At 36.1% G+C, this 144,179-nt stretch overlaps 3 protein-coding genes across 3 annotated transcripts; 1 reads left to right on the top strand and 2 right to left on the bottom strand.

The window, feature by feature from the left end:
- Positions 1 to 14,151: 14,151 nt before the first annotated feature.
- On the top strand, positions 14,152 to 24,467 carry LOC134798785 (alpha-glucosidase 2-like). The gene is made up of 7 exons (XM_063771159.1): positions 14,152 to 14,299; positions 17,939 to 18,054; positions 18,151 to 19,096; positions 20,026 to 20,233; positions 20,879 to 21,220; positions 22,706 to 23,479; positions 24,041 to 24,467. Exons 2-7 carry the CDS (start codon positions 17,958 to 17,960, stop codon positions 24,428 to 24,430), a joined length of 2,757 nt encoding a protein of 918 aa, XP_063627229.1. The 5' UTR covers positions 14,152 to 14,299; positions 17,939 to 17,957; the 3' UTR covers positions 24,431 to 24,467.
- Positions 24,468 to 36,761: 12,294 nt separating this feature from the next.
- Positions 36,762 to 77,554, bottom strand: LOC134798803 (actin-binding Rho-activating protein-like). Its single transcript, XM_063771191.1, has 5 exons — positions 77,357 to 77,554; positions 54,777 to 54,913; positions 49,342 to 49,519; positions 46,951 to 47,043; positions 36,762 to 36,953 (listed from the first exon to the last, which is right to left on the bottom strand). Exons 1-5 carry the CDS (start codon positions 77,411 to 77,413, stop codon positions 36,840 to 36,842), a joined length of 579 nt encoding a protein of 192 aa, XP_063627261.1. The 5' UTR covers positions 77,414 to 77,554; the 3' UTR covers positions 36,762 to 36,839.
- A 4,981-nt stretch (positions 77,555 to 82,535) lies between these two features.
- Positions 82,536 to 132,163, bottom strand: LOC134798808 (protein unc-13 homolog A). The gene is made up of 27 exons (XM_063771196.1): positions 127,348 to 132,163; positions 125,256 to 125,293; positions 124,964 to 125,054; positions 122,924 to 122,998; positions 122,347 to 122,566; positions 118,279 to 118,399; positions 117,640 to 117,746; positions 115,720 to 115,861; positions 115,364 to 115,490; positions 114,451 to 114,591; positions 95,704 to 95,879; positions 93,957 to 94,107; positions 93,569 to 93,727; positions 92,424 to 92,549; positions 91,914 to 92,078; positions 91,306 to 91,419; positions 90,689 to 90,856; positions 89,737 to 89,958; positions 89,192 to 89,358; positions 88,206 to 88,347; positions 87,727 to 87,858; positions 87,340 to 87,483; positions 86,409 to 86,628; positions 85,855 to 85,953; positions 85,327 to 85,489; positions 83,969 to 84,095; positions 82,536 to 83,546 (listed from the first exon to the last, which is right to left on the bottom strand). The coding sequence occupies exons 1-27, from the start codon at positions 131,893 to 131,895 to the stop codon at positions 83,361 to 83,363; spliced, it is 8,271 nt and encodes a 2,756-aa protein (XP_063627266.1). The 5' UTR covers positions 131,896 to 132,163; the 3' UTR covers positions 82,536 to 83,360.
- Between the last annotated feature and the right edge of the window lie 12,016 nt (positions 132,164 to 144,179).

The raw sequence follows: 144,179 nt of genomic DNA, 5'->3' as shown, positions 1-144,179 counted from the left end.
GCGGTTAGGATTAGGTAAAACCTCGCTTATTAATGAATATTGGACTCAAAAACAAGAGAAAGCATTTTGTAAGTTAAAAGAGTCTTTGTCCAATATCCAAACTTTAGGGTATTATAATCCGGCAGATAAAACACAGGTCATCGCCGATGCTTCCCCTGTAGCCTTGGGTGCTGTTCTTATACAGATTGACCACAATGGTCCTAGGGTGATAGCTTATGGTAACAAAAGCCTCACAGACTGCGAAAAACGGTATTGTCAGACAGAAAAAGAAGCCTTGGCGTTGGTATGGGCCGTTGAGCATTTTCGGGTGTATTTGTTTGGAAAAGAATTCGAACTTATTAGTGATCATAAACCCTTAGAGATTATTTTTGGGCCAAAATCTAGACCCTGTGCGAGGATAGAAAGGTGGGTCCTTAGACTGCAGGCGTATAAGTATAAAATTATTTATCGTCCGGGTAAATCCAATATAGCAGATCCTTTATCAAGGTTATGTTACTCTGAGGCCCCAGAACCATTTGATAATGAAAATTACATAAACCAAATTATCGAACATAGCAGACCAGTTGCAGTTTCCATGAAGGAGATTGAATCTGCATCTGCTACTGATGATGAACTAGCCAAGGTTGAGCGTGGGGTTCGCAGAAACGACTGGGATGAGTCAGTTCATAACTATAAAATTTTTCAACAGGAGATTTGTTTTAATGAACATATTGCCTTACGTGGAAACAAATTGATCATTCCAAAAGCGTTACGTCAAAGAGTTCTTGAAGCAGCCCACGAGAGACACCCTGGTATAGCGGCGATGAAAGCCCGCCTAAGAACAAAAGTGTGGTGGCCGCAAATAGACAAAGACGCTGAAAAAATAGTAAAATCTTGCCGCGGCTGCACCCTCGTATCTGCTCCAAATCCCCCTCAGCCCATGAAACGACGTGAACTCCCTGCTGAACCTTGGGTGGATGTAGCAATAGATTTTCTGGGACCTCTGCCAAGCAATGACTATATATTTATTATAGTTGATTATTATAGTAGGTACAAGGAAGTAAAAATAATGCGTCATATTACATCTACTGAGACTATTAAAGTTCTGAACGAGATATTCTCCAGGTTAGGGTACCCCTCATCATTGTAGTAGTAGTAGTAGTAGTAAACTCTTTATTGTACAAAAAGACATATTAAAAATAACATACAATTAGTAAGAAGTACAAAGGCGAACTTATCCATTGACTTGTGACAATGGGAATCAATTTACCAGTGATGTATTTAAAAGTTATTGCAAGGAATGCGGAATTACTATTTTGAATACAATTCCCTATTGGCCACAAATGAATGGTGAGGTAGAACGCCAAAATAGGGACGTATTAAAAAGGCTCAAAATTAGTCAGTTGGAGAGGAAGGATTGGAAAGAAGACTTATTACAGTATCTTATTATGTATAATAGTACTCCTCACTCTGTCACTGGCAGATCACCCTCGGAGCTGTTCTACAGAAGACAATTCAGAGACAAGATTCCTAATTTTGTAGATTTGACAAATAATGTATTCGACGAAGAAGTCAGAGAGAGGGATCAAGAAAAAAAGGAACAAGGCAAGAATTATAGCGATAGAAAAAGGAAAGCGGTAGAAAGTAATATATCGGTTGGTGAAAAGGTATTCGTAAAAAATTTAATTAAAGACAATAAATTGACCCCTAATTTTAATCCAGCTGAACACACTGTCACTAGTGTTAATGGGGGAGACGTGCAAGTGAAGAATGATGAAACTGGAAAAGAATACAGACGGAATGTGGTACACTTGAAAAAGATTAATGGTTCTTGGAAGATTTTGGATACGAATACTAATAATTAAACTTTTGATAATCTGATTTAGTTTAAGAATATTCTTGTTAATTGTACTTATAATACCTGGTTAGTTATGTAATCATCAATTAAGAAAACATTAAATAAAATAGGGATGTAGTATGCTGGCGTGACGTCTCTCTGCTACGCACCGCAGGTGAGCGCAGACGTGCTGTCCGTTGCATACTATATCGCGAGTGCAAATATATATTTGTATTATTTACCTACCCCTCGAGCCTTCTACAGTTACAAAGCGTGAATTCAGAGTGGCAGTGTTTAAGGGAATTTCATGATTTTGTTTTATTTTGCGTGGGGTTCTTTTTGTAAAAGTAAACTTAGATATTCTCATACCTTTCTAAAGTACCTTTTTGCTAATTTTAAAGCCAGATCATTGCTTGGACTGACAGTTTGTCCGACTAAGCGCTTCCCACCTTGCGGTGTTAAAGGGGAACGGTTAGGAGTCGTTTTGTTACCAAGATAAGGGTTGACTTGGCACTATCTTTATACCAACACAGATAGTGAAATATCTCTCCCTTCCTGGCCTCCAATGCCCAACTGCTAGACTAGAATGAGGGCGTCACGTGCGCGCCATTGGGAGTAATCTCTGCTCATTTGAAACCTACAGTATTTGGAGACCTTGTATATTAAATATATTTATTTATACCATTCATAGACACAATAGGGACCTGTGTTACCCATGTTGCCACCCTGCCTTTGTGCAAATCGCCATGGGGGGACACAATCACACCGGCCTGTAGGTTGCTTTATCGGTTTCGCCTGCCGAACTATTACAGCTTCTCGTAGGGACAACACTTGTGTATATTACAAAGCATTAGGTCGATGGTAAGAACGAACTATGCTTTGAATATACTAGATTAGGGCCTACGTTTAGGTATAGGGTAGAATCACACACTATAAATATGGGGTTTCTGTTAGGTTGGTATATATTTCTCCTTTTAAGGACTTCAAATATGGTATCATTATTTTAAGTCATGCGGTAAGGTGGTTAATCGTCTAAATCTCCTAATATTTTAATTTATCTGGGTAAAAAGGTAATATTTCAATTTTATCTATCACAATTCTGGTCTTCTGGAGTAGAAATGAAGTACTGGGTATTGTAATCAGGTTTCTAAGGTATTTACAAAACAAATTATTTAATATCAAGCTGGGTTTAGGAACACAGACTTTTCTGAGATAGAAAATCGAAGAAAGGATTGTTTTAGGGACCCTTTGGCAGGCAGAAGTAATCCATAGGATGTTTCGAGCTAAATATATCTACTCGTCTTGATATTCTAGTCTTATAAGCTTAATTTTTAACAAATAAACTTAGTACTTCGTTTATACCTCTAAAAATCTGATTTACTGTTTATACTCTTAGTTCTGGGAAATGGGATTAAAGGATTCGTATCCTTAGCTTGAATGTAAAAAAGATTAGTAATTTTGATGACTGGTGGATACTTTGACACTTCTTTTCATCATCATCTAGGTGCGCTTATCTTACGAAGTGTTGGTCATAGCCCTTCCGGCTAAAATGGTAGGCTAGGTGTTTCGATTGATTTTGTAATCGGACTAAGAGTTCCCAGACTTGCATCGGGCATACGGAGTAGCACGTGTGAATAAGTCACACATCGCTTAGAAGTTGATAGTTAACTGTAATTATCCTTAAAATCCTAGGGAGTAAATGAGCTTACCTCAGGAGTGCTACTTCTATGTTATCCCGGGGACTTAATAGGCGTAGCAGGATTTTATCAACAAATATTTTTTATATTTATATTATTTATCATATATACGCTGCATATCTTCAATATCATTCTAGTTTTGGTTCTCGTAACATCACTTACATTACGCCATAAAACTCGTAGTATTTCCTATTCTTATAATTAAATAAAAAGGTTTCATTCTATTTCTTAGCTACGTCATAAATTATTTTAGTATATTAAATATTCTTTAATTAAAATCTAGGTAGGTAATAATATCTAAAAACAGAGTCCAAAATTTAGCTTTACTCATTAAAGAATCTAGGTTTCCGCGGTTCACTTCGAGGGGGTCCTAACTGCTAGCTAGACGATCACGACAAGGCCAAATTATAGGGGTAATTAAGGGGGGGGTTATTATATGTATTTATAAGGGGGTATTTATATATATATTTGGGGAGGGTACAGTATGATTATAGTGACGCTAATTGTTTTTTTTATTTCTTTGTTGACTTTTATCTTTATTTATCAAATGACATTTATATTAGAACAAGCTTGATGTGATGACATTTTGTTTCTTTATGTATAATTTTTATTGAATGTATTGAATTTTTAAATGTTTTAATGTTAAAAATGTAATTAATGTGTAAGTGTTTTGGTCCAGCACTGTAAACTTGCATGTGGTTTAAATAAATGACATGAAATATAAGTGCCTAGCGACTGCTGCGTATTTACTCAGCCGGCGAACTTTTCTAAGGGGACCGCTCGAACGTAAAAAGAAAATAGAAACATTATTGCCATTTGTACCTATAATAAAACACAGATTTTAAAGAGTGCGAAACTTATATAAGCTTCAAGTAAAAATTACATGGTGGTCAGTTCATCATTGTTATTAAAAGCTTAGAGAATATAACCAACGGAGTGGTCATTAACAGGCGGTCCCCTCTGTCGAAAATAGGCGGCCAATGGTCAACGACATGTCAACCACATGTATGGACTGACGTTTATCTGACATGGCTATGTTTACGTTACGTATACATTTGATGTGCCCCTCCCCCGCAAAAAACGGCAGACTATTTTGTACCGAAAATTATAGACATGGCGTCTCCGTTGGTTATATCCTCTAAGATTAAAAGAGTTTTTTTGGGTTGTCACATTAAAACTAAATAAAAAATGTGGCCAGTTAGACACATCCTTTTTCCCTATACAAACTATGTATTAAAAAAATATCTTATGTTAAATATATTATTTAACACCATTCGCTTTTGCAAATTTATTACCTACTTATTGTCAGTGCGACCGCTATTATACTGAAATGTTCAGCTTCTGTCTGTCGTATAGTAATTGTAATTAAGCAACACATAATTATAAACTATAGCCGTTAAATGACTTGATATTTTTTAACCACACGCAGACCACGGGTCTGTTTAAAAATCAGAAGCTATACATACCTACATCTTTAGGGTATAAGATTGATATTCGCCGCCTTACGTAAGTATTCAAAGTTTTGTTTTACTAAAATATGGCTTTTAATCAAGATTATTTGATTCCAAGGCAAAATACCTTTTTAGAAAGGTATTTCTCTCATTAGATGAATTTTTCTTTTTATATTATTATCTTATTTAATGTATTAACAAAGTCTTCTTTTGATATCACGTATTCGATCATAAGCTGCTTATATGACAGACTCACTGTTCCACCAGTTAATTAAAATATTTTGGAACAATTTAAATCAATCAATGGGCCAACATAAATCTGTTGTTATTTGACTAATTTGATTAGACTAGTCTAGAAGTTCACGGTCGATCTACCTTAATTCTGTTTTAACACATGAATAATCATACCTGTATTTTCTATTATAGTGAGAATTTCCCAGCACCTAATATTTGAACTGCTCTTTTACCGAGGTGTGCCAATAAAGAGTATTCTATCTATCTAATTTGAATAAATAGGTGCGAGTATTCCCGGGAGTGACACGTGGTGGTGATTCTATTTTGAGTTGAACATTTACAAAATACCCGTCTTTCAATCATAATACTATTATGTCTAAAGCAATATTTGATGTCTATTTTTGAGTACGTTATTTTGCCTTCCTCGAGTTAACCTAAAAATAAAATTGATTTGACGTAAAATTAGAGGTATGTTTGGAATATTAGGCTACCAGGCGAAGCTTATCAAAAATTTAACATATTGATTTCCGATGACGGTCTCATAATTCCAATTAAAACCATCTAAAAATTGCGATTCTGAGGAGTTCTCACCAGAAAATTTAATCATAAATTAGCTTCTCAAGGTAGGTATTGAACCTTTTTATAGATAATCTGAAGCGATTAGGCAGCCAAGTGGTACCAAGGACGCCAAATTGAATGTTGGAAACTCGTCAAAGTCAAACAAATCTTACACCGGTTCCCAACTCGATCCAGCGAATCACTCGCGTCATCTATTCAAAGTTACTTATATGTGCGTTCTCAATTCATATTAGGCTAAATATCTGAGCTATTAGAGTTTGTGCGGAAAGAGAAGAGTCGTGAAATGTATGGGATCCAATACAATCTACGACCCATCTCTTTCCGAACAGCCTATACTAACTGTTTTAATTTGTCAAGCACTATTCAAAACTCATTTTGTAGGGAAGAGTACAAAAACTTGATAAATAAAAAAAATGTTCGTGCTGAATTGTGAAGTCCGGAGCCAAAAAATCGATGGCTAGCGTCCCTCACGGTTGGTTTCCGCTGCACAACATTAAGAAAGTCATTTCGTAGCTAAAGTGGCCCCATTTTATATGGTGCGTGCCATTATCCTGTCTTACTTACCGCGTTTCACTACGGTAAGTATTTGAAAGCTCTGCCTATTTTCTCTTTTGACAACAGCTTTATCCGAAGTTACTCTAAAACAAATTAAAATACTTTCTTAGGAAAATATTTTAATTTGTGTTTTTACAAGTAGTCAGACTACTATTTAAACTTTAAACGAAATAAATGTCATATACAAAGGAAAAAATGCCTAAGGCCTCCAGTGCTGAACCAGCGTCCTACATTTACTCGACAGATGCCTCAACCGCTCGGCCGGGCACTGGAGGACTTGGTCATTTTTTCCTTTATCTGAAGTTGTTAGGAAAATATATTTTTTTTAATTACGTTAAATTATGGTGGAGAAATAGATTTTTAATCGACTTGCTGTCTGAGTATTTGACTTAAAAAGGTTGATCCAGACAATCCAAGTCAGCGGTATTAATCACCCACGTTAGACCGGGCCGTGACCGGACCGGAGCTTCCGGAGCTTCGTTTTCTATGGAAAGCACCACGTGATCACCGATCAGCCGTCATAGAAAATGACATGTCGAACGCCTCGGATCGGGCACGGCCCGGTCTAGCGTGAGTCATCTTTTAATGATGCAGATGACACTAAGGTACGTAACAGCAAGGTGCGATATAAGGAGGTAGCAGCGAAGCGAATACGACCTCATTGCCAACAGCACCCGTGCCAAGCAGCACGCTGTAACTATCATAATATTATATTCCAAACTATTATGAACGATGAGCATTTGTACCTACCTCAAGCGATATAATAAGGTCAGCAACAGCCAGGACTGGTGTGCGTTATGAGGAGGTGTCGCGTGACTCCCTTTTCCGTGCGCCCAGCAACGCAACAACACAACAAACATGGCCACGTTTCCACCCGCATGCCTAACATGTTGTAACTATCATATAATCCAATCTAAAAGAAAATAACATACCTCAAGCGGTATAATAACGCAGATAACGATAAGGTCAGCAACAGCCAGGTGCGTCATGAGGAGGTTGACACGCGACTTGCGGCGCCGAGAGCGCAGCAACGAAGCGAACACGGCCACGTTGCCAACGGCCCCCGTGCCAAGCAGCACGCTGTACAGCACCAGCACGAAGCCCTGGTCCGGCGCCGGGACGGACGCCGCCGACGCCTCACTCGGCTCCGTCGCGTCGAAATAGTCCCAAAAGTCTATTTCATACGTATCGTTCCACATACTGCACTAAAGCGATTTTGCATTCAATGTTACGTGCGATTTATCGCTTATTTACACTTTTCACGAACTTATTTGCTAACACTTATTTTATTTACATTTTCTGCAAAGAAGATTAGATTTTAAAATGAAACACATCTTTACACGTTTTGTTTTTAAAATTATTTATGAATGAGCAACCAATTTATGCGCATCACATATCACAGCACTTTTATTTTTTAGTTTTGCAGAATGACCATTCGAGCAAATAGGCACAGCGCAAGTTGAAAAAATAGTTAAATGTCGAAATGTGTGTGTGTGTGTGTGAGGTTTAAATGTTATGTGTAAGTTGGTGTTTTTTGGTTCCTCTTTTTTATCGGTAAAATTTTGCCACGAATAAACTATTTCTATTTCTATTATAAATTGTCTTCAAAGTTCTTGCATTCGTAGTTTAAATGTACCTAAACTTCGAAAGAAGATAAGTAGGTAATTAAAAAAAAACTAAAATAAAAATCTATAATAATTTTGATGAGCGCTACTTTTTAGACGACAAATGTCTTTTAGAGCCCGTAAAGTTTTAATCGGTGAAGCATACCTAAATATCGCCGACAAGCACTTTGCTCTTACTTTTGAGAAGTAATAGAAATCTGTAAAAATCAGACCCTTTAATATTTCTATACCTATTTACTGTGTAGGCATTATTTTACTTTGTCTTAATAACAAAGTGTATTTATAAATTATCATAATTAAGGAAAAAAAATGAAATGGAATAGCCATATGCACAAGTCATAAATATTTAAAAGATTTGAAGTAAACCATTTAAATAGGCGTTGATTTTTTTATTACACAACATTAATATTTTTTTATATTTAAAACGTTATAAAATCCATATGCCTTTCCATCTTAACAATTTACATGTTTAGCAGTATTTTTTCACGTACACTCACTTAACACTTATTTCACTTTAAAAACTTAATATTGTAACTTTTTTGTTTGAGGACTTTTTTTCGTAACTTTTTTTTATTAACTTAATCGTCTCAAAACAACTTGTTGCGAGTTGTTGACGAGTTCGTAACGCGTCTACGAGATCGTAGCGTACGTCCGGCGCCCGTAGCGGCGTAGCGATCTCTGGTGGACCTTGCATACTCGTAGCTCGTAGACAGACGGTGCCGTCCATGGAACAAAAAAAACAATTATTATCGGCCCAATTCAAACAAGGTTTATAAGATTTATTCAACCAAAACGTCACTGACAGATCGGTATGGTATCGGTGTGACATCTTATAAGCATTGTTAGAATTGGGCTGTAAGGTAAATAGCACGTTATTACCGAGGACCGGAAAAGAAGTGCCTGTGTCCGCTGACGTCAGTGGAAGTAGTCTGTTTGTACCTACATACAGGCAGATCTTCCTCAAACGTTATGAGAAAATATATACTCGTAATAAACGCAAATTTCAAGCATTTGGTTTAGTTAGTATTTTATTTTTTTACCTTCTGGGTAATTTTACAGAGATAATGGGTCCCATACAGACATTTGATCCTCAAAACAAACCTGATCGATTGATACCATTCATAAAAAAATCCCAAATACCCTTTTAACATAATTGCGTGGACAATCATGTGAATTTGAAACCATTTAATATTTTTTTATTTTGCTATTCTTAGGAGTGAAACAATAGGGATGTTGACATGAATCGCGAATATATAACATGGTATGTTTTTACCATAGCAGGGAATATTAGAATGCTGAAAATCATATTTTGCAAGTGTAAATATGCGTAATAAATTAATTAAAAATAATCAAAAGTATTTAAAATAATGCCCAGTATCACGTGACTGCAAACGCCAAACGAAGCGCGTGACGTCATGAGCTGAGAAACGCCACAGACAAGTCGTCAAACCTGACCGTAATCCATACGACACCACCAAAGAGTTTGGATGTTCAAAAACTGTATGTATTTTTTATTTCGACATTAGACATTTATTACGTACAAAAAATATTATTGCATTATATAAAGTATATATTTATTTGTTATTAAATAAATAAAATGTTATAAGTATACTACGATATTTCACTAAAATATTTTTAATAATTTGGCTGAATGGAACTATCATTGCCACGTTAGCTGTCGGAAACAAAAAAACAACAATTAAAAAGTTATATCTGCGCCCGCTATTTGCACTCAAAATTTTAGTTGTATCAAAACTATCAAAATAATTCATCTTAAATTGTAACTTTAAGTAAGTGTTATTGTGATTCATTTTCGAAATGTATTTATCATCGCTAAACGTAATATGTATACATAAAGTGCGCAATTAACAATATCATTCAAAGTCAAAATTCGTAACTGCAACGTAAGTATCATGTAACAAATATTTGTTTTATACTCTAGGGTCTTTATTGTTGTTCTTTTACACATAGGCACTGCATAAGACATGTAAAACTTGTTATTCATTATTTTAGCTTATATAAGTTAGGTATATATTTACGTAATACTTATCTTTTAGGAAGAGATAAATTAAATACAACAGCTTTTGATCTACGCTAGGACTGACATTTTGGCAGCAGTTTGTTTATTTATGTGTACGTGACGTCACGTGACAGCTTGGAGCGTTTAGGCTCGAACTTTAAACACTAAACTAATTAAGCTCTATTTTGTATTTAAAATAAATAAATAAAAATTTTAAATATATTTTTTTGTAATAATTACGTGTCTATCTATAAACTGAATACATTTCTATAAAATTGTCCACATCCCTATTGGGTACTTTCCTACTAGTCAAATCAGCTTCTTTTTTAGAACTGTCAAAACGATTTGCTAATATCAAATTTATATGAAAACGAGTATAGTGACGTCACGGTCAACTCACCTACTTTTTATATTTCTATCCAATTTTAGAGGAAACTTCCTTATTGTGTCAAATCCCATTAATATTCCCTGATTATTAAAATAGAAAAATGTAGCACTTCCCTCAGATAATTGGACAAGGTTCTTGATAAATATAACGAAATATATAATTTTACCAAACGATAAATAATAACTTCAAAAGGGGAACACTGGGAACATGTTTATTTACTCGTACCTGCCTCGTAGGTTTATATTTCATTTGTGATTCATATCAGCAATATACTGTTTCAATAATAAACTGGCTGTTCACCGCTTGTATTTTTTATCCTGCTTGGAAAGCAATTAACTTTTTTCTGCTTGAATTGATTGAGGTTTGTTGTTCTGCGAATATGTGTTTTTTTAGGGTTCCGTACCCAAAGGGTAAAAAACGGGACCCTATTACTAAGACTCCGCTGTCCGTTTGTCCGTCTGTCCGTCTGTCCGGCCGTCCGTCCGTCTGTCTGTCACCAGGCTGTCGGCGCGATTCGGGAAATGAATTAGAGATTAAATAGATACGATATAGTAAAGATATGTGACGTCCCACGGGTAAAGGTACCTTATGGCGGTTGGCGCTTACGCTATTATTAACGCCGCTCCAATATTATTGCGGCGCTATGCGACGTAAGCGCCAGCCGCCATAAGGTACCTTTTGCCGTGGAACGTCACATATCTTTACTATTCTACGGCTCGATTCGGAAAATGAATTAGATTTCTACTAGACTTCAACAAGTTACGATACGGATAATTTAAAGATATTTGTAAGATAGATATGTCAAATTTGACGTTTCCGCGATTCTGGAGGTCCTCTTGAACGATTTCGACAAGTTATGACTTAGATATCCAAGTCACATCTAGTCGATATCTAATGTAGATCTAGTTGATCTCTAAATCGTCTCAAGATCTTGTGATTATCTCGAAATCCGAATAGGCCTGCTAGTGAATCTCTAATTCATTTCCCGAATCGCGACGCCAGCCGCCATAAGGTGCCTTTTGCAGTGGAACGTCACATATCTTTACTATATCGTATCTAGTTAAACTCTAATTCATTTCCCGAATCGAGCCGTGTATCTCATGAACCGTGATAGCTAGACAGTTGAAATTTTCACATATATATAACACCAAATACTAAAAACAGACTATAACAAATATGAATTGGGGCTCCATACAACAAACGTGATTTTTTTTGCCGTTTTTTGCGTAATGGTACGGAACCCTTCGTACGCGAGTCCCACTCGCACTTGGCCGGCTTTTTTTAAATATAGAACGTAGTATTAATGTATAAAAGAATTTCTGGAGTGATTAAATACGCATGAACTGTAATAATAATGTATATGATGCATAAGACGCGAGTTGGCACAGTGGCTGTTAACAGCCACTGGGTAGAAAGCGGCGCACACCTCTCGACACCCCTGAGCCGCTCACACCGGTGTTGCCCTTGAGCCATCCTAGATGTCGCTTTTTGTGGGGGCCCATCTTGTGAGGGCGAGTCACCGTCTGCCGGAAATAAAATTGCATACCGTTTTATTAGGCAGGCGTCCGGTTTTTTACCCCATAGCTCAGTTCTTAGTCCATCGCTTTCACCCAATAACCTAGTTCATTTTAGATTCCATCAACTCTCAATAGTCCTTACACCCTGGCGGGTGCTGCCTCTGCGTGCGTCCCATGACACGGGCAAGGGCAGCCTCCGCTCGGTGTACCCCTTACATTTCATTAAAGTGTCAAAAGGGCCTCTACGTGTTGGCTTCGGCTCCGCGCACGCCTCCCAAAGGTCCGGAACACCATTGTTCCGTGATGGGAAAGATGTATATGATACCGTAAAAACTCGTTTTTAGTGAAAACACGTTTTCTCTAGTTGAAACTAGTTTTCGCAGGGTGTGAAAACTAGTTTAAATGTTTTTCTAATGGTTCAAGAATTTATTACAGTGAAAACTAGTTATGACTAATTATTCAAAAAAGTATTTCACATTTTTATCTCTAACTCGGTATTGCCTGTCTTTTGAATATATTGCCGCAGTTTTCTTGATCCGTCGGGCTGAAAATGGCCTGTATGCCCTCGATGAACTTCCCAGTTTGGTAAGTAGGTATCAGCGCAGTGCTTTCATCAGCTTTCTGTTTCCACCATTTGTCCTAGAGTTAGCGAATTTTGGTATGGAGATAGTTTGAGACTTGGGAAAGGACATATGATAGATTTTATCAACCATCATCCATCATTCCACACAGACGAAGTCGCGCGCAGTACCTGGTATGGTTATACCTGCAAAAAACCCTCATAAACGAAAAAATAAAATAAAAAAAAGAAATGCTCAGAATAAGCTGTATCTACTTACATTAAGGTCCACTTATTCCATCATAATCTGCAGTACGTAAGTAAATATATGCGTATGGCAGGTCGACAAACGCAAAAGTGGACCCCAGAAAGCTTTTATCCTTTCCATTTGTGGTTTCCTATTACAAATCTGTAGCTGTTTTGTAAATAAAAACTGTAGGTAACAATAAATGTAACGTTTTAATACTTAAGTGTTGTGAGTTTTCATGTATGACGCGGATACTACTAATTAAAAATATAATTGTTGATATATTTTGTGGGGGTAGGGGGTAGGTAAACCAATCCCTGTACCTGGTGTGGCCTGTAACACGGGCAAAAAATTAAACTGTAGGCTGTAGGTACTCCCCAAATTCACCAACATTTCTTCTGTGACTTTTAAAAATAACTTCTGTTTTACTTTTTTTTTTTTTTCGATTTTTAAATCATTTATTTACATACAATATATATACAGTGGTAATTTGTTTTACTTTTTAGTTTATTTTAAGACGCAATGAATTGCGAATTTTATTATGTTTAAGGCGTGACAAGCAACGTCAATTACAATGATAATGGCGTACGATGTTGTAATTGGCGTGGCGTATTTAAATTTGGACATTGTTACGATATTTTTACACCGAAAAACAAGCTCTTTCGATCCTAATAGGAGACAAAAGGTGGCCAAATATTTTTTGAATATTTCCATTCCGTTACCATTTTTTTATAGGAACGGAAGGAATGAAAAACTTATGGAAAAATTGGGACGATTTTTTCTTCTATTAGGACCGAAAAAAGAATTAACATAAAAGTACCAAAATCTAAAAAAGTGCAGTGTAGGTACAACTTTCAGAACAGTAGACATAACAGACATTTAGTATTTATAATATTATAGGGATTGTTTTGTGTATTAGCGCATTCAATAAGTGACCTAATGCATACAGTTAAAACTAATTTCATTTAAAATTAAATCAAATTGAATCTAGATACAAACGAAATATGTAAAAATAACTACCTACTAAAATCCGTCCCGGGCTGCCCCCGACGCAAAGGTGCCCATCACACTCGATGCGTTGCCGTATTGAATCTAAAGTGCGCTGCGTTTTAGATTAGCATTAGTACAAGCGAGTGTTTGGGTACGTATCTAAAATAAATTATCTGTACTTTATTGTTCCATGATATAAGTACTCGTAATCGTCGTTTATTCATCAACTTCCTTTTCTACAGGATTCCCACAAACACATCGGATTGATAAGATAGGTATCAATCCAAGCAATTAATCAGTGACATATATTATCTTCATCAGATATCTGTGGTTACTTCAGTAATGTATTATCTGTGTGGTATCCATTTCCATAAAAACTACTTTGTTGTGTTTGAATAAAGTATAATATTAGAAAAAACACGAAAAACTCATTAGTGGCATAGGAGAAATAATCAGTCGTTTTGTAATTCCTCGTCATAATAGCTGTCGAATAGCAGTTGAAATTGATTTTAATAGTGGTATTTGTGTTTATTAATATGATGTGAAACGGTTTCAGAATTTGTGCTAATTGTAAATGTAATGATTAGTTTGTTCAGTGACCAAAATCACATATTGCATTTCGTAAGTACAATTGTGTTGTTACATACTTTCATTGGTATTTAATTAGGTAGGTATTTGTGTTGTGATATATTTGTTTTCAAAAATGAGATGCGTTTTGCAGAACGTTATATTGATATTTCCACTAGGTACATCATATTAATAGGAAGTGATTTTAATCATAATATCCGTATTCATTATTCTGTTATTATTACAATGAAGCTGCGTTCGAAGTCTCTCAACTTGAAGGCATAAAATTATGATATTGTAATGAGGTGTCTGTTAAAGAGAAACAAGCACTGTTTGTTGTTTAACATTTTACTTAATATAGGTAGAAATTCTAACAGATTATAAAAATAATATTATTATAATGAAATAGATAGTGCATATAATTTATTAAAGAAAACAGTAGTAACAAAATAAATAAACTAAGCATTAAAATTAAAACTAAAACTAAACTATCCATATTTTCAAATAAAAAATGGGAGCTAGCTCGGCGCCGGATGGTAGGGTGCCCAGAAGGCTGGTGGCATTGCCGCGCTGAATGGCAATGCCAATTCGCTGGGCAAGGAAGTAACCAGCCCTCTGGTTACCCATTGCATCATTGAGACGCTTCGCTAGCTCCCTAAATATGGAATGTGCTCCGGGTCTCCAAGGCCCGAAGGTCTCCACCCCAAAAGATAGTTATAAAGGAAACCTTAGATAGCTACATTCAATTTGAATGTTGACGATAGTGGTTGTACGTGAATACCACTGGTAATATGAAATATCATGTAAAACAAAGGCGAAGAAAGACATTGCGCATTGTGGTAGCAAAGGGATTGTAGTCCAACAAGTCTGCTTTTAAAGTACCTACCTATAAATAAATATTGTTTCGTGAGTAAGCATGCATGCAGGTTGAATATGCTTGGACAACTTAACCATAAGATCTTACCTGTTACCATATTGTAGCAAATAAAGATATTTAGATTAAGATTTAGATTTAGATTTAAGTACTTATTTATATTTTTGAGTAGAAGTAAAGTACAATTTGCACATTCAAATATAACATTTAATGGTACTACTAAACTAAATTAATAACTAGCTTAAATCTAAAATAGGCCCTTGAGGCATTGTACCAAGGATGCTGGCGGCATTTCCTCGCTGTATCGCAATGCTGATACGTTGTGCGAGGTAGCCGCCAGCTCTTAGGTCACCAGTTACGTCAACCAGACGCTTCGCGATTTCTGCGAACAAGTACCACTGTATATATATTGTATGTAAGTAAATGATTATGCATCAAAAAAAAAAAAACATTTAATTCCAATCGAAGCTAGTATCCGCACCAACCTACCATAAAAATATCATACAATGGACCTTTTATCTCTGAAAATTATGTATTATGCGATTGTGAGACGTTGTCTGTTCATTTGTCGTCTGGGTATGTACGCGTTGGCACCAAACATTCTCTGTAAACACATTTGAAACTGTATTGTTTGCTTTATCTTTAGAACGTGGTTTAGCTATAATCGTTTGTATCAACTAGTTTGTGTTAATGAGTATTCGTATTATGGAACAATTTATTGGAGAGTCAAACTTACCTATACCGAAATGTATGAAAGACAAATTACGTAAGAAAGTGGTGTATGAAAGAGTCAGTTTGTAATATAAAAGCCACATGCAGTTATTCGACTATTTATATTAGGTTTTTGGCAAAAAATTAATTTTTAATACAAGCTTTTATCGCTGATGTAATACATTCTGATTCTGATTCTAGTTCATAAGAACAACCAAGAACCACTGAAATTATTATTTCATTAATTTCAATCCTTACAGCATTTTATAGTTAAACTTTACTAAACGCAAATTATTTAAGAATAAATTAAGTTGGTGCCAACGGAACCAAGAAATTATTAAAATGGACATTATAGCATCCCATAGGTCGGCAGGAAATTTCGCTCAGTTCTGGAAGGATACTAATAAACTAAGCTATAAACAAAGCAGACCATTATCAGTAAATGGAATTCAAAATGAAAAAGATATAGCAAATTTGTTTATTAAGCAATTTAAAGTCGATAACTCACTTCAAAACTCGCCGAGATCTCACTTGTTCGACAAAACACGGGACCGTGGTGACCCGTCGACTGGTTCCGAGTTATTTATTACGCAAGATATGATATGGCATTGTGTTAGAAAAATGAAACGCGGAAAGTCGCCGGGCCACGACGGTCTAAGCATTGAGCACATTTTGTATGGGGGCCCATTATTGCATGTTAAGATGGCGCAATTATTTAATTTGTGTTTAACGCATGGCTACCTACCTGATGAATTTATGACTACGAGTGTGGTTCCCATTGTTAAAAATAGGACTGGCGATCTTAGTGACCCGTCCAACTACAGACCTATCTCGTTAGCTACCGTGTTCTCAAAAGTTCTTGAAAGATTAATTAACCCGATACTGACCAAACACATACGTTTACACGATGCACAGTTTGGGTTCCGTCCGGGTCTCTCAACAGATATGGCTATATTCTGTCTTAAAAACGTCGTAAACCGATATCTTAAGAAAAGGACGTCGGTTTACGGCTGTTTTCTGGATCTAAGCCGTGCTTTTGATACTATTGACTATAATTTATTATGGGACAAAGTATCAAAAGCAGGTGTACCGAGTAAAATAACCAGTCTGTTGAGATACTGGTACGGGAACCAGATGAATAGCGTCAGATGGGGAAATGCCAATTCGGACCCGTATAAGTTGCAATGCGGAGTTAGACAGGGTGGACTGACATCGCCATTGCTGTTTAACCTTTACATGAATGACCTGATAGAGGAGCTCAGCAGCGCCACCGTCGGGTGTCATGTCGCGGGCGTATGCGCCAACAACTTTAGCTACGCGGACGATATGGTGCTGTTGAGCCCCTCTATCACGGGTCTTAGATTACTAGTATCGATATGTGAGCGTTATGCTGCAACTCATGGACTAAAATATAATGTAAAAAAATCAGAATTAATTGTTTTTAAATATGATAAGGGCCCAGATAACGTTCCACCCGTTAGGCTAAACGGGACAGAATTAAAAATTGTTAATAGTTTTAAGTATCTGGGACACGTTTTGACAGACAGACTAAAAGACGATGACGATCTCGAAAGACAGCGGCGGGCCATAGCGATGAGAAGCAACATGTTGGCGCGTCGGTTTGCTCACTGTTCTGACCAAGCCAAAATTACTCTGTTCAAGGCATACTGTCAGGCGTTCTACACTAGTCAGCTGTGGTACCATTTCACGAAACGATCGTTCAACAGACTCCGAGTACAGTACAACAACGCGTTTCGTGCAATGTTACGGCTACCGTGGCGGTGTAGTGCGTCTGGTATGTTCGCCGAGAACAGAGTAGATGACTTTTACGCTATAATGCGTAAAAGGCACTGGTCGTTTGTCGGGAGAGTGAGTGAATCGACGAACAGCATTGTTAATGTAGTGTACATAACCTGCTACTGTATGAGCAAGATTTCCGCTGCACCTCTATAATTAGTACCTACTTTTTTAGTTGTAGTATATAGCTTTAATTTTAATTTAATATTGTAATATAATAGTACTTAATGAAATGTAATGGGTTTATACCTTAATAAATAACATTTTTATTTATTATTATTATTATTTTATTAAAACAAATTTTATTTAAGGTCCGGTTAAACATGAACAATGATTCCTTACGTCAAAGAAGCCGATGAAGCCAACGATGAGAAGGATATAGAAGAAGTTGACATTAATAATCTTTATAAAGATGAGAAGGAAACACGTATGTATTCAATTGGTTACATTACTTTTTAATTTTATAGGTAGTTACTTACATATATGTACTTAGAGTGGTTGCTTAACATATTTATAATTTCAGACTATGACTGGTATGATCAAATTCTTCTTAACAGACCGCTAAAAGTGATAATTGTGACCTTGCTACTGGCAATTGTAGCACCAGTACTGATCTATCACTTGCTGTTTTTCTCGAGTATAGAGCACGCTCCAAACGACGGATTCTCAACGGGGTCTTGCGTTGTGCCAAGAGCTTCTCGACTACCATGCGGCTTGGGTAATGTCACTCAGGACGAGTGCCACTCACTATGCTGTTACGATTTAAATAGCCATGTATGCTTCCACCGATATCCTTCAAGATTCTCCTATATAATCGACCTCAATATATGGGAAGAATGGTCAGAAGATGTGATCATGCGCCCTAGAGTTGCGAACGTACCGTTTTCATCTCAAAATAGCATACCTAAGCTCAGGTTATCAATCGACGAAGTATCGCCTTCACATATGTCTTTATTATTTTATAATGCAGAAATAATGTCGCATGAGGGTAATAGAATTGAGCACAAGAACTATACTCATCATGTGGATTCACCTGAAATGACCGTCACTGTGGAGGGGTCTCAAGGTTTGATATTTAGCACGATAAGAGGCCCCTTTATAGCCTCAAATGATATATGGGAAATAGCTTTCAAGTTAACCAACGAAACTATGTACGGTCTCGGAGAATTGCCCTTGACAGCGGGCACAGTAAAGGTCCTTTACCGGCACAAAGGTGACTTCAGTACTATTCCTTTAATATATGCTAAAGTGAATGACTCGTATCACGGACTCCTGATCGATTCTGACGCCCCGACGGAAGTGTTTGTGCATGAAGAAAATCAGATTGTGTTACGCAGCATCACGAATGAGCGATTAAAGTTGCATGTGTTTGTCGGACCTAAACCTAGTGACGTAATGCGTGACGCAATGAACATTATTGGGGCTAATGAACAATTAGAGTATTGGATGCTGGGTGCACATATTTGCAGGTATTTTTTTAATATCCTCCTAAGGCCCAGCCATACAAATGAAAAATGCAAATATTGCCACAGAAAATTAAACCTTTAGTGTAGGAAATAGAGTTGATTTTGCGTTGTTTAAAAACTGAACGAAACAAAGCAAAAGCAACTGTGTTCCAATCGAATATGATTTAAATTTCATTGAACTGAATAAGTACTACCTTGGGGTTAGGAGGATATTACTGAAAAATTGTCAATGATTTGTCCAGATCTTAACGTTGATACAATCCACACATATGCAGTATGGACACATATTAAATAACTGTTAGAAGAAATTGACAGGATAGGTTTACGATCTGTCAACAAGTCTACTCCAGTAAGTTTAGATATTTTTAAATTAAAATATCTTTAAAACAAAATAAAGGTTATTAACCTATCCTGTCAATTTCTTCTTCTTCTTCGTATACCTATAGGTATACGAGTAAAATGATTTGCAGGAGCAGTCACAAGCCCGATATATCTAAGTTAAAACAAGCATTCCTTGGTTTAAAGCCTTATATTCCATAAATGAATTATTAGTAGATTGTTAACCAAGGGATGAAATAGTACCTTGATAGGTACAACCCGAGTTAAACACTCTACTTTTCATTTCGATTACGAGGAAAGTAAAATACATGTGCATTAAAAAAAACACGGCTAAGTATAAACTTGTGATCAGGTGAGATTGTGGACAAATGTTTACCTTTTTCCAAAAAAAAAAAACTTCAGTTGTATTTCTTGAGGGTACTTTCAATTCAAAATTTAGTTAAACTTATCGTTATTTATGGAATGGGGAGTTAATTATCATGAACCTTAGGTGGGTTGGAAATTAAATTCCTTGACTGTACCTACTCTATCATTGTCCTCGGAAATAAAATCCTTTTTTTAATCTTGTATAAAAAACAGAACAATATTTCCAGTGAATCTCCAAAGAGTGCAGAAGATGCTTTAACGGACTTGAAAGAATTTATGAGCTCAGCAGCTAGCGAAAGTCTTCCATTCGACAGTCACTGTGGCTCGGCGCCCATAGTGTTTGATTCTAACTGTGAAGAGGACCAGCTCATTGAAGAGGCAGCTGCTGTCATAAAGACAGCTGGAAAACGATATGTGCCGCAAGTATCTCCTTATGTAAGTACACAATTTACCGTAATATTGAATAAATATTGACGAAAAATAACAACCTACCTACTTATGAAAATGAAACAAACCACTGGAATTAATTTTTACATACCTAATTAATAGGTACCTAACTAAATAAATAAATATTTGTACCACAAAAGTTATTTGGGCAGCCAAGGGTTTCGATAAAAAATAACCCTACTCAAATCATCTCTTACGTTGAATGAGGGCTATGACATTTCATTTTTGAATGTCACATAAAATGTTTCGGAAGTTTCGTGATTTTTTCTTCCATTTGTGGAAATAGAAAATTGAAACACAGAATATTGCTAAAATTTTCTTTAACTTCCTTTTGCCCAATCTAACCTCTTCAAATAAATTAATGATTATCTTTAATTGTACTATTCGAAAAAATACTGGCATAATATGGCATTGAAAAATATGTATTTTCTTGTTCATCTATTGTAGGTACTTATTAAAACGGTTGATAGCATAGTAGTATAGTAGCATGAAGACATCGTGGCATCAAAGTTCACGTTTATCCTGCGCCGTGCGTTGTAAATAGACGCTTGCATTTTCCCCACCACGCGCGTTGGCATCAACGTGTAGGTATGCTAGCTACATATATTTATATTTCTGTTCCTCTCATTACAGATTCGATACCACCAAGTAAATGAAACAGATGAAAATGAAGCATCAGATGAAATTGAAATGAGAAGAACAGATAATGTAACATGTATAGATATAATATCAGAGCACAGACAATACATTCTCCACAGCGCATTTCAAGCAAATTTTACTTCAGATGTCTACGTGGGTTTAGTTGGTGAAGACACCTTTGTTTATCCAATGTTTGAAAACGCTTCTGTTGAATTCATGAACAGATTGTGGGCATACGAAGTCGAACTAGATGGAATTATTCTAGAAAACAATTGGCCGTTCGACGAGTCTCCGAAGAGCAACGAAACTGCGTTGTACTTGCCGTACTTCAGTAAGGTAATATTAGTTTGATATCTTAAGTTTATGTGTAAAGTATAGGTAGGTACTTATTTACAGGCATTGTTTTTATCCATTTTTTACATACTTGTACGTATTATTATGATTGCAGAAAAAAATATTTACAATAGTTTTATATTATAAATGTGTGAGTAAAAAAAATGTAATCTAATGTTCTATAGATTTTTAAGCCAGAGATAATTTAAGCCTAAATAATATTTCAGGACAATTCCAACAACGTATACTGACATCAGAATAATATTTAAATCAAGTTATTTAGTTATCGTGCATTTCGCTCGTATTTGTCCGTACATGTATAGGCGCAAGATAACTGAATAACATGATTCATATATCATTCTGATATCAGTGTACGTTCGAATTGGCCTGTTTATTTCGCTAGGAACTGAGCCACGTTGCGCGTTGGATGTTGTTATTTAATTTTAAACGAACTAATTTTCTTTACTGCTGTTGGTTCCTTCTGTGCAAGAGGTTGATTTTATTTCTTAGCTTTTTATTATTCTACTTATTAGACGTCCGTAGAATTTATTACTTTTCACCACACCAGCTCGGAAAGGCTTACTTTGCACTTCAAAAACTGATAGCAAAGTTGCATTTTATTCACATGTGAGGCAAAGTAATCAAATGCAAATTTTGAGTTGTTTTCTTATGTTTGCTGGTAGAATTGACTTTTAAATGATGATTTTGGATGATAAATATTTAAAAACATTTATTTGGATTTGATTTGGTTTCATTTTGTTTGATATTTTACATTAAATATTTGCTTCGGGTTGGTGTGGTGAAAAATGTTGTGTTTCACTCGGAGGCAAATTTTGTTTAACCCTCGTGCTTTGAAACCTTCGCAACGCTCAAGATTCCATTTTCGAACCACTCGCTACGCTCGTGGTTCAACTTTGGGATCTTTCGCTTGCTCGGGTATCAACATTGCTAATGTTAAACGAGCGGTTAAACAACAACTTTGCCCCCTTGTAAAACAAATAACTATTCCGCATCATTTCTAACAGGCGTACTGGATTTTAATAACAGGATGTGAATTAGATCTGGATTACTGATCTGTTAGTGTCAAAAGTGACGCTTTCGATTGGAGAAAAGTCACTTTTGACACTGACTGATCAGATCCATATTTAATTCTGATCTAATTCATATCCTGTCATAACAATCAAAATACGCCTGTAAGTTTTCTAAAGACTGTTCGGAAAGAGAAGAGTCGTGGAATGTATTGGGCCCCATACATTCCACGACTCTTCTCATTCCGCACAGACTAATTAATAGGTAAAGCTTTATAGTTTATACCCGCACTAAGTATTTAATCTAATAATATGATGCTAAATAGTGAGCGGGTAAAATGGAAGTAAAAATATTATCAATTTTTAATGTACAATTAATAAGTAGATGTAGGTAGTTTAAGTATTAGGTATTAGGTATGTCAAAAACTAAAATAAATATCCATTTTGTGTACATTTTTAGAACTTAGAACAAGTATTTGAAAATACTCCAAAATGGAATGCAGTATATTATAATGACACCAGTAAGTACTTCTATAAACACAACAAATACGGAAACCACGTTGTGTCCGCTTTCAAAAATCTGTTCGTTACTGAGGTCCCAATGTGGTCGACCAGCAATTGGATGGATGGGAATGTAAATATAAATAGGCAAAATATCCACGCGTCTTGGATGAACCTGAAAAAGGAACTGGTGGAAGCAGCTTTAGGAGGGATTTCCGGCCATTGGTTATGGTCTGTGCCAATTTGCGGTGACACGGACACCTTCGACTCTGAAACCCAGACTAGTTTGTGTGTCAAGTGGTACATGGCTGCAACATACATGCCTCTTATAAAAATCCATTCATCATCCGTCTCTACTCATCCGTTAGCTTTCACTGGGACTAATAAAAACTTAATGCTTGGAGCTTTAAAGAAACGCTTATCTTTGCTGCCGTATGTCTTCACGACGATGCAATCAGGACCGCTGTTGAGGCCAATGTTCTACCAGTTCCCATCTTCTGAGTATTTAAAAGACTTGACTACTCAGTACAGTGTTGGCGACGACTTGGTGATTGTACCGAATCTGTTGCCGAGCCAAACACATGTGCATTTTTGGATACCGCCGGGTGTGTGGTATGAGCTGTGGGGAGGTTTACAGATAAATGGAAATGAGGGGGATGTTGTCACAATGACCACCACGGAGGCGGACTTCTTAACTCTTATTCGCGGTGGAGCAGTCCTCATAATGCAAAAGGTAGGTACCTATTCAAAATTATCTGTTTATTTAATAATATACACATGATGCTGATTTCCTGGAAAATCAGCGAACATTATTAATATTTCCCAAACTATACTGTATATACTCACCCTAATTAAATACACTCACCCTTACATCTTAATACATCTTGGAAACCTGCGAATTTGTGCGAAAACACGAAACCTTATTTGTTTAACCCCAAATCCCAAACCACAATTGCATAACATACATATACGCAATAAACTTGTACAAGCAGTTCCCGCTGACCTCCATATTATTATGTTCAACAAAGGCCCTTACTCGATGTCCATTCGAATATACTCGTCACGCTATCGAATTAAATTTACACTAGAGGTTCAGGTGTTATTGAAGTCTTTAAGTTGGCGTTTTTACTCGCTCCTAAATCGTCTTTTGTGCCGCATACCGTATAAAATCGTATCGTTATTTAACTATTTGTGACATTATAATAAACTCATGACACCCGTAGAAAAAATCCTTAAAGTTTGTACAAACAAACAAAATATATGTATACATAATAATTTCTATTATATTTTCTAGGACGTCATGACCTCAGCCGAAGAAACCCGTTTGCGGGCAGATTTCTCTCTCACCATCGCCCTCGACTGTGTAACCAATCACACGACAGCAGAAACTTCTACAAGTATGGATTCAAATTGCCTAGCTACCGGTTCGCTGTACATCACAAGGCAGTTGTCTCTCGCCCTTCAAACAAATGAACGCCAATTAAACATTAAAGCCATCGGTGAAGATTTTGATGTAATGTGCGGAGACAACGCCAAAGTGGCACATGAAATTAAAGATATTAGCGTATACGGTCTAGACGATGAATATAATAATTATGATAACCACAGGCAAGTCTCAGTCAATATAAATTTGTGTGATCTTAAAGATGGCACGAATGATGAAATTCTGTATACTTATGTTTGAAATGCGTGGTGAATAGGTACGTTAATAAAGATCTATTATAAACTGCAAAATATGTTTTATTGTTAGTAAAGTTTGTTATAAAAGAAACATAAAAATATTAAAAGAGAAATAATGCTAAATTAAATAAAAATAGGTTTATACCTACACATATTTACAAGTAAAAAATGAAAACGGATGTAGGGTGCATTGCGCGCTGTATGGCGATCATGGCGATGCCAATTATTTAGAAAATAAAGTTGTGATTTACTATTAATTATATATTGTTCTTTTAAATTTAGCTTGAGATTCGGTAACTTATCAAATCGTCATGATGATCATCACGGGCTACCACTTGGATGAGACACTTACCTACTGGTTTATTCTTTTCTTAGTGGGTCAATAACTTTCGGGAAAACCAGCGTCTTCAAGTGGGGTTTACATTATGAAATTGGTGGCGTGAAATTGATTTCGTGACATTAGTTTTACCAACAGTTTCACGTGTAATTTAATATTTTGTTATGCATGCATTAATTTCATGAAAGAAAATAAATTTCTTTCGCATATATGGAAACTACTTTCCTGAAACTGATTTCAACATGCATAACACTAGATTCGTAATGTAAATCCCGCTTTACTGTAGACATTGGAAATGTAAACGGTTCGATACACATTTAACGCTTTCCAATATCGGAACTTTCCAGAACAATGTCGTATAATAAACATCACTTTTGGAGGTTCCCTTTGTGCCTCTTCAAGGTCAGCATTCGTGAGAACAAACGAAATAAGGAGGTACATTCTTACTTCGTCAGGATCGTTTTGTTTAAATTAAATTTTCTGCGTGTATTATTATAATAATACTAGCGACCTGCTCCGGCTTCGCACGTGTTACACAAAACCTTAACAAGTTATACTCCTAAACCGTCTTCAAAAATTACTCTATTGTTATGTGAAAGCTGCATGAAAATCCGTTAAATAATTTTCGAGTTTATCGCGAATATACATACACACGAACAGGTAAGATGTAGTGATAATATAAGGGGACATCTTACACAGATCAATCTTACCCAAACCAAGCAAAGCTTGTATTATGGGTGCTAGGCGACGATATACATAGGCACTTATATAGATAAGGTAAAGGGCCCCTGTTTCGGCAGGTTAAGGCTCTTGAGAGTGAGTTGAGAGTTTGTATATTTTTTTAAATATTACTAAGCATATCATTACCTTGAAAGCTTTTGAATAAGTTATATTAGTTCTTTGTTGATAATTTAATGTATAAACTGTAGGGTTTTAGTTGAAACTTTATTTTATATGAATTTTGTCGCGAACCTCTTATTTGGCTCCCATTTCGTGATACAAATTTAGGTCAGCTCCTAAGTTCGTGAATTCGTGTCCCCTGTTTCGGCATAAAGTTTTCTTAGAGTAATTGGTGATAATTTGCTGATAATCATTTATATTTAACGGTCTTACCTACTTACGAATAATTGTATGGTCAAATTAAAAATAATATTAAAAAAAAAAATAATTTGAGAGCTAGCTTAAAGTTTTTTGTACTCGTCGTCTTTAATGGTTGAATTAAGACTTTGTAAACCATATGGGTACTTTAATACGTGATTAAGAGCCAAACTATTTAAATAAATAAAATAAAAATTACAAATTAAAATAAATTAAAAAATAAAAATTATTTACAAAAAATAATTTACTAGAATATCTTATACGTTAAATATAAACATACACAAAAATAAATCAAATAAATTGAATAATAAATAAAATTGTGCTAGTAGTTAATATGAGAATATACGTGGAATATACCTTAAATTTTTTAACTCGGGTCACATTCAAACTCGTTTTATGAGAATTCTAGTGAAAAAAACATATACCGAATTTCGCTCATACGAAACTTCATGAAATACATTAATTGTTTACTAATTTATTTTTTTAATTATCTTCGTTGTTATATTTAAAAACAAGCACTCAAAATGTATCTAGAAAATCCTTGATTCGTTAGTGGCACGAAATAGGAGGCACGAGAGAGAGAAAAATAAAATGACCGCTATTTCGTGAGTCGATTTATTGCAATTTTAAGTTATTTCTATGCATATATTCAATCTTTTTTCTTATCAAATCAATTACTAAGGAACCCACAGAAACACTCCCAAAAACTTTTATTCGAATGGGTTTAGCTTTTTCTTCCTATAAGCTTAAGAATAAGAATAAGAATAATAAGAATAAGAAACCATTTATTGCAACACAAAAAGCACACTGGTTACATAATATAAAAGATTTACCAAAGAATTTGTGCGGCAAAAGGAACGGGCTCAGCATACGCCGCGTCAGTCATTTCATTAGAAATTGCCTGCGCAGCGCTGATTTTCAGTCCGTCCCCTTCACTGAACCACATTGTCATTTATACGGGTTAACAAGTGAGAGCGCGCACCTTACGCCTAAAAAAAGTGCACGCATACAACACAGCTGTTCGCGGCCCTCTGACAGTTTCGACCGTCGTATTACTCTCAGTTTAATTACTAAAATATTGGTTATTACTTTATTGAAGAGATTAAATAATACAGATTTTTTTCATATGTATAATTAGAATAAAAAATAATTGAATTCCTTATTATTTGCGCCAGAAACAAAACTAACGAAATAACGTACTAACACGAACTTGGGGCCGTTTACCTTAAATAAATACATACTTATACATATATAGAAAACACCCATGACTCAGGAACAAATGTTTGTGTTCATTACACAAATATTTCATTTTAAATACCGGAACCGTTTCTATTTGGACACTATGGTGTTAGTCAGTGCTAACCTACAGAAAGACTGAATTAAAGAAATACTATATAATTTTAACCATCATAAGTGTGATTTATTATTCTAGTTATTGTTTCTTATGATAGTTATGATTGAGCTCTCAAAGAAGCGCTGTGTGGATTGTGATAGACCTAGGTACCTGTCAATCTTGGCAAAGTTTTTATCATACCACTGGAATGGCAAACATATACCTAAAGATAAAGAGTAAAAGTATACGAACTTGTTGCGAAATTATTGAACTTTGACATCGCACAAGGTCGGGTCAAGGACCTTTCTTAAGGGCTGCTTGGATATTTTAATTACAGAGTAAAATTTAACCGTTACATTTCCACTCATGAGGTATAATATTTTGTAAGGTTTATCGAACTCATTGTAGAAACATCTTACAAACAATTAACTTGTAGTGAAAAAAGGTTTGGTGGCGTTATCTCTAAATTATAGGTTTGAATTGTAAAGACGTGCCTGAATCACAAAATAAACTTTAGGTAAGTAGGTATTTGTTGCTAGGTTGTATTTTAAGTTATGCTTAAGATACTTGAAATGTAATGTTCCGTTGAGTACTAAGTATACCGATCAGCCTGATGCTTTGTCACTATGTATGTACTTATTGTGTATTTTATTTAGGCTTATTATTAACCGGGCAACTAAAATATTAAACAGGAACTTTCATTGGGCATATAATAATATAATGTGGCTGTGCATTAATATTTTAGCGCCAAAAAAATATATTAGCCTCAAATATAAGCATCATATTATTAAAAAAACTGGCAGCAAAATCAAGCCACCCAGAAAAATTATAGGGAACTTAAAGTGATAGGTTGGCGACTAAAATAATAAATTGGCAACTAATATTGTAAAGCGATCATAAAGTTTAGTTGTCATCTAGTTGTTCACTCCTAAGTAATCAACTATAGTGTCTAACTGAGCATGTCGTTTCAGCTAGGTAGTATTTAACACGAAAGCAGTAAAATTTAATTAATATTGGTCACTTTTTACACAAAACACCTCAAATTAATTAACCAATACGTAATGGTCAGTATACTTATAGTCGGAATTTCTAATCATGACACGCCTAATGGCCATTATACCATTAGATCTTTAAATATTAAATTACTAATTTCAATAGTTACCACTGTGTTCTGCTAGAGTCAACAGATTGGTGCGACGACGAGCAAAGCGAGGAGGAGCGTGTTAGGTTGACCGTGTAGTTAATGACCAAACAAAATATTTTAAAAGAACTTCATTTTTGAATTAATAGATAGCCGTTTTCTTTTTAAAATGTGCTTCATAAATGGTCTCCAATATAATAATTCAGTTGCCCAATAAATACTTGGTACCTGCCTAAAAATAATCAAAAGCTGTAACGGCATTAAAATACAACTCATATTGATATATTTTAAGGCTCCGTTTTTGTTGCCAAACTATTAATTTTAGTACCCATTTCTATTTTTTTAAACTACCCAAATTCTATTAATTAGTTGACCGGTTAAATGCGTGCCTTTTATTTATGCAGGTGACCGCTCTCTAACCGCATTGCTTGCCTAGAGAACTTGGCTTCAGTGGACGAAATCAACGACGGGCTAGTGGAGACTGTCCACACAGTAGGGTCTTAGTTTTTTTAGACCCCGCCGTAAAGATAGACCTCAGAAATTGACCGAGCAAACCTTAAACCTCATGGCTGAACGACGCTCGCTACAGTTGCACTCTCCCGATGACGCGGAGTCATATAGGCAGCTCAATAGACGTATATCTAAGTCCTTGCGACATGATCTGCGTCTCTTTAATACTAACCGTATATATAAAGTCCACGTCACGTCAGGCGCAAACTGTTTGTATAATATACAAGTGCGCCAACAGAAGTCAAGCTGATTGAGTTGTAAATGTGGGTCAGAAAATATCGAGGGAGTTGGCCCTTGACCGGCTACACGTCCGATTTGGGTTAATCACCGGCCACAATCGCGTATGTCTTACTTTCACTCCAAGGATCAAAGCGGGGCTTAACCAAAACGATTTAATTTGGCCGGCACAGCTTGACCGTTATTGAAATTTTGGGTGAGGGAGCGCAAGAGGGAATTTTTGTTGCTCGAGCGCATCAGATTAAGATATCGTGACTACTTTGAATAAAAATCGTATCTTGTTTTGTCATTCAAACGAAGAATGTGGTAACTGTAGGTATGTATGGGATGCATACAGAGTTACTGCGTTCTAACTTTGAGTAGCAGTGCGAGATACGAGATTTTTTCAAAGTAGTGACGATATGTATGGTATCTTGCTACGCCGTTGAGTCTACCTTAACTACTTTTAGCCGTCTATGTTGATTGTTGATCCTCCATTGGTAGGGGGTTCAAGAAATCGTTAAGCAGATTGTGAATTTGGTCACCTTAGTCCAAATTAATGCTATAATTGTGCTATTACTAAATCCGACAATTATTTGTTTGCGTTTCCTTAATCTGACGCTTACTAGTCGGGCGACGAATTTATGATAGTCACATTAAGGAAATGCATACAAACAATTGTCAGATTAAGTTGCTTATAGAAAAATTATAGCATTAACTTGGACCAAAATGACGAAATCTACAATCTACTTAACGATTTTTTTAACCCTCCACCAACCCCCCGAAATTAAGCTCAATCCCCCTGCTCGCTGAAAAAGAAAATTTTACATAGCCTTTTTTCCCTCCTATTATCTAATCTTTAGATTCCAATAGGTCTCTACGACGCTCGAGCAACTACACATTTAGCATCGCCAGCTCCCCAGCTATTTTTTATTCTTTATTCTTTATTAAACTTTTCTTGGTATGAATGAGGATAATCGTAAAAGCAACCATGTCGGCGCGAGTCGGATCGAGTTTGCAAATCACGTTAATGCAGATTATGTTAAACGTAGGCAGAATTTATGTGCGGTTTATGCTCGAACTTTGACATATATCAAGCAATAAATGTAATATTGGTTTTCATACCACATCGTATGTAAGCATATTTCCACACGCAAACATTAATCTGTTTATGCCTACAACTTCGTGTGGGTGGGACGATGATGATGGATAAAAACTATTCCATGTCATTCCTTAGCCTCAAACGATTTAGATTTATCTCCGTACCAAATTTCATCTAAATCTGTTCAGCGGTTTAAGCATGAAGAGGTTACAGACTAAGAAGATAAATTAATTAGTAGGGATGTTTTTATTGTAAATGTTTTCAAATTGAAATTGAAGTTAGTCAACCGTGTAAGTAAACGTGACCGTACATTGATTGATACATGAATCACTGTAACGTCCAGTGCCGACCTAAAAACCACAATTACTTATAAGTTTGATATTGTCTTTTTAATTATTGTTAATTGTTACCAATTGTATTGTTTTCATAATTATTATTTTTGAAGTGAAAACTTATTTAGCGGCGCTGAGCACTTTTTGAGGTGGGGAAAAAATGATAAACTCGAGACAGCGTAACGCGTAACGCGCTGACGTCATGTGTGATGTTATGTGTTATGTTATGACGATGTTATTCACCAAAGAACTTTAGTCATAACGTATCATAATCAGCGGGCTCAGCATGGTTCCATTTTTATCGACTATCACTATGTCCGTCACTTTCGCACTTACATACTTGTTAGAACGTGACAGGCATGGTGACAAATGATAAAAATGCGACCGTGCTACTAGGGCAGGTCAATTATTTAAAACTGGACTTTTATATTAAGCACTAAAGCTCAATGTTCTAATCTTGTACGGGCTGAAATACGAGGATCTCACAGTTACATTCTAACTGTATATCACTCCAATACAATTCAATAAAGCTACATCTTGATGAAATCGCTAGTAAAAGTGAACTCTAGTACTGGTGAATAAAACTCAAAATATCATGACCAAATATATTTAGATGCGAGGTCTGCAAGGTAACTTTACAATTTCTATTCAAATTTTAAACAAGTAACGCTACAAATTTAAGCTCACTGGCCAGCAATTTCGGAACTAAAGTTTTTCAATAGAAAGGAGGATGGGTCAATTATACCTACATAGTGCTGCAGACATTTTGGACTAGTCATTGAGTTTTGACTTTCTGTCGGCACTCCCGGAGTGCAACCCGTTGTTTTTTTGTTTTAATTAATGGTTGTAATATGTATCTACTTATATTTTGTATGACTTGTCAAAAGTGCTTATTAGTTCATTATTAAGCCTACGTGAATAAATTATTTTTGAAGTTTAAAGTTTAGGAAGGTATTAAAACGATTTCCAGCTTGCTGGGAATTAATTCCTCAATACGCTGTTTTTGGATCTAATTTGGTTGGCCTATCAATAAAAGATGCATGTAATATTTTTAACTGCATATATTATTTATTAAAACACTTAAAAATAATAAAGGATTAGGTATTTACAGTTAAAATATATTTTAACATGAATTCCATACAAAATATGCTTTAAACTTTATAAATTAATTTCACTTCACAGAGCGGATTATGGAGTTTATAATTAGTGAAGAAACGTAACCATCTGAAAGCAACAAGGTTGATTACCTCAAGAACTGGAAAACCATTACTATTTGACACTTGGATTCTTAGCAGCTCTTCTAAATTGGAGGTCAAAGAATGAAGGCAACATTGAGGCACGAAAAACAATAGGCATAACAAGAATATTATGCTTGTAGTGATATTTCCTTATTAAAATTCATGGCTACGTCAAAATTTGCACGAGTAGAAGCTTATCATGCTTAATCAGGGGGTGTAGGGGAGGCACGGGACCACTGGCACCTCCTTGTAAATCATCCTGATTTATATGGGGGTGCCCGAGCCTCCCGACTGCCCAATGGTCTTCTACCTCCCCTAAGTGTAACCAAGGTGACAATCCTTATTAAAATTCATGGTTAACTACCTCAAAATACACGAGTAATGTAACCAAGGTGACAATCCTAAAGCAAATAATGTATGGAAATTACCAAGCGTGACTTTCTATTTTTATTCACTTCTGTATTATTCCGATATATGTTACATTCAGTTATGATACAGCTCCGGAAGTTTATAAGAAATTATCACCACTAGCTGTTGCTCATTTCGAAAAATACATCATTGGAAATTATTAGGTATATTCCAGCATTTTTCTTTTAATAGGTAATAATGATATTGGAACATAAAGTGGTATTTTTTAATGTAATAATACTTAGCCTCTTAAAAACTAAGGTACCAAGGTAAGGTGCCATATTTGTGTCACAGGTACAAAATACATTTAGCTAATACGGTGTAGGTACATATCAATAATCTCGTTGCTGCGTTGTTCAGTTAAAGAATAAATATAGCCAATTTCAGTGAATCGATCCATTTTATTAAGTTTATATAAAAATTTGGATCGGGCTGGGCCGGCCACGTCTATCGCATGCATCCGGATAGGTGTGCTAACATAGCCACCAAGTGGATCCCGGTAAAGAAGCGTGGGCGGGGTAGAAGCGTGGGCGAGGTAGGCCCAGGAGGAGATGGCGAAATGACTTTGACACCTTCCTTTACAACTGGGCGGAGGAAGCATAAAATCGGGAGTTATGGAGAACCAAGGGAGAGCCTTTGCCCAGCAGTGGGACACTCAAATAGGCTAAGAAAATAAAAATAGAAATTAATTAGCCATTTACCACCCTTTGCTTCTTTTTTTTATTAAGTACCTATACGATTCCTATAAATTACCTAATCCATTAGCGCCTACACCCACTTTTGGGAACCCATGATTTTTTTAAATGCTGTTAGGTAGAGTTACAGTAGAAAATCTAATTAAACGCCGTTACCCAGGTGTATCCAAGTAGGTACAATGGGCGCTAATAGGTTAACTTCGTTGACGATAGACGCATAACAAGATTACCGATGTGTTAGCAACGTAAAACTTAATTAATAACATTAATTTAGTTTTATAAAATGTTATACAAAAACATAATAAGGCGTGATGAAAATTAAAACTTAAGGGACTAGAAAAGACTAGACAAAGTTGATACAAAATTAGGTACCGATTATAAAATAGAAATATGTATTACAACATGACCCCAATGATATTATCGTCATGCCAATTAACGAATAAAGTGAAAATATATACCTAATATAAATATTAGGTAAGTACCTACTGAAAAATTACTAACCTAATATTACTTGCACCTACTTATGTCAACAAATTAAATTTGTAAGTATATAATTCTAATAAGAAAAGATGGTAACATGTTTGACTAAAAATATATTAAGCGATTAACGTTTTTGACAATTTTAGACGCAGGTTTTAGAAATGACTTATACATCTGTTTATAAAGCTGAAAGGATAATAAGATTACGGGTCCCTTTTTTCCAAATATCTTTTTTACGTTGGAATTACACGTTGTTTAAATAAATTAACGAGACAAACCCTTATCTTCTACGAATTATACTTAAATTTTTAACTAGTATTTGGTAAACACAAACTTAGAAATACAATTATGTACATCAATAACAGTATACAACAAATACAAATATTCTTTCATTCTAAAAAAATAATATGTCATTTCGTTAGTTTCTCTAGGCACAGGCGAGGCTTGAAATTTAGTTTGACAACCAATTTTGGGATACAAATAATATTCAACTTTTTCTAAATAATCCACATGTCAAATACACGTAGAACAATAATTTACGCATTTTAACTTATTACTTATAGTTCGTTTTTTCAGCATTAGAAAAAAGTTAAACAATCTTGACGTGCCTTTTTATTGAAAAACACTTTTGAAAAATATGTAACAATTATGAATCATATTATACAATTATTAACATTCTTTTGCTTTCATAAGTAATCTAGATTTTTAAAAAGCGTTTTTTAATTAAAAGACACGTCAAGATCGCGTAGTCTTTTTCTAATGAAAAAAAAACGAACTATAGTACCTACTCGTAATAGGGTATTTGACTGTATATAAAATAAATTATTTTACACCATGCATGAAATAAAGCACCAGAAGACTAATAGAGAAACGTAGACAGCAGTTATTTTAAGACACAATTTCTATTTTAAAACCCGTATAAAACTATAAAGAGTAGGTAATTTGATTGTGACGTCACATGCTAGTGTTTCATATAAATTCTATAGTAGCAAAATCGTTTTGACAATTCGAAAAAAGAAACTGATTTGACTAGTAGTCAAATACCCTATAGTGTACACATTGTAAGAACAGTTACTATTCTCTCATTATCTACCTACTTATTGGACAGTGCAAATTTTCTTTTTAGATTGTTGGAGACTGCCAGTTGGCTATATTCCTCTGCAGACGCTCGCGTGATATAATAGTTTAAAAGCAAGCCCAATGACTAATGAGTCGACATCAACAATGTAAACAAGCTTTTGAGTATTTTAGATTATATTTAAAAGTTTTTTTTATCATTATTACTTGGACATAATTGCCTTTTAAATACGCACTTGAAAAGTCTACATTGAATAAATGTTTGTATTCTTGAATTTGTAATTACAATTAATGATCAGAATTTCAGAGCCTTTGAAAGTTTATAACCCTCTTAGAATAGTGAGAAAATGTTTTGAGCTTCTCAAGTAGCGCGAGATAATATTACTTGCCTCACTAATTGAAATCTGACGAGGCACTGTGCAACAAGATCTATTTTTATATTATATCACCTTTAGTTAGTCGGTAACATAAAAGCGTATAAAATTCTTATAAGGCACATCAATCAACACAGAAACTTAGCGCGTATCTTTTTTACCATGTATCGTCTTTTATATATTTTTTTAATTAGGTACTTATAAAATCTAATCTCACTTCATATTTGTATTGGTGTGAGAGGAAAGTGGGGTAAATATGACATTAAGTAATTCCGGACACTAGAATATCTGACGGCTATTAACCCTTCGCGATCCGCGTCTCGCGACGTCGGTTTGAATAGAGGTATCCAGATAGATGGCCGAGGAGCCATCTAGAGTTAGTGGACAGTTGTTATGATGACATTGTCTACTGTCATTCCGACAGGAGGAGTGTGAAGGTAAGATTATTAGAAGTTTTTGTTTGTTAATTCTTATCGTTTTCTTTTAACAATAGCTATTAACATGAAACGACGTGTGTCTGCGCTTAAGATTTGTTTTAAATTTCTTTGAATATGGGTTTTCAGGCTATTTGCAGACAGTTGTTAGTTGTTATTGTTACTTGGTAATGTTTGGCGTCCGCAATCACCTAAAGTACTTAGGTAATTGCGGACAATCCAACTTGGAATAATTCATTTTATTAAAACTGTACAGGGAGTTTTTTTCTATATGTGTGATACTTAAAATAGGTCGTCGGCATTTATTCCAAAGCGATCTATTATCATCCCAAAGGATGTCCGTATTTTTCAAACGTCATTGAGTAATCCCGGACGATTGGTGACGAATTAATATTAATGATAGTTTTGTAGAGGAATGTCCAAAGTTTAGTAATAAAGGAAATGATTTTATTTATTTATTGTGGATTTGAGTGAGTGTCCGCAATTCCCCACTCTCCCCACCACTTAAAATCTGTTACGTAAAACCGGTGGTACTATTTTTCACAAAGTATATTTAACTTCAACGAGTGAGTAAAAAAAACAATTTTATCCTTTTGTATACATCTCTTTTGGGAGCGATCATACTAGTAGCCTCGTAAGGCTCAATGTACATTTTATGTACATATTCGTTGCAATAAAATTTCTTTTGTTTTATTGCTTTTTGAAACAAATGAAACTCATCGCAATTAATTACATAACAAGGTTTACATTAAAAAACTAATTTTTTGTATGGTGGGACTCAAGGCTCGGAACCGGTTTTTTCTTCAGATATAAAACACCGGTATTATTACGTTCTTTTTCATTCTTTGGTTAATTATTTTATTTTTAACACATTCAACACCAAGAACCCGACTGTCGGGTACACTGTTCGTAGCGACTACGCGCTACATACGACGAAACCGTGGCTACGCGCTACGAGCGTAACCCGTAGCACTTAGTGGTATTGAATGTGTTAATGGGACAATCTAATAATACGAAGTTGTTACATAAAATACATGATACAGTCCTACGTAAAGAGCATAAAATAATTAAAAATATTGGGCTATTTCGGATTAAAAAAAAAAACGGTTTCGAGCCTGGGACTTACGAGGCTATAGCTAGGAAAATGTATATAGTTTTACGTAACGTATGTACAATTGTATATGCTTTATTGTACATGCATATGGAAAAAACATAGTTACAGAGTTAATTAACTGCAACAACGGCGAATTTATCCCTGTATTTTTAGTATGTAAATGACTGAAAAACAATCTATTCGCAATATGCAACATACAAGGTGTCATTAGGAAATAACTAACTGGCGGCAAATGTGTGGAAATATTTATGGAACTGGGTCAGCGGGTCAGCACCATTTAGTGCAACTATCACAGTTACTAATCCGTGTATAAAGTATGGCTCACGCTAGAACGGCCCGGGTCCGGGTCGAAGCTTCTGCCATGTTTTCTATGACAGGTGATCGGTGATCACGTGATGCTTTCTATAGAAAACTGAAGTATCGAACGCCACACCCGGCCAGGTGAGCCATCCTTAAATTCGCTGTCGTTTGGCTTCTGTGTTGATGAGTTCCCATGTTTGTATTATTTACTATATCACATTGAATTATTGAGGCATGGGTGAGACTGATCTTCTGGCTTGTAGCGCCTTATTGTCGCAGTACTGGCGGATATCAGCCATTGGCATCAAGAGGAATACGGGGACGTCATCATCTTGTTTCTGAAACAAAAATTAAAACTTTTGTTTTGTAGTTTGTATAAGACATATGAAGCAACTTCGTCGTTTTCGGGCAGAAATTCTATTGGTTTTTCACCATGAAATAGTCACATTTTTATATTTTTCATTTATTTATTAGAGATAAATCACAATTACATAATATTTTGATCCAAAAGCATCGTTAAATTTTTTTGTCTCGATATTGTATATTTAATTATTTAAGTACTGCGGAATGGAGAGTACTTAAATAATTAAATATACAATAGGCACTTAAAACACACTATAATATCCGAGTGTTATAATTGCCATACATTTATCAAATAATTAGAAACTCCATCATAAACTAGGTAAGTAAATACTACATATTACCACTAATATTAAAGATACAAAGGCTGAAATAACGGCCCACTTATGGAAACAAAGAAATGTGGGTAAAATAAAACATAGAAAAGACTCGAACGCAAAAATAGCAAAGGAGAAAAGTAAACGCCACAGACATCAGGAGCGGTCGAGTGTAAGTAGTTAATTTTAAAAATACACGTTGTTATTATAAAAATAAAGAGACAAATTTATTCTAAATAATCGGATTAAAACAAAAATAGTTCTCTAATTTCTTTATAAGATATACCTTATTTATAAATATAACAAAGTTATTTTGTTAATAAATTAGGGAACTTTTTGTACCTAAAAAGGTCGTACCTAAGTTGTTACAGGTTTTTAATTGGGAACGCTCGTAGGTTTTAAGTATCTAGGCCAGGGGTCCCCCAACATTTTTAGCTGAGGGCCATATTGCGCCTCAGAAACTTTCGCGCGAGCCACCGTCGGATTTTGCGCCGGGGAGGGTATTTGGTTGCTGCTGTTAGGAACAGTTCCACTCTCAATGAGTGTTGAACCCCTGGAGCCTGGCTCCCGCGGGCCGGACAGTGGGCACTTGCTTTGGGGGTCCGCGGGCCGGATTGGAATGCGTCGCGGGCCGGATTTGGCCCGCGGGCTGGAGTTTGGAGATCCCTGATCTAGGCTAAGGATTAAGTACGCCTACTGCTTAACATTATTATTAGGTTGTTGCATAATATTTTTCCCACTTCTTAATTTTCTTGTTCTTTTCGGTAGACTCAGGAATATTCTAGAATACATCTAGTATACAGTGTGTTACCAGGACCCGGGCTTTTTTTAAGGGAGGTTAAAATATCGTATGTCTATAATGTAACAATGACATTAATTTAATTAATAAACTAAATTTCAGACTTCGTTAACTTTCTAACAACATTTTAATTGCCCGCAATGTACAGCACAGTAAATTGACAAGTAAGTGCTAATGACAGCTCTTCATACTTTGTTTATTACGAAGTTTATTTCAAGATGCACTTAAGATAACAACACCAAATTAAAGCCACTCTGGTCTCATTGATAAAGATTAAACTTAAATACAAACCCCACATTTTAATAAAATAATACATTAACCCCTACATAATACGAGTACTTGGCGTTGGTTTGGTACCTGTCTGAAGTGCCCGAGAATCCTTTCCTCAACTTGCATTGGCATGATCCCGTGCATGGCCCTTTCAGGCTGACCAGGGGCGATTGGCCTATTCTCACGAACTCGCTGAAAAGCCGCTGTTGTTATCAATCGAGCATTGTGTGGATGTCGTCAATTTGGGAAGGGTTTCCGATTAAGCCTTGAGCTGCAGTTCCACGTGTATCAACAACTCTCGAGCATTGTAACCCATTTTAAAGAAAAGCTAATACCAGTTTTTCTAATATTATTTGGTTTGTTTTGACAACCCGACGTGTTGATGACTTTTGAAATTGTCATGTCAAAGATGACAAAAAACTCTTTAATTAATGTATTAAAACCTCCATACATGAACCCAATGATAAGAACGACAATAATTTTACGATTGTTGTCTCTGTTTTTTACCCTCGTACCACGACATGCCTTGTACCACGTGCGTTAGCGATATGATATGAGTAACGACATTTACGCAGTACACCCACTACATTGCGTGTGCGAATTTTGGAAATTTAATTGAGCAGTTAATTTACATAATTATGATTTGCTAATACACGCAAACAACTGCTAATGGATCATATTATTACCAGTTTTAATAAAAGCCCGCATGCCGGTAACACACTGTATAGTAATATAATGTTCTCGAATCTTTCACGTAGGGTATATAAGCGCGGGTTTATTATTATTACATTATATAGTTAAAATCGAAAATCGAAAAAAATTGCCAACAACTTCTTCGAGCGATTTACTTATAAGAACACAAATTGGGAACCAGTTCGAGGGAAACAGCACATAAGATTAACACTGCTTTTGGCACAAACACTACTATGGATCGTACAGTGCGAACATAAACGGCCACCAACACAGCTGAAAAGCAGTCCGCAAACTTCTCCTGTAGTTTTCTGGGATTCGCAAGGAATGTTGTTTTGGGAGTTACTGGACGACCATCAGACTATCAATGCCGAAACCTACGTGAATCAACTACAGAAGTTGGCGAACGCTGTTAAAGAAAAAACAATAACAATAACAATAACAATATTTTTATTGACAGTAAAATTTTAACAAGCACGTTACAGTGAACCCCGCACTAGGCATGGCCTGTATCGCGGGGGTCATGATCATCACGAGTTACCAGTGATAAAAAATTATAAATATATTAAACATAAGAATAGGAATTAGGAAAGAAAGAGGATGTGAACTAGTGTGTTTGTAAGCTTGTTGTGAGAAGGGAGTGGAAAGTGTGTGAATGAAAATCTAAGAATGTAATGAATGTAAAAGTTTGTTAGATTTAAGTGTGTCCGAGCGTTATGAAAAACTGAAACTGAACTCGAAGAGGAATGAAGAGGTAATCCTATGAGTACGTGGAGTAAGGAGTCACTTGGGAAGGATTCAGAATTTCTTCTGATTCCTCGTAGTTCCAAGACTTTAGCAGGTTTAGTATACGATTCTTTGCCTCATATACGTTACAGTGCCTAATGTCACAAATTTTAACTACTTTATTGTAAATGTGCGGGAAGAGAAATGCCGAGAAGCGCTGCGCAAAGGAAGTGAGAACACGAGGTTTAGGGATACTGTAAATTCTACTTGAAGTGAGCGAGTGATGATCCGGCAGACGACTGGCCATAATAATATGAGTATATAAGATAGCACGTAGCAAAAACAATTTGCGAACACGCAGGACTTGGGCTTCTTTGAAGAGTTCAGCTGTTGGATAACGACGGGGACGCCCCAAATAGACCTTTAGAACCGCTCTTTGTGCGCGCTCCAAAATTATCATGAACGATTTACCAGAGCCTCCCCCGGCAAGTATACAATAGTTTAAAATTGATTGACAGAGGGCTAAGTAAACAGCTTTAAGTATCTGACCAGAAGCAGATTCACGTAAAAGTTTAAAAGTGTAGATGAGTTTACGAACTCTACCAGTGGTCGTCGAGACATGGTTTTTAAAATTAAGGTTTTCATCAATAATTACGCCTAAATATTTGAGTGTGTTGGTTCTTTTTATGCAGTTACAGGAACAGGCGGAAGATTGAGGGTTCGGCGGGACTATGCAAGTGTGGCAGTGGACTTTCAAATGTGACAGGAAGGATGGTGGGCTGGATGCCGCTATTTTGTGAAAGGCTATGAATTTAGATTTATCAGTGTTGAGAGTAAGAAGGTTTAGATTTAACCACTTTGACAGACGTTGTAACCCTAAAACAGCCGCATCTTGCGCGTCCTGCCAAGAGTCGCCATAGAACAAAATGGCTGTATCGTCACCGTAGCACAAGACTTCGCTGTTCTTTAGTTCCAGAGTGAGAATATCGTTAACATACGCAGTGAAGAGCATAGGGCCGAGAATGCTACCTTGCGGTACGCCAAAAGACACAGGTTTGGAGGAACTGGTTAAGTTTGCTATTTTGACACGTTGGCTTCTGTCCGTCAAGTAGCTAGAGAACCAATTTAGGGGTATTCCACGAAAGCCAAAGCCCTCAAGTTTACGGAGCAGAATAGGAATCGACACAGTGTCAAAGGCTTTCGCCAAGTCGAGGAAGACGCCGATGCAACCTCTACCTTCGTCTAGGTGAGAAGTGACGGTATCTGTCAGTAGTTTAACAGCGTCCTCCGTAGACTTGCCTCGGCGAAAGCCAAATTGATGTTCTGACAGGAGGTGGTTCTTCTCCAGAAACTGAACGAGTCGCTTGTTCATTAAAAGGCCAAAACGTCTCGAAGTATAATTACTTCATGATAATGAAAGACTAAATACGGCAAAATTGACCTGTAACTTTCTAGAGGAGCTCGGTTGGACAATAATACCTCACCCACCTTATATCCCTGATCCAGCACCTTCCGACTATCATCTTTTTCAGGCTTTGAAACAGCATCTTCGTAAAAAGAAATTCGAAAATTCCGGCGACCTAAAAAATTACCTTGCCTAAAAAATTAAAAAATGATCTTTTTTGCCTCTCAGCCACTTTCATTCTGGGCTAAGGGTATTGAAGCTTTGCCCAGCAGATGGTTACATGTTCTAGATAATGATGGTGATTATATTGTTGATTACAGTCATTGTAGCCAACTTTGCCCGCCTTTTTCGAAAAAGCACGAATTTCTCCAAAAAAATATATGACATCATATGACTTTCTTTTGCTCAGCACGTCCATTGTTATCGAACGCGTCAGTTTATTTGAAGAAAAAAAATTAAATCTTGCTTTTATCCACTTTTTTGGCATTTTAGAGGGCGGGCAAAGATATCCGGGGTATGGCCAACATTGCCCACGTCAATTTGGTGCTCAAATATTGCTCTTATGACGATGATGTCCAAGGATCACAAAAAGCTTTTGGGCAATCCTACCATTCCCTGTTAATAACTCAGCGATAAGTATATAAACTTTTGAATGAATTGGGTGGGCAATGTTACCTACCCGTTTTTGCCCTTTTCCATACAAGACTCACCTAAGCATTTTACAAATGCTAGGGTTGTCACTTTTGAGAAAATCTGTTACAATAGTTTAATGGCCAAAAATATGATTTTTGCTGTACTTTACCAGCGTTAATGGGATAAAACATATAAATGAAGGATAATAAGACAAATTAAATTCAGTATATATTTATGAACTTACTTTAGTGTACAAACATAACCTTCTTTTACTTGCGAAGTTGGGTAAGTTAGTCGAAAATGACAACCCTAAGCCGTTTTTGTCGGTGGGCAATGTTGGCATCCATAGGTCTGTACATCACCGGATTACATTGCCCACCGCCAAAATTCTTGTGTCTTTAGGTATTTTTAGTTTAAACCCCAATAGACATAATCTATGCTTGAAGCGCTGGTGGCCTAGCGGTAAGAGCGTGCGACTTTCAATCCGGAGGTCGCGGGTTCAAACCCCGGCTCGTACCAATGAGTTTTTCGGAACTTATGTACGAAATATCATTGATATTTACCAGTTGCTTTTCGGTGAAGGAAAACATCGTGAGGAAACCGGACTAATCCCAATAAGGCTTAGTTTCCCCTCTGGGTTGAAAGGTCAGATGGCAGTCGCTTTCGTAAAAACTAGTGCCTTCGTCAATTCTTGGGATTAGTTGTTAAGCGGACCCCAGGCTCCCATGAGCCGTGGCAAAATGCCGGGATAACGCGAGGAAGAAGGAAGAAGAAGACATAATCTATGCTTCATGTTTTATAACTGAAACCCGGAAATATATGTCAGAAGGTTCTCAATTTTTTTCTACGAGCATTAATTTTTCAACAACTTTTTGCTCGCAGTAATGTACCCTATATTTGACAACTCGCTGAAAATTCTCAAGTCAAGTTATGGACATTTTTGGTATACAGGGTGACCTTAGCCATTGGACAAACCCTGAAATCCCACGTAGGGTTACTTCGCAGAAATGCTCTAACGGTAATATTTTTTAATTAGAACAAAAGATAAAAAAAGTAAATTATTAAACAAAAGTTATTTTCAATAATCGACAACAAAAAGAAACATACTGCATTAATCATTGGCAGTGCTTTTGACAATTTTTTTGAAAATGTGCGGCAATAATGACATTTGTCAAAAGTCAGAATCTTATTAATGTCATAAATAAAAAAGATAATCAAAACGGTCGAAGAAGGTTGCACACTATTTATTACCTCAGGAGCTACTAACACATACAGGTTGCTCCAAAGTAAAAAAATCGTAATTTGTTAATTTCTTCGTAACCGCTACACCGATTGTTATGATACTTTGTATACTGGTTCTAAATACCCTAATGCATAATTATGTACATTTCGGCTTTGTCCAATGGCTAGGAACACTCTCTATAGTATTGTCACAAATATAACCTATTTTCTACTAAAAATACCAGGGTGGCCAGAACAATTTTAAATTTTTCTACATTAACGAATTTGTTTAAAATTGTCGTTTTGGGCAAAGTTACCCCTGGATGCAAAGTTGGCTACAATGACGGTAATTGTTTCAACAAAAAAAAGTATTTTTATCTCAGAGTGGGAAAATAATTATGCAACAACCCTATTAGGTACCATAAAATCAGGTAACTTTAGTCCATAACTTACAACCATCGTCCAAGTTCAAGTTCCAGTAAAATATGTTTAAAATTAAATAAAATGAGTACCTATCTAATATAGAAATAGCATAAGTATAAGCAACAAAAAAAATGTAACGAGTACAAATCAAAAAGGCTCGTTGATAATCAACTATAATAGGACTATAGTTACCTAATTTTACGGTAAACGAGTCCGGCAAAGTATAAACAGAAAGTTTTTGAAAACTAAGAACTTAAGATGGCACAGCGATAAAACATACGCCACTGGGGCTATTATTAGGAAAAGTCCCAAAAGTTTTCTAAGTACTTAAACGCTTAGGCTCAGGAAGCGGCATTCTAATTATAATTAGCATACATCGGGGTTTTCGGGCCGGGAATGATTTCGTGTATTTATAACTTTGTTTATCGTAAAATAATTACCAAACTATGAATTAAACGTAGGTAGTAAGGTCCAAATGTGCTTTTCTAAGCACAACAATCTGACATTTCTAACATTTCTATGTTAAATTAGTATCGTTTTTTACAGTTTTTACCTGTTATCTGGCTAGTGTAAAACATTCCCGGCCCGAAAACCCCGATGAATGACAATTAGGTAATTATGTATCAACCTAACATAAGTTAGATTAAGGTACTAAATTTGAAAATGAGTGCCTCATTTCGCCGTTAAACAATAAGTTTGGCAAAAAAAACTTAATAAGTCTGTTATTTTTTATATATATTTCTAGTAGGTTTAGTAAGGAACACAAATGTATAGAACAGCATGCACTTTAGTCTCAGGCAATGCCGCTTGGCACGATTGTTCCTTAGGTCAAACAAAGCTGTGGGCGCAGCACGGTTCCATTTTTATCGTCTATCACTATGCGCGTCCCTTTCGCACTTACATACTTGTTAGAACGTGACAGGCATGGTGACAAGGGATAAAAACGCGACCGTGCTAAGCCGCCTGATTTGCCCCGGTAGACACGAGATCGTACCGTGCATACCCCCCTTAAGGGTTGATTTTATAAAATTTTATTTTATCTTAAACTTAAACCTGTCGCATTTAATTGATGTTGAAAATTTCAGCTTCATATCTTCAGGGGTTTAGATTGTATAATGTCTGGAAGTAAGCAGAGTTTAGTTAGATATTATAATGTATGGGATATTATGAAATAAAATGTCTTTAACTCAAACACATGTAAATCCTAAAGTACTGAACATTTTAACCTGAAAGTTTGAACCTCGATTAATTACAAAAGGTATTGGTAAGTTAGTTATGAAAACAAATTTAAAAATATCTACCCTTAAGAGGGGAAATGGGGGGGGGGGGAGAAAGTTTGCATGGAAGAAAAATAAAAACAACAAATTTGTACCAAAAACGCATGGAAAAATCATTAAAACATTTAATTTAAACTTTTAAAATGCCAAATTCAGTGTTTTAGTAAACATTTTTAATCTTTGACTTTGAGCATAGTTCCATTTGTATGGAAATCGTTACCGCCACGCGCTATAAATATTTTTTTTTTTTACGAAAAAATGTATGAATGCCTACTATAAAGTGATATTTTTCAGAATAAAGAATACATGAGCTACATCGTCCAATTTTGTATTTAATGCAAATCGCCACACTGTGATTGTAACATCCAAAATTGTCACAAAAAATTACATAACATTTTCATTTTTTGTGCAAAAATAATTTTTTTGTATGGAAAGGTATAATAGTTATTTCAAAAATGAATTCCTCCTCCCTAATTTATACGAAAATTATATCTTACTTGCCCTAGTTGCTAAGAACAGGAAGAAATATAGCATAGATTGGACGTGGGGAGCCGACCCCTTCACCCCCCCCCACCTTTTTAGGGGGTATGCACGGTACGATCTCGTGGCTACCGGGGCAAATCAGCTTTGACCTAAGGAACAATCGTGCCAAGCGGCATCGCCTGAGACTAAAGTGCATGCTAAATGACCTTACTCAACCTACTATTTCAGTCGCACCAAAAATAGTGCAAGTAGGTAATATCAGAATGGAGGCTCCCGATATCCGTGCTACACGCCAACCCGTGCGTCCGTGTCCGTGTCCGTGGGTCGGACCCGTGTGTAATTAATATCCGTGGATCCGGACACACGGATAACACGGGTACACGGACCTCAATTACACGGACCCTAATTACCCCTTCCGAACGGGCCACAAATCCGGTTTCGTGTAATACGAGAACGGGACCCCGGCGACGGGTACACGAAACCCGGACGCGACCGCGAGCCCTAGTTTGGAACAGTCATCTGCATTACTGCCGCTAATGTCGAAATCGCTGTTGCTGCCTGGAATTTGGACATTCGCGACCGCAATGCAGTCGGTAGTTATGTCGTACTTCAGTACTGCTGCAGTAACTGGTCAATTTGAGCAGCAGCGTCTGGAAGACCTAGATGCTAAGCGTCATATCCGCAAGACGCGACCTAAGCCCTCCTACACATACACCCGCAACTCGACTGGACAACTCCATTGCGCATCGTGTGACCGCATCTTCAAGACAAAGTTTGGTTTTGCGAGCCACATAAGGGCATTTCATAATCCGGATAAGAATTGTTGATGGAGTCACCAATGCCGGATACGGTAAGGAAGGAAGAGAGTAGCTGGTGCAGTATGAATCCGAACGGCACGTTTAGTTAAAATTGGCCTCCAGGAGTATTAGTTTTTGTAAATGCACACTGCAGCTTTTTCTCCGTATTCACCGGACACACTGACGTATTAGCCGTACCTATTACATCATTATGTTGTGGACACGCCTCAGCCAAGTACTAAAAATAACCTAGTCATACCTACGCGATTCTAGAGCAATTTCACCAACCGTAAACAAGGATGGGTAATTTTCTTATTTTTAATTAGTCAGTAAAGCGGAAAGACACCTCTTCAAACAAAAATCTCATTATATTAGAAATCCCGGAAAATATTCTGACTTAGAATAGTATTTATTCGTAAGCACAAACAATCGAGACAATACATAATAAAAAAGAAAACACAAGATAAGATTAAAGTGCCACGAAATAATACTGGCTTTAATTATGACTTTTCTTAAACGAATAAGTTTAGGAGAATAAGTTTATTTAGATTAAAAATATTCTTAATAATGCCATTATCTCATATAGGACTAGAGGTTCAATTGACAAATTACAAAAATGAACACAATGATTTGTTCGTTGAGTTATAATTTGAGCTAGAAATTTTGACATCTCTAGGTACCTACTTTAACAGGACTCCCAAAAATTCTTCTTCATGGCATGCCAAAATGAAAACAATCCGATTAAAGGATGACTCACGTTAGACCGGGCCGTGGGCGGGCCGGAGCTTCCGGATCTTCGTTTTCTATGGAAAGCACCACGTGACGTGTGATCATCACTGATCAGCCGTCATAGAAAATTACACGTCGGACGGCTCGGTGAATCATCCTTTACTTATTTTATATTAATTCTTTATAAAACTGCGGAATCCCTTACCTGGAATAAAACTTCGCCTTCAAAGAATGTGAGGTGGTGTTTTCGGGTCCGTAAAAGAATACCGACGAGCTTGTCAGAGATCATTGTGTATATCTGTAACAATAACATTTGTTTATAGCCCTTTTTACGAACAGCGTAAGAATAAAAGTATGCAGCGCTATGCTGTTTTGACTTAAAAATTAGACAATTTTCTGTTGTTATACTCTGAAAGTGGGTGTCATAATTTGCAAATGGAACACCATCAAAGCTATTCTAAAAGTTGGTCATGTTGAAAGTTGTATACCTACTAATACCATAAAATAAGTTAATTTTTCAATAAAAAACGTTCATATAGGAACAGCTTCTTTTATTCAGGGACCATCATAGATGTAAGTAAATTGAGGTAGATATGGTACCAGGCGCACGATTGTGAGCCATTAAATATAGGTTCCGGAACCTATATTTAGTTAGGCGTATGGGTGACGCCAACCTGTCAAGCTGTCAAAATCGTTGGATCAATTTTTAATTTTGTCAACTATGAACGTCACACGTCTACATAAATAAAAGGTCATTGGGGACCATACTTTTATATCTACAACGCAGGCTTCGTAGGAACAGCTTGAGTGCATGTAGATTGTAGGTACCTACTCAGATACGGGAATGCACTCAGCGAATGTAAATCAAATTGATTCCAAAAACATATAATGCTGCGCGTTGTAAGCCCTTTTCAAACGAGTGTGTGTAAACAATACACTTTGAATTCAATCAATTCAATACGTCGACTTCACATTCGAATTTCGAGCTGGCAGACATCATTAATATTGATTTCAAATCTAAATCGATCGATTGCTACATAAATAAAAGTCAAGTCCGGTTACTTCGACGTATGACGCAGTGCTTGAAATTTAGATATTATACTCATCCGGCCAAGGTTTATATTGCAAACAGTAATTTCCGAAGTAAATCGGAATGTTTATTTTGAACGGGAAGTTTCCGCGTCCATATTAGGGTGCGCCGGCGTCGCTAATTACGCGGTAGCTTTGGTAAACGGATTCCAAATTTAAAATGTCGACCGTGACTGCGGCGCGTCGCGGAATGTGTGACGTCACAGTTGGACGCTACTGGGTTCGATGGTACACATCTGTCCGGTCTATGATGCATTGCATCCGATTGAAGCGTTTATACCAGGTTGATGAGGTAGGAAAATTAAATATATAATTAATTATTTGAGGACAATCTTACACAGATAGTTCTAGTCCCAAAATTAATCAAGCGCTACTTGACTCAATGTGGATTTTTTTTAATTTTTTAATTTTTTATTTCAGGTAGATACAGTACAGTAGATATTTGTATTATTTTATTTATTTATTATTATTGAATATCTAAGGTTGTCTGAATCTGATGATATATTATGCGATTTTTATTAGAGCGTCGCTGTTAAAATACGTTCTTCTCGATTATCCGTCAGATTAATACAAATGCGGCTAAAATTATAAAACCTACTACAAAAGTATTACAATGTAATGTAGAAAACATGAGCATATAACTAAAGGCAACAACAGATTGGTTACCAAAGGACCGTTTATTCGAAACTGCCTATTCACCACAAATTGGCTTAGGTACCTCTGACCCTACTTGACCTAAATACCTACTCGTTTTGTAACGTTCCGTAATCCCTATTGAAACTTAACACTCCACTTCAACTAAGCCAAATCAAGATTAGCAGTGGTGTTCAATGTTTATCCGATCGCTAATGTGCAAAAAATACGCGCATAAAACGTATACTTTCGGCCTGATTTTAATTTTAATAAAGGTCAAAAATTAGATATGGATTGGATCTGTTGTGTCAGAAGTGGCGTTTCTATCTATACGTAGTAATAATATTTCAATGGTAACCTAGGGTCCTGTTTGTTTTCGAGCGCTTTGTTTGCCAGTTGTTTTTCGGATAATTTCAAGGGCAATATTGAAGTTCTAGGACTTCTTTAAAATACAATTTCTCTCAAGGTTCTTTTTCAAGTCTTACGTGAGAATATGTATAATTAATTTTAAAACAATCCATTTGTGTAGGTGTCCATTAATAAAGTAACAAAATATTCCCGATATCACGATTCTCTCATTCCTCGATTCGCTTGCTTGCGCTAATTAAGCACGACTCACTGGTAATCGGTTTGATTTTGAGTGATTTTCATTTCGAATTGGTTATCAATAAAATGAAGCAAGCATACAAGGTGTAATAAAAATAGTGGGGATTTAAGAAGATATTCGGTGTCGTGTTCTAATTAGGAAAAAAGTACAATTAATACAACTTCAATTTAATACAACGGAAAAACGAATAATAAAATTAAGAAACGACTAATTTTACTTCAGGGTGCGTGGTGAATTAAGTAAAACTTAGCCTGTGGCAGAACTCACCGAAAATAACTCCCCGAATGAGATTACTTTTGTGGCATTTTGTAGCTCCGGAGGCAGTAGGCCTTTGCAGGGGGGTTTCCCGTATTGATTAATGATCTCGCACAGCTCTTTCATCTCTGTGCATACTCGTGCCTGTGCCTCTGCGCCTCTCAGCTCTGTCATGGATCCAGGAATAGGTCTGAAATTAAAGAGATGGTTTAATTAGGTACGATAACACCTTTTAATAATACGTATAAATAAGGTAGACGTCCGAATGCTCATTACTGCCCTAGTACATGGGTGAATTGCAAAAAACTTAAGTCATTAGCAAAATAATTAGTTGACAGCAAGATGTCAACTATTGGCCATTAGCAAGTCCATGATTGGGACGGTGACCTTAGTTATTAATTTTATTCATCCTAAAGACATTAAAATCTTATTTAAAACCTTGAAAACGGTACATTTAATAATAATTCGCTAAATGAGTACCTATTATTTAAATGATTTGTACCTTTTAGATTTTCAGAAGGTACCTATACATACATATATCACTATAACTACCCATGTTATTCTTATCTCATGAATATGAAATTACAATGTCAAAATATGACATATTTTGCGATCCCCGGTTGTTTGTTCTGATTATTAAGTTTATTAACAAACTGTCAATCAAAAATTTGACGTGTTAGCTTTGAAATTCATTAACGTTTTTAGGAAATTAGTCTTAGCTGCTTTGATTCATACGCCAGTCATACGGCTATATTCTCCAACGTGTCACAATTATCTACCACAAGATGACTTTATAGTGATATTAATTTCAATAGAAACATTTTTTGGACATAGTTTTTATTTAATTTATTGGTGAGAATCAACAAAAGTTACATAGATAATTTGATACCACAAGCAACTCATGATGGTTCCCTATTAATGATGTGCCGTGGGAATTTCCCGGGAACAAGGAATATTCCCATATGGGAAATTCCTGGAAAATTTCCCGGTGTTCCCGGGAATATTCCCCAAACAGGGGAATATCTGTGGATATTCCCCTGTTTGGGAACAAATAAAACAAAAAAATATTGAAACATAGATTAAGTGTATTACAATTTTAATTAAAGCTAGCTATAACGACAAGTAACTGCGTTTAGTAAAATAAAGTAGCCAAAAACCGTAAAATGCAAAGTGGCTTCCCAAAAAAAACTTGGAAAGTGGATTTGCTTACAACATTCGCCACTTTGGATGTTTAAAAAAAAATGGCATCACTTTAAGCCCCCGCCCGATTTTAAGCCCGATGTACCTCAATGCGAAATCTTAACGAAGTCAGACCATTTCGAAATTTTCTCCATACAAATAGATAAAAAAAATTTTATCTCCAAAAAATTATGGCTACAGTTTTTTTATTGGATATTTTGATAATTTAATGCAAAAACATTCACAAGAACCCGTCCTTAACACTCGTATGTAGAAGAGTTTCTTGGTAAAAAGCTTACGGAACTCCACTATTCTTATTAGTATCTAACTTATTTTGACCCTGATTAAACTGTGATGATTTGTATCGATTTTGTTTAATAATGACGTATTATTGTTAAAAAAATATACTTTGGTCAGGGAATCACTCCCAGCAACTATGGGAAATTTCCCAGGAAGAATGGGAAATTTCCCGGGAAGAATGGGAAATTTCCCGGGAGTATAGGGAATTTACGTTGGCGGGTGAGATACAGTTTATAATGTTTTTAAAAAGAGTTTAAGATGCTAAGTGTTGACTGAATTTCTGATAATAAAATAGTATATCTATGCGCAATTTCAAAATTCCCCTACTTTCAATTCATATGGGAAATTTCCCGGGAACGTTTCCGGGAATAATCCCACCAAGGGAATTTTCCCGGGAAAGGCACATCACTATTCCCTATTATTATGTATTCTCATATCTTGAATTTGATGGAAATGAAGAAGAAAATAACACAAAAATATTAACTTTAGTACCTATTGACGTACGCGGAAAGATGGCATGGTGGTTTCGGGTATGGCACTCGCAATAGCGATGGAGAGACAATTTTGAACGTGGCATCAGGTCTTGACTTTGCTATCATAAACACCTTCTTTAAAAAGCGTGAATTCCACCAAATCACCTACAAAAGTGGAGGACATGCCACCCAAATTGATTATGTTCTTGCAAGGCGTAAACATTTGGGTAATTACAAAGACTGCAAGGTCATACCCGGGGAATCACTTACAACTCAGTATAGAATATTAGTTAGCGTATACAATCTTCCAAAACCACTTAAAATTAATCGTAAATTGACACCAAAAATTAAATGGAAATCTTTAAACGAATCTGCGGGACAACTGTTCTTAACAGAACTATCTGAACATATTGGTTCCATGGATGTTACTGCTATGACACCAATGGAAATGTGGAATAACTTTGAAAAAGTCTGTATCCGAAAAGCCGAAGAACATCTAGGCCGAACAAGAAGCAAAAAAGGTTCCAACAAAGAAACAAAATGGTGGAACTCAGAAGTACAGAAAGCAGTAACAGCCAAGAAGGACGCTTTCAAGTTGTGGCAGTCAACCAAAGAAGAGTCTGATTTTGTAAATTATAAAAATGCTAAGAGGCAAGCGAAACGACAAGTTGCAATTTCAATGGCCGAAATTAACGCCGAATTTTATGATAAATTAGAATCTGCTAAATCAGACATAGATATACACAAAATAGCAAAAACACGTCAAACCAACACAAAAGACATAATAACACATGTAAAATATATTTATGATAAGAACAGCAAGTTGCTTACCGAGGATGGTGACATTAGTAACAGATGGAACGAGTACTACCAACACCTTCTTAATTTGTGCCATCCAAGAAATTATAGTTACTGCAGACCCGAAACAGTCCAAGGGCCATTACCGAGTATAACCCCAGAGGAAGTCAAAGCAGCGATACATCAAATGAAAAATAACAAAGCACCGGGCCCTGATGAGATCCCAGTCGAAGTCTGGAAGCGCCTCGGAAACTATGGAGTAGTTTGGCTGTATAAGTTGTTTAACAAACTAATGGAAGGGCACTCTATGCCCGACTCGTGGAGAAACAGCATTTTAATCCCTTTCTATAAAGGAAAAGGAGACGTGAGAGAATGCAGTAATTATAGGGCTATAAAGCTAATGTCTCACACGCTTAAAATTTGGGAGCGTATCTTAAATAATAGATTAAAAACCTTTATATCGCTCACACAAAATCAATGCGGGTTTGTAGCAGAGAGAAGTTCATCCGACGCTATTCAAACGGTGAGGATCATGATCGAAAAAGTCAAAATAAACAAGACAAACCTTCATATGGTTTTTGTAGATTTGGAGAAGGCGTTCGATCATGTTCCACGCGATCTCATTTGGGAAGCTCTAAGACAGCAATTAGTACCAGAGTTTTACATATATCTTATACAAGATATGTATAAGGACATTACTACTCAAGTTTTAAGCCCAGCTGGCAAAGGGGAAAAGTTTGAAATCAGCGTAGGGGTACATCTAGGTTCCACTCTAAGCCCATTGATTTTCAAAACCGTCATGGATCATCTCATGAAAAAATGTCAAAAGCCTCTGCCCTGGAACATTCTTTACTCCGATGATGTTGTTCTAATTTCGGATAGCGTGGAGAAACTTCAGCGGAGTTTGGACTCTTGGGTAGAGGCACTGGAAACCAATGGCCTTAAAATTAGCAGAAAGAAGACCGCACACATGTCCTGCATTTTCGATAATGTCACCAATCCCGAAAGTATCAAGATTATGATAGGAGATACGTTTGTACCTACGGTTAAGCAATTTAAATATCAAGGCTCTGTGCTTAGCAATGACGGCAAAATTGACAATGACGTTACGCACATAACTACAACTGGATGGATGAAGTGGCGTCAACTCACAGGCGTGATGTGCGACAGAAAGATGCCGCTCAAAGTAAAAGGGCATCTGTATAAGACCGCAATAAGACCGGCTGTTCTGCATGGGTCAGAATGTTGGGCAACCAATAAGCAGCATCTGAACAAGCTGCACACCACAGAAATGCGTATGCTACGCTGGTCAGCCGGTGTCACGCTACTGGATAGAATCCGAAATCAGTATGTCAGAGGAAGTTTCAAGATTGCCCTGATTGTCGAAAAGGTCAAGGAGAAACGCTTAAGATGGTATGGTCACGTCCAAAGGCGTTCAAAAGACCATATGGTGAAGATTGCCCTAAAACTGCCAACCACTACACGCAACTCAGGCAGACCACCTACCACCTGGTGGACGACGGTTGAAAAAGACCTAAAAGAAGCTCATTTACATAAAGACGTAGCGCAAGACCGCGCTAGATGAAAATTGAGGACAAGGAAGGCCGACCCTAAGTAAATGGGAACAGGTCTAGCAGGAAGAAGAAAGAACATTAGTACCTATTGGAGGTATTGATTATTGGTATTCTCAATAATGTAATTTACCCGTGTCACAGTTATTGCCAGTCACAATGACAATTAATTATTTCGAGGCCTATTATTTAGTAAATTGTATTTACTTAGGTATAGTACATATGTATATCATGTCTAGATTTCCAAATAAGTTGAGGCGCCGAACTTTTTCACTTCTACTTCATAAATAATTTCAGAAGCACTTATCCGATATCAATGTTTCTGTGAAATTTAATATTCCACGTGCTTTAGTTACAGAATATGTTATAATTAAACGAAGGAATGTAACGAAACGTTTAATATGGTAAACAATAATTAAGATACTTAAATACAGATTATGTTATTAATTCTTAATCAGGTCCTCATTATAGAGCTTTCATTACGTCTGTCCCGTACCATAGCGAGTGTGTTGCTCTATTTCATCTTTATTTGTATTGCAAACGGCCATGCCACATATTTTGACTAAAGGGGCTCACAGATTACGGACGATATTAGCCTGTCAGTTGTTCGGAACTGACACCTTTTGCATTTAACTGACAGGCTGGTGAAATTAAAGCTGGTAGAGTTAGGGCGTGTCGAGTTACTTAGAAGCTTGGCTTCACATGAGATTTGATAAGTTTTTGACAGTGCGAGCCATATGGTCTTGGCAATATTCTACATAAAATGTTCTTGGTCGGATAATAACTACATGTTCAGACGGATAGTGTTGCGACTGTTGCGTTTAGTTACATTTCCATCATGAAAAATAATGTAGTGTAATTTTAGTATACCTACTGCAAATTTTTAGATAGGTACCTATTCTAAATTCTAATACGATGCATTATTGTAAGGTGCTACTTTGTCTTCCTTCTTTGTGAACCTACGTAATTTAATATCAGTTATTTTAATTAATCTTTATGACAATTTAATTAAAGCTTAAAACTATGGAGGTACTAATGTGAAAAATAACTGAAAGTATTCTACTTTACTACTTAAATACCGGAAAAACAAGCTACTTAATCAGTTTATTGATTAAAAATAACTTACTTTCCATATTCTTCCCTCGAGAATGTTGGTTTGATGTTTTTGTCGAACTGTCCACTGAACGCGCATATTTTCTGGCCCTCCGTGTGTGACTGTGCCTTGGTGTCGAACGCCGAGATCAGGTTGGTTAATGATGAACTCTGGAAGAAATACGGTTTACTTAAAACGAGAAAACGTCGCAAGATATTATATAATAGCAAGTCGTTGGCCCAATATTACAGGGTTCTATGTTTCACTTTTATCGAACTGAAATTTGAACTTTGTCATAGTGACATTAAGTCGAATTTCAACTATCTTTAAAATGTAACATAGAACCCTGTATTATTGGGGCAGAAAAGTCTTACGAGATTTAGTGGAAACAAACGAAGTGACATACGTCGTCCTAGAATGACTAGATATTATTCTTTATCAATGTCAAATGCAAATAATATATATCGTATGAATATTGTACATTTGATTTGAGTTGATTTTTTGTTGGTAGGTGCTTTGGCGCGTTGAGAATTGATCCATTACTTTTGATGCTGATTGTACTACACCGAATCACAAGAAAGAAGATTGGCTTTAGAAATATCTATGGAATAAATTCAAGGATTGATTTCAAATATAAACAGAGTATAAATTGTAAAAAACTTAACAAGCTCTATTAACATAACTAACCAATTTCGCCTCACGTTACCCGCAAACATTTTAATTTAAATCTCTTACTGCAGCAGCCGTTTGTTCTATTGACAACATTTATTAGCCAGTAATTCTGTCGTGGTAATGTCCATCACAAATCAATACGACTTGGCAACGCAGCTGGGACTAGAATAGATGCGCTGTACTGTACCTACTAGCATGACTCGGAATAAAAGACGAAGAATGTCGCCGGCATAAGCAGTACGGATATGATGGTCGTTCTTGTCTACGTGACAGCGTGATAAAACGGTGTCCGTCACTTTCTATCCCACGGTGTTAAAACGTGACAGTTATTTTATCACGTGGATAAAGATGGATAAAACCATCCATAATACGCCGGCAGGGCCCGATTGGAAATGGAAACAAAAATGAGAAATTATAAATATTCATGTAGATGGTTATTAATCAACCATTCTTATTATTGGGTTTTAGAACAATACGCAGAAAAAATATTGTCCTTAGTCATTTATGAAATATAACAATTGAATACGAAGGAATTTTGTTTTGTATTTCTGTTAAAGGTTAGCAGGCTAAGCTAAAAAGAGCCCCACGCGCCCCACGAGGGATTTGGTTAAGGAATACCCGGGACAGGATCGGATGGAGGGTAAGATCGTATGATCGCAATCGCTTCCAAAATAGTAGTTTTTTTGCATCAGTAGCAATACAATTTGTGATTCCATTTCATCCCGCACCTCTTGTCACATTGTAGTAACCGCTCAGTCGTGTCAGCCGTGTGTTACGAACGTTTAAAAAGAAAAGTTAAAATTTATCCAACGTATGCAACTTATTCTCCTTGCTTAGAGTTCGAATTAGCCATTAGTCCGATCTTAGTTCAAGAGGGTGTTTCGGGTTAGTGTCTTGAAAAATATGTTATTTAATAAATGAATAAATTAAATAACAAAACCAAAAATTATCATAATAGAATGAAGTAATAATACATATTTTTTACTGCCATGTCTAACACATGTTTTTTTCTCTTATTTTTTTGGAATTTCTCACGAAGACACACCTACGAAAAAATACTAAGTACATATTTATATCATATTATATAATTATATCTCATATCAATACAGTAGAAGTAGAACACATACCCCTACGGAGTCCTAATAGAAATAAAATAACATTTACCTAAGTTACATTTGACATGTAATATCAATAAAGGACTCGAAACCGTTTCGGATACGTGACCGTAAATAATAGTATTGTTTCCTACTGAACAATGATTTCAAACCCAGTTACAAAATTACTCGCACATAAAGTCTCTGTACAATGATTTGGTCCTAAGTAAATTTCGGTAAGCGATTGTGTTCCTGTGCCAAAGAGTAAGGCGGCATTCACATTGGATGCGAATTCGAATGTAAACAGGCAAAATTTCCATCAGGGTAATAATCGCGTATAAGCCAATCAAATTAGATTTTTTCCATGAATTAATTCCCAGCAAGCGGTTAATCGTCTTAATTTGGTTCTAAATTAGCGTACCTAATCCGAGTTTGCTCCATTCCAGGAGTTGTGGAAAAATTTTGCTCTTTTACAGTTTGTTGCTTGTACCTAGCAGCAGAAGTTTGCTAAGCGGGCGAGGTGTTCAAAATTACCTTGACACGCTCTTATTCTCTTAACAATAAAGTTGCATCAAGATCATTTTGAACACCTTGCCCGCTTAGCAACTTCTGCTGCTGACTGTAGTTCAAACCGACGGAAAATTTGCTCTAATCATGATAAAAAATGATATCTGAGAATCCGAAAGATACCTTAATATGAGTTCATTCATAGTCAAAGATTGTAAAAAATTGCCGCCATTTTTTTTTTGTAAAATTGTCTCAAAATCGGTTTGTTTTTACCAGTTTTATCCACAACAACCTTGCTGGTAGTATTATTTATTTTGACGGTGGATTCCTTCTTCATCAAGTGGTTTTGTAAATCCAAGGTAAAATGTATCTCCCAAGGCCCCCAAAATGTATCCACGCCTCCTGGATGGAGCAAACTCGGATTATACGAATTTATAGTACCTAATGAAGGTATTAAAACGCTTTTTTGGATCTAATTTGATTGGCCTAGTAAGCGACCCGGTGCGACTTGGCGATATCGGAGACGGAATAAGATTTCGTCGATTTTGGGTTAAAAATACACTTTTTAAATGAAGTATTGAAAAGTTAATGGCCAACATCACTTATTTTGATCTAATTTTATCTTGATGAAATTACATAGTAGGTACGATTGGAATAATTTTAGTTCTAATGTGATTAATAGTGGTATGGTTAGTGATCCAAAAGGCACGAGCCCTGTTAGCTCTTTTTTTAGGGCTCGCCTCATTTCTTGACGCCTAAAAGGCTAAAAGCCTATTTACCCGACTACGGCAACGCAAAAGGAGGGTTATGATTTTGACCGGTATGTATGTGGGTATGTATGTATGTATGTTCATCTGTTCCCTCATAACTTCTACAGTACTCATTATAATTTGACAAACGATATGTCATTCGAATCGTCTTAGTCGTCCGCTGGTTATAGGCTATATGTCGTCATAACAATTTGAACACGGCGCCCTCTAGAGGTCATAAAGTCACGAACCAAAAAAAATAAAAATAAGTAATGTTAATGTGTCGTATATCATTTGAAAGGGCTTAATTAACACATTTAAAATATATACATCATATTGTTAGCTTTTGCACCCGGATTTGCTTGCATGCACCCGATAAAACATTAATTTATTAGGTAGGTAATTCGTACTACGAATCTACAAGCGCTCTGGATTCTATCCGCGTGTTACCCGACTTGGTGATACAAGAAGGTTTTTGCAAAAGAAATTTGTTTGCCACTATACAGGGTGTTTTTTTACTACATTGGGTTTGGTCTCATTGTAAAAGTTGGTCAGAATATTCACCTTGTAAAATAATGAAGGACAAAAAAAACGCCCTGGCAGTGGTCAGGCGAGGCATGTTGAAACGTACCTATGTAACGCACCGCACTCGGGTCCAAAACTGGGCATCTTCGGCGCCCTCACACTAAAAGAGTCAGGCGTAACCCGACGTACGAGGCGCGTTGCACGCGGCCAAAAGCCGGGCGCCTTCGGCGCCCTCATACTAAAAGCGTCGGGCGTAGTCCGACGTACGTGGCGTGCTGCACGCGGTCCTAAGCCGGGCGCCGAAGGCGCCCTCATAATTAAAGAGTCGGGCGTAGCCCGCCGTACATGGTGCACTGCACGCGGTTCAAAGCCGGGCGCCGAAGGCGCCCTCATACTTAAAGAGTCGAGCGTAGCCCGAAGTACGTGTCGCGCTGCACGCGGTTCAAAGTCGGGCTCCTTAGGCGCCCTCACACTAAAAGAGTCAGGCATAGCCCAACGTACGTGGTGCGCTGCATGCAGTCCAAAGTCGGACGCCGAAGGCGCCCTCATACTTAAAGAGTCGGGCGTAGCCGGACGTACGCGGCGCACTGCACGCGGTCCAAAGCCGGGCGCCGAAGGCACCCTCATACTAAAAGCGTCGGGCATAGTCCGACGTACGCGGCGCGCTGCACGCGGTCCTAAACCGGGCGCCAAAGGCACCCTCATACTTAAAGAGTCGGGCCGTGTCACGCTGCACGCGGTTCAAAGTCGGGCGCCTTCGGCATCCTCATACTAAAAGTGTCGGGCGTAGCCCGACGTACGTGGTGCATTCCACGCGGTCCAAAGCCGGGCACCGAAGGCGCCTTCATACGTAAAGAGTCGGGCGTAGCCCGACGTACGTGTCGCGCTGCACGCGATTCAAAGTCTCGGCGTTTTCATACTAATAGAGTCGGGCGTAGACCGACGTCAGAGGCGCGTTACACGCGGTCAAAAGACGCGGCGCCCTCATAATAAATAAAGCCGACGTACGTGGCGCGCTGTACGCGTTCCAAAGCCAAAGGAGTCGGGCGTAGCCCGATATATGCGGCGCTCTGCGTGCATTTCTGTATTGAGGACGCCCTCGCAAAAGTAATATAAAGTGACTTTAAAAATGGTTATCAGTACGAAATCATGACCCCAAAATTAATTAAATAAAAAATAAGTTCAAAAACTAAAGCCCGACTACTGCAAATCGCGCTCTAAAAAGTATGAAACAAGATAGAATTCTTATCTGAACAGGAAATATTATAAATGTTATCATTTTTTTAATTAAAAAATACAACGTAATATAATTTACTAAGTTTTTTATAAATTTACAGAGATATTCAAAGGATCGCCGTGGTTGTATGCCACGATTATAAACTTTAAGGTAAAGTGGCATACGACCACGGCTATCCTCTGAATCTCTGTAAATTTATAAAAAACTTAGTAAATTATATTACGTTGTTTTTTTTAATAAAAAAAAATGATAACATTTATAATATTTCCTGTATGATATTTTCAGATAAGAATTCTATCTTGTTTCATACTTTTTAGAGCGCGAGTAGTCGGGTTTTAGTTTTTGAACTTATTTTTTTTAGTAATGAAATAAAAAAGGCTTATAGCCTTTTAGGCGTCAAGAAATGAGGCGAGCCCTAAAAAAAGGCTCACAGGGCTCGAGTCTTTTGGATCACTAGCTATGGTTGAACTTGAGTGTCTAAGATACTTTCATAATAAATGTTGATACCTGAGCTAGAATTCTCATTACTGCTTAATGGTACGAATCCTTTGAAACTGAAATAATCATCTGAAACATATTACTTTATCCTAACTATTAATAAAATAAAATAAAATAAAAATAAAATAATCATCTGAAACATATTACTTTATCCTAACTACGAGTAATTACCTTGTTACTGGAATAAAAATATTTAATATAGTGCCTCGTTTGTGAATTGTTCAAAAATCCATATTCGCCAGTATGTACCTACCATACCATAGACAAAACTGCAAGTTAATATTAACAAAAAAAAAATTATAAGCCTTCTTTGGCGCAGACTTCATTGAACTACCGTACCAAACATGAAATACCAATTAAAATACAGTAGGTAATTGCTTTTTTAAAAATTATACTTAGGCAAAAAAGTATACTTAACTATTGATTAAGACAAGAATCATTTTTTAGGGTTCCGTAACTCAAAAGGAAAAAACGGAACCCTTATAGGATCACTCGTGCGTCTGTCTGTCTGTCCGTCTGTCACAGGCTATTTTCTCGGAAACTACTGGACCAATTAAGTTGAAATTTAAGAAAACAGCATAAAAATGACCATTCCCCCCCTTTATCTCCAAAACTACTGAGTCTACAATTTTGAAAAAAATACACAAAATAGTTCTTTACCTATAGATAACAGGAAAACCTATTACAAATGTGCAGTCAAGCGTGAGTCGGACTTATGTACGGATCCCTAGAAACGCGAGTCCGACTCGCACTTGCCCGGTTCTTTTTATTCTTATTTATGGTAGATCCTGGAAATGAAAGAAAAGAGTATCATGAATAAATAACAAAAGTAGAAAATATACCAACAACTGCGAACATCAAAGAGGGAAATTTAATTACCCGGAATAGTAGCTAGCTTTGCAATATTGTTTGCACTGTTTATTTCATAATTCATAATCGTTTAGCATTATTACTCTATGTTGCAGTGTCCGATCAAAACCGGATTTGCTGAAACCGAAATGAATGTTCGTTTTTGACTCAGATTCGGTCGAAATTAAAACCGAAACTTTTATAGACGTGCTAAAATATTTTAAAAGAATGTCGATGGCCTTTTGTGAGACATAGGAACGGTGAAATTATTTCACTTTCTTATAATAAGTAAATACTTACATATTATAACAAACCTAAATATTCTGTAATTGTAAATACTTACAATTTGTAGTGTAATGAATGAATAACGAGTAAAACCCAGTCGAACTTTTTCCAGACAACTGGATAAATAAATTATCCCTAAAAATGATAAAAATACAAGTATACGTAGGTAGGAACAGGTAGAGTATCTAACGATTAACTTATTAGGAATAAGCTCTTATTTTGATTGACGGGCATCGCATTAAATTTATGGCTTTTACAAAAGATATCTTCTAAGACCTGTCTTTCTTCTTTCCAGGGCTCTTATTATGTTATTCAGCTTTTTAGTACCTAGTAAGGAACAAGGTGGGCTTAGCAATGCACCAAGGAGAAGTTTCCAAAGTTGCGAAATTTTCCATGCGAAATGTTCTCAGAAATTAAATTTTACGAACCATAAAAATTATTCAGGAAGTCGCTGGACACCGCCGTTATCAATTATTTTAACTGACTGTCTTATTTACGAGTTTATTAAAATAATACTAATAGTATATTTTTTGATAATTCTCATAAGGAACGTTCTCATTGGAAATTTAATTTAAATTCTCGTGTAAGTTTCCGGAAATTCCCGAGAATGTTACTGAATTTTTGAGAATGTTTTGCAACTTGTACATTGGTAGATGGGCTACGAACGCTTATTCCGCTCTATTTAATCCGCTATATTTTATTCGGCTCTATTTATTATCTTCTGTAATGAAATATAACACCTGGCACACAAGGTATAACCTTAACGGTGCAATAGCCATTTGAAATTTATAAAACAAATTTAATATTCTTCACCTATTGGAGAGCTCCACCAAGAAAGAATTTAAGAAATTGAAACGTTTGCGACTGTTATGCGGACGTGGTCATGGGCGGAATTCAAGGTGCCGATCAAAGAACGCAGTTTTTGAAATATCGTACCGCTTTATTTTAGATCAAAATACGGTTACCAAGAATTTTATTCGGAATCTTGAGGTTTTTCTAGTGACTTTATTGATTCGAATCTAATTTGACGTTCGGTAAAAAACATCACGAACATAGGTCTATAACGCACTATAAAAATTGTAACAATTTATGCACAAAAGCTAAAAATATGAGAATTGCTCCTAAAATGCGCAATTATATTTTTGAAAAAAATCATCGATTACTTTTATTAAAAGAAAAAAAAACATGTTATCCGCGGACCCGAGAGCGCACATACTTACATATCGGTCAGCGAGAGTGAGGAAGTACACTGTTTCTGAATATTCTTTTGGTAAGGTTTCATTTATTACCTACCTATTATGTTAACTATTAGAGTTGTGATTTAATTAAAACGATTCATGTTGATGGTATTTTAAAACGGTATCAGAAGAAGGCACCTTAAATGAACAAAATGCGGAAGTCTAATAACTTTAATTATCTAAATCTCACCTAAATCCCTAAATCAAACATTCTGAAAATTTTTCGTTGAAATGGGTCGAGACTTGTCGATTCAATTTTGCAAATGCCTATCGGGGTGGCAGACGGGTTGTGTGAAAGATAAAAATAAATTCTGTTAACTTGGGCGGATTTTACGCTACACATAATTTTGAAAGCCTAATTAATATTAAGATTGAGTTTATTGTTTTAAATGCACGGTAAGTAATTATTATTTTTAAATATAAATTATATTATTTATATGTGTGCGTGTATGTGGGTCATAACAGTAGCCACGGATGATTCTATTTGATATCTAAGAATATTAAAAAAATATTTCGCGGTGTACGAGTCCTTACTCATAAGTATCTACAATTCTACAGTACTTTATATTTGTTCCTACTCATATTATTTCTTACATCATCTTTTACTTCTTATAATTTGAATGCGGAATTAAGGTGACTGCGTCTCTTTTATTTAACAAGCGTAAATGTAAGGTGAGTGAACACACGGTACTCGTAACATTGAATTTATTTGCCATTTCATTTATAAATTGTGTTGTCTTTCTACATTTGATGATTCTTGGTAACGCTATTGTCATCGTAGTAGTTTAGAAATTACGATAATTTGAATTACATTTCAACAATTTACGTTGTGTGTTGTTACATGCATTACTATTTGTGATGAAGGTAAACAGTCTCCTTACCTACTCAACGCCTTGCCTACACGTGTAGAAATGCCACGGTCTTTAAATGAACTCCATTAACCAACACATCTAGTTATTAAGCTTAAGATGAATAAAATTGCAAATAAAACCGGCCAAGTGCGAGTCGGACTCGCTCACGAAGGGTTCCGTACCATTACGCAAAAAACGGCAAAAAAATCACTTTTGTTGTATGGGAGCCCCACTTAAATATTTATTATATTCTGTTTTTAGTATTTGTTGTTATAGCGGCAACATAGAAACATTATCTGTGACAAATTTCAACTGCCTAGCTATCACGGTTCATGGTGACAGACAGAGAGCGGAGTCTTAGTAATAGGGTCGCGTTTTTACCCTTTGGGTAAGGAACCCTAAAACATGTAACACAGTTGATAACTGTAATTAATCTTATGTTATCAAAATCAAGCAGGTTTAATTTAAGTTACTTAAATATGGAAGGTGTAAACTGTATAAATATACAAATTTATAAAGGCGTGATTCCACATGTGTGCGGCACTGAGGCGCAAGCATTTTTGCATTCCCGTTGTCATGCAGGGAGGTTTAGGGATTATACTGTGAAACTTTTACTATGGGACCAACCTCGATATCGCAAATAAAAATTTGGGTGTTTCATACATTTTGGCTTGTCTATTTTCTATGGGAGTGTAATTTTTTTTGCATTGCGGGGTTGGTCCCATAGTAAAAGTTGCTCAGTATAATCCCAGAACCTCCCTGGCTACGGGAATGCACTTATTTTGTAGCCGGCCTGTATATGAGGAATGAGGAGCCTTAATATTATTATAATTTGTTTTACTCCCCATCATGGCGCAGTACTCGTAGATTTATATTATGATAGCAGGTAGATGTGTATATGGTGGGTGCTAACACTTGCCAGATACGCCACATTCAGAAGGAAAGTTGCCAATCTCTGTCATTTAAAGTTGCACCTGATAAGTGTTTATTAGGTGGCATTAATTATCTGACGCGATGAATAAAGGGTTACAAATTGAAAGATGATTCATACTACATTTTACTTTTCGTCACCGTATATCCCTTCAAGTGGCGCCAGCGAAAACGCGAAAAGTAGTCAAGTGGCGCCGCGGATTTGCGCAAAAGCAGTCACGTGGCGGGGCCCCGATGGGTGGTCAGCGCAGATTAAGAGAATTTAACAAAATCGTCGATTAAAGCTTTTCTATGTTTGAAAGTATATTAAATGACATATCGTTATATATATACGCCTTAAATACGCTATTTAAATATAGCAATTAAATTATTATAATGTTTATTCATTTGGCCAGACCTAATCAAACTCCGGAAGAATTACAGTTTTCCGGTTTCCTTGTTAAAAATGACTACCACCATAAAACAAATTGATGATTGGAGGTGATTGCTATTTAATGATCAAATTAAGACTTTTATTTTTAAGATTATATGATTAAAAGGGACCTAATATACAATTTATTTTACAAAACAACCTCTCAAAAATCAAGTCTGCACTTGGACTAGGCGGTCGTTCCCGAATGAATGGTCCTCACCAACAAATTTTATACCAAGTGTATTTGTATTCCTTATGGTATACTATCCTTGTCTAACGAGCTACCTAATTTTGGGCGCTAGAAGAGCGTAACTATACTTAAATGCGTTCATTTTCTCCTCTAAATACGGCAACACTTCATTAACCACTGACTGGTGGCCGACAGTTTACTGGTTTTCGCATCGACCCGTGAGTGGTGGGCCGCCAGTTTACTGCTTTTCGATCCGACCGTTACCAGGTTGACCGCCACTTGAAGGGGTATTTAAGCAATTTGGCCATCTTGTATATCACAGCGCTTTGTCTGAGCATAATGTAATGAAGAAACATTTATCTGTCGAGATGGAGATATTATACACTCATGGACAAATTTAGAGGATCGCAAAAAAAAAATACTAATTTTGAAATTACTTTAGGTGATGTAATCCAGTAAGTAATTAAACTTTTGCGTTCTTCCAATATTGTCCATAAGTAGGTATATATTACGAGTATGTATATTAGTTGTAAAATGATTGCCCGCTTCGAACTTTAAGATACGTCAATTAATAGATCTAGAAACGATATGGATTAGATATATATCGGTGTCAAAAAAGTGACGTTTTTGTTTGAAGAAACGTTACATTTGACCAGTGTTATAACTAATAGTGTTATGTCAGTGACATATCTAACTAATCCATATCGTTTCTAGATCTATTAATTGACGTATCTTAAAGTTCGAATCGGGCCGTGAGTTTCCTATAACTATAGGTATCTATTGATAACTAACTAGCTGATAATAATTGACAAAATAAACAACTTTATTGTACAAATTAATTTTTCACTGTATTTGCCAAAATCAATTATGACGTTTATCTGGATGTACTTAGTTATTGTGTAAAACCTTAATCAAATGTTAGTAAAGCTAACCCGAGCTTTTTTAAATTAACGACTGGGCGTGCCAGGTATGTCACGATTTGATCATCTTTTATCTTTCATTTAATGAATTTCAAGGGATTTCATTTAATGAATTTCAATTTGAACCTGGCTTATACGTACGTAATTTGTTTTAAATCTTTTTTTTTACTTTTATATTTTTACTGACCACCGCAATGATAAATGTGCGCACTCATTTTCTCTTTGGTTATAAATCTTATTTGAACGCAAAATATTATTAAAAACGTTAGAGACTGTTGGCACACTGTCTGCCTTTTGCGGTAAGCCCGTTAACAGGGTTATAGTAAATTTAACAATTATTAAAGAAGATTCTAACATACATCGCTGAAATTGTATGTTTTAACTCATTAATTAGATTACTTAAAAAGGCTATTTTGATTCCACGCGTATTTATTCTAAGAGTCAAATTAGAGTAAGGGTAAACAGTATTAATAAAAAGAGCCCATACGCTTTGCAGCCTTTAAAATAATTTGATGTGATTATTGCAAAAAAGGCTTTTGATGTCTATCAAAAGCCTAATAGAAATAATAATATAATATACCTATATGAGTCGCTTAACTTCAAACTCGGGTAAATCCATCTGTCAGATTATGCGATTTTGGTATTAAGAAAAGGTAATAGGTTAGATATTTGCTGAGAGGGTCGAATGGATTTACCCGAGTTTGAAGTTAAGCGACACATATTATCTATGTTATATTATTATTTCTATTTAGTAGGTAGCTACTTACTTACCTAAAACATAATACTTAGGCATGGTTATGCTATAAAAGTAGTACATTATCTAAATCTGTGTGATTATGACTGTATTTAGACACACGACAGTAAACCCGGTTGATTTCTTTGTATACTTACTTCAGAGATATGAGTTTATTTACTTGGATAGCACACTTGTCCCTACGGAACTACTTTTAATCTGATTAGATATCTTGGACAATTCTTGCTCATGTATTGCTTTAGTATACCACTCTCGGAAATTACTGTAAACGATATCTTATGATGATATTCTGACTGCTTACCGACAGCAAACTTTCGGTAAGCGGTTCGAATAAAAACCTATACCTCCGGTTGCATACATTGTAATCCAACAGAAGTGTTGCATCACAATGCCCCGCCTAAGCGCGCAAATAAGTAGTGATAGAGTAGGACCAAGAAAAGTCTGTAGCGGATTTGATAGCACACGCAGTGCATGTGTCATTATACGTCATAATTTCATTGAAGTTTGACGTTTAAAATAACACGTGCACTGCGTGGGCTATCAAATCCGCTGCACTTTTCATGGACTGACTCTAGTGATTGCTGACGCGGTTTACCTACGCTTGATTCCCATTTTCGTAATGTATAGGCTCACATGCGGTAAGCTTCGGGAATAGGGAATATTACTGCAATGTTCTGCCGCCAGGAGGATCCAGCTGGGCTGGGCAGCGTTTGGGAAACTGTGCCGAGTCTTCTCGTCATCCATACCGCAATGTTTGAAAACAAAAGTTTTCAATCAGTGCGTCCTACCTGTCATGACCTACGGAGCCGAGACATGGACACTCACGGTAGGGTTGGTCCACCAGTTCAAAGTCGCTCAGCGAGCTATGGAGAGAGCTATGCTCGGAGTTTCTCTGAAGGATAGGATTCGTAACGAATACATCCGACAGAGAACCAAAGTTATCGACATAGCTCTAAGAATTAGCAAGCTGAAGTGGCAGTGGGCTGGCCATATCGCACGAAGAACCGACAACCGCTGGGGTAAACGTGTTCTTGAGTGGAGACCGCGACTTGGCAAACGTAGTGTAGGACGCCCTCCGACCAGGTGGGATGACGATCTGCGAAAGACTGCAGGCAGATGCTGGATGCGGCAAGCTGAGGACAGGGCGCTATGGCGCTCTTTAGGGGAGGGCTATGTCCAGCAGTGGACTACTATAGCCTGATGATGATGATGATGATGATGTTCTGCCGCCAGAGTGCAGCACTAATGTGTATAGTAAACCATAGAGTAACTTATAAATACTAGGCCTTAAACAGTTTTTTGGCAAGTTTTCACTATGACATTGATGCACCAAGGCGGTTTGTTTACAGGTGGCCTACCGCGAAACGCGAAAATAGAAATTTCTTTATCTGCCTCTCTATCGATCGAATAAGCAAGAGTGATAGAGAGGCAGAAACCGAACTTTCGATTGTCGTGTTTCACGGTAGGCCATGTGATTGACCTGGTGACGCATGATGTGTCATTGATGATGTCAATGAGGTTTGTTTACTGTATGTGCTACTGGTGCCACCTACGCAGAGCTTTGCCTAATATTCCCTATTCACGCGTTGCATGTGTCGTGCGCGGGTGAATGACAGACGCGTGAGTCAGCTGGCGAGCGCTTGCGTCGACCTTGCGGCACCACTCGTTAGCTTTGAATGATGCCCGCCTTGACGTCCTGACTCACTTCCTGCATTCCAAAACTTACACGAATATTCATGGCATTCGGAGATAAATTTAAACGTTTATTTTGATTATTTCGCAGTTTAAATAAACAAATTGCATCTTGTTTGGATTGGAGCCGTATTTTGAGCGGTACGCTGAAGCCGCGCGAATGAGATTGACACGATAAAGTTTACGTAAATAGCACTCTTGTGAGTCGAGGAGTCGCAACTAGAAGTTTTCCTTTGATATTCTGCCGCGAGATTGTAATCAGTACCTACCACTAACATACTAGCTATTTTAATTGATAATTAAGCAAATACAGGCACCAGAATAATCAAATAATTATAACAAGAAATACATTCTCTTATTCTACGTATTATAAGTAGTTTCAAGTTAAGGCAAAATATAGGTACCGTCTATTATAGTTAAGAACATAATTAAATTGTTATTTTTAGACACTTATTTCTATGCTTATAAAACATAAGCTCGGATTTACTCAGGCCAGGTACCAAGTCAAGCAAAATTTAATTACTTAATTTTCATTTTTGTTAAAAGTACCTACGCCTAAAAGGCCGTCGACACTGACTTCGTCCTGCATTCTGTTAATTTTAATAACATACAATCTAAATTCAATTCAATCTGATTGTCATCGCCTCACAATAGTATGTATTCGATTCCTCCGGAGTGGGAGAGGGAGAGCGTGAAATACTTGATTCTAATATTTTACCAAAACGTTAAATTTTTATTGGGGAGTTGACCTCCCTTTTGACGCCAGCGGGTTGTAAACGTGCCGGTTCTTTGTTCTTATTTGTTACTAGTAAATGTTCGACAAAAATTCAAAGATGAAGTTTGAAGGTTCATCCAAGAGGAAATAATTATAATGGCATTTTGTTAGCATGCTGGCGTCAAGGAAATATATTATACTGTGTACCTACAAGTTTTTTTGGGCGAACTTCGTAAACATTGTTATATTCGACTTAAACAATGAACGTTTGGTACAATGCTTAACTTATGACATAGTATCACAGAAAACCGCCTGTGTTTGCTCTGTGCATAGTATTTAATATTCCCGGTGCCCTAGATTAAAGGAGTTTAATAACAGGAAATATCTGAACTGTGTGTGGAGAGCTAAAGGAAAATTCTAATTAGTTTAGGTACTGTTAACTCGCATAGAATTTCAAATGTCCAATTTTGTAATACGAGTACGAGTAGGTATGTAGCATGAACACTGTCTAAATATAGGATGTAAACTTTGAGAAAACAATTTGAAATTGTGAGTTTGAAATAAAATGGAACAGTTGTGCAAAATTGTTTCTGTGTTTCTATTCTTTCTGAGTTTTAAGACCGCATAGCATAACACACATTATGTCAGACATGCTTGTGAAACATTCAGTTTATCCAACATTTTTTAGGTTTTGAAGTTTTTCGTGACAATCAAATTGATTAGCGCGCCGCTCGCAAAATCATCCAGCGAAGCTATAACGGTGTATGTTCACTTTAATATAATACAACAAACGTTTTTTGTTCAGTAGAAAAGTATTTGACCCTGGCGTAGTGCCAGTATCATACTATAAGTATAATTACGTAGGTATATTGAGCATTAGTGTGACTGTTATCGTAAAAACTAAATATATATCAGATGACGCCTTGTCAGCTGCTATCGGTGCTTCCTTGGTTTGATTTCTAGGAAATATTAATAAAAGGTTAAAAGCCTTATTGCCCGGTTAATACGTATATTAAATTCTATACGCGCGAGGTATTATGCTGACGTGTAGGTGACACTATTAATCAGAAAATAAAGAATTTTCGTTGCTTCAATACATTAAACTCGTCACTCCCACGTTAGATTTTTTATTGTACTATATATACATAGGTAAGTAATGTTGAATTACAAAGAATTTAAATATATAACAAATAGATTTAACCTGTTACTTTTACCTGCCTTATAATATACATTTTATAAAAAGGATTAATTTCCATAAAATTAAGTTATTAAATATAACTGCTGGTTCAATTGCTTTAATATGAATGTATTACTTTTAGAATATTAGATATTGTACTAGTAGTATTTTGTAGAGGTATTTTCGAGCACTATTCATTTTAATTTAGTCATGTTTAATTGGTCCGTGAGATTATTAATATAATAGGGAACGATCTGTATCCATACACCCACGACAACTTGTTTTCTCCAGTAATGTTGTCCCGTTTTCAGTGTTGCCAACTTGGCATAAATGATGCCAGATCTGGCATATTTTCACTCGCTTTGGCACCAAAATTTTCCATTTAGCATCTGGCATATTTTTTAGCATAATTTAGTCTAAGCCAAGTTTGCACCAACTTGGCAGCAACAATATGCGCCATTGGCTTATGTGGTTCATATTTTCATATGAATTTTGACTTTTGTGGACGGATGGACGAAAAAGGCGATAAATTTGAAAAATGTATGTGTTTTAAGTGTCTAATTTCAAGTGATATTTTAGCATTTTTTAGCATAGGTGTTTCAAAAATCTTTGGCATAATTTTGGCATAATTAGACATTAGTCTAGCATTTTTACAAAATCCGAGTTGGCAACACTGCCCGTTTTACCGGACATACTGATGAATGATGACGCTTGGTAATATCCTGTAACTGTGGACGACAGCGGACTTGTCAAACTATTCACTAGCTTGATACTTATATCATATTTCCATTGTTGGAATAAAAATATGAGGTTTACCCTCACAAAAATTATACCGTAACACACGGGAAGTCATAACCAAAAAGTAGTATAATATATACGACAGACATAACACACGATAACACACGCACGGAACACATCGTAACGTGGACTCTAAAATCTCTTATCGCCATAAACTAAAAACCGAATTTAAAAACCTAACAGTTATCATGGGTAGTATAGGAACCGTTTATTTCTTTTATGAAGCTTAAATGACCTTTTTTGACGACCTGTCTGGCTTAGTGGGTTACTCTAGTGGCTACGAATCGAAATTAATTATTTCTACCAATAATTTATTTCCCAAAGACAATAAACTTGACACCGCATTGTTTACATTTCAATTCACAGAAGCGAGCGTTATTCCAAAAATGTAATTCCATTATTGGATCAAAGATATGGAATTGAAGGTCCTTTAAGTAATTCCTTCTGAATTAAGGCTTTCCTAAATAGTCCCTTTAAATTGCTTTAAGAAACAGCTTTATTTTACTAAAGGTTTATCAGGCGTTTTTGTTGCGAAAATAAATTGAAAGCGTGGGGAAAACAGACACATCAATAAGATGAAATCTGAAGGGCTTCAATGTATCGATAGACTGTGGATACCATGTGGATACAATTCAAAGAGCACTTGTAATAGCCGGATCTTATGAAGGTATTTCTTATGAGCTATGGCTCGGCTAGATAAGATTTGGAAGGATCGTACGTACGGTTAGTATATTAAGACAGACAAAGGTTAGACTTGTGCGCTCTCTGGTTTTCCCAATCTTCTGTATGGTTCGGAGACATGGACCAAACGAGCCAATATGATAAAGCGTATTAACGCGTTTGAGATGTGGTGTTGGCGCCGACTTTTACGAATTCCGTGGACGGCAATGCGTACAGTCACCTGCAATAATATGTTACTCTTCGAAGGCCGCAAAAATATGTGACATGCTCTTATGGCTCTACAAATAAGATCGTGTCAGATATTTATGCGGCCTTCAAAGAGTAACATATTATTGCAGGTGACTGTACCAATCAGTCCATACTGGAGGAGCTACGCATAAAACGCCGGTTGTCAACGATATACCAGGACCAAATGCTTTCATACTTCGGACACCTCTCACGTCGCTCTCCGGATAGCCTGGAAAGAGTAATAATGACGGGCAAAGTTGAAGGCACGAGACCTCAGGGCCCTCCTCCTACTAGATGGTGTGCTCAAATTACGGCACCTATGCAATTAAAACTGCACGAGGCCATGCGCCCGTCAAAGGGAACAACTGAACCCTACGGAGGAACCTGATCTTCAACAGAAGGATATGATGTCACGATCCTCAGTATTGAGGGACCGACTGAAGAAGAAGATGAAGGTATTTACCTATTACCTATATTATAAAAAAAACTATATAACTATATATAATAAAAACCGGCTATGTTTTATGAACCTACGGTCAAATCAATATATTTATGGCGTTATTCATAAACGCGATACTGGCCTGAATTAGCTATGATTCGTTTGTTTTTATCTGTCATTTTGACTTATGTATTTGTAAGAAAGGGATAAAACATAATTTAACTAAATCAGGCCCGTAAAGTTTTATGAATAAGGGGTTAAAACATTTAAACACCATTTTTTGGAACATTTCCTAATGTTTTTTTTATTTAACCAAAAATCACAACAGCATATTCATGCCAAAATAATACTAGGAAACTCCGGAATACCAAAAACAGGTTTGACACGTAAGTAAACTATTTAATTGAAACTTTATTTAGGTTGACATTTTGTTTGTTGATTGTTCGCAGAATATTTTTTATATATTTTTCTGTGTATTACTGCACGTTTTCTCTTTATTTTTTCCTCTATTTAAACGTTTGTTAATTCTTAAGTTGTTTACTTAAAATACTACTACTACTACTACTACTACGAAACGTTAAAAAATGTTAATGTTTAGCTTAAATTAACAATAGTTTTTATTGATGATGACTTCAGAACTTACTAAACGTTTTAGAATAGAGAAGACTGTAGTAATTAGACTATACATGCTTGTTTTATGATGTATTTACAAGGTACAATGAATACATACCTACTTAACATATCCATAACAAAATAAATGCTATGAAAAGGTCAACAATTATCATAACATTATTACAATGAAAATATATTTAGGTAATTTAATAGTAGGTACATTACGATACAAGTGCGAATTACCTTTTCGCACGTGTATTGTAAAACGTTTTACAGTACATATGGCCTTTTAATTTTTATTGTCCTTAATCCCGCCCTAGGGTGGTAAAGTAGCACCATATGTACTTTAAAAATTATTAAAACACAAAAATAATAATGATATTCTTAAACTATTCAGTCCAATCCATATGCCATGACATAAATTATGGTAGAAATTTTCTCGGAGCACTTATAAGGTGTGACCCACATTTCATGAATATTGGGTTCGCAGGCAGATACTACCTACTATCGTCATAGCATCTTAGTATTTGATTTTATTCAATCAATGAAAACTCCTCTGCACTGTTTATATTATTTTAAGTACGTAATATTCTCGTTTAACCTCGGGTCGGCATAACGGCGTAATAATGGCGTTTATCTAAAATTTATGTATACACGATGAATATTTACATCCCATAAATTTACCCAAGTAAAACGATAGGTAGGTAGCATTTTGTTTATTACTAACTTCTGCCGGTGACTTCGCCCGCGACGAAGATGATCCATACTAACTTTTAGGCCCCGTATAACTTGCCTTAAATTTGTTTAGCCCTTTTATCGTGATTGTGTAACAAACATCTGTTATGCGAATTTTTGCTTTAATTCATAATTATGTAGAAGATTCTTATAAATACTTCTCATACGGGTTTTTAACTCTATTACCTATGTAAGAATATCATAGTTTCATATTATGCAACGTTTTGATTTCCCTATTTATAATAAAACATTATTAATTTGTGAAACAAAGCTGCCACGAGTAATTATATAAATCAAGTGGTACCTAGCTTATTATCTAGATAGCAGACTTATGGTAGTATACATATTTGTGTTACGCATTAAGTTATTATTACATCATATACATAATCCATACCAAACGGACTGTCGCAATCGCAACGAGAACGCGACTAGTCCTATAGTCCTAAAATATAGTAGTCCTATATAAAAAGGGTCCCCTTTATAGGTTTCCGTTTAACACTCTTCGGGCATGGAACCTTAACAACAGATAAATCGAATGCTAACTAATCTTGTGACATAAAATTGACTCGCCGTAATTCCTACGTACGGATAAAGGTTTAATTGCGAAACAAACATTCTGACTGTGTACCACTCAAATTATTTATCCGACCCCGCGGCGACTGTGTCTACTGTAACGCAATTTAAATTTTATTACGTTTTTATTTGGTTTGGCATATTTACATTTCAACTTTTTTTAGGTCACACGGAATCTATGTAACTGCCATAATTACCAGACATCGTTGGTGCAGCGTATAGTTCGTTTTTTAGCATTAGAAATAAGGTAAACAATCTTGATGTGTCTTTTAATTGAAAAACACATTCTAAAAATAAGTTACGGCAAATATGTAAGAATTATGAATCTAATACGATAATTTATATTCTTCTGCTTTCATAAGTAATAGTTACTGATTTTTAAATAACGTTTTTCAATTAAAAGACATGTCAATATCGCTTACCTTCTTTCAAGTTCTTTCTAATGCTAAAAAAATCGAACTATAGTGGTGTTAACGGAATTGGAATAGATAATTCTAATTTAAATGGTAAATTAAGGTTGATATTAACGTAATTGGGCATTTGCATTTAACTTGTACTTTAAAGCGCGACTTAAGTCGTGTTTCAGTAACATCTAACCGTTACATTCCTGACAAAATGTATGGAATTTGATATTGACAGTCAGTTTGTAACGATTGCTAACCGGCCGTTAAAGGTGTTCAATTAAGTGAAAATGCCCAATTAACGCTAGTTAATCATTAGGGTAGAAATTGTTTATACCAATTCCGTTAACACCACTCCGCTGCACCGAAAATGCTATAAAATTTACGATGTCTGATAATTACCTATTTCCAATAACCAACCAAATACGAGTACATATTCGATAGATTATATTTCTACTGTATGTGGATGTAATCGAATAGGTAGGTACATATACCTTGAAGAGTGCGTTACTTTGAGATTCGCTGCCCGATTCGAACTTTAAGATACGTCAACTAATAGATCTAGAAATGATATGGATTAGATGTGTCAGTGACAAAAGTGACCTTTTCGTTTGAAGAAACGTCTCACTTAACACTGACATATGTAATCCATATCGTTTCTAGGTCTATAAATTGACGTATCGAAGTTCGAATCGGGCCGTCGTTAAATACATGGGAGATTACTCCCACTTCACACTCCAAAAGGGCCCACTTCGCGACACTGTTGCTAGTATCAAAAACAGCTGATTCTCCACTAAACAGCTGTCTACATATAACTTATCAATAATCAAGCCAGGTCATTTTACTTTAGATATTTGTAGTGGTTTCATTAATTAATTCATATCATTTATAAAATTAAGATTTTATTGTAAAAAAAGTTTTTTTTATTATTATTTCTTAATAATTTGTAGAACTTAAATACGTAGGCATTTTGAAAAAATATATAATTATTTGTTTCTGAAGACATTCTTCTCATATTGACTTTCAAATTGGTCGAAATAAATAAAAAAACAAACGTGCGTCTGCATTTAATTAAATCGGAATGAAAAGAGTTCACAGCTGTGAAATATTGCGTTCGGCCTGACCGATATATTATAGTTCTCATTACGCGGTGTTGGAGATATATAGCCTAGACAGACACATGCAACACTTTATTTTAATCTTCATGCGATCCTATTATGTAAACAAGATAAACTGTGTATCCGTTTGTTCATCTATTCTATTTTTCACCACGATTTAATGGGATGAACTTTTTGAGAGCAGATTCACATATATTATACTAGTGACCCGCCCCGGCTTCTCGTAGGTTAACAAATTATACACCTAAACCTTCCTCAAGAATCACTTTATTGATAGGTGAAAACCGCATGAAAATCCGTTCAGTAGTTTTATCGCGAACATATAAACAAACACACAAACAGACAGACGCGGCGGGGAACTTTGTTTTATAAGGTGTAGTGATTATATGAATGTGAAGATATCTGATTCCATGTGATTGAAAAACTTGTGAATAGTTTTTGACAATATGTATAATAATAAAAGCCTATTACTTTAAGTACTCTCGATTACATCGCCAAACAAGTTGATATTGATATAGGTAAGTTAAAACCGTTTAGTACCCACAACACAAGTCTCATTGAGCTTCTATCTGAGATGAAACATTTGGTTTATTTGTGTAAGATTGTTCATTAACGAAACGAAATCTATGTTTACGTATTTAATTACACATACGGGTCTACCGCGATATAATTTCATTGTTTTAGTGTGTGTAATTAAATATGTGTACAAAACGCGAGAGTTATAGTTTATTTGTATGCATTATTTTTCATAAAAAATAATTTCAAGTTATTTGAACAGTAAATAAGTAAGTAAATCTTCATTATTGCATCAATAATTATACATTTTACATACATGTAAAACTACAAAGAAATATTAACGGAAAATAGAACCAGGTAACAACAGGCGGTCTTATCGCTAAAAAGCGATCTCTTCCAGACAACATTTGACAGAGTACTTTTAGTCTTTCATAAAGATGACTGATTATCATAACTATTCAATTGATTTTTAAATATTTTAATTGTTTAAATAAAGAAATGTGCATTGCCGGATGGACAAGTTTCACTCGTTTAAAAGCAAGATGAAAACATAGTAGTAATATTTTACAGTCAAAACACAGATAAAATTGACGGTAATGGCAAAATATGAAAAATTTTACGATTGAAAACACTAACTATAATAGAGATAGCACACAAGGTCCGCTTTCATATGCATGTGGGTGACGTGGTCAAAGAGAAACATTATTATTCTAATTATATCTCGACGCTGGCAAATAATAAATAACACAGGAAGTTTGGTTTGCTTAAATGCTGATGAATAAAACGCCTTGGAGCCAAATTATAATAGGTCGGCCGAGATAAAGACATACAAATTGCATTTTTACGTGCGGAGTTTCCGTAATGTTTTAAATACTCGTACTTAGTACATAGTTGAAATTATGAAAATACTAGCGACGCGCTCCGGCTTCGCACGGGTTAACAAATTATACACCTAAACCTTCCTCAAGAATCACTCTATTGATAGGTGAACACCGCATAAAAATCCGTTCAGTAGTTTTTGAGTTTATCGCGAACAAACACACAAACAGACAGACGCGGCGGGGGTTAATCTTACTGTACTACTCTAGATTTCAATGATATAATTGCTGATAATAAGTAACATAAATGAAGATGCCACTGCAATAGCAGCCTTCGAAATCGCCTTCACCCTCAATTAAACGGCTTTCATTCATGCAACAACAACAGAGAAGCCTTACCCGTGACCGCCTTTGCATCGGCTCATCTCCGGGGATAGTCAGAAAATTTCCGCTCATCTTCACTGCGCACACTACCGGTACTATTATAAAGCCCTTTGTTCTTGAAAAATGCGATATAAATAGCGCGCGAAAATTCGAGCGTGCAACGTGCGTACGCGACGGCCGTTGGTAATGAAATGTTCTTTCAGACTAGAAGTTCATGAATGGGTGACGTGTTTTAAATACTCTCCTGTAATGTGACGTCACGGCTACGAAAGCACATACTGCCAAGCGTCTGCGTTCCGATCTGTTTGTTTGCAGGTCCCTAAATAGTATCACAATCAGCGGCGGTTCGGAGTTGAAGGGAAGTTGACACATTTATTCGGAACTTTTCTTGTTTATTCCAAATTTTTGTAGATTAGTCAAAAGTTGAATGAAACTTTTTCGTTTCTTGTTTGTTAGTTTTGCAAACTATTTTTTTTACACAGGAGACTTCGTACCTACAGTTAGTAAGCAGGTAGGGACCTAAAAGTTGGGAAGAATAGATTAGAGTAATTTAGAAGTTCTCTCAGAAAGTATCTGATATTAAAAAGTTTCTTCCACTCGTACTTAATGTGGACATTATCTGAAAAACTTATCACTTTGCCAAACAGTAACTAGGTTTGAACTTATAACTTAGTAAATTTATCTTTAAAATCTAACAAAGTATGCCAAATTATAACTAAGGCATCTCGGTATTCGTAGAAATAACTAAATAAATACTAGGTATTTGTTTCATAAAAACATAAAGAAGTAAATGATTGACTAAAAAGTGTAATGTAAAATGATACCGACATTTCTTATAAACTTACTACTAGACATTGGTTACATGTGCCTGAATTATGTATGGTTAGATTTGTTTGTCGTTCACTATTTATATACTTTGACTCTTAGGGCCGGTACAGACGGGCTGCAACCAGACTGCAACTTGTATGGGAACTGCACGCCGATGCAGATGAGACAGCCTGTATTGCAAGTCACATAAACCCGAAGCTGTACAATTACAAACTCATTTATGCAAGAATGGCTTGAAAAGTGGAGAATAACGCCAAATGCGAGTAAATCAGTACAGTCATATATTTAAATAACATTTTCATGAGAGGAGAACATCTACCCCAAGAAACTTGTGTAAACTTACCTTGGTCGTCATGTAAGTTTCCGTGAAAATACATCTGTACAAGTCTGTACGAGTAATGCTATGATAGCACCACCTAGTGCGCGCGATGGTTAAACAACTTTTGCAGTGTGCTTTAGTCGCTGTGTTTGGTTGACTCGCACTGTAACTCACATTTATTTTGAAGAGAACTCGGGAGCATTAGCGTCATCTATAGTGGAAAAGTTTCTGACAAGCTGAGCTAGATGGCGCTGCATGGCTTCATACATTTTGGGACATGCAAATAACTGTTTGCAATTTCACCGGCCGAACAACGGTCCACGTGGTTTTTGTTTAATGTTTTCAAGATCTATATAGATATTTACTATATTAATGGTGGTAACATACCTCAGCGCCCTCGAACGCAGCAGCAAAAGCCTAAAATAGAAGGCGTAAAATATGTACAGTCAGCAGCATAAGTTGCTAAGCGGGCGAGGTGTTCAAAATTACCTTGACACGCTCTTATTCTCTTAACAATAAAGTCGCGTCAAAATTATTTTGAACACCTGGCCCGCTTAGCAACTTCTGCTGCTGACTGTACATGCTTTTACTAAAATCTAAAATGTAGATGCGAGATCTATAGATATTAAGGTAAACGTCCCAGTGCTTAACATGCTATTGCCCAATAGATGGCAACCTCTTCATGTTCCAATGACGTAAGTTAAAAGGTGACAATAGATTATAGGTACTGGGACAGTGACGGTCACTCGGACGTCTACCTTACCTAAATAATTAATGGATACGAAAAACGAACTAAATGGATAAATAGGAAGAAAGGGATGTAGGAAGAGCCTCCGATAATAAGGCTGGTTTTAGTCAAAATTAACTCAAATGAAACGAAACAAGATATATTTGAAATACGGATATTTATTTATTTTTTCATAAAAATTCTAAATTCAATTATGTGTTTTAAACATGTAACATTTACATATATGCATTTATACAAAGATATATGCAATGTTTAGTGATTTTAATACTAAAATTGGAGCGTAACAGACTTACAATGATGCCAATGCATGTGACGATCACATTTTACACTTAAAAATAATATTTACCAAGTATTGTCAAATGGTAAAGGTAACGTGTCAATTACAATTTTAATTTGATGAGGTTGATGGAGACTGTGCGCTTTTCTTTTATTCTAGCTCGAACCGCAAATCCAAAAGCCGTTGTTGCGATGAAACTAATATAGAATGATTATTGGTACACGGTAAACAATACATTAATACTGTTATTTTGTAAATGATGTATTATCACACGCTCTGTATTGTAGCCCCCGAGAGGACGAGAGAAGAGTCGATTATTTACAAATGAATGACACATGGGCTTAATAAAGAATGTTCGGAAACGAGACAAGATAATGAACCTGGCGTTAAATGGAAAGCGATCCTTTTTGTCATGATTTTTCAAAAACTGCAACACTCTATTCAACGCATTAACGTGACAGTTTGAAATGTTTAGAAATTTTAAATGTATCTACCTTTACTATTCGGTATTTAACAACGTTTGCGACGGACAAGAAATTTAACTATTTATTTTAAACGTTTAATTTTGACACTGACTTATGTATTTAAGAACATTATTACCTTGAATAGATTGCTTGAACTCTAAACAGAACGATTAAATTTCAATTTGACAATATTTCGCTATAGCGCTATACAAATAGAAACACAGACTCAGTCGACTCGGAAATACAAATTCATTAACAAAATTTTATTAGTATATTTTTAAGACGAGTAAATATATATTATTATTTATTGAGATTTGGACTAGACAAACCACATTTTCTATCTATAGATATGTAATCCATGATAAATCCTAATATTTAGAAAATCTAAGTTCCATGGTGGTAGTGATGTGCCTCTCTACACATCGTATACATTTTCAAAGCCACCTAGACTTCATATTCTTACAAGTACTCGTAACATCACAATAACTTTAATAAACGGACCACATATACTTTCATCTATTGCGGATATCAAACAACTCTCCTTGGCAACATCAAATCCATTGCACTAACGTACACGAATGTGCACTACGTATCTTTTTCTCACAAAATTGAAATTATTTAATCAATTGTTCAAAACCAAGACTTAACACTGCGTTTTTTAAACATTCTGCATTACAAACTCCGGTTACATCTCTCCTACACACACGTTCACATTTATCATAACATATACAACTAACATTGACTAACACTGTTAGGTACACTAAGACACACCCGATAACATGTCGTATACAAAACATTGAAATCCAAAATCCAAAACATGTTTATATGTAACTCGTTTATAAGCTCACTCAGTCTGATTTTGAATTTTATATTATTTTTTAACACTTATCAATTTAGTATTAAGTTACTGCCTTCGTACTTCTGCAGGAGAGGAAGGTAGAAACAACTATTTAAGTTAAAGAGATGATAGATAATGCTGTCCAAACAAATTTTACATCGGTTACTAAAACGTCTTGCGCAATATTATTACGCTATGATTTGACTAGTTATTTCACATTTTTTTTGCTTTAAACTACATAAATTTACCATTGGAGAGTTTTTTTAAACATGTTTTGTAAATTGAACAGTATCTAACGTCAAATTCTAAAGTTCTATAGCAAATCTGTGTAGAAAGGAAGCCCGTAAAGTACGTACAACTAGGAAACATTATAGACCGACCGCTTAAATGAGTCCTCGCCTGCGCGTACGCCTGCCGCCCGCACCTTCCTCAGTCCCTTTAGTCGTCATACCCCGTCGCCCCCGTACCGCGCAGGCGAGGACTCATTTAAGCGGTTGGTCTATAATTGTTATTTAATATTTTTTCTAAACAAAATAATTAGTTCCATAAGAGATACAACTGATAGAAGAGTAACAAGTTCAAGTTCAATGGAAGTAGGCAGAGTATTGATAAATATGTAGTAAAGTAAGTGTAATGTTACATGCTGACCATGAATTTAGTACTTTTCAAAAGATAATTTTGATACTTAGAAAAGGATTAAAAAGACAAAACTTTTGTCATAATCGTAAATGTATGAAATTGGTATTTGTATTAAATACGTAAATACATATAAGAAATTAATTTGATTTTAGTTTATGAAATAGAAGTCTTAGTGGTATTGAAAATATACACACACTAATTATTATTTACGTGATGTTCAAACGCTGTGTTTCGATTGGACTGTGATAAATATTTAATTGTCATAATTATAATATTATCTTGTTAAATCAACGATTCGTTAGTGATATTTGCCATAATAATTATAGCCTTAACAAATTATTTTTTGAGCACTGATCGTTTTAAATGCTAGTGACTTGTGAGTAAATTTAAAATGGAATGTTGATATTTGTCAAAAATGAGTAACCCATAATTAGAAAAAGTTAAGTAGAAAATAATGTTATCCTTATCAGTGCCCTATCAATAAACGAGGTATGTATATAAAAGAAATATAACATTAACAACCAACACTTCAATATTGGATTTATCAGCTAAAACAGGTTTACATAAAATATCCATGAGATGTATCATTTTATAACAATATCACAATTTTTAATAATTTATACATAATGTTATAGGAGATTTCAAATTACACATTAGACACGCCAAGCATATTAAAAGTAAGAGCAAATATGTGATAGTATGTTATATTTAGTTGGTATTTACATATATCAGTATATGCAACGACATGGACCACGAAAGACAACAAAGATCACTCATAACGGGACGCGAACAGAATATTTATAAAACATTACAATAGTTTGGTAGAAATAATAAACCTTAACCATATTCATACCATTTTTGAAACACTCATCTCCTATACAATCATGCTTCGCGACACTCCCGCGATCCTACACACCATACAGATTATCATGATATTATTATACAGGAAATAAGGTAAACGTACTGGTGCTCGACGCGGTCCCAGTACAATGCCATCTTGAAACTTAAGTCATTGTCAATAGAGGTGACAGCAAGGTGTCATCTATTAGGCATTAGCATGTCGAGCACTAGTACGTTTACCTTACGCATATTTCACGTTTTCTCGACATCCAGTACATCGTTAACACTTAGTACCTTTTAACTTGACACAAGCAAAGTATTCTCAAACAAACGAGGAAATAATTTACATAAGGCCATATATTATTTTACTGTACACGTATAACGAGTAGATGATTAATTAGATAAATAATGTTGATTTAACGTTAATGGATTAGGATAAATGTATCCGTATTTGTGACAGTTTGGTCCATATAAGTATTATTACATAAATTGTGAATCGTCCACCCCTTTAGTCACCCAGCAAAATGTGCAAAAAATTAAAATTAAAGTCAATTATATAGTAAGTAAGTAACTTTAACCTATCAAATCCGTTCGTATGGAATATTTAAAGTAATATCACGACACGATAAAATAAGTAGTGTGTGCCTAAGAAAGTGCAAAGTGTAGATTTATTTGCTGAATACCTAGAGCGCGTGGACGTCGCGGCGACCGCGGCCGCCTACGGTCAGTCTTTTTCGCTAACTTTAGGAATTTGTGCAAAATATTTCTACTTGTCGCGTAACTTAATACTGTTATAATATTTACAAAATACGCCACGAGGCCGTACTAAACAAAAGGAGCACTGACCGGAAACCGCCGCAGCGCCTAGCGTCATGTCTGCTTCTCCGGCGGAATCTCCGTGACCCCATGTCTCACAACTCGAGCGGTAGCAACACATCGGAGTGTTTAGACACGTTTGAGGACCGTGGAGCGAGTATCACTGCGATCGGTGAGATCGGCGATTCTCGGTGGCGTCCGTTCGGACGTCGCTAGAAGAACTGTGGCTCGCGAGTGGCCCTTACGGGTTTCACGAGGGCCCCTGGCCCGGGGGCCCGGCGCCGGCCGGGGCCTCCGACCGCATCTCCGACTTGAGCTTGACGAACTCCTTGGCGACCTCGTCGCTGTGCCGCTGCGAGAGGATCCTGAGGATCGTCCAGCCCGTCTCGTCCATTTTCACACGCGTGCCGAGTGGGAGCCAAGCAGCACATGAGTTCTGAAATTTATAAATCGAAACATGTAATTTTATTTGTAACTTCGTAGCAGGGTAAGAAAATATGGATAAACGTTTGTTGGAATGACGGGACCGCTTGTCTAAAATAAAACGTCCTTTAAAGTTATTAAGGTAAATACACTTTACGGCCATATAAAAATTGCTCCATTATAAGTGCGTCTCGATTATCTTATACAGGAGGAAAGCTTTAGGTCCAGTTGCAGCAACCACAGTTAAAAGACTGATCAACGTCACGCAGCAGAGATCAATGAAACTTCCCATACAATAAAATGTAGCGAACGCCTTTAACGGTGACAGACGGTTTGGTGCAACCTAACCTAAGAGTTGATTGCACCAAACCGTCAGTCATTTCGTTACTTTAGTTAGTCCAATGTAACAACAAAAAACCAGTCATGCGGTGTTACCTGGTCGATGTTGTCGGCAAGTCGCATGACGGCAACGCCGACCAAACGATCCTCGCGAGCGAAACAGTAGTCGCGTACGCAGATGTGGAGCTCGAACAGCGCTAGTTGCTCGTTGGCGCTTATCATGCTGAAAATATGACATAATTCATTATTAACATGAACTATAGACCGACAACAAATTGTAGAAATTAAAAAGTGGCAACATCGTAGTGTCGTCCCGTTTTCTTAGATTGGTTTGAAAGGGACGACACTACGATGTAGCACATATTAAATACCAGGTCGTTTCCTTTTAATCCAGACAGAAATAGATCGGGATGAGAGAGACAAAGTTACTTAACTCTGTCTCTCTGTTTGACTGTCTGCTACCTCTTCACGCTTAAACCGATGATATTTGGTATGGAGGCAGTTCGAGGCCCTAGGAAGGACTTACGGCTCGATTCGGAAAATGAATTAGATTTCTACTAGACTTCGACAAGTTACGATACGGATAATTTAAAGATATTTGTAAGATAGATATGTCAAATTTGACGTTTCCGCGATTCTGAAGGTCCTCTTGAACGATTTCGACAAGTTATTGTGAGGGGGCAGGTAGAGGAGCCTCACGGGGATGATGGGAATGAAAAGGCAGGATCCAGAGCGATGAGGGGTATTTATTATTTAAATAAAAAGGCACAATATGTGCCTTGGTGATGATGTAGATATATGTCTGGAAGGTGTGCAGGGCCACAAAACGAGCACTATACTGAACTGCACGCACTTATGAATTATTTATTATTACGTTTACGTTTAACTAATAAAAATCACACTTAAACGGTCGTGTTTAGGAAGTTGGGAAGTACAGTCTGTTAGATTAAATGATGTTTATCGATCAGAGTATGTGATCGAACTGAAAATAAAAATCATTGAATGGAATTTGGAATAGGATTTGAAATTGAAAAGAGAATTTAGAATTTGTATGGTGCCAGAAATAGTATGAAGGTTGATAGTGTAACGTTTCGTTACACGCACCGTTACAGTTATGATTTAGATATCCAAGTCACATCTAGTCGATATCTAATGTAGATCTAGTTGATCTCTAAATCGTCTCAAGATCTTGTGATTCTCTTTTTCTACAATATATACTGTATATGGTATACTGTTCTCTTTTTCTACAATAGTCCCAATGCCTGCTGAGACCGGTTCATGGGTGTCTACTGTTGCACCTGTGAACGGGTTCCAGCAGGCGTTCTACATGACATAAAAGCTCTCCAAGGAGCCTCTACGTGTTCGATCTGTATCCCCACGCAAGCCTATCAAAAAACCGGGATTATAGGCCCGTGATATCCAAAAAAAAAAAGCTGGCAAAGATATAAACTTACAAATGGAAGGTTTCGTTGAACTTTGGACTCCAGTTGTTGCTCTTGGACTTGGTGGCGAATTTCCGCTTCTTGTCGGCGAGATGCGGCCCGATGAGGTTCACTTCGATAAACGGACGGAACATGCCGCTTTGGATCACCCACTTCAGATCGTTTGCTGCGACCACTGGATACAAAAAAAACTACATATTAATAACAATAATAACAAACAAACTGAAGCCTACAGATATGCGACGAGATAAGTTTTGGGATAGCGTTTTAGCGCTTAGGTGGGTGCCCGATTCTGAACGATTTTAGTACGTCCACGAAGCCATTTAACCATTTGGACGCCAAGAATACGTAAAGTTGTCGTGCCCACAGCGCTAAGAACATACCTAGATGTTATGACGTACGCTATCAAAGTATTTTTTATGACTTTGGCTCGCTCGATGGGCAAATGGGAAACCTCAGTCTTGCTATTATATACGGATCTTTTAAAATCAAAAACTACTTTTATACTAGATTTTCTAGGTCGTTTATGTCGTTTCTTGCCTTTCACAGTGATTTTCTGCTCTCCAGTTCCTGGATGCGTGAATATATCAACCTGTACCGACACTTCTCCGACGCTTCCTTCTTCAGCCACTGCTGCATCTGAAATTTTAGACCAAAAATTGACAGATAACACATACTAGTGATAATATATCAAGAATGAGCAATGATCCTATAAAAATATAATAATAATATTCTTCGCTCATTCGACTCGATACGGGGATATTATGTTGTGACTGATATGCTGGTGACGCACCTGTACCTACCGTCTAGCTCTCTTATCGTCTAATTTGTTGATCTAGATTTATTTATGCAGCTTCTGGATTTCCTCGATGTGGTAACGCTTGCTAGTCCTGTATTGGTTTGTCCAACCAGCTTATGAATCATTTTTAATTTACTGTAATTTCGATAGAGATTGCAATCATCTGCCATAGACGTTACTTCATAAGTGTATTCAACCCCGGTTTAAAGCTTGCGAATTGCATAACTATCAAGAGCAAGAGAACATTTAACAAAATGAGTACGCAACCCATACGGGTCAAAGAACTCAAACAAACCTTGATTTTGCTGACTCGTGACAAACGTCCTGATCAGCGTATCTGTCGTTTGCGTGTACAGACTGAGGGCGTATCGCAGCGACTGAAGCTCTGGACTCTTTTCCAAGAACGTCTTCTTCAACCCATTCCCGCCGGCGTGGAAGTATTGCTTTATGGTGTCTAGAGCGGCGTCCAGCACCGCGCACTGCTTTGGAGACAGACTCTTCTCAGCTGACAAATGCTGTAAAATTATATTATTATTATTATATTACCAGTTTGCAATATGAGTCATATAGTAGCAAAGTCAGCAACATCCACTTCAACTAAATTTATTTATTAGACTTTATAAGTTATACATTAAGATTGTTATTTGTTCTTCAGTTTAAGTGGATGTTGCTGACTTTGCTTCTATATGACTCATATAGCCCTTACAAAATAATGGTACTTAATGGTGTTCATAATTCCATCTGAAGAGTTTAAAAAAAAACTAAAGTAAACATCTAATTGCTCGACATGCTAATGTCCAATATTTGATAACCTGCTGTCATGGTATTGCTAATGAAGTAAATTTTCAAGATATCATGTACCGGGACAGTGACGAGCACTCGGACCTCTACCTTAATTTATTAGATATGTAACTATCAGTGCAGTCGTATTGTCAGATGAACTAAAAAGCGCTGCGCTGTAGGAAATTAATTTTGTATTAAGCAGGAACGTCTCCAAACGATGCTATTAAGCTTAGAAATCATTAAAAGTGAAAAAAATCACTGTCTCGCGGGTGAGGCTCGAACTCACGACACTGGATTGCTAGCCCATGCGCTGCCAACTGAGCTACCGAGACTTCACCCGAGGACAGCGAATATTTCCACCATATACGCCTTAGGGAGGCGCCCTAGCGACTTCTTCTTTTGTATAGTGTACCTCAACTATAAATATTCAAGTAAAAATGTACCTCTTTAGATATATCCATAACTCCAGACAGCGCGTGCTTGACGTCTTGCTTGCCCACAGTGCTCTTAAAGAGTTGCGTCATATCTTCGATCTTGGCGTTCGCTGCGAGGTTCTTCGCGTTGTTGGTTAAGTTCTTCAGCATCATCTACGGCACAAACAAAATTTATTACAAATTTTGATAATGATCTTATAGTGGTCGGACGTCATCAAACTATGTACTAAAAATGTCCTGTGCAAGTTATTCAAGAATCAAGTTGCACTATTTTATGTTTTATCTACTCAGCTACTTTTAATTTTTACTCTGTGAGGAGAACGAAAGGAGAATCATAATTCACTTCCTGATGAGGATGGAGTTACTTATTATAAAAAATTGTATATTAAATCTTACCGTCTTATCAGTCATAGGCGGAAGCACTACGGTTTTCTCGAGGATTTTCATTACTATCTTCCATAATTCCTTGAGCAGTCGTTTAAGAACAGTCTTTTCACAGGACTCCGCATACATAGTCAAAGAACCATCCTGAAATAATAAACAAAGTGTTATACTGTGTACTCTCTTCTCACTTGTATTAAAGCGGTCGTGATTATGGCTCATTCATAGCTGGTCACGGCAGCTCTGTTTTACTAGTATAATATCAATGTACACCAAATGTACACACTATTCTCTCGCGCAAGAGGCGTAGCGCACAGTCATAGATCCCGTGAAAATAAATGAAATATTGATCGCTGAACGCTGGTGGATTATATTACCAGCAAAAGTATTAACACAAAAGTATCAGACGTAATACGTTCAATCTTTGAATAAGATTTAGAAATTTAGGAAATGTATTATTTAGTTAAATGAAACAAAAAAGGTATGTTGTATACCAATATATCCATGAGCGGCCTTAGCACTTCATCAGCCTCATGATGTACGGGCGGCTGTGGTTGTCCCGGCGCGTTGCCGCCGCCAACCTTTTGCAGTAGATCACCCAGCTCCTTCACACTGGCTGTTATCCTGGTCTCCAAGCTGTTGAAAATATCATTTTTCACTTCTCATGCTCAAAAAGTGCACCTTTATGTCGTGCGTAGACGACATAAAATCGCATTTTATGCTCTAGAGCATAAAGTAAAATCATCTATTACGACCCATATTGACTTAGCAATAAAGTCCAAATTCTGCCATACAAACTACCAGCCCTGCCGGCGCGCCCCCGACCGGCGCTCTCCCGATCGGCGTGCCCCGCGCCTCCGACCGGCCCAAGAACAATTTTCTTTAGTCTTGAATAAATACGTTAAAATAACCTAAAATATTTGATTTTTTGTATATTTTCCTCGCAATCGAAGTGAAAAGCAGAGTGTACAACAAGGGCATAAATGTCCATTTTTACCCTCGTCTACTATTTTGGTCTTCGCTTCGCTCAGACCAAAAAATTGCCTCGGGTAAAAATGGGTCACTTTATGCCCTTGTTGTACAATCTACTATTAGTCAGCTGAAACTTACCATTTTTTAATGTTTTAAAAACTTCATGTCATGATAACAGCATGCTTATCAATTCAAAGGGGCTCTTAGTGTCCGAAGATCCGCTGACACACTTCTCTTAGACTTTCGAACGCCAGATGAGAATCGGTCAGAAGAAAATTTATTAAAATTATTAGAGATGGATCATTTAGTTCGTTTCAGTAAGAAGTTCTAAACATCATCTTCTCAAGCCGTTATACCGACGAAAAATGGGATGATAACCTAAACCTAAAAGATACCAGTAGGGATTTTTTGAATTCCTTCGGCTCCAGGTAGTCCTATCTCGTGATGAATTGACTTTCCTTTCCAATCATTTTTATAACAAGACATAGTGTATAAGTATATTGCATACCTGATAGCGAACATGGAAGCAAGCTCGTCAAGGGTGCTGTTCAAGCTTTGCTGTAGGTCATTCAGAATATCCGCCGCATCAGTCTCAAGTTTGGTGCCTCCCATAGCTTCGAACATCTTCTCAAGTTGCACACGTAGTTGCTGTATGTTGTTCATTAGTATACAAGCCTGAAAAAAATGGGTTAATGTAATATTTTTAATATTGCCTTGATTTTTTCTTTGAAGGTCAGTACTCTTTTTGAGATTATGTCAAATTTTTGCGTTTCAGCTTGGTCTGACTGAGCAGTCCAAGGTTGATAAGTGAAAAACTGTGGAAATTTGCAAATTTATATATGAAACTATGACGTTTATTTGGGTACCTAGTTCCACACTTTATTCGCTGCAAAGTCAGTGCAGACAGAATAAAATGTTCTAGTTGGCTAGACAAACTGAGAGTAGACTATTATGTGCGGAGTCGAAATTATTCATGCTCTGTTGTAACAATCTCACTGGGTAGGCCTTGGATTTTACCCGTTGTTTTTTGAGTCAAAAAAATTAAATACTCACCACTCGCTCTTCTTTCAAATGCTCAGGAAACTCTTTCTTCACGATGTCAGCGTACGCTTCCAGCACTTTCGCGATGGTCTTCGCAAACCTCTTCATGTACCGCTTCCATATCTCCGGATCGGGACACTCCAGTTTGGACACGACGTCGAAGCACTGCGTGAGTTGGGTGAACACATCCACCACGGAGTTACTGAAGAGCGCGTGCTCGCTTGATTTTTGAAACTGAAATAATAAATAGACTTCATTATGATTCTATAAAAAACAGTGCAGTGCAACGTACGGAAATATCTCCAAATATAAATATGTTAGAGAATCCTCTTAATTTAAATAACAATTTTTCAATATATTCAGGTTCGGAATTGTGTTTGGGGAGAATTTAATTTAGAAGATCTTGATTTTAATTTTTGTTAGTAGCAAAACTTAAGTATAGTTAATTGCTAAGGTCATCAATTAGTAAGTTTGGGGGCAGGCATTCAATTACAGGAAATCCAAGACCATTTGCAAATGCATTACCAAATGCATCACTCACTCAACATTTGATATGGTAATACGTTTTTGGCAAAAATTTAATGTTTGGTACAAGCGTTTATCGCTGACTGTACTTTTCTTTCCACAGACAACTAAAAAACATCGAGACCATTCTGAAAACTCCAAACACAATTAGGTTGCATTGTTTTATCACAGAGTTCCAATGGCCACCTCCTGTGTCCATCATCGGTACCATAATATATTGCATTGTCACCCGACTTACATATGTATGCAAATTTTCAGCTTCATTGAAAGTCGGGAAGTTGGTCAAATTTAACAAGATTAACAAGATATTGCAAGATTTAACTTGTACAAACATAGTTACATAAGTAAATAATATTTACTTACATAGGTACATTGCAAGTGAAATTAAAGCTTGTAAAAAGATTAAGTAACGTAGGTTTAGCAATAACAGCCAACTCACCCCATCCTTCTTATCCCTGTTGAAAGCTCCATTGAGATACTCGAGCGAGACGTCATCGTTCTCGTTAAGCCACTGCATCACGAAGGGCTCGAACCAGGCGGGGTACTCGGGCACCGCGCCGCAGTACGGCGGCACGTCTTTCACGTATTGAGTGTGCAGCCATTTTACCTGGAATATATTGGGTTCATTTGTACACAGGAACTTTTGCGATATTCTTAAGTTTTCGTTAGTTACTTTTCTTGATTAGTGTGGATTGGTAATAACAGCGGAATGTCACCAAGTGCAAGATGACGACGACTGCCATTTTGTTTAACAAAAGTATGGCGACCGGCATCCGCGTCGAGCGTGCACTTGCATGCCCGGAGCGTGCCTTCCGTGGCCCTCGGGTTAGTGTGCAAATGCCCCGTTCGAGCGTCCACTCAGTTTTACACTAAGAATACTAACTTACCTACTAATTAAAATCGTATGGTTATCTACTGCCTTCAATTGGTCAACAAAAGAATAAAGGAAAGATACGTAAAATCTTTCAACCCAAAAGACTTGTCATCCCACAGAATAAAAAATATAATTGAAGAATATATGCCACAAAACTGTTATGATTATATCTAATAAAATACCTTAAAGTGCAGATTCATATAAGCGGAAGACTTGCAGAGCCTATGCTGTTCGTGTTCTTCAAGCGCGTATTTCATGTCCACGGCGAATAGCGACCACATTGTCGCTGCCGATAGCTGATGAAGAAATTGATACTTTTGAATAATGAATTAGGAAAATAGAATCTTAGTATGAACATACACAGATATCTGAGCAAATGCTATTTGTTCCAGCGTACTCTATGATACACTAGAGCTGGCGGCCGATTCATTTCATGATTTTTATGAAAATATTGACAGATAAATAAAAAAGTCGCATCAGCTTACGAATCGACCTGTCTCTATTAGACTTGCTTGAGATCCAACTCTAGATCTATATAAACATGTATTAGTAGTTAATATCAAATACTAAGCAGCTCAGTCGTAATAAAATCGAGAAAACCATCCATCGACGAAAAATATCCTTTTTTTGGTAGACAGTCATAATTGTGCCCATCGAAAATATCTTTACGTAATGGAGTGGAAAAATGATAAAGTGCCGTTCAAATTTAACAAATCCTTTACGTGATAGATATTAGTGAGTTTTCGTTGTCATCTAACGAAATATAATAGTTTTATAAGTGTATACTAACCTGTCCAATATTTAACTCCTGCGGGAACTGATTCAACACAGGCGCGTAACTGTTCCTGTCCTCGTCTATGACTGACACAATCAGTGCTATGAGCTTATGCCAAAAGTCCACAGAGTCCAACTGCGGCCCGTGGTCTCCGTCGCGTTTCGCTTCGTTCGGATCCACCTTAGAATTGACAAGTGGCTATAAATGAAAAATGTGTCCATATTGAAGCAAAATACACAGTAAGCATAACACAATACAGCATACACAATATTGAAATCGATAATAAAATATTTTTTTTACAAATAAGACAATAATATAAAAAGTTTGTCAAATCTCACAACTCACAACATCAAAAATTAAAAAATTAGGTATAATAAAAAAAACGCATTTAACTGATTTGCAAGACCGAAGTGATCCCATAACATAAGTGTTCCGTGTCCGTGAACAAAGTTTTGCACGGAACACAAAAAACTGTGCGATAGGCAAGGTGCAAAGTGTAACAAATGAATACATAACATCAAATACCTGGTATTCTCTATTATAGAGATCGTTACAATTCTCGAAGAGGAATTGATACGTCGATCTCAAGCAGGCTTTTACGCAGTCTTTGACAACAGTGCTTGCTCTCGGCGGACTGCTTAGCTCTTGCACCTGGAATATTAACCGCATATTAACAAAATAGTTATTACCTATATTAACGATATTAACAAACACAAATATTCTACACAGATTAATGCGCTGTTTCGTAAAATCATAAATTGATATTAAAGTACATTACACTGATTTAAACTTTCACGATTTTTACTCATTATTATTCACAAAGACGGGATTTAATCGCGTAAAATTAAGTTTTAAATTAAGTTTAAGTTTAAAACTTCATTTTAAGCGATTAAATCCCGTCGTTGTGAATAATAAAGTACGTTATAATACTGATTGTTTATATTTATAGGATTTCATTAACATTAACTTCACAAGTCAATTAAAACTTTTCAAGTCAGTGTAAGCCTTAACCTTTTGTACGCGAAGAACACCTAAAGGTGTCGTTACTAGTTGTGCCCACCGCACCAAGGCTGTTATGGCGGACGTTGTCAAAGTAACCTTCACACTTTCGAGTAATAGTAGGGGAGCCCAAGAGGGAATTTCGGGATTTACTCGAGCGCGGCAGATTAATATACAGGGATACCTTGTACCCGGTTAAGGACTTCCACCAAATATTGCCCCATATATATGACCGCCCATCAAGGATAAAGGATCAGATTAGTAAAAAAAATTGATCATCTGAAATTCTCGAGCGCGTCAGATTAAGGTGAGTAGGGTGAGTTAGTTACATGCTAAAATGTGTATATTACACTAATCTGACAATTTGAGAGTGACGTAAAGAAGAGGGAGGGCTACATAGTTGTAAAAAAAACGTCATCTCGACATTCTCGAGCGTGGCTAATTTATTTTTATTTTGAAGGGAATAATTCAAGGAATCCGAAAAACATATAATCTGACGATTTCCACAAGCCGAAGTAAGGTTTACATTAGCTCCCTTGCGCCCGAGATATTGGCGTTTGAGTGATGTTTGTGTTTATAACATAAAGCGTTTAAAGGGTTCTATGTAATGTAGCAGAAAGTAGTGGATTCCAAGTAATCAGATAAACAAAGTATACAACGAACAAGTTTACCTTCATCCTAAAGAACGTAATACTAGTGAGCAGATCAACTGTAGACTTGAGGTCCATGAGCTTCTCAGCCGTGGAGGCGGGGAAGTTGTTGCGATACATCGACAGATCTATCCTGAGCGAATTGTGCAGCTGGTCCAGTAGTTTGACAAACTTCTCTTTCTGCGAAAAGAAAAAAATGTGGATGATATAAAGCATAAAAAAAATATCACTTTGATACAGAAAATAAGGTATAAATAAGAATAAAAATACGATAAAATGAAAGGTAGGTAACTAATGTTATCTTTATTTTTCATTGGTCAAAATTGATTTTATATTTTAATATGTTGTAATCTCACGTTAGTTTTATAGTTACAAAAATAACTTTACTCAGGTATAAGTTACAACGTACCCCGAAATTGGAAGCGGCAAATCGATCCGAAGCAGAAACGGCAGAAGATGCGGTGGTGTGAGCGTAGTACGCATTGATGTTTGCCAGAAGCGTGGACATCACCGCTGGGACACCCGCGCACAGGTATTTCGTCGACAAACAGTGAAAATGTCTGGAAAATAAACAAATCATAGGATCAAGTACAACTGCAATATATAACCTGTCATAACTGTAAATTTTGGCCACATATTCCGGGTGGGGCTTGTAACACGTGCAAATAATTAAAACATACAGTGTACCTACTCCTCAAACAGTGACACTTTTGTTCAATAATTTACAAAAATTATGAAGTCTGTAGACTTCCTATTTTTCATACAAAATAAATATCATCTTCAATGTACGCCATTCTCATTGTGATTGACGTTGCTTGTCACGGCTTAACCATAACAAAATACGCAATACATTGCGTCTTAGAATAAACTTTAAAGTATATTAAAAATTAACAAGCTTTTTTAAAAAGTTGCCGAGCTAATGTTGGTCAGTATGAGGAATACAGCCTACATATTAAATATATTAAGAACGGATCAAGGACGTTTTGTTATTAAAATACAGCCTACAGTTTAATTTATTGCTCAAATTACAGGCTACACCCGGTATTATGGCTAATGTTTTTGCACAATACCACGAGGTAGATACAGAGCGATCACACTAAAGCTTGGCGAAGCGCCCTAGTGCTATTTATGCGTCGCGTTTTCGACATAAATTTTGTTAAGTAAACGCCACATCAGCGTAATTTAAGCTTCGTTGTGCTTGGTCATTGTCAACATGAGCACCTACCCGGTGCTAATACATTCTATAATTATTGACTCAATGGCTTTAAAGCGGAGCTAAGGAAATAATGTGATTTTACAATAAAGATAACAGTTTACAAAAATATTTAAATGTCAATATCTATTTAGTAGTGGATCCGTACCGATAATAGTTACTAAATATATTCGCAAAAGGGCTTAGTAGAAAAAAGCCAAGGGCCTACTTGTGTACACCGATACACTGTTTTATTTACGAATTAATGTCTCAATTCATTACAATGCGTTACCAATAACGTAAAAACGTCTCGCCGCAATGTAAACCATCCGATATACCCAAATTTTATTGTTTCTTGTTATTTGCGTATGTATTATTCAACATTATTCAAAGCAGTTGAAGAGGTAAACTCGTACGGGCGTGTTGGAACGCGATATCATCGTGTTATTTATCGCCCGTCGCGAAAATTTATTAATAAAGCAGGCGCAACGATAATTTTGCCATTAATTATGTTAAGTAATTTTTAGGAGTTGTTTCAAAATTGCTGTTGCTACGTTAATTATTAATATTATTATTTATTAGCGCCCTAAAGATTTAAATGAGCTATTTAGTTACCTACGAACTCCGTAATTAATGTTAATTACAAAAAAATGCATAATAATCTCATAGTTTTGCTATTTATTATTAAATTTCTGTGTTTTAACTCAAAGTTATTACTCATAGCGTGCTCTGGACGAAACCTTTAAGATGCAAAGAAAAGGAAAAGGTGCCGTTATTTTCTTTTATGAAACAGTCATCAGCAGAAGTTGCTAAGCGGGCGAGGTGTTCAATTGACACGCTCTTATTCTCTTAACAATAAAGTCGCGTCAAGTTCATTTGGAACACCTTGCCCGCTTAGCAACTTCTGCTGCTGACTGTACGTCAATCATAACAGTCATGTAGTGTTACCATAAGAAACACTTACGTCATAGCTTGGTAGATAGCTTCGATTCCGTATCTCATAGCGAACTCATCGACGATCTCCTCCGGGTTCTCATTGAAATAAATCTTCCATGCATCGTCCCCTCTGGCCGTGGGCAAAGTCACCGTGCCCGTCTCTTCGCAGAGGTAGTGGAACAGGTTCTCGTGGAGACACGTGTACTGGAAATAGAAATAAAATATTAACCCCTCGTATCCTTAGATACTGATCCGTACCAGGGAATTTTAATCTATTGTTTTAAATGTTAAGGTCTCTTTTTCAATGATCAAATTTGACAGGCCGCATACTAGGTGTTACAGGCCTATTCGGATTTCGAGATAATCACAAGATCTTGAGACGATTTAGAGATCAACTAGATCTACATTAGATATCGACTAGATGTGACTTGGATATATAAGTCATAACTTGTCGAAATCGTTCAAGAGAACCTCCTGAATCGCGGAAACGTCAAATTTGACATATCTATCTTACAAATATCTTTAAATTATCGTAACTTGTTGAAGTCTAGTAGAAATCTATTTCATTTTCCGAATCGAGCCGTTAATCAAATAGCTGGCTTGTCTTCATTTAGTAATTCAATCTTTCAGCGCACGTAACTTGCCAAGTGCTTTAATGTTTTTCCTTTATTTCAAACATACAACGTTTTCGTGAGTAGAGTATGTTTAACACATTTACAGCCAGCGAGCAGGCTTCTCAGTTCGTAGGCGCTTTTAACTTCAAACCTACGGATAAACCACATAATCGGCTACGCTTGTAGCGCGTAGAGCGCGATGGCAGTAATGATTTAAGCGAAAAAAAGAAAGCCAATAAAAACATACATGCCAATTCGAGTTTTAGGGCCCGATTCGGATTTTGAAATAGACATCTATTAGACATCTTTTAGACATCACCAAAAGATACGATAACGATATGTTTAAGATCTAACCTGTCAAATTTGACATTTGCGCTATTTTGGAGATACTGTTGAACGATTTCCACAGGATATGACTTAGAGATCCAATTAACATCTAATAGATATCTTACACTATCTAACGTAAAAGTGACATTGGTTGCCCGAATTGCGCTGCAAAAGAGAACTAGTTGATATCTAAACTATAACGTATCTAGTACGTGTCGTCTCTTGTGAATATCTTGAAGTTCGAATACGGCAGCCACTAGGCGGCTTCTCGGCTCGATTCGGAAAATGAATTAGATTTCTACTAGACTTCAACAAGTTAGGATACTGATAATTTAAAGATATTTGTAAGATAGATATGTCAAATTTGACGTTTCCGCGATTCTGGAGGTCCTCTTGAACGATTTCGACAAGTTATGACTTAGATATCCAAGTCACATCTAGTCGATATCTAATGTAGATCTAGTTGATCTCTAAATCGTCTCTAGATCTTGTGATTATCTCGAAATCCGAATAGGCCTGTCTCTCCGTTTCTTTGCTCTTAGGCGTTTTTACCTTCAAACCTACGGATAAACCACTAATCGGCTACGTTCGTAGCGCGTAGCGCGCGCTGGCAGTTACGCTTTAACCATTTAGTCCGTAGCGGCAACATACTTGCCATCATACTTAAAACAAAAACGCATCTCTACTATAAGAATTACGGTTCGAAATCGAATGACTAGAAAGGAATGTCAAATAGTTAAAGGGTTAAGCAAAACAAGGAAGCCAATATGAAATTACGTCTTGACATAAAATTGATATCTAATTGATTTAATTTTGTTCATTCGCTGGTGGGTCACGCTCGCGTTAACACATACAAATACATGTATGGACAAGTACGATCGAAATACACACGCGAATGCTAACGTAATGACAACATTTAGATATCATTTTGATGTCAAAGTGTACTGTGTACAGACTATATTTGTTTATTTATAGTCAAAACTTCAATAAAACGGGAATCTAATTGATTCAAAAATCCCCAAACCCAGCCAACACAGTCGACACACATAAAAACAAGTTAGTTAAACAAATGCCTAGCTACTTTGTTTTCAATCGGAGCGTTTGTAACGAGAATGGGACCGCGTGGGAAATCAGTATCACGCCGAACGTAAATTGAGTTCCAGTCGTGTTTGACCTCGCTAGAACGTCGCGCCCGAACTGCGACGTTACGGACCAAAGTCATATTAAAAAATGTTTATTTCTAATGAATATTCACATGGGTATTGTTTTATTGACCTCCACACTAGGCAATGCCTGTCCTGTGGAGGAGAGATTGACAATATCTAAAAAAATCAATAAAGGTATCATCATCATCATATATTTAAGAGTATGACCTTTGTCGGTGGAGCAATTTCCATGTTTGGCGGTCCTCTGCCTTCTCTTTGACAGCCTGATATGACACGACGTTGATCTTTCCCTTTATTTGATCCATGTACGCTCTCCTTGGTCTTCCCTTCTTCCTGTTTGCTTCAACTTTCCCTTCTGTGATGATTTTGATATCAGGTGCCCAAGCATCTTTTCTCTTCTATTATCTATAGTTCTTAACAAACTCCTCCACTCTTCTACTATGCGTAAAACCTCTTCGTTGATTTTCTTAAATCTATAAAGGTATATCACGGTGACATTCTTTGCATGTTTCACTTTCCATTACGCTACACTTGTCAGTCAGTTTACAATAAAAAAGTGACAGGTGTACAAGGTGAATTTGGGTAAAAAATGGTTCCATTACCTTGGGCCTCTATCCACGAGTAGATGGCGATACTTTTTGAAATGTAACAAATTTAACACATATCAGTAAAAAAAATAAGGATCAAAGTCAAATGGCGTTCTAATAGTGTTAATCATTTGTGTCGAAAGATGTACAGTCACCTGCAATAATATGTTACTCTTCAAAGGCCGCAAAAATATGTGACACGCTCTTATGGCTCTACAAATAAGATCGTGTCAGATATTTTTGCGGCCTTCGAAGAGTAACATATTATTGCAGGTGACTGTACATGTACTGACTATATAATTTACTTCGACAATATTCCTCTAGTCTAAATTCTAGTCCTACTATACGAATTCTGTAGGTATACATACGGTTATAAATTAACGAATTGTTTACCGAACTATCGTGCATAGTGTTTATATTCAGGGTTGTTTGTTGATAGGCGCCAGAATTACCATCTCATTTGAGATAGGATTGAGAGGCGCCATTTCGACGTCTGAAGGATTTTCACCCGCTTGGTGGCACCTGCCGGGTTGCACCGGGTGTTATAGAATTAAATTGAATACTACAAAACCAACTAAAATTAGTTAATTTTAAAATACTCCAAGTAACGGGAAAAGTATTAAGCATTTAAGTAGTAGATTTAATCTACTTACGTCCTATAAACCGCCATTCCATGTCCCAATAAAATAACTCGAAGATAAAAATACATATAAAAGTTAAATGTTATTGGAACATACAACTATTAGTTCCTAATAGTTTAGCCAACGAGATGTGCCATTTTGTCAGAGCACGTATTCAGCAGAAGCGGCCATTGAATTTTGCAACAGTTCCACGAGATAACTAAGTAAACCACAACGAGTAAATAGTTAAAATCCGTTGGCAGCATTTTGTCACGGTTTGTTAAATGTAACAGGCACATATGAAGAGCTGACGACAAGTTTAATTAAATAATAGCTAACCCTTTACCAGGCTAAGGGATATATATTTCCCACATACATGTGTTCTATTTTCGAAAAGTAAAACTAACATTCAATTGTCATTTTTGAAATAGCCTGATAAAGGGTTAATTTACAAACACGGGAATAGATTAGAACCTTTCTTGACACTTAAACTTGTAGTAACACTTTTCCAGTATTGAAGTAATTTTAGGGTATAAATACTTTGTTATTTATCTCTAGGAATAAGTATGTCACATAAGTATGACACCACAACGCAACGCAATTGCGTGGTTGAACGCACTGAATATTGACATTTAATTTAATTTTTAATTGTAATGTAATTTTTATTCTGTTACATTTATATAGGTAACTGCCTATTTTTGTATAAGCCATACGATTAAATTAAAAAAGACACCACAGATTTATTTTATCACCAATACATCCAAACTAGATATATCAACGTCTAGATTTTTAATTTTATAAATAACCAGTCTCGTCTCAGCGATTTATCACTCGACACGTTATCCATCAGGACTTGAATTTCGTATTGTGATATATGAGATCCTGTGTCACGTAAAAGGTCTGCTTATATACAAATATGTACTTATATTTGCGTCTAGACACGAACAAATAAACTCTAAAAGCACACGCCTCTGCCATCATCATTAGATAACACGACTGTGAAATTGAGATTCACGCTCGCTGATGGAAGCGGCATTGTCCCATTTGTCTTCTTACAGACTTCATTAATTAGGGTACAAAAAATAGGTCCAAAGACTTATGTATCTGTAAAAACCTTACGTTATTCTAGTGACCTTTGTAAGTACATGACTACCTCCTTGTTATATTAAGACGCTTAGTGGGGAAAATGTGGAAAACTAATTAGTAATACGAAGGAAATTCCTACTTACATAAAAGAAATTCCGTGGTCGACCGATAAGGAATCCAATTTTATCCAGGGAATTCCTTTGTTGAAATTACTACCGAGAGAGTTATTTTACTTTAAACCTTTTCTGTATATTTTAAACCGTATTAAATTAAACACATAGCACCAAATTTAACGGTAATAACTCATTAAAATTTGGAATAATACGAGCGAGCATTAATAAAAAGAAAATATAGAACTAGGCCTCTTCATTGAAAAACCACATGAAGTAATAATTGAACAATAATATTTTAGAAAATTAATTATGCGTCTGCAAAATTAATTAATAATTTATAAACGGAGCGTCATCGAGTTATGAGCGCCTCGGCTCAAGGTTTTAATTAATCTTAATACCGAAGACTCTCGTTACATTGTCAGACAACATTTAAGAGTAAATGCAAGGACAATTTAAGGCGTTAATACGATGTAATTCATCGTCATTTAAAGGCTGACAATGAATAAGAACATATAGGTATATGTACATTAATGGGATTATTACCGTCCGCATAATATATGAGTACCGTCGTTGACTCAATTAACTATTCGTAAACTAAGGTTTACGAATGGTTATCTTCTTGCGTAAGCGCAAGAAGATAAGATCTGCCTATTGATTCGGTAATATTATGCTAACAGTGGGGGTTGCGTCAGGGCAAAGAGAATTTGAAATAGAGAGTTATTGTCATGGTAAATTATGTAGCTACAGTACATTTACTGCCATCTTTCGACAGACGATTAGACGCCATTTGACTTTGATCATTATTCTTTCACTATTGTGTTAACTTGTTAAATATTAATATATATACGCCATCTACTCGAGAGTAGGCCGAAGGTTATGGCGCCATCACTCGAAAATATTGCACCATACCTTTGGCCTATAGTCGAGTAGATAGCGTTAATATTAATATTTAATAAGTTAACACATATCAGTGAAAGAATAAGGATCAAAGTCAATGGCGTTCTACTAGTTTTATGTTCTGTCGAAAGATGGAAGTAAATTTACACTGGCTACATAATTTACTTTAACAATCCGTCTCTATAACTCTATTATCTTTGGTCAGGGGGAGGGTGAGGTATTAGTGTTCGTAAAGCACCACGTCACACACAAAGGTATCATATACAATATTAGTTTCAGAATGGTATTAATTAGTTTGCCTTCCCCATACATAGGAGCATAATTTGACCGAATCAAATCGTTTGAAGTTAAGTTGTGCTTAGTGCGACAGAACTGGAAACGTACTAGAGTTTCACCGAAAAGTAAAAGCTCATAAAGAACGATCACAGTCGGAAACATTTACGGTGGAAGCAAAGTGCTGAGCAGAGTTTTAGGGAAATTGAGTCAGCTGTCTCCTTCCCTCATTATGATGAAAAGTTGAGCGTGAACGGAAATTACTTGTAATGTCTCGGGGACATTTTCTGAAGTAGAATTTCAAGTAATGGCCATGATAATACTAAAGCATCTTTTGTGGTAATTGAATGGATTTTTTTGTAAGCAGACCTTTGAGTAACAGCAATCATTAGGCTTGAGCTTACTTTTGATTAAGACTAATACTGGCTAGTCTAATTAAAATAGTACCTGCTCAGTTAAATTAAAATTAAAATATACAAATATTTTCAGTTACTTTTTCATAAAGAAGGTAGAGACTCTAGCTGTTTTGTAAAATTGTTGCTAATGTCAGTGGCGTAACTAATAAATAGTTATCTGTTTTACAAAGGTGCAAAGTCGTTGTTTAACCGCTCGTGCTAATATTGATACCCGAGTAAGCGAAATATTCCAAAATTGGAATCTTGAGCGTTGCGAGGGTTTCAAAGCACGAGGGTTAAACAAAATTTGCCCCCGAGTGAAACACAAAATTTTTCACCACAACAACCCGAAGCAAATGTTAAATGTAAAATATCAAACAAAATCAAACCGAATCAAATCCAAATGAATGTTATTAAATATTTATCATTCGAAATCTTAATTTAAAAGTCAATTCTACCATCAAACATAAGAAAACAACTTTAGAAGAAGAATTTTAGAATTAAATCTGTTTATTTCAAAAACTATTAATAGCATTACAATTTCTTAAACCTAGTTACAATCTTTAATATTTAAGGTTTTATTTACTAGGTAGTAATAAGTAGTAATAGTAATATACGAGTAAGTAGTAACTCAAAATTTGCATTTGATTACTTTGCCTCACATATGAGAATAAAATGCAACTTTGCTATCAGTTTTTGAAGTGCAAAGTAAGCCTTTCCGAGCTGGTGTGGTGAAAACATTTTTGTCACTGTGAGAAATAAACATACCTACTTAATACTAATATTTGAAGGTTAGGTTATACGTTGGGTACGTTACCTTATTCCAATGTGTTCTTAATCTAATTGTGCCGTGCTCGTAATTTGCTCAGAGCTTGCCAATTTTGAACCCCATTTAATTAAAGGGACCTTTAATAAATCAAGGAAAGATAAATTGGTTTAAATGGAGGCCTCGCAGGTAAACGACCAGCGTCCTACGATTTATATTGCTATATGTGTTTCGTAAATGGCATTAGGTATTGGTTTTCGGGTCAAGCGCCGAAAACGATTCAAGACGTGTTGAATAATGAACGAAATGAGAGGAAGCTGATTATAAGGAAATGACGTTCGATAGAACATGCAGAAAAAAGGTGGTATATTTAAGGTAAGCTACGTGTGTTAATAGTTGAACCCAAAATAATTTAGAAAGCAAGTAATAATTAAACATTGTGGTGCGTAAAACACCCATCTCTAAAGTAACTTGATAATATTATTGTAATATATCGATAAGTTTTATCATTAAAACTTAAGCGTCTATACGCTTAAGAATTTTAAGAGTTAATAGTTGTAATAAATTCACAAGTTCATTAAGGAAAACGTTGCGGTTTCAAGACAAAAAACTTTTTCTCACGCTGCGGCATTTTATGGCCGTTAAAAATTAACTGTTTCAAAGGTGCCCTTTTTAATATTGGTGGTAAATTTTATCGCAAGTAATAAATTTAATAAAGTATGAATGTGCAGAGTTTTAAAGTCTGTATATACAGTTCTACTTGTATAGTTGTAAAATGTTTAAAGCAATTGTTATATTTACTAATGTTTACATTAAAATGTAGTATATTTAATAGCTATCTGTTACAGATTGGTTATACTAAATACATATTGATAAATTTAGTACTATTTATCGCAATTAAAGCCTACAAATTATTACAACTCTAGTTTTATTATTTTATGGCTCTTGCGACGAGAATCTTCCGAAAATATTCGATGAATATGTTCTATATTTTGGGTGCCAATCAAAATGTGTTATACTTCACGTAACCATCTTTTTTCATACTGTTTGGACGGGTGCCAATTTTCAGGGTTCGGATTTACCGATTATGCGGAAGAAACGGTAGCTACGCGGGCCATATTATTTTATTGCAAATAGAATTGGTTATGGTAAAAGGAAATTTGTTAGAAGCGAAAGCGATTGGCTGTGATCCATGAGATGTATCTATCTCCCGTTTTCTTATTTGTTATTTATTATATCTACTGCCGCACTATACGCCAAAAGAGCCCATATTTATTTTTGATCAAATTCATAACGAAGGGAAGTATTTTTGTTTAGCATTATCCCATAGGTTTATTAAGGGGCTACTCGAGGTTTTCATCGATTATTATCAAGTTTTGAATCGTATCTCCTACTTTTGCAATACAGATAGTATTATATAATTATGATAAACGGCTATCGGTTCTTCAATCTTTTATCTCCAGTTTTGTCTAGTAAGTAAACATAAAAGTTAAGTCAGTAAACCTATTAGCTTAGCACCCTGCTTATAAATATATTTATATTTTTCAATGAATTCATTCATAATTTCTCCATGCGATTTCGCAGCTCGTACAGTGAGCTGCGAAATCGCATGGAGAAACCGTTGTGCTTTGTTTCGGTTTTAAGTATAGTATGGAGAAAAGTCTCTACAACTACACAGTTATATTATTCATTTGACCTTTACTCGTAGACTAGCGCCGCCTTTGATTCAGAAATATCCGTTTTTGCTGTCACCCGAGCAGTCAGGGGACTAATGTAATAGCGAACGTTAATTACCGTCATCATTGTTATTCAAAGAATGGGGCATTTCCAGCCATTAAAATGCCTTTTAGCGTGACATTATTATCTATGCTTTTACTGGATTCTTCATCTCTGGGGAATGTATTAAATTCAAGTACATTGTGTAATATTAACCACAGGACATTATTTTGGTAATATCCGATAAAATTACACAAATCTCCCAAACAAAACAATGTTATTTATTTTAAGTGTCACGTTTTTTGAACAAGAAAACATTATGTCGTGCCTCATCGCAGACAAAATGACTACAAAAAAATCGCGTAACGCACATTTTTGTACTGATCGAGCTCATTTATTTTAATGTTGCTCATAAATCGCGCTTATTCTAACAGCGAATGAAAAGACGGCAGCTATTGTCTAACAGCCTAACTGATGAAAAATATTACGCTCTTAATAACGTAAGTAACTAACATATATTAATAAGTATGTTATAAATTACAAATATTTTCGCCCAGCAGTTTCTTATAAATATTGAAATTTCAAAATCCAATTAGGCATCGCTATACCCACTCAAAACTCGTCGAAGAACATCGCAGTTTGTCAGAAAAGCCCCCGCAAGCATTATGAGCGTAAAATTCAAGTGAAAGAAAGATCGCTAGCAGGACGCCAAGACCACAGACCCAATTGCGCCGCGGGGGGAATTCAAAATTAGGTAAGCCATTAAACGTCGAGCATTTTTAAATTGTTCAGAATTACAATCTAAATTTAAATTGTTGATCCATTCTATAAAATAATGAAAAGAATAAAATCTATCAGATCTCCCTACTTAAATAACTACTTCAGATTCCCTTGACCTATTATACAAACCCCGAAATAATTAACTTATAAAATGAATTCTCAACGGGGTCTTCAATACGCCATTGTATTAGACGATTTAGTACCTATTATTATTATAGGACTTTCTAAATACATTTCTCAAACGTCAAACCAACATCAAACGTGAACATCTGTAACTGTACCCTTTTCAAGCAAATAAATGATTTATGATTTAAGTTCGCATAACTGTAAAAAATGGTTTTTTGTGCAACACCCCTTTACCTACTTACGATATTGGTGATTGTAATATTCAAAGCCATTAATGTACCTACCTAAATACTTATACTCGTATAAGGTATATTCAGGGATGCTGGCGATTTAGTGAGAATGAATTGAACGTAAGTTATGTCACTTGTGAGTGTCATTTTTATACAGGGGCTTCTTAATATTTTTACAAACAACTAGTTTAGTTTAGTTTTTAATTACTTTTATGTTTAGATTATGTGTTATCAATAAAATTTCTTTCAATTACTAGTTACAAGCTCTTTTGTTTTTCGAGAGAAAAAAGAAATTACTTTTTTAGGGTTACGCAGGAAAAGTATATGACAGTGGTTATTGGTCGTCAGTCATTATTTATACAGTAAAGCTTTTTTTAAATGGCTTCGCTAATCTTGGTTCAGGAAAAACAATATCGGGACAATCTCGAGGAATATTTTTTAATGTAGGTATTTAATTATTTAAAACAAAATAAGCATTGATTTTCATTGCATTTGGGTGGCTATTAAACAGAATTGTCTAAATACACATTTAATACGAGTAGGTAAGAATCAATCTGTATGTAAGCATTTTGTCATGCACATTATATATATAATATCTATGTGTGCATGACTCACTAAAACCATTCGTGCCAGCTCTCCTGAATTTATCTATAAAATCAATATTAACTCGAGATGAGATCCAGATGAAAGTAAGTACTATTACACTCACATTCATTCGACCTGTAATTAACGATCGTTGAAAACACTTGTCCACTATTAAAGGCTTATCGCAAAATATTATTACGAAGGGGGGTCCAAAAGTTCGCGGAATGGTGGGGTTAGGGGTGGAGATGTATGTACAATCAAATACATGCGTGGTTCGCTGAACACCCAACTGCGATAAGTGGATATTACTTTGTCACCTTCCTCGGATTACACTTGACCCCGTCTTATGAATCAGCTATGGTTCTTAGTCGTATGGCAGTATTATTTGGAAGTAATTTTGCAATGTTATCTTTGGACGTTAGATTTCTTTATTAGGTTTATTAGAATTCTGTACAAAGCTTCAAGAAAATATTTCACGGAAATTATAGGTATGACGTTAAAGAATCGAATCAATTGAAATCACAATCACCGCCCTAATATTATCGTGCAAATACTGCCAAACACTTATTTGCTCTATTAAATAAATAATAGCATTTGTTCACTAACACAATATTTCATTACTACTCTCCTATTTTCCACGGTAAAATTGTTGAACGTATAAAATTCCTCGGTCTCACTTTGAACGCCGGGAGTAATGCAATTGGAAGTTGCTTGCGTGAGAACAGTGACCACTGACCCTTTTTCAACGAACCGGCAACCTTATACCTCAATCGTACCGTCGTAAAAGTATCCCTGATCCATTTAAAATAAGGTTTATTTCAAAATACCGCAAATAGTTAAGGCTTTTAACGGCATAATGTACATAAGTAATTAAGCTATACAGAAAAGCTCGTTAATAGCATAGTTAAGTGGCCCGAGACTTGTTTTCTTTGTAGTAAATGACGAAAACGTGCCAACTGGACGTACTGTTTTCAGTCCGTGGTTTGCATGTGATTTCTACGTCTTTAAATAATAATTATAACTTTGTTCGTAATTTTTCTTAGAACTGTATTCATAATAGTTACAACAATTCACACACAATATTATATTTCAATGATTTGATATAAGTATGTAAGTATTTATAATAATTATAATCTTAAAATTACACCAAAGTTAGCCACAAATTTATATAAAGACAAAACTATCCAAATATTTCATTAAAAGTAATAGCTGTATTCAACTCTGCCGACTCCAAAATACGTAAATGTCCGGCTCGTTATTAAATAAAATTACCTTGCTTGTTATAAATTTTTGTCCTGAAAATTTAAGGTACACTGGCAAAATAATTTCGTCTAAGTGAGGTATACTGACACATTAAACAATTTTGAATGTTGCGTAGGTAATTAGGGTCTTTATGGTTAGACAGAATTACTGACCGTGCACGCTCTGACGCAATAACAATATTCAGCAGTGTACTGGGACAATTGCTACAGTTTAAAGAAAAATACATAATACCTACATAATAATATTGGACTTTACTCGCAGGTTACATGAAGGCGTTCATAGAAAATTATAGCTTTGCAAAGAGGGCGTGGCGACTTGAACACCGCTGCCACTAATCTTTGCGTAACTTTGACGTAACGTTACTTGTTGGATTATTGTCATAGTAAATTTTGTAGTCGCAGTAAATTTATTGCCATCTTTGAACACAGGATTAAAACTTTTAGAACGCCATATGACTTTGGCCCATGTTCTTTCACTGATATGTGTTAAAATTGTTAAATTAAACTGATAATTATCTATTCAATTAAAAGTAGCTTTTTATTATAGTAATCCTAAAAAACATAGTTTCTTATCAATTGCACCAGGTTTTTTTTCATTTGAAGATTACAGTTTATAGACAGAAAGGTTGCTTGTAACTTCAATGTTAATAAAATACTTAGTAAAAAAGCAAACTTAAACTTTTGAAATATTGCTTTGTTTTGGATGTCAAATTGAGCTTTAATTCGTCTACTAAATTATTATTACATCCGCATTGATCGGATCTGTAATGTCGTGTAAACATGTTTAAAAAAAACATGCCGCATAATCGTTCCAGCCCAGACAACTCAAAGAATTTTACTAAAGCGCGGAAACAAAGGCGCCTCTGATTGCGTTCTGCCACTGACAGATAGAAGAGTCGCGTACACTATTACACTGCACCAAATATAAGCCATTATTCCTTTTTATGTAATATATATGTATGTTTATCCTATACATTTTGTATGTATTTATATCCTTTATCTTTCTGGTACCTTGTTGTACATTTTGCTGCATTAGTCACCCTCTTTTCACTTTCTCCTCTCATCTACTAAAAGGTTAACTGGAAGAGATCCCTCAAAGGGATATGTGCGCCTTTGTACTTCTTACTAATTGTATGTTTTATTTTAATATGTCTTTTTGTACAATAAAGAGTTTACTACTACTATATGCTTGAAATTGGAGAAAACCACACACTTAGTGCCACTTATTGTGGGGTAATGTAGGCACAGAAGGTAATATAACCTAAAACTTTTAATGTTGTCCATTTCAAAACTACAATAGTAGTTACCTTCTACGACAATACTACTACTTCTAGTAATTGGAGTTATATTTGACCACAAAACTGGAGACGAGCAGTGCCAAGCGAAGAAAAGTGCAACATAGACATAATTATGTGTAACATAGAATATGACGGCACCTAAAATGCCTCACTATCTCTAGAAAAAAAAAAAAACGAATTGTTATCTACTTATTTTATTTTTCTAATATAATCTTTATTGTTTTTGCTCAATAAGCACCTAACTTGTACACTACATTGACCTACTAACACGAAATAACTAAGATACAAGTATTACATTAATTGAGGTTTTGATGTTAAATATTTTTAGAGCCAGTATTATGCTGACTTTTCTAAACCATGTTTGTATCTGTATTTACCTATACAGTATTTATGTACAATGTAAGCGTAGGTATTATGATTGTTTTAATTTTTGTACATTTTTTAATGAAATAAATTGTATTTTATCTGTATCATTATATTATCTCATCTTTCATAATTATATTACATTATGAACATCCATCCACTCACACATACTTACCTAAATTGCTAAAATAAATAAATGTTAATAACTAACGCCTTACTATCCGACTAGCTAGTTGCAGTATTTATACAAAATGTTAAACATATGATCTGTTTACATCAGAGATAAGAAAAAAACAAATAAAATGCACTTAAACTAATCCTGTCACGTATCGCAAGTTCTTTAATTACTAATTACGCTTTATTGTGAGGAGCGCTAACGAGGAAATTATAAAGTTTTGGACTCACCACTGGAAACTGTTGGAACACTAATAAGTTCAGGATCATCAATTTACATGGCGACGGGTTGCAAAACATTTCACGGGTTAAGTATGCCATTTTATGTTTAAGTAGCATGCGACATTAAACTAGGTACATAAACTCATTCTCGACTACCTAGCCGTTATTTCGTCTTTATACTTCTATTTATGAATTTTAAATAGAAGTTTAAAATTAATGTAGTTTTTTATTTGTTTCTTGACCATTACTATGATTTGCACACACCTCAATATATACATAATGTCAAAATAGAAACATTAAGAAATATAAATACGATTTTATCGTTGAAAAATTAAACTAGTTCAACCTTATTTCTATCATTGAAATAATATTAGCTTTTATATTATTTATAAATATAAATGTGCGTTTGAATTAGTTTTTTATCGAGCGAAGGTTATACAATTATCGAGGGATCTAGATAAAAGTCTGAAACAATACTTTTATACATAGGTCGTCTATTTTTACCTCAAAATAAAACCATTCACATAATTACACAATGTAAATTAAGCGTTCACGGAATATTTGGTATGTTACGTGGAATATTTAAAGCAGAGCTTACTAATAGGACACTCTTTTTATGCAATACAGATGACTAGACTGGCGAAAGAGCCGTAACTTTTAATAACATGCATTTGAAATGAAACCTCGAGAGCGGACGTCGCGCACAGAATCTTGCAAGATTGTATCTTTTTTCTGTACGACCAGCGTGCCTTGTACCTATTGTTGGCTTTGTACTTGAAGGCTGTTGTGAGATTCGATTTGAAAAGACCCTCGACAGTATTTTTAAATATATTTTTTCAATATTTAGTTATTTTATAATACAACTTAATTAATTTACACTGTATTTACCTCTATGTCATAAGAACATCTGATTAAAATTAATAACTATCATGTAGTGCCTAATTTGAAAATTCAACTTAACTTCCTTCACGGTACAGTTGAAGGTACTTTACGCTATTTATTTACTAATTATCCCAATTTTTTTGTGTTGACGGACTAATTATTAGTAGCATTGGATTATATCAAAACTTCACCCGCTTTTAGCCTTTCTTTCCAATGAATATTCTACGTTAATTTGTGTTTTTAAGTGATAACAAAACGCTTATTTATATGAATAGTTGCTGCCCCATTCGTGTTTCCACATATTACGAGTATATTGCCAACGGGTATATGTGGCTGTAGGTGTGACAACTATCAGATCAGGAAAAACAAGTTGCGTATTGTGTTGCATCAAAATGGTGCCACGCCATGGTGGTGTGCAAGTGCCATGCTACTATCAATTCTCTTCGCAAAACAAAGAAGAATACGGATAACAATCTTAGGTTCTACTCCAAAAGTTGATTAAAAATACGACAAAATTCAGTAATGAGATAGGGAAGACTCACCGAAGCGTAACACCGCGCGCCTGAATTCGGAATAAACAGTAGGTACGTTTTAACATTAACAATTGTTTCCATTTTAAAACTCTCCGGTTTATTTTCGCTGCATATTTCATTTCAATATTGAATAAATGATATCGTGTTTACCTAATAGGTATTGTATTCATTTTGTTTGTGTAGCTGTGTACCTATCATCGTTGACAGTATTTCAATAGTTATTTTTTGTATAAAGTCACCTCATCTGTTCATGCATTTCGGTACTTTCACATTGGCCAATGTTGATTGATTCCAATTGATTTAACATTTTATTATATGACATTTTGTCAAATATTAATACTTCCGACTTAGTTCAAAATCAATTGCACGCCCGACGACACCTATTTATAAATCCATTTAAAATGTTGAAATAATTGTTTAAAGAAAACGAAAGAATATTCATGTAGGTAATTAAGTTCCAAACAGATTTCGTATAAAGTTCATTCGGTAAAAAATCTAATCGGAAATACGGTAATGGACCTAGACATAGCGCGTCTTATAATTAATCATTAGAATCATTGTTTGTAGTTTAAGTTTATTTTAATAAGTTGGTTTATATTTAATATGTTATTAAGCCCCTTTGTTATTTGAATAGAAATCTCATAACCCTTATAAAACATCGACTTGAGCTAATACTTACTCACAAAAATACCTATATTTATAATCATTAGAACCATTTACTAACTACTTCATTCTGAAGCCCCATCAAAGATTTAAGAATTGCGCTGCAATACTCAAGGGTTATGAGAAAAGTTTTTATATAATTTTTAAAACTTAAGAGCGCTTCGCTTCTGAAACACCAGAACAGTGCAGCGTTGTACGAGTAGACGAGGAACTTTTAAATATTCAAGTTAACATAAACATTTTTAAGTTTCATAGTGCTGGACGCACTCCCACGGAATTATACTTGCACATCACCTGAAGCCGGCTTTGTTCGGGACAGTGGAAATTTCCTGCATAAAAGCGTGCAGTGCTTAAAGCTCGGTGCAGTTACTGTAAGTTGAGGCGAATTTGTAGACAAACCGTTTGCGCCGCACCAAACACATTACTGCATCAGCATTTAAATAATGCTTGTGTTGTGGAATGTACCTACGTGACGTGATTTGTGATGAAACTGCAATTTCCAAGTCACATTTATAATATATTGTCTGCGGACAGATCTCCGGCGGACATAATATCTGTACCTAATTCCCGTCATATATCGACTGGGCTATCACCGCGAAAATCGAAGTTCTCAAATTGCGGGCATCTTTCTTTGTCACTCTAATTACGCCTTTATTGGAGTAAAAGAGAAAGATCGCCGCAATTTTCGAATTTCTTTTTTCGTGGTATACCCTCAGATTGGTCTGCCACTGCCACACAGATGTGACGGACACACTTGTCAGTAATGTACGAGTACGTATAAGCCCTACCTCACTGTTTTGTGGGAGACGGCCGATTTATGCAAGTTTGCTCAGTAATATTAATATACTTATTTGAATTCCTACTTATCTTAAGAATATTAAATTAACTTTTGATGTAAGTGATCGTGCGGAACGGTGGACATGTGGACAAAATCAGGAACCTGGCATACATCCATTATGCATGCATGAACCTTACCTATTTCTGTAGTTAACCCTACGTGGACTTCGCTAACATCAATATTCTATTTTAAGAGCCTCTCCACGATAACATGTTTGAAATGTTACTCGTATACTGGGCTTTTTATAGAGGTATACGGAGCAAGAAATTATTCTTTTGCATTAGCAACTTCGCTTAGTTAGCCGAGCGAACTTTTCACATTTATTCTGAAAAATTGCTCCATTGAACTGGCGCATTCTAGGGCTTCTTATAAACGATCTGGTACAAGACTTGATTGTTTGTTCGGAATCGAAGTCGAACAAGGGTTGTAATAGATTACGATAATTTGAATGAAATTAGTAAGGATACGTCAGCAATTGTGTTTAAGTAGTAGGTAGATAGAAGAATATTTTTAATAGGGCACTCGTTTGTGTTCATCGTAATCATCACATCAAAATTATTGTAATTTAATAAGACAGCGTCATGTATATTCATGGTCACTCTGATTATTTTTTTTCTAAGTGCTGCATCCCCTTTGCTTTAGTCCAACCTACGTGCTACATTTAAAATCACATTTATAATTGGAATTGTGAGAAAAAAAGAGTTAATACAATTTTTTACTGCCTATTCTATAAAATTATTGAAATACATATTTATTTAGTTCAAATAAATTGACATATCTGCATGATACCGAAACACCGAATAGTACCCGCAGCTAAAGCGAGTTCAAAATGTGAGGCGACATTTAAAATTGCGATTAGCTGCCATACTTTATTAAGAAAATCAATATTTCATTTTCGCCTATCAACATAATTGCGATTCTTGAAACCCCATTTAACAGCACCAGTCACGCATGTAATGAACGCTTTGGATTTACATCCGACCCCTGAATTACATTAAGTTGAATCAACACGTCGACAACAAACCGGAACGGATGTTTAACTGTTCACTATCTCCATCAGTCAAGTTTGTAATTGGTTGAAACACGTGATTACTGCTGGCAGAAGGCCAAAGGGCGGCATGCCAGCGTCCTTAACTACCTGTTGAGACTTCGTGGATAGCTGTTATTGTTTTATAAGAATGCGAAGGAAAGGTAAGGTCCAATAAATAGGTAGTTAGTCTATGTTTGCTACACCCCCTTCTTCATAAAACTTGTAATGTCAATATTACTTGTTATAATTGTACGTGGGTTAGAATTACGGAAATTGTTATCTTACCTAATGCCTGATTTGCTTGATATAGACTTCGGAAGTACGAGTAGTACATAGTACTACTACTGTACTAAACTAAAAACTTTTTGGCCACTAGGTGTAGACTTGTAGAGGTTACTTATACCAGAGTAAAATGGTAGGGTTGTACGTATACACAACTGCAAATTCCATTCGATAACTGGGTATGCACATTCGCAGGTGTGTGTACAATGTTGTCTAGCTCCTCTCCGAGCCACCACAGGGGCAGCATTAAGACACTGTTGATTTTTAAATCAGTTTTTAACCTTTCATATGTGTTTAGTGGTCAAAAATCGTGGGTTCTAACCACGGTTGTGCTGTATAGAGTCGAAAAAGAGTTCATGAAAAAAATAGTAAAGCAAATTTGGCCAGGATGGACCATGACCACTGTTAGCCATACATAGAATCATGTTAAGACAGGTCTCCTCTTCTTCTTCCTCGCGTTATCCCGGCATTTTGGCATGGCTCTTGGGAGCCTGGGGTCCGCTTGACAGCTGATCCCAAGAATTAACGTAGGCACTTGTTTTTACGAAAACGACTGCCATCTGACCTTCCAATCCAACCCAGAGGGGAAACTAGGCCTTATTCGGAATGCGCCCTGTAGCCGGGGCGTAAGAATACGGCTACGGTGTCCCCTGCCTGTCGTAAAAGGCGACTAAAAGCGGTTCTCGGGGTCGGAGACGGTCGCAGCTAGGGACTGCGACTGAAAAAAGAGGGGACCCACAAAGGGGCATAGCGCTAGGACGGCACTGGCGCGTTCATTGGAGATCCCAGAGCCGTCCAAAATGCGCCGAGGAAAAAAAAAAAAAAGGCCTCATTCGGATTAGTCCGGTTTTTCCTGGCGATGTTTTCTTTCACCAAAAAGCATCTGGACCGACAGGTAAAGGAGTAAAATCATACAGATTATGAACATAATATAGAGAGTGACTGACCTGGACATGATATGGTGCCACCTTCTCTTCACCCTTGATCTCGACGTTGATGTGCAGCCGGATTGCGCCGGACACCGCCGATTTGTCCGTCCGTTTCTCTAAGTTGTACCACACGTCCATCTCACCGGACAAGGTTCGAACCTGGGAGTAAGTATTTTAAGTTACCTAATTATAATCATAGTACTCGTACTTTAGTTTTAAAGTAGTTTTTGTAAACTGTCTTTCTTGTACATGGACAATTACATTTTCTCCATTTCGCTATATGTTAAGAATGATTTACTTTATCTAATAATTGTAGTGTGATACGTGGGTCAAACAGATCACTGTGTTATGTCTTTCCTGTAGACACACACAAGAGTTAAGGGCTATAAAGGTTAATTTTCTTATTTAACCCTTATCCACGTGAAAAGGTCCTCCTTTTATTTAAAGAACTATGATAAAATCATTACTTACATGCCCACAAGCTGTTAACTATTGCCCACAGGAGAGAAAACTAGTGTGTTATCGCGAACAGTACATTTTTCTCTCCTGTGGGCAATAGTTAACAGCTTGTGGGCATGTAAGCAATGATTTTATCATAGTTCTCTAAATAAAAGGAGGACCTTTTCACGTGGATAAGGGTTAAATAAGAAAATTAACCTTTATAGCCCTTAACTATTGTATGTCTACAGGAAAGACATAACACACAGGAAAGACATAACACAGTGATCTGTTTGACCCACGTATTTTTCACATGCTTGCCTGACTTAGATGCAATTGTGAAAGAATATTGTGACGTAACACAAAACGAGATTAATGTCATCCATTCAAGCGGTTGCACTGATCACATTAGAAGAGCTAAACCATACATAACCAAGACTATTTTCATTAATGCTGACAATTTTCAGGTTCAAACGAACAGTTAAATACTTACTTCAATGATCGTCTGTCCCAGGAAATCGTCAGACTCCCTCGTCAACTTTTGTCTAAGCTTAGATTTCAGGTCGTTGTCCTCATCCCACACGCGTACTTTGATACGGTCCGATGAATTATGACACTCGCTGCAAAGTTCATAATCAACATTAGCAATACCTGCCACTTTAAATCTTGTTTATAGCTTCACCACAACATTAGCAAAACACCGCGCGCAATGTCAACATAAATTGCAAGTAAGTACAACCCAAAATCGGATTTACCTGCTCTAAATTATTTACGATTTGCTCTCGCAGCTTTCAATATAAGCGTGTACAAAGCGAGACGCGGAAAGGAGAATTAAATTATGCAACTTACAAGTAAAATTTTTCGTTCCAAACGGGGTTCAGTTCTTGAGGCATAGTTCTGGTCCGCTTCTTGACTTTGCTGACTTGGACAGTGACGTAGGGGTCCGAGGTCCCACTCTTATCTTTGGCGATTAACCCTTGAGCACAGATAACTGCCCACGAAGGGCTAATTTAGTAAAAAAATAAGCTTCAAAATAGTAAACAAATTAGTTCAGGAAGCATCCAAGCATTATTTGAGCTTTAGCCTACTCAATAAGAAGGTACATAAAATACTCGATATTTTTAGAATCCACAAAGAATACATAAAGCTATCTCTGCGTACAGGTTGATTTATTATTAAATATATCCTGTCAGCAAGTGAAAGGATCGAAAAGGGATATTTATCAAAGACTCATTAGTACCACATTTACATAGGAGCTTTCAATGGACCTTTCAAAGCCGACCTATGTCAAGCTCGAACGACTTCTGATAAACCTCTTGCCACTAAATCTTGCAAAGGTCAAACTCGCTGCTTGTGTAGTTCCTTATAATAAGAAATGGTAAAATAATATTATAGATTTGAATTATAATATTTATAACTATTCTGTCGTGCCGTTTAATTTGTCAGGTGACATGTCACATTAGCATTTAATGTAAATGTGCTGCAAACATTCTTACCTTTATACTCAAAACGGTGTTAGTGAAGATCGTGTCGAAACACTACAATCAGGATTCGTGTCTAACGAGGTTGGGGGTCAAGAAGAAGACACTAGCTTCAAAAAACTACAAAACTTTTTGTCTATGCCCAAATTCCAATTCTAAAACAAGTAGATCATAGCGACTACATTATCGCAACTCTAATGCAAACTTCGACCAGGAAAGTTTCAAAGAAGAGGTCTAAAAGATATGCGCGGCAGTCAAATCTAATGAATCCGGAATTTTCACGAATCGAAAATAATGAATGAATATAATAATTATGTAGAAGTAAAGGCGTCAGCATCTTTACTATCAGTTCGATAAAAGAGTATTATCATTCGTCATGCTCTTATTTCATTCAATAATTAAAACTTCATTCACTTAAGTTACTTGGGTGTAGCTATTTGGGAGACAGGTGTAGGGTCATGACTACCTATCAGAGAAGTTATAGTTACATTCGGGGCTCTTCATTTGCAAGTTAGTAAGCAGGCTCCTGAAACCATTCGTAACAGTAACAGTTAAGTGTTATTCTCGTGAGATACATGCAATCGTGTAATTCCAGCAGACGTGTCAGTAAATAGTTTGCGATCATTGTTATTATTTCATGTGTTTGCAAAAATTCGTGTTAAATCAGATGGAAATAAATCCGTGTGCATGATTGACTTAAGTCTTGTATTGTTAGAAGGTGGTGTGTGAGATTCGTGGAATTTCCTGTTTTAATGAAACCTAACTACGATTTGTTGATGAAAGTGATCAGAGGCGGTGCAAGACGACCGTGATTTGGGTTAGTAGGGATTCAAGTAGGGTATGCAAAATTTCCTTGACAACTGCAACGTATTTTAAAAATAACAGGAGTTCACTAGAGTTATAGATGAAACATAAACAGTAGACATAAGTAGTTAAAATAAATGGTTTTGCAGTTATCAAAGAACGCACTCAGAAGTCAGGCGAAGAGAATCTGTCTAATAGAGCCAAAGTTGCGAACGTGCGGTCCGGAGCCGCGAAAGACCACCGCAAACCTGTAATGGCGATCTTGCATGACCATTTTGACGTTCCCTCTATAGTGACCTGCTCTGCCTGTTCGAGGCTGTCTATGTGAGTGTCTGGATCGACGTTAAAAGTCCGCCTGGCCGCCACATGAAACGAAAGACGAAAAGTTTAAGTGTGGTGTGTGTGTTGGGATGAGCGGGATCTTCGCTGGTTCGCTGCACTCTTCTGGCTGTGGGTAGAAACATTGACACAGTTACCAGCGAACCTGTGATAGCTATCTTGGCGCTCCATTTTGACGTGCCATCGAGGACAGATTGCTTGACGGTGCTCATGTGCGCGGCGTGCGGCTCCGGCTCGATGCTGAACACCTGTCTGTTACATACACAGTGGTGTCAGCCATTACACTTGCTAAAGCTGTTTTGTTGTTGTTAATTTACTCGTGTTTGCTTAAGCTTAGTTGAAAATAAGACTGTATAATTATAGTAGTATGGAAATAAAAATAAAAATATGAATAAAATAGAAGAGTAACTTTAAAACATTTTGTATTTACCCAATACCAAATCCAAAATAAGTGTTGACATTAACTTTGATTTCATGAAAACGTGGCTATAAGAATAAAGTTATAAAAATATCCTTGGTGTTTAATGAGCGCAAAGTTTAACTTTCGAGGCATACCATTTTTTATGACAAACGATTCATCAAACTATCAAAAAGAGAAATTGGAATGTCGGTGAGGGAAGTATAAATTTACCAGAAAAACCAATCTAAAAAAGAATACCAATTCATTTTACGTTCATTAAATTCTTAAATGCGGTATGAAGAAGAAAATTACTTCTTTATTATCCCATTTATTATAAAGTATTAAATACTCGTTAGTCAACGAACGATTTGGAACTTGCAATACCTGATTAGCTCGAAGATCTCCGGCTTATCTCTCTCGCGTTGCTTCATTCGTTCTTTCATGGCGGTAATGATGGAGTTAGCCTTGTCCTCTGCCCCGTGCTTCGAAGATTTCTCGGCAGCCCCTGCGAAACACACTGCTCAGGCGGTGCCGGGAGTTCTTTCGTAGAAGCAAGTGCGCCGGGACGGCTGCCCGCCCCGCGCTCCTGCCCGCCGCAGCCTCTGCGAGGACACAACCCGACCAGATGCTAACTAAAGACCGAAAAAATCCGAATACTGATTTTAATTACCGTTGCCAGATCTGATCGCGTCGCTAACCCCGAGCGGCGCCGACCGAAGCGGACCGGAGCACGACGCCTTTCCAAAACGAATATCAACCGACAAACTATCCGAGACGTAATTACTGCAATCAAAATATCACAGCAATCGCGTCGACGTCTGTTGCAACTAAAACACGTCTGAGGATATTGTCAGGTTGGTATTTCAAAAATCAAACACCCTTTCAAACTATAGTCTGTATAAGAATTGTATGTTTCAGATTTAAATAAAGTCTATATCTCATTTTGTAGTTGAATTGTTACTTTTCAAGACATCGTCATCGTTTCCGTAAGCTCTAAGCACACGTCTTAAAAAGGAGTATTAAATAGAAACATAAAGATAGTGAAAGAAACACATAAACGCGGAAGTCTATGAAAAAATAAAATGTACTTAAATAAATAAACTATGGGACCACATATAATATCGAAGTGGGCAGACATTGGAGGCGTGCACACATTGCTAGACAGGCACATCTGCTCAACAGTTTAGTGTCAGATTTAATTTTCATTAGTCGGTAGCTTGTTTTTCAAGGCTCTGTACCGATACTTAGAATCGTGTGTGAGACAGTGTAGATGTGAAGTAGGGTACAGAAAAGTAGTAAACTTAACTAATTTAATCCAACAAGGGCTTTAACAAGTTTCGGCGCTGGGCGGGGCAACCCGAAGGATCGGATGGCGGAGGGGGCCCTATCTACTTTATCTACGGTCTACACTTTGAAAACATAATTAGAATGATTTGAATAGCATGAATATTAAGTTACGTAGAAAATTTTTAAAAACTTAATATAAGAATAATTCACATGCAGTTAGTAGAAAATTAAAACAACAATATATCTACATCAGTATAAGATAGTCATCAGTAAAAGAAAATGTTCTATTTACATATATTATGTTTCACTCCAAGTGAGATGATATAAATTTTTTGTGTAAGAGTTTTTTCAATAAAAGAATACCTTCTTACAGATTAAAAGTTAAGTAAGTTAAAGATATAAAAAAAATTATACGAAGAAAATTATTTTCAAAGTGTAGACTTCCATGAATACGGCGTGCAGTCGATAAGTGTAAATGGATTCTAGTTTTGTGTTATAATCAGGAATTTATCACACGACTGCTCGCCTACATGATCGTGCAATACTTATCGCCGAATCCAATAATATAACAATTCAGAAAAATATCATGTGTTACTTATTTTCGTAACTGGTAGCCATGCACATTGAAAAAGCATATAAGTACATTTGTATAAAAAGGTAATCGAAAGGGGTACAGACACCATGCTTTTATTATTATATGAGGTCAAAAATATAAAATAAATATATAAAACGATCGGCCAGGAGAGACACGACATCGATTAAAATTTATGAAGATGATTTTGGAAAGTGATTGTTTGACGTGATCTATCCTAATACTTTGAATAACGATGATTGTCGATTGGATCTTAATGTTTTTCTTGATGTCTAGCGTTGAAACATGCAAAAACTTTACGTAACATGCATAACTTGAGCTATATTAAAATTTTGACTACCACGACATTTTGTTTACCAGTTTACCTTCAATTTAGATGCCACCTAGAGAGCGGACACTTACAAATATACAGATAAAACATCACCACTGCTCATAATTCGTGGCACGGACTTGCAAAACACGTTTCGCTTTCTATACCTACAATTATGTATACTGGTTAGCCAATTTCTATATTTTGTAGGTGCTTCTAAATAGCTGTTATGTATAGCGTTTGGTGCAAAGTCTAAATTGTGCACGGAGTTTAGAAACGCTGACGGGTCACTCTATTGCGGCCAAATACAATTTCTGTCAACGTCAGTTAATAGTTCTAGAAACGACATGGATTAGATATGTCAGTGTCAAATGTGACTTTTCTTCAAACAAAAACGTCGCTTTTGACACTGACAAATCTAATTCATATCGTTTCTTGAACTATTAACTGACGTATCTTAAAGTTCGAATCGGGCCGTTTGTCTCTATAAAGGAACGAATTCAAAAGTCACCAAAATATATCGACAAGTTTCTGACTGATGATAAGTGTTAGTCCTTATTTAGTTACTGGAGTATATAGCAAGTGTTACTTAATACAATAACGCGCAACGAGGTCAAACAACTCAGCTCCAATACTATAAGACACGATACGAGTAACGCAGTCTTCAAAGTGAGGGCACAAAGGGCAACTCTTGAAAAGTCTGGTGCTCCATTAAGTGCTACTCGAAACTCCTGCGGTGAGGGGACACCTACTGCGAACATCCGTTCATTTCAAGAAGCGTTATTCTCAGATGAACATTTGTTTTATAAAAAAATTGCGACGCCGTCGTATTGGTTACTCAGTGTTCCCTTTAAACAAAAACTATTGGTGGTAAAGGTTGCTGCATTGTATTGAATAATTATAATATTATAACACTATGACTAGGTTATTGCTTACGTATAGATATGTACTGATGATTGCTTGTAATTAAAACATATTCAAAGTGTCTCTTTAATATTTGACTATTAAATATTTTTTTACTAAATGGCATTACGGGTAAATCTGCGACATATTTATTATTTCCACGTATCTTTTTTAGGTATCGGTTATTGCTATAATAATATAATGAAATAAACTCTGCATAATTCAAATTTAAATTTGCAGAGCGGCAAATTGTATAAAAGCGCGAGTTCACGACTAGATAAAGAAGTTCCAAGACTACCGTTGAGATTTGGACGGATGCCAGTCCTGTTTGACAGTGTAATGAAAATTACGCTAATCATTTTAACTATAACTTTGTTTTAAAGTACTAGTAACCGTGACTTTACCTTTAAAGCGGATTATGAAAGAAAATAGACCATCTAAAAACTTCACCTACCTATTCAACTGTGAATTTATCATAAAATATCGGCTGAAACGTCTATCATAAACGAAAATTTTCGCTAACGGTACTTTGTAAATTCCGCAATCCACCCTCAAGTATGTGGCTGAATATTTACTTAGCATATTAGTTTCACGGTATATCAACAAATATATTGACTTGTACCATAACTTAGGATATCTGGAACCAAAGGACTTCAAAACGCTACCCATGAGCTCCATCATCCGGCACATGGAGCTCTTGAGTAGTTGACTGATCTTTCCTAGGGGGTAATTGCACAAAAGATCCCTATGGGTCGAAGTGTATCCGTAAGGGCCCCCGAAAACGATAAGATAAGACCAACCATAACTTTACCAAAGGTGACCTAACATATAGACATGAAACAATATTGGCATATGATAAACTTGTATATCGATACGCCCGGGTGCCTTGGCGGTGAGATCTTGTGGCGATGAGTGACCCGTCAAGTGCCGCTTGCCTCCACTCCAGTTTAATAAGGAGCGAACTGTGCTTTGCAGTCTCCCAACATGACATCACATATTTCAACGAAGTGACGGCTTTCATGTGCATGTTCCGCTTGAGACTTTAATTATGAAAAATAATTAATGCCCTCTCTGGTTTACTTTTCAATTACAACCTTACTTAATTTTATGATGTATGGCCGGTGTATGGCATTTGGTTATTAAATGAATGTGGTTATTAATTATTTTTCATGGGGTTCCTGTTTGGCGAGACTTCGTAAGTACAAATTGTTTTTATCGGCACGTAGGCGTGCTTTATACAATTATAAGCAAGTGTTCATATATAATTCGAAAGCATGTAGAATTATAACATCAACCAAGAAGAGACGTCTCAAAGTATCACCAAACTTTAAATTTCCCTCTATCGTGAAGCACAACTTACTCTGCAGGCAATCGGCATTGAGCAAATCCTTGCATTTCTCGTGACACTTGACACCGCACTCGGTACAACGGACGCCCTGCCTCGCAATGCCCCACAGAAGGCCTTCGCATTCGTAGCAGTATGTAGGGGAAGTGGCGGTCCATAGCAGAAAGTTGTGGGGCGTCGTTGACGAGATGGGATATATGAGCGCTTGCAATGTTTTCTTGTATACGTGCATTTTCTGAAATTTTGATTTATGTCAGTATGCTTGTATTAATTTGAGTTGAGTTAATTAGGTGCAATCTAATTATTATAGTTTTCAGTTATACAATGGCCAGAGTCGGGCCACGCAAAATTATCATGCTCAGTCTATTATGGAGCCTATAAGGATACACATGTATGCTTTCTACTGCCAAGTTTGTGCAAAGTTAGAGTCTAGTAAGTTGGAGCGACATTTTGAATATTTACAACTTGGTTTCTAGAACAACTTATTTTGTTCCTAATTAGGTGTTTGACATATACCTACTTATGTATGCTAGAGCTAAATATATGAGTCATTATTTACAATAATGTACTTATTGCTTATATAAAATCTTACCAATTCTTCATCGTTCAACGTGGCCCGGTGTACAGCTGATGTCAAACCTGCATTCCTTTTTGTGGCAGCCATAGTCTAAAAAATATAAGAACTTTAATATCATGATAAAAATATTTTGATAGTCGCAATCAAATACATTATGTAAGCTTTTTCTCAAGTGTCTATTTATATGAAATGAATATATGTACCTACCTACGCAAATAGTATTTTCAATACTTCAATATTTTTATTCTAATTGAATTGGCGATTTCAATTTAATCTACATTAACATGCTTTATTAAAGCTGTTTCTTAAGCCTTTTAATGTAAATAATAAATCATGAGTTTATACTACAAATAATGACTGAATAATGTTACTTTGTTATGTAAGCCTTATTAAATAGGTATTTTGTAAAATACAAATAGAAAGGAAATTATAATAAGTAAAGTAAATGCTGCATATCATTTTTGTGCATGTTTTAAAACTTATTTTGGTGTGTATGAAGAACAGAAAATTTGCGCATGAAATCAAATGATTTTTCGACAAAAATATTCTTGAGTTTATCAAAGCCTCGCAATAAAACATTCAAGCACGGAAGCACGTGCATTCCATTCTGAAATAAAATATTATAAATAAATTTAATTAATAGATATAGCACTATGTCATAGAATTGACATTGTGTGTCAACATACTTTACCTTCCCGCGTTCGCGTTCGAGTAACTAAAGTAATTCAAAAGTTGGTTAAAATAGAAAAAAATATTGAGTCCATATAATATGCAAAACAGCCAGGATCATGCAGAATTTCAATAATCCGTTCAGATGCAAGCAAACTAGATAGATATCGTCACATTAGTAAAAAGGTAAAAAGCGTTATTTTATAGGATTATTAATTGCCGCGAATTTATCTTTTTACTGACGATAAAAGTGTTGCATGCATAGAAATAGAAAGTGTTATTGGGAGAGAAATACCTTGAGAACCTGCGGGTCCGTGGTAAGGGGTAAAATGCAATTACATCATTAATTTTAATTAGGAACAGAATCATTCTCTGGTAACTGGTTTCGCTACGGCTAACTTCTCCGGTGACCCCTATTTATGTGACGTTAGTTAGGTAATTTGGACTTGGTAGGCCATCTAAGAATAGGTAAAGGTATTAGTGAAAGTTACAAGGGAGACACATAGTTACAGGTAACATAGAGACACCAATAAAGAGAAAAAGGATTCCAAATAGGCCCTCTGATAGTTTCAGTTTATATATATATTTAATTTGGACAATAAATGGAAGAGCTTTCAAAATCAACGCGATATACACTTGAATTTGCTGAACCGTTTTGCTAACATTTCGCCATAACGGTGTGCCAATTAACATACAAGTCATAAAAAGAGCGTTTAAGGTATACACGCTTCTCGTGCAACCGTATCGCACCATAAATTGTCCAAAACACACAATAATGGAAATATTCCGTTAAGAAGAAAACATTTATTACGCGCCTAATATTACTAAGCCTGAGGAAGCAAACGTCGATGCGAGCGGGGCGCTTATTCCAAATTCCGAAACATCCAAATACGAAATCCGAACGCAAATTCAGCCGTTCAAAGAATCACCCCTTTCATACATTAACGATCGAAGGGAGACCACTTCAAACGGTCGTTCCTCAATTTCGGTTTCGTTTTTGCGAGATGCGAATTTTGGGAATATGTACCCTGTAAACATTTACGACCAGTTTCAAATATCTACCTTCCCAGATAAGAACCTATTGATGTTCTTCATCATCCTTTTCTATCCCTATTAGATTTTGTCATCGATGTATTCTGAGATTTCCAATTTGTCAATCAAATTTGTTCAGTCATCAATTTCAATATCAATAAAACATTTGTTGCACGAAAAAAAAGTTGTTAGTGAAATTAAGATGTGGAACGTCGACAAGATAAGTGACTGAAGAAATTTATAGTTTAATATTTACTCCTAAGATAGTGTATTGAAACCGGCCAGAGAGAGAAACAGCGGACTATTGATTATATTAAGAAATAATTTATTAGTTGATGATGGAGCCATACTTACAAGTTCAGAGACGAGCGGGATGTATTTACGAGGTGGTTGAAAGTCAGGCATACTGTCAATGTTACTGTAGAAGGGGTTATCTCCTGGGTGGCTAATGACAAAAACAATTATATATTATATAAATATGAACCTGTCACAAGCTTTAGTATAAAAAATAAGAACTCCAAACAGCCTTCTGATGTTAGAACGCTATTCAATATGAAGTGAATCTTTTATCACTAATAAAATATGACACGTGGGACATTTTTTACCAAACTATCATTTGTGTTATTGAATTAATTATAAAACATACCCATTTCCTTTTCCTTCGTTGAATCCTCCGGAACCATTCTAAAAACAAAAAAAAAAAACAATTAATTAAAAGAAAAATAAATAAAAATAAAAAAAACAACATTTTATTTTCAACATAACAAGCTTAACAATAACATTGTATAAATATCAATTTCGATCAATTTCTGTTTTGATAATGATTAATGTGTGTTTCTTCAGTGGCAAGTTTGTACAGTCCCCATCAGATATATCGGAGCGGCTAAGGCACTCACAAATATCTGAACACGCATCTATTGTCAGGGCATTAGATTGTGTGTTCAGATATTGTGAACACCTCGGCCGCTCCAATATATCTGATGGCGACTGTATTACTTACCTAATACTTGATACGTGTTTGGATTGATATTTTTTTGTATGAAATTGATCGAAATGTTAACAAGGAGAATTCATATTTTAGCATGATTACTTTGATTACTATGATTACTGATAAGTTAACATTAACTGATTAACTAAGATTCTGATTAAATGACGTTAATAATTGCCAGGTACGAATTTATGTCAATAAAATTACACTGTCCCATCAGACCAAGTAGTTAAATGAATATATCTTGTATATTAACTAAATAAACCTAATTAAAACCGCTATGTATTTTAATTTTTGCCTACATAATCCAACATCTAATATCATCCGCTAAATACGTTAGTACATAAAGTGCCAACTAACCTTTTTACGTTGTGTAAATATACGATAATCTAAGCGACGTGATTTCTATGACAAGTAATTTTTGCTATACTTCACAGTGATTATGATTATGTGTGAGTTGTCGAATGAGACACGATAATAATTAATGGCTTTAGGGTAGACAGATTTTCAATAATCGAGCATGAGCTTTGAAATATATGTAGATTTATTTTTGTACCTGATAAAAGAGCGGTATTTTAGCTCATCATTTTTTTTTGATCGCACACCGCCTAAATCCAACTGTTTATTAATTTTATAGGTGACTATCGCTTTACGATTACGCGAGTATTTGTTTTAGGTTTTTTATTCTGCATTTCATGCTATTTAATTTATGGAATATATTATTTAGAAGGTGCTTTGTAAGTAAGGTAAATACGTTTTTTATGATATGAGATGATATGATATTTATGAGATTTGTACATAAAATGCCATCTAAGCCAACGACACCGTGAAAGCACACCTTTAATATATTAAAAGCTTCATTGATGATTACCTGATTACTGGTGAAGCAACAAACCCGCCTACTTTAAAATACTGAATGATTACTTATTACTTGTTTTAGTTATGTAGTTATTCATATAAAACAATATTAAGCAAGATCGCTTTAGTTAAAAATTGTATAGTTTTATTGTTATAGGGATTAATTTCTCAAGCTTCGTATAAAATACTGTTAACGTACATGTAGAAAGTCCTTATTTACTAAGTTATTGCCTCAATTATATAGAAAGAGCATTAATACTTTTATAAATAATGTATAATAAATATTATAAAGTTGCTATTACACGCACTCTATAAGTATAATATAAGTAAGTAAATATTTTCAGAGTTGCTGTGATAGGATTGCTAATGTTACTGGAGCAAACTGGTTGAAATTAGGTAAAGTCATCACAACCCCAGTTACCAACCCTAGTTTATGTCCTATTTTTTCAGATTTTAGGAGTATATTGACTATTTCATATTTAATTTTAAATTTAGGTGACACAATACCGTTTTACGCGTACGTTATCCGAGTCGAATCGTTAGTAAAATATAAACACCCTAATCTCAGTATACACCTAACAGCTACTTTCTCTGAAACACCAATAAGCTAACGTTGTAATGGAAGTTGTTGAAATGGACAGAGTATTACGTCATTGTAAAATATTTCCTACAGCTATGCCTTATGCGCAAGATTACCTATTTGATCATATATCGTTATTATTCATATTGACATTGTAAAGCGAGCATAATATTTTGCAGTTCATTCAGTCTAAATATTAATTTAACTTGTATGCTAAACGAAATATTATTTAACATTAGTGTTGCAGTAAACATATACGAGCATCTAACTTTTAACTCTAATTTCATGAAATTTCTGCATAAGATAACTTACACCTGCACTGACTTTGTCTTTTTCCGTGGATGGAGTTGTTGCCACTGGAGTATCAGACGCCTTGTCCTCAGCTTTTCGGTCCTTCAGCGCCTTCAACAACTTCCATTTACTCCCAACAGGTGCATCTTGCTGTTGTTGTAGTTCTTGAACTGTCGCGGTCTCTTCATGAAACTGCGGCATATCGTATTCTTCGTCCAGTTCATCCCCACTTTGAACAGGACTATCTGGACCCGAAGTTTCACCGGATCCAGAATCATCGGCATAAAATTTATCATCTTCGTCATCTCTAATAGGACTTTCGAAGTCCTTTGAATCAGAAGTTGCAGGGAATGTTGTGATATCTTTCCAGGTTTCTTTTTCTGGTGTTTTGTCATATTTAGTTTTTACGTTAGCTGTTTTAAGTTTTAATTCTCGTAATACAAACGACATTTTTTCTTTTAATATTTCCTTGTCTTTGGCTGGATCTTCCTCATCTTCATATTCAGGTTCTTCTGGCAGTGTTGTTTGTCTTTCCATTTCACTATGTGACTGATGTTCCATTTCTTCTAGTTTCCTTAATTCGTAACAATACCATTCATCCTCAGAATCGATGCTATCTTCCGTGCTTTGTCGTCTCGATGATACTCGTGAGCCACTTCTCCACGAATGAGTACTTTTACTGTCATCATCATCGTGTTTATTAGGGATATCTAAACTTTGCTGATGCCTCGTCGGAAATTTACTATGAATGGTACGGGCGCTTTGAATTGATGGACTTCTTTCTGGGTATGTAGATGTTTCTTCAGGTGCTGTAATGTTAACGATCTCGGGAGTGCTAGTTTTGCGTACTTTTTTCTCTTTTTGACTTGGCATTTCTTCTTCCTGATTTTCGGGTTCGGTTCTCGGTGGAGAGAGATCATCATCCATTTGTTCATCAGATATCGATGTAGATTTTCTTAACCTATATTTTCCTAAAGCCCTTGATACTGCAAATTCTTGCGAACTTCCACTATAGGATTTATTACTGTCATTTAGACCCTCGTCTGAGGCAGCAGCTGCCTTTTTCACATCACCGATCGTTGCAAAAAGAGATCCAGGTGATTGGTCATCTTCTTCTTTTATATCATCTTCGAAAAGGTCTACGTTTGAAATGTCAGTATCTATATCTAATTTTTCTAATTCCGATATATTATCTTTATTCATCTGGCTAATTCGTGCGAAGTGAAAGTCAATATCATCGCTCTTATCTCGTGGAATCGTATTATTTACTGAAATTTTATCAATTTCATCCATGTCATGTTCTGAAATATCTTCAGGAAAATCTCGCCCTTGCTGGTGTAACTCTTGGATCATTTGTTGTTGTTCCACTATATCCTGGTTGTTACTTTTTCTTTGTTTTGGTTTTGGAGGTACTTTAGCAAACATATTGGTCTCATGAGTAGAATCAGAAAACACACTGTCACTATCTTCGGATTGAGCACTAGATCTCCCTCCTGACCACTCAGTTTCTGACGTTTCTGGGTCTGATAACGATTGATGACTTGCTTGATGCTTTCTTCTAGCCTTTTGTAATAAGCCTGACATGGAAGCAACTAAATGATATTTTTTCTTTCTTCTTTGAGCAGACAATATGCGTTCTTTTAAACTCTTTTCTTGTTGAGATTGTTCTACAGTATCTACACCAGAAGGTAAAGAATGAGATCTATGTTTTTTGGGTAAATGCAAATCTGGCAGCCAATGGCTCACGCTGGACATAGCAGATTTTAAGGAAGATGTTCTCTTTGGCTTTTTAGGTATTTTATCTTGAGGTTTACTTCTTGATATAGACAAATATCCTGACTCTGAGACTAACATACCACCTGAGTCTACGTATTGTTCTTTTCTTGTTTTTGAGTGTTCTGGTATCATTTGATGATTATACTCTTGTTCGTCGTAACAATTGAGATTTCCGTTTCTTTGATCATATTGTTGTTGCTTAAAATATTCTTGCTGTAGCTGATTTTGAAACTGTTTTCTCTCAGAAATATTTAGGGAGTGGGACTTTAAACTAGATGTATCCATTGAACTAGTTGGTGATCTACTTCCCCCTTGCCATGACAGCTGATCTTCTAATGATGTAGGTTTTGGTGAATCATACCTACTGGATGTTGGATAATATGACAATGCATCAGTAAGGTTGCCAGGTGGATACGCACCACGAGATGTCACTTTATATCCATTTTGATGAAATTGGGGATCATTAGGGCCCATTGTGTTTGCTCTTGTTAATGTTCTCTTATTTACATTTGCAGCTGACATAACAACCGTTTGCGCATGATAACTAGGTTCAGGCGGATATGAGTCTGCAACTGGTGCATTGGATTCTACAATTTCATTTCTATCTAATAATTCGGAAAAATTATTTCGGTCTTCAGAAAGCATGCCTCTTGGAGTGCTATAAACCGTTGTAAATACTGGTTGCCTATTACCGGCAACTGAATATATTGAAGGAGCTTCATTTCCATAAAAATATTCACTCATATTTAATTGTGAACTTGATGCCCCGATGGAATGCGGAATACTTGATTTAATAAAATCATTTTCTAACTTCCCTTGAAATTTATTTAAATCCCTTGATGAGAGTTCTTTGTTAATTTTATCGATTTTTCGTAAGTTATAATCACTTTTTACATTTTTACCTTCTTGGGCATATGAGTCTGTAAGTGTTTCTAAATAGGGTTTGGAATCAATTTCATAAGCCATTCTTTGAACTAATTGAGGTGATGCGTTTCTTGCTTTGTTCGAGTCATGACTAGAATGTACGACCTTTCCTGTTTTTGGCGAGCCTGGGCTTTTCTCCAGGCTGGACCATCCACTCATAGATGATAAACCCGAGTCAGATTTAGCGGCCACTATGTTCGTAGTATCTCTTTTCACGTGTTTTGGTGACGTTTTTGGGGATTTGGGAGACCTAGGACTTAATCGTAAATTGTCTGATGGTAAATTACCGGCCGAAAGCATTGACTGACCAGCAGCCATTGATTCATTGTTATTTCCAATAGTGGCGAATAAATTAGCTCCATTTGGAGGAGCTGGTGGCGGTGGACTAGGAGGCTCTCGTAACCTACTTTCTTCATAATTAACTTCATATCTACTGTCAGAAGGTCTTTTATAAATTTCATGGACTGACATAGGAGATTGCTGATCTAAACCAGCTGTTTTATAAATATCGTTAATTGGTTGAGATAATCCTTTACTAGAATAATACATTGAAGGGTCTGTCATTTGATAAGATGGACTATATTCAAACCTTTCTCTAGAAAGTGCGCTAGGTGATTTGGAAGCCTTAGCTGCATTTATTTCCGCATTTGCTACTGCCGAACTGTATGCTAATCGTCCAGTTACTGTAGTATACGGTTCTGTTGTTGTTCTTTCAGGAACATAATTTCGTCGAGGAGATACCGTTGGAGGTAAGTAATCAATAGCCCGATCCGTTACAGATTTATCAGTAAGTGATAATCGAGATGGAGATTTTTCTCTACTGATAGTTTCTTTAGGCATAGACAATAGAAAATCGTCAAAACTTTTCATAACATCGTTGATACCCCAGTTTTCTTCACCAGAATAAACATTTTTAAGTTGTTCATTTATTATATTGCCATCTTCAACAAGTGCTTTAGCTTCGATATCAATATTGTGTTTGGATGTCATTGTTTCTGGGCTAAGAATTCTAGTTTTCAAGTCTTTTAACTCTCTCGAATCTTTGTGTAATTGTGTTGTCAGCCTATCTAATTCATGTAATTTTTCTACGGCGAGTTGATCTATTGTACTTAACGTCGATAAATGTACCAAATCTCTTTCGCTAATAACGGGCCCGCCCTGTAATCCACAGTAATCTTTGTAATCTGTTGCACTGTACACTTGTCTTGAACCAGCAGGTATAATTTCCATCTCGTGTTCTTCTGGCGCTTCCCAAATCATATCTAATTGTGAAGGGGGACGAGAAGTCTCTTCGCAAACGAGATCGTCTCGATAAGCTTGGTTTAAGCTTTTGTAAAAAGCCTCATTAGACTCCATTATTTCCTCTTGTGGATCCATTAAGACAGAGCTACGTCCTATATCTAAACCTTCTTCGATACCATCTTCTACAGTTCCATTGCCTAAAATTTCTCTAATTACTTCTAGCCGGGTCATAGGATCTCTGGTGGTAACACCGCGGCACGTGTAGAAGTCGAGTAACGTTGATATAACACCCTGTTGGTCCGCGAGCAGGGCCTCCAGCCTCTCGAGACGTTCCCACATTCTGACGTACTCCTGACTCAGGAGGTCGAGAGCTCGCCAGGCGTACTTGAGCTCCGTTTCGAGGATATTAAGGCGGGTGCCGAGGCGCTCCATGTAGTCACTGATGATGTAGTCGCCGGAGTAGGGGGGCAGGTCGGGCGGCAGCGCGAGGGAGCCGCAGTCGTCCATATCGACCTCGGCAGCCCCATTCTCGTCGCCCTCGTTTTCCTCCATCGCGCCGCCTGCGCCTGCCCCAGCATTGTCGTGAAAGTCGCGCATCATCTCCGGGTCGGAAAATGGGTTGCACATAACATTTTACACTTTGAGTCATCCCATATCGATTTGTTTTTCACACTTTTCATATGAAACGTTCGCGTCATTTATAGTTCTGTTAAATGTCATTATCACTTATTTTTCACATTGTCATTGTTCATTTCATCCACTTTATCATTTTATTATAAGTACTATGTTCGTTTCAACACTTTATGTAAACTTTAAACTTCGACGGAATCAAATCGGTAATTTCGATCAAAAAATACATATGATTTTAAATACAATTACATCACTTTTCTGTAAAAGATAAAAAGTTGTACTGATCTGGATATAAGTTACTTATATCCAGGCCAGTGTCATAAGGTTAAGGATAAGGACGGGGATTACCTCTATGGAGCACGTAAACCTTAAACTTCCTTATCTTCCGTTAACTTGGGAAGATTATGGGCAAGTTAAGTCTCGAATATGTTTAAGAAATGTTGACGTGCTCCCTAGCGAGGCAGCTAAGCGGTTCTTATTGGATTCCACGTGAGCGATGGACTCAGAGGTGGAGGGCGTTACTCGGCGCGGGAGGGAAATGGGATCAATTAGTGTCAGGAAATGATGCGCCGAGCTTCACCACCGCTTCGCCTTACAATTAAATATTCAATTAGGATCAAGATAGGGTAAACAAAGTTCCTGCGATTGCGTTATTAAAAAAATGAATTCAAAAAACATTAAACACGATTGACTAGCGGCGCTGATGAACAATTGTGTATAACTTATACACGAATGTTTTTGTGTAAAAGTTATACACAAAAACATTCGATTTATGAATATCTGTTATGAAATAATAGGGTGGGAGGGCGTGCCAAAACCGCACGTTCTTTGGCACCAAGTAAATAAATGAAGGACGGCTATAGGCGGCCGAAACGTGACTCGCTTGCCAACGTGGAATTCCTTTGACATCGCATAAAGGAATATTTTTATGAAACACGTATTCGTGTTACTCCTAACCTTAAGCACCGGAACTTTAACAATAAATACAGCTATCCGAATGGTCGACCTAAAACGTAAGGGAAAAAGTACGATCAACTATTCATTAAAATTACAGAATAACAAATGAAAAATAGTTATCATCGAATTTTACTAATATATAAAATTATTGCTTACATGTGTATGTGTGTGTGTGCTTTTATGGTGTTTTTAAACTATGCGTCTTCTAGAATAGCGAATATATTATCGCTTGTCATTTGTTGCCAAAACTTTGGTTCAAGTTTACTAGTCCCACACCACTAAGAATTTACAAAGTGAAAAAAAAAAACATAATTTGCTAATTGAAACTTCTGAAAAGGAAATAGCTTTTTATAAAAAAATTAATCGAAACGTCATCATTTGCAGCTTGGGGCAAATTAATCAGAGGGTAATTGTAATTGTCTTGCCTCTCACGACACCTCCGAATTAGTGCCAATGGTCTGACAGAAAACGTAGTGCCTTGGAATGGCAATCAACGATTGAAATGGTTGGAGGGCCGCCAAAACCGACCAAAACTTTTGCTCAACACTAATTGGATTTGTAGTAAATTCCGTAGAGAATACTTTAAAATATCTTGTTGAATAAGGCATTTAGGCTTTTAACTGGAAATTATGAAATCATAAATGTAAATCAGGATTATAATTAATAAAGCGAAATTACCGTCAGACAGTAAAGTAAAATCATGAATTTTGAAGCATCTTGTCTTGGAGCTGTTTAATACTTTACTATAGAACACCGTTATACATTTAAGTAAGTGAACAAGATAATTTTGTAAAGCCTTTTTAAAGAACATAGCATTATCTTTTACATTCTAGCCTAAGACCGTAAAGCTCAGTTACTGACATCTGCAGAATAACACAAAATTTCGCTCAAATAGTCAAACTACTACGAATCAATTTGCCAAAAGCCGCTTCCACCAATCATGCCCAATCTCCAACTTAAGTCCGAACGCAATGTGTGCCCAACGTTTGTTCCGAATATTTGTGCCACATTGGATTGCGGCGCCCGAAATGGACTGGAGATTATTACGGAAAACAGGCAGGGAACAGTATGCAGCTGTTGGCAACCGTTCAAATGTTCCCCCAGATGTTACTGTTCACGGGATGTTGGATCACGGTATACTATCATGATTAATCTTAGCGTGAACGGGAGTTTTATTTGTTTATACATACTACTTCTGAGACTTGAACTAAGCAAACGCATGTGTGTGTGTGGATTACATGTCTGTGGTGGAAGCCTCGTTGGAAGTTTGTGTTAGTATGGCGTATTTCGTGGATATAATGCAGAGTGCCCAATTGTATAGGAACGGCGAGTTCCGCTTCGCAATGGTTTTCTTTTGTTTGTGGCATTTTGTATCCCAAGCATATTGTAGCTAGTTCATTGGATGATAGCAACTTATAAAGGATATTATAAAAACGGATTAACGAACATCGTCGTTTGTGCACGTCTATTACAAGGTGGCTTAGTCTGAGACTAAGTCTAGTTTTGATAGCATTTTTACTCAAAGAACATAATTAATTAGCACAAATCAGTCGCACAAAACTCCAACCTTATTGTGCACTAACTTACCACACAGCGTCTGTGTTAACCACTGAGTCCATAGTACTCATACTAAGTGATATTTTTACAAATACACTGTTTTGAAAAACAGGAAAATAAACATTACTAACACATTCAAAATCATTTAATAGCATTAAAGCATGCCATTCATTAGCGATTGATTAATCTTGAACCTACTTTTTCCGCGCCTTGCTACAACTACACATACAAAAACGCGGTTTTTTATTGGACGTATGTGTAGGTTACGTCTTTTCAATTAAAAATGTTACGGTTGATATAGTAAAATATTAAACAACTTTGCACCTTACGCTGTTGTAATACGGCGAAACGTGTTTACATTATCAGATGTCGACTGCACATAAAATGCTAGCTCGGAACGACGATCGCAAATTAATTACATTAGTTGCGGCAACATGGCGTTCGATTAAACAGTTGTTAGCGCTAGTGCTTTGTTCGTTTTTAATAAAATAAGGTACGTATAATGATGTTATAACGATGGCAAGTAGAAATGCAAGGGCTTGGTATTATGTTAATCATAATAATGAGTAAAATTAGATTAAGGGAAAAAAAAACGCAGTTCTTATTTCTGCGGCGCCAGTAGTTAATACATATACGAGTATATAATAATGAACTAAAAAAGAGTGCTATTTCTTATATAAGAATCGCGAAAGTATAAATCAATATATTGAACGAACGATTAAGAAGCCCGAAGAAAATTATGGTAATTTTCAAATATTGTGTCCGAGCTTGGTATATGAAATAACTAATTATAGTCGACTGCATTTGCCAAGTCGCCTTTCATATATTTTCTGTAGCTTCCACAATTTCAGTCCTTTTATAAAAGATAATATTTATTTCTTTCTTTCGGCATTACGCCCGTGCGCTATAAATTTTCTTTCTGTCCGGCGGAATTTATGCGGTTCTTAATTATGAGTAAACAGCACTTGAATTTTATTGAGCAATAAATTAAACGTCGGGAATCCTGACTCAACTTGAATGCTAAGTTTTGTGTGTGTGTGTGTGTGTGTGTGTGTGTGTGTGTGTGTGTGTGTGTGTGATTTTTTCTTCGGTTCTCAACTATACAATGACATTGAGAAACATATTTTGCAATATTTCGAAGCAGACTTGAAGCATATTGTTTATGGTGCGTTTTATTAGTTTGATTTTGTAAGGCATGATTTTACTGATTTCATTTAAGTTTATCTACTACGTGTTTTCATGGATTCAGGATCATTTGCTAGACAAAGACTGACTTTACGAACATTTACTATTAAACTTTAAGTAAAATGTTAATTAGGTACATAATTCCCAATACAAAATTTCATTAATTATGCTAATTAAAATAGAGCATAAAAGTTTAATTAACCCAAAAATAAAAGCTTGCGACAAGCATTCTCCGAGGCGTATTTACAAGAACGGGCAAAGAGAAACTTGAGGGTACCGTTAAATAATGTTAAAAGTGTAGCTATAATTGTCCTGAAATGTCCGTATTATAAGTAATTCTTAATTTCACTCGAGTTACCCATTTTAAGGTTTCAAAATGCATCGAGAAATTGCGAAAAGTGTTACGAACTTGTTTAATTGAAATCGATTTTTCATGGCTTTAAGTGACCCACAGATCACCAGGCGGCGTAGCACGGTCGCGTTTTTATCCCTTGTCACCATGCCTGTCACGTTCTAACAAGTACGTAAGTGCGAAAGGGACGCGCATAGTGATAGACGATAAAAATGGAACCGTGCTGCGCCCACAGTTCGCCGGACGATATCAGCCTGTCAGTTAAACGCATAATTTGACAGCTCCGAACAACTGACAGGCTGATATCGTCCTGCGAACTGGTAATCTGTGGGCCCCTTTATAGTTCCGTAAATAATCATCCAGCGCGAACTTCTATTCTTGAGGAACAAAATTATAACAACCAACTTTTCTATTTTACGAACGCGCCATTTAACTTCGCGGTTGTTTTCTTAAACTTCTTATTGTAGTCGTTTGTCATGAAAAGTGATTTACGACCTCCGAAATGTTAAAAATAAAACGTTATCATAAATCTAAATACGCTCCAGTACATTTTTAGACTTAAATGGATACAAACGCACTTTGTTTTTCCAGCTCAAATACAAATTGATGATAAGTTTCCTACAAACTCAAGTCATCTTTATCGTACACTAGCGACCCCGGGCTTCGCACGGGTTGACATATTATACACCTAAACCTTCCTCAAGAATCACTCTATTGATAGGTGAAAACCGCATGAAAATCCGTTCAGTAGTTTTTGAGTTTATCGCGAACAAACATACAAACACACAAACTGACAGACGCGGCGGGAGACTCTGTTTTATAAGGTGTAGTGATTAGTGATTCTGAATTCCATAAATTAAGTTTGAAATTGTATACACCACCGATATTATCGTTAAATAACAGACAATTCAAAGAATTAACCGGTATCCATTTATTACCAGGCACATTTCTCTCAAAGGCGGCCGGCAATTAAATTAATTATGCAGGTCTGACTTTGGAATCTTTAAAATTTTTAAGTACTTACCCAATCCAGTGAAAGAATTTTAAAACGAACCCTTTACCCAACCCTACCCTCTTTGTCCCTTGAGACACGTACGGAGCCGTCCCTTTGCTGACGTTTAGCAGTTTTTTGTCCTAACAAGACCGGAAGCTTGTCGGCCTGTATCAACATCGCTTTTTAAGACAAATGGAGTTTTGCAATGCGGTTTCAGCAAGTAATTTCAGAAAATGAATGTTTTTTTATTCAGAATTTATATTGACTTTTATACTATAAATCACATATCATAAGTTTCAACATGTTATTTTTCATTATGCTATTTTGTTCATATATATGTTTAGAAACAAATAATCTGATGTAGTTTTTAAAACATTACAATATTTTGCCCCTTTAAGTAATTTTACTTATCACATTATCTATAAAAAAACCGGTCAAGTGCGAGTCGGACTCGTGTTTCAAGGGTTCCGTACATTACCCAATTCTAACAATGTATGTTTTTATGTGGGCCGTGAATGGAATGTCTTTAAAAAACCCGTAGGGGTCGGATCAAAAACTAAGTAATTAAGTCCGACTCACGCTTCACTGCACATTACTAATAGGTTTTCCTGTCATCTATAGGTAAAGTTTTGTAGACCCAGTAGATTCGGAGGTAAAGGATGGGGGGGGGGGGACAGACAGACAGACAGACGCACGAGTGATCCTATAAGGGTTCCGTTTTTTTCCTTTTGAGGCACGGAACCCTAAACATGTCGAATAATACAATTGAAAGAACAATCCAAGATAATGTAAGTACTTTCGGAATGCTGAGGCAAAAAAGTAGACAAGTATCGTGAAGGCCAAGAGAATGAGCAAAATAACAAATAACAAGCGAGCAAAGAAAATGGGGTCAACAAGAATCACTGAATGTTGTATACTGGAAATATAAAATGAATGAGAGATTTAGATAGCGGAATACTGATTATCCATATTAAACCGAATTTTTATTTTAGAAACGGATTTTTGCGGAATATAACACTCAGACCGAAGCAAGTGAGACATTTAGAGTTAATATGATAAGTCGTTACTCGTATCACAAACATTTCAACATAGCTTTTACTGGTGATATGCACCGATGCTGCTGCATTTGGGAACGAACATTAAACATCCATTAGTAGATACTAACTTTCTCATATCTCCGCTAGTAAAACCAATGATATTTTTTGCGAAATCTGCTTCCTACACCATTTTTGTCAGCTTTTATGTCATCCCGGAACAAAGGCCTCACTTTCCTCCCGCTTTCTGCGAAAGCCTTTGAGAATTCTTCTCAGACGCGTAAATTGTCTTTTATTTTTTTAAGGTTCAGAGGCGATATTTGCCTTTAAACACCTTCTTGGTAACAATTTATCAATCTTTATTTCCTTGAGAGCATATTTTGAGAGTAATAACTTATGGGACCGTGCTGAAATATATTTAAGTAAGTGGGTCAGAAGGAGATGGTAGGTAATAAATCACTGTCAATGGATTTCTACTCGTAGTCATATTTCCTACTGTTATTTATTATGAATTTGACCAGAAATGTCACTGTTGACAGTTAAAAGGTCATTACAGTTTCAGATCAAGAAATTTAAATCAGAATCAGGCTCATGAACGTTTCTAAGACAGCCGACTGAAAATAAATTGTGACGTTATCTATGAAAAGGGACCTTATTGTCGATGGCGCTTACGCCATTATTAACGATACTCCGATATAAACACAATGCCGCGCGACGCTGTGCAGCGTAAGCCCTCCCTTTTCATAGATAATGCCCCAATTGTGTATGTAATATGGTAATAAGCCAGTTCATTTTAGTATAAGGTTTCAATAACTGGCCACCTCATACTAAAATGAATTCAAATTAAAACCAAAATATTACTTTGCTAATCCGCGAAAAGATAACGTGCTAGTCAATCAGTGCTAACCCGTTATACTTACTTGCGTATTTTTACATGCAATTAATATTCCCACCGCAAAAATAAATACGCAAATAAATATAACAAACCACCACCAAAAGAATAAACCTCGACACGTGTTTCGCCTCTCTACGAGGCATCCTCAGGAGTTGTTGACGGTCTGACGCCCGGCAACGGAATGACCTGTCTAGAATGGTCGGCCATATTTATACCTTGACCACTTCCCCTACCGTGCAAGTGTGAGTGAGATGGAAAAATTCGTAATAACGGCGATGACGCAACATTCAATTGTTCGTTAAGAATCATGCCCCTATTGTTGTACCTAATTATTTCCAGTTGTTCCAGAACACCCAAACGCAATCCCTTTTCGCAAACATGTAAAATATCAAAAGAATTATTCTCAGATAAAGTGTGACCGGTATCTAATAAGTGCTTTGCAAAATTGGACTTCTCTGGATGGTTATGTCTATATGACGCAACATGCTCTTTATACCTAGTAGTGAAACTACGGCCCGTTTGCCCCACATACACTTTATTGCAATCGTCACAGGTAAGCTTATAAACTCCAGACTTTTTCCCATTTTCGATCTTATCTTTGCCATTGCAAAGCTTCGAGTGCAAAGTATTATTTGTCTTAAAGGCCACAGGAATGTCGTTAGACTTCAAAATTTTGTAAATTGCATCAGACAACTTGCCAACATAAGTTATGCTCGCTTTATATTTCTTAATCGGTTCAGAGGATCGTGCCGCATACAACATAGTGTTGACCATACTATTCCGCTTTTTCCTGATGATACCATCCACAACAGACTTATCGTAACCATTCGAAACTGCTAAGTGATAAATATTATTTAATTCAATCTGATAGTGTTCATCAGAAAGAGGCACAGTCAACATTCTATGCACATAACAATGAAAAGCAGCCAACTTATGCTGCCACGGATGCGTGGAAGAAGCCGGGATAACTGTATCGGTATGTGTAGGCTTACGGTAAATTTTGAACTGATGCCTGTTATTTACTTTAGTGATTGTTAAATCTAGAAAATTCAATGAGTTGTCTTGCTCTAGTTCCTTTTTAAACTTAATTTTTGGATGCTTACCATTAATTTCAGCAATAAATGCATCCAGCAGGCCCATACTACCCGTCCAACAAATAATCAAATCATCCACGTATCTAAAATAGTATAAAAGTAAAAAGTATAAAAGTAAGTAGTAGTAGTTTATACTATTTTAGATACGTGGATGATTTGATTATTTGTTGGACGGGTAGTATGGGCCTGCTGGATGCATTTATTGCTGAAATTAATGGTAAGCATCCAAAAATTAAGTTTAAAAAGGAACTAGAGCAATAATAAGTCTGTTGTGGATGGTATCATCAGGAAAAAGCGGAATAGTATGGTCAACACTATGTTGTATGCGGCACGATCCTCTGAACCGATTAAGAAATATAAAGCGAGCATAACTTATGTTGGCAAGTTGTCTGATGCAATTTACAAAATTTTGAAGTCTAACGACATTCCTGTGGCCTTTAAGACAAATAATACTTTGCACTCGAAGCTTTGCAATGGCAAAGATAAGATCGAGAATGGGAAAAAGTCTGGAGTTTATAAGCTTACCTGTGACGATTGCAATAAAGTGTATGTGGGGCAAACGGGCCGTAGTTTCACTACTAGGTATAAAGAGCATGTTGCGTCATATAGACATAACCATCCAGAGAAGTCCAATTTTGCAAAGCACTTATTAGATACCGGTCACACTTTATCTGAGAATAATTCTTTTGATATTTTACATGTTTGCGAAAAGGGATTGCGTTTGGGTGTTCTGGAACAACTGGAAATAATTAGGTACAACAATAGGGGCATGATTCTTAACGAACAATTGAATGTTGCGTCATCGCCGTTATTACGAATTTTTCCATCTCACTCACACTTGCACGGTAGGGGAAGTGGTCAAGGTATAAATATGGCCGACCATTCTAGACAGGTCATTCCGTTGCCGGGCGTCAGACCGTCAACAACTCCTGAGGATGCCTCGTAGAGAGGCGAAACACGTGTCGAGGTTTATTCTTTAGGTGGTGGTTTGTTATATTTATTTGCGTATTGATTTTTGCGGTGGGAGGGTGGGAATATTAATTACATGTAAAAATACGCAAGTAAGTATAACGGGTTAGCACTGATTGACTAGCACGTTATCTTTTCGCGGATTAGCAAAGTAATATTTTGGTTTTAATTAGTATGGATTTCCGCAAAGTAACGCCTGATTCTATTCACTAAAATGAATTCAATTTATAGGTGAATAGAATTCATTTTTATTTTAGGGCGGCCAGTTACTAAAACCGGCCAGTTACTAGCGAATTACCTATTGCCTTCGCAACCCGTATTTAATGAAAACGCGTTTGCCCCCTTTAACAATAGTTTTCCGCAACGCCTTGACGAAACGCATTTTCACTAGTTAAAACTAGTTTTCCGAAACGCCTTGATACTGAGCCAGTTTTAACAATTTTTCAGTCAAAACTAGTTATTGCAAAGTTCTTTCGATAATGTTGTCTTAAAAACTCAGTTTCTGCTTAAAACTATCAATAAAATCATTAAACTCTGATTAAAACGCAGAAATCTTAAGCGCCAAAATAAATTTAATTACAGATACCTACAGAAAGTAATAAACTTTTTAATAATAGGAAAGGGTGAAGGGCCTTCACAAAGGGTTCGAAAATGGGATTGGTCAAATGAATTTCTCTTATTAGCTTTGTTGGGATGGGTTGTGGAATATGTGTACCTACAAACATTTGTCTGATTTTTATTTGAAGCATCCTTTAACAGTAATTTGTACTTGTTCCTTTTACAGGAAGAAAATGTAAAAAAGAATAGTAAAATTATAATAAAATGAATAAGTGTTGACTAAGGATACTGGTGCGGGTTTAAATGCTGAAAAAAGGAGCGTATGTGCCCATTATCTTTAAAATACACTGGAAATAATTTCTTTTAGAACCATTCAAAATTTTGATTGAGTTTAAATGCAAAAGTACTCAAGCCATAATCTTTGTAGAGAACTTGACGATTATAAAGAAAATAGTACTGAGAAATCACCTCTTCAAGTATAAAGAATAATTGAAGGGCAATAAAAAATATGCTTACCTTAGCTGAAACTTTTATCTGTTTACCAGATCTATTGAACCTTTTTTACTCAAGATCTGTCTCAGTTTGCGAACACATTGTTTTCTGTCAGCAAAACGTAAGACACACCGCTTTACTTCTACTTGAACATACAAGCCTGTACAAACAGTTACCAAATTCAGCACTTTACGGAATGAGCCCGCACCCCGCGGTACTTAAGAGGTTGCGTTGACAAAAGACTCAGTTACGAATAGAAATTTTGAAAGGCATTCACATTGTGTATATACTCTACCTACGCTCATTGTTTGTGTGAGTCATTTAATTCGAATAGCGCTTACTTGGAATTACAATTTTTCAAAATCCTTTTGTTTTTTATTCAAAGTCATCGTGGTTAATCTACAATAAATTTTCACGAAACAAAATAAAGTGCTTGAAAAGTATAACCAATGTAAAGAAAAGTGAGTTATTTTTTAAGATATGTGAACGGAACGATTCTAAATCATAAAATCATACAAGGAATGCCATTTGTCAATCGACTTGCATACACGGTATGCGAGCACGCGAGTTTCTGAAGTATTCTGATGCACTAATAAAGTTGGGATCGGCCTCTCAAACTTTCGGTATGTTTGATTCACAGTGTATTAGCAAAGTTTGCGAACGTCACAATACACAATCACTTGGGACGATTTCCGAACGTGATAATTCTTCAGCCACCGCGGGGGCAACTTTTATCGCACATTGTGGCTAGTAACTTATATTACGTGCTGGCAACTCACGCAAACTGACGGAGTTTAAAAGGTAATATAATTCACAAGGTAACAGATTTACAGGGTAATGTTAATGCTCGCTTGCTGGCACACGCAAAGAGAGTGTCGCAGATGTTTTTAATAAGAGAGAAACATTTGTAAAGGATTCTTTGTTGACAGCTTGGCGTTATGAATAAGCCCGCCTCATTATAAAGCGTCGCTAGAGCACTGCCGTGCATGTACCTACTACTGTACACAGTCTACTAAGTAACTATATATTCTGGTATATCTAGTTGGTCGTATATAAGTACATTATGGTACTCAGTCTGATGACATCATTACTATAACTATCATTAGTATAAATATTTGATATGTATAATACCTACTAATGTTGCTCATGAACAGTGATTGTACATTTTCAAGCATTTTTGGTGCAGCAGAGTGGTGTTAACGGAATTGGTATATATAATTTCAACTGAAATGGTAAATTAAGGTTAATATTAACGTGATTAACGCTAATTAATCATTAGGGTTGAAATTATTTATACCAATTCCGCTAACAACATTTCGTGCACCTAAAATGCTGGATAATGTACGATCACTGCTCATGAATGTTTGCTTAACCTTTCATATGGTGGTCTTAAAAAATCGCGGAATCAAACCTCCGTTGTGCTGTACAAAAATTCGTTCTCGAAAAATGCTAAAGATGAAAAATATCGGTCAAGATTCTTATCATATCGACAAGAGGTTAAAGTCATGACTGTTGTGTTAAGTCTCGAAAGAAATGAAAAACGGCGAACTATTAAATATTTTTACAAGTCACGATTGTACAAGTCGAAGGCAGTCCCAATCCAAAATAGAGTGTAATTTTATCACAAAGAACTAGGTCGGTGTTCACTTGATCAGGTCAACATTATCATTAAGTATGTTCACTTCATTCATAATGTATTACATAAACATCAAGTAGCAACGGGGCCTATTATCGGCACGCTTTCAAACACTTTTAAATCATAAAATGGGAACATTTCCATGACAGTTTTATCACCAAATCTAAACTTGCTGTATATTGTGGACTAATTCATTTTCTTGAGTGTTTTTACGTATATTATGTATTTTTGTGTGAGCCGAGATCGATATCTATTTGCTGATCCCATTTTTTATCGAGCACTTGAAAATATATTGTAATCTTAAGGCAATGTACTAAATTAGTTTAAGTTAGATTCAATCTTCACTGGGTTGGAACTAACTTGAACTATAATTACTAAAATTTTGCATGTATATCACCAAGGAACTTTATGAAAACAATTAGTTTTTAGTATGAAAAGTAAACAGTTAAACTTGTTTTTTGCAATGCATTCAGAATTAAATCGAATTAAAAACTAGATTAAAAAAATATTAGTATATGATATCGTTTTAGAATACCTATCTCTTCTAAAACAAACACG

This window comes from Cydia splendana, chromosome 17 (genome assembly GCF_910591565.1).
Source record: "Cydia splendana chromosome 17, ilCydSple1.2, whole genome shotgun sequence".
In the NCBI taxonomy this organism is placed as follows: domain Eukaryota; kingdom Metazoa; phylum Arthropoda; class Insecta; order Lepidoptera; family Tortricidae; genus Cydia; species Cydia splendana.
Note: the sequence above shows the minus strand (reverse complement) of the source record. Positions and strands in the feature narration are given on the sequence as shown.

Bases quoted from the DNA above. Each gene is read 5' to 3' on its own strand.
- LOC134798785 (XM_063771159.1), top strand. From the start codon at position 17,958: ATGATTCCTTACGTCAAAGAAGCCGATGAAGCCAACGATGAGAAGGAT. The intron at 21,221-22,705 runs GTAATATTAGTT...GTACATTTTTAG, and splicing joins ACTTGCCGTACTTCAGTAAG to AACTTAGAACAAGTATTTGA. The intron at 23,480-24,040 runs GTAGGTACCTAT...TATATTTTCTAG, and splicing joins CAGTCCTCATAATGCAAAAG to GACGTCATGACCTCAGCCGA.
- LOC134798803 (XM_063771191.1), bottom strand. From the start codon at position 77,413: ATGAGCGGAAATTTTCTGACTATCCCCGGAGATGAGCCGATGCAAAGG. The intron at 54,914-77,356 runs GTAAGGCTTCTC...TATTTCTTCCAG, and splicing joins CGATGCAAAGGCGGTCACGG to AGTTCATCATTAACCAACCT. The intron at 36,954-46,950 runs GTAAGGGATTCC...TTTTTGTTTCAG, and splicing joins AAGGCGAAGTTTTATTCCAG to AAACAAGATGATGACGTCCC.
- LOC134798808 (XM_063771196.1), bottom strand. From the start codon at position 131,895: ATGTGCAACCCATTTTCCGACCCGGAGATGATGCGCGACTTTCACGAC. The intron at 125,055-125,255 runs GTATGTTTTATA...TTTTGTCATTAG, and splicing joins AACGAAGGAAAAGGAAATGG to CCACCCAGGAGATAACCCCT. The intron at 88,348-89,191 runs GTATGCAATATA...TATTTTCAACAG, and splicing joins GCTTCCATGTTCGCTATCAG to CTTGGAGACCAGGATAACAG.